General features: G+C 36.2%; 1 protein-coding gene across 3 annotated transcripts; it reads left to right on the forward strand.

Moving 5' to 3' along the window:
* The first annotated feature begins 7,482 nt into the window (after positions 1-7,482).
* On the forward strand, positions 7,483-117,470 carry LOC131032348 (photosynthetic NDH subunit of lumenal location 1, chloroplastic). Of its 3 annotated transcripts, none has more exons than XM_057963292.2 (8): positions 7,492-7,730; positions 7,873-7,975; positions 22,768-22,854; positions 22,972-23,045; positions 23,239-23,361; positions 23,543-23,614; positions 100,724-100,820; positions 117,118-117,470. In XM_057963292.2, exons 1-8 carry the CDS (start codon positions 7,668-7,670, stop codon positions 117,219-117,221), a joined length of 723 nt encoding a protein of 240 aa, XP_057819275.1. In that variant the 5' UTR covers positions 7,492-7,667; the 3' UTR covers positions 117,222-117,470. The 3 variants fall into 3 exon arrangements, with proteins under 3 accessions (XP_057819277.1, XP_057819275.1, XP_057819276.1); XM_057963293.2 differs by having other exon boundaries at positions 7,494-7,730; positions 22,771-22,854; XM_057963294.2 differs by lacking the exon at positions 100,724-100,820 and having other exon boundaries at positions 7,483-7,730.
* Positions 117,471-144,179: the final 26,709 nt, after the last annotated feature.

The following is a 144,179-nucleotide window of genomic DNA, read 5'->3' on the forward strand; positions in this document are numbered from 1 at the left end:
ATAGACCATCTGGCACTCTGTCCTCATCTTGCACTTTCATTAAATACTGTGAAATCAATGATCGCTCTAGCCTCTTGCATAGATAGGTGCATCTTTCTATTAATCAGATCAAGAAAAAAATCCTCACGGTTTCCCTGCAACAAACTCTCTAGACTTATCTGGAACGAAGCCCCAAAATTGGTTTGTAGATAACTATTCTACCATTCACCTCATGAAAAATGCCCTACTTCTGAAAATGAAATGTGTGGAGCTCTCTAGAAACTGCTTTGGATGGACACATGGTGGCAGGATGGGGAGTCTCACCTTTTAGCGAAACTGCAACCCAAAAGGTCTCGTGAGGCTACCAAATGTCTTTCAATATGTGCCCTGCTTAAAAGTGAGTGATTCTTCATGGGAGAAAAGAGACAATTCCACATGACACTTGGGTAGGTATTTGCAGCTAAGAGAAAACAAAAGCATCGAAAAGGTGCGTTGTTGCAACATGTGGCGAGCACATACAAATTGTAGCTCAAAACACCCCGAGCAAGGAGAAAACCATACTTAGACCCAAAAAGAATAAGGGAAACTTTGTGGATACAACATGAATTAAAATCCACAATGTGCACTTGTAATATTCTATAACTAGTTATATTATATTGAGAGTTAACCCTCTCCATGGTTTTTTCATAATGGGTTTCCACACAAAAAAATCCAGTGTTCTCTTGTGTGTGTTGATGTGGATGATATCTCTATTTTTGTTGCTCATCTTTATCTGATTGAAATAAATCTACAAAGTTGTAATAATAAGATTTTTTTAAAGATATTTGAGGAATATTGATTCACCCCCCTCCTCTCAGTATTCCAACTATTCAACAATTGGTATCAAAGCTTTGGTCCCTTGTTTTTAGCCTAACCGCTTGAGGGAGATCTTATTGGTTGAACAAATGGCTCCTGAGTTAAGTGCAAAAGAAATTATTATGGATTCTGTAGAGTTGCAGACTACTCTTGAATATCTTGAGAACATGGAGAGTGAGAACAAAGATTTTAAAGAGAATATCAAGGAAGCAAATGAGTGCATCAGAAAGCTGAGAGAACAAATCAAGAATAGAGAAAGATACAAAGGGGTTAGCAAGGAATTGAAGCAAGAAAATGAAACAATTGCCAATCTTAAGGTACAAGTTGAGGAAAGCAAGAAAATAAAAGAACATTTGAATGACTTAATCAAACATAAGATTGAAGAATGTGCAAGATTGGGACAAGAAGTTGTAACCCTGTGATTTGAAGACAAATTCAAGGAAAGTACTAAGAAACATGATGAAATGATGGCTATGCAGAAATATCTGAAAGATAAAGGTGGATTAGGTTTTGATGTTGGTGAATGGTTAAAATAAAAGAACTAAAGATAAAGGCAAGATGAAGAAAGTTGAATCTAAAGAGTGCACTGAAGAAACAAACAAAGGTACGCAGCCTCAAAAATAAAGAAGTGCCACAAGAAAACCTCTGATCAGAAAACCTAATGCTCAAAGGTACCCCTTGTTTAATGTAAACTAATTCTCCTATAATAAAATTGGACATAAGGCTTTAGAATGTAGAAATAGAGTGAATCAGAATGTTCAATGTTTTACATGTAAGAAATTTGGTCATAAAGCTGGTAATTATTGAAATCAAATTGTGGATGGAAGGAATAGATTCTTCTATGGTTATTTTCAATTATGCAATGGTTCTGGGCATAAGGCTAATTAATGTAGATCTAGAATAACTACAAGGAACCCAGAGCAGAGGAATATCAAATATTACAGTTGCAATAAAGTTGGACAAACTGCTAAAGTATGCAAAAGTAGAAATATGAAGATAGACAATTCAGTGAGGAAGAATGAAGCAGTAAAGAAGATTGATGTAGAAGTAAGGAATGAAATGAAAAATATTTGGAGGAATAAATAAGTAGATTTGATAGAGAATGTTACTGCATCCGACTCTGGTGCAAAAATTCCCTCCAAAAACTAGTTTGGAAGCTTTAGATTAGGGAGCAACTATAATGAGCATCTTTTTCCCTTACCAAAGAGGTTGATGTTGTTGACACAATGAGCCAATATATTAAGTATGATGATGTATTTGAGCTCTTGGTGAAAATTGTGGTAGAAAATGTTGTGTCATAGATTGCAAAGGTTTGAAATGTTACTGTTAATAGGCAGAATGGTTTAGCAGCTTTTTGGGTGACATGACAGTTTTGGTAGTAAAACCCTAGGTTTTTCAACAAAGTAATTAAGATGATTTTTTGATCATTTTTGTTATCAGTGAATTAATAATTGGAGGGATGAAATAAGTGCTCAAGCAAAATTTCTATCAACTTTGCAAAGGTATTTATAATCTTTATCTCATGGATTCCAACAAATTTGTTAGTAATGAAGATGAATCTCGAACCGAGTTTAAGAAATTCATGAAAGAATTGATAAGAGACATTTCAGTTGGTACATTTTTGTCACTATCGTCTAGGGTGGTATGTCTTGAAGATATTTACAAGTTTATTGATGTGCAATGTGAAGAATATGATAATGTGAAAAATCATGAATTTTTAAGACTCTCTTTCTAGGGGAAATTACAGTCAATTGTCGAGTTAGGGCACAAGGGTTTGGATATTTGGAGTGAATTTTTGATGCTAATCTATGAAGAAGTGGTGAAGATTGTACTAATTAGAATTCATGATACTGCATGTTTGGCTAGACAAACCATATCAAATTACTAAGGAATCTTTGAAGGTGATTATCGGTCTTTGTTTGGATGGAACCGTACCTACGAAGAAATTAGTAAGGAAAAAAGAGGTTGAAGCTTTGACAGGTGTAATTGGAGATAAGAGAGATTTATGAATTGACACCATTTTAGACCCTCTCGTAAGATATGTTGCTATGGGCATTACTTATAAGATTTACTTCCAAAACAAAGAAGGTTCTCCTTTGGCTATTGTTGTATATGTTGCTTATCAAATGGCTAAGGTAGGAATAAACTATGATTTGTGTGAGTTATTGAGACAACAAGTGTTGAGAAATATTGAATTAATTGAGAATGATGGATATCCCTGTCTCTTTGGATCATTGATTGTATGCCCAACTTTCTACTTTTTAAATTCATTACCATTGAAGGGGAATGTTTCTTGGGATTGAGCTTACCAGTTGGAAAGCAAATTAAAAGATATTTTGACAACCTAAATGATAGAGACAAGGTATGCAAGGAATACTTTCATGAACTATAGAAGAACTTAATTTTGAGATATAGAATCTCAAAAAGATGTGTTGAGAATTATAGAGATACCATTACTTTCTTGGTAGATACTGATCATTGCTTTATGGAAGCTGTGTTGCCCCAAAAGGTCTGGTTATTTGGATTTGGATATGTAATCAGTGACGAGGAATGTGATATGTACTCAAATGAACTTTTTAGGCTTCAGGTAGATTTAATTGAAGATAAGTTTGTGACTTATAAAGAACTTGTTGGTTTAGATGTTGTTGAACAGGTGGCTTCAGAAGGACCCTATAGCAAGAATAAATGCAAAAAATTAGAAAAGATAAGGCTGATATTATCAACATTGGTGATATTGAGAATGTTGAAGTTGATGTTAGGAAAAAGGAAATGGTTATTGTAGTAGAAAAAGCAGTGTAGATGAAACACTCTGATTCTCTTGATGAAGATCCTTTTGAAGTTGTTAAAGTTTTGAAGGTACTTGAGGAACCTGATGGAATTAAGAAAATTGGAGATGCATGGTTGTCATAACCATCATTTAATTAGGACAGGATTAAAGAATCTTTAACTATCTATTTGTTCCAAAATGATATAGCTTTTGGTTATGTTGAGAATTTTCTCCTAGAAGAACTATTTGAACAAATGAGTGAGCAATTAGCCCTTAAATCCTTTGAAAAAGGAAAACCAAATATTGAAGATGAAGTGCAGAGAGCAATGAGTAGGAAGTGTGTTGCTGCACAAAAGAAGTTGAATGGATGTATTAAGGATATGAGGAAGTGCATGCATGTAATTGCCAATGTCTACAAGTATTGCATTAAGTGGCCTACTGCCACAACAAATCACAGGGAAAATATTGACTCCCTTAAATCTGAAATGAACAACTTAGTCGAGTCCTTCAATATTTTCAAAGACAAGGATGGTGCATTGAGAAAGAAGATTAACTCTGTACAGTTTGAATTATCCTTGATCTAGAGATAGAGAGATGATTTTTGCAGGAAGTTTTGGATTGTTAAGGAGGTTATTGAAACTAGGATGGATAATTATAGTCCTCTACTGGAAGATGCAAAGAAGGTAGAATTGAACCTCTTGGTCCCATATGATTTGATTAGTACCATTAACCTACCCATGCAATTTAATTGTTAGTGCACAAAAATGACATATGGTTTAATTCTTGGAACTCTTTTCTCCTGAAAATCAAAGAAAAATTTAAGGAGATTTTTCTGTAGAGAGGTAACTAAGACTTTCTTTTTTTCTTCTTCTGAAGATGTGTATAAATATCTTTTTGTTATCCATTGTCCTTGATGGAAAACATGGAAAGAATGAAAAATTATAATTGGGAGAGATTGAGAATATGATATATCTGGCAAAGGGGAGATAATAAGAAGATGAGATGTTTGGCACCCCCCCTCTCAGTATTCCAACTGTTCAACAAAGATTTGTAAAAAACATGTTATTTAAGTAATGGAAGCAAACCTTTGATAAAATATCATAGGAAAACATAAAATTATCTGAAGGAGATATATTAAAAAGTAGCCTAATATGAGGATGCCTAAAAAATCTATGATTTTTCCTAAGTAAGGACTAATAGAAAATGAAGAATAAGAACTATAGGGAAAATATGTTCTAGAGCCATAAATAAATTAATCTACGAAAGGAAACAATAAAGTAGATAATGATGTATAATAAGCATCACATTAATCAAACCATCATTTTTCTTAGTCAATCTTGATGTATCACCATATGTGTTCATTAATATATCATCGTATATATGCTCCTAATATGAATATAAAAATGATCTAACGTATAACATTACATCTTCATTTTTACTAAATGACTATATCATCAATGCTCTAAAAGTATACATGCACCATAAACAAATCATCATGAAACATAAATCATCAAACTAATCACAATTAAAGGAGTATCACTAATCTTCTCACAAAATTATATATATCATCAATAAACCATGATCCAATGGATACAGATGGACTATCATTAGCTACTTAAGTGATATTATCACCATTGGGTCAAGCAACATCATGAATAGTTGAACAAGGTAGAGTAAAATCATCATTTCTAGATGTATCAAATGGATATATGGCTAAACTAATATGATATAAGCCACCATTATAGGTCTCATAAGAGGTGTCATCAATATAAATCATAGTGGAGTAGGAAGTAAGATTTATTAGAAAGGGGAAAAAGATATCCAAGATAAAGATCTAACAATGAGAGGTACACAAGGATGGATCCAAATACTAAACAATGTACATAAGATTTGCTCGAGGAATAATGAAAACAATTATAAATATCAAATCTAAAATAGTAACATGGATAAATTTTTGAGGTAAAACTTTAGAGAGTGTTTAAGATCAAACAAGTTCACCAATTTATATAAGAAAATAAAACCACACTATACAAATATCTAGAGTAAAAAAACACAAATAAGTAATAATAAATAAGTTATCCTAGTGAATAGGGCTTTAACTATAACTCCATACTTGATTAACTTTGAAACATGAATAAAAACTAAATTATATTCATACCTTAAAGCTAGAGAGGAAATTGAGAAAACTATAACAAATGATTATTACTCAAAATTTGAAAGTGGTTACAAGATAAACAAACTTAGATGATTGTTTTTATAAAATATGTGACTATATGTGAACTTTGATCAAATCCACACTTGTTCTTGTACCTATAAAGATATAAGCTTCGATGGTGTGAGGAAATTCATTGGAATTATTATGCTAAGAAAGAATGTGACTAGCTTCCTAACTTTTACCTTAGTAAAGCCCCATTAATTAATTCAATGATTTTGCAAAAAGTTTGAACACACACCAAGTAACTATTACAACTAACTATGGTGTAATTCTGATGACACTAAGCATTTGAAACATTAATGTAATGAAGTGTAACATAATGAGTGCTAGGATTTATTGAAAGACCTAAGGTTTTGTTTTGTTGATACAAGGGTTAATGCTAATAATATGTTTGATAATGAGACTAAGTAGTAGTTGTTGATTGGTCTTTCTCTTAATGATGTTTGATGTTTGAAATAACAAGGAATGGTGCCCTTATATACTTATCCTAGGTGTATAATTTAATTTTTTTTATTGCAAGAGTGAGCGAATAATGCCTTGTTATGATTGAGTCATGTCTTGGGTCCATGATAACATTTTGATTTTAAATAATTGATCAAACCACACTTGTAGTCCCAACTTGGGTCTATTGTGTACTTGCTATTTTGAACACAATAGAGAAAGTTGTAATTTGAGATTTGGAAACATTCTTTGCAAAGTTTAGATGTTATTTCTATTTGGGAACATGAATTTAGGGTCAATGGGAGTGTCCAAATAGTCATAACCACATGCTAGAGCAATATACCTAGAACACCCACACAAAATGATGTAAAATGAAAAATAAAAGTACATGAATACATTTTTCACCCTTATAATTAGTTGTATTCTATAATAAAAAGCACAAACTAATTATACAATAATATATGTAATAGATGACAATTAGTTAATACTATTTATCTTATAACATAAATAATAGATGATAATTAATTAACATCATTCAAAGATTCAAAACTCTCAAATGTAATTTAATAAATTAATTCAAAATATAATTTTCTCTAAAATTAAGACTAAATAAAAATAATAATTTAACTATTTTTCATCTTATATTATCAATACAAGGATTTAAATGGGGATGAAATTCTCATTTGTGACCTCACGAGATCATAGAAAACAAACTACAAGAATAATAAAATATAAACAAGTGCCACATAGTTGCGAGTACTTGCCTTTGTTAATTTTTTAATTGAGTGTAATTGAAATCTTAAATAATTTGAGTTGTATATTAGAGGGCTGAAGAGTCGCGAGAAATGAATATTCGCATTGTTAGCAATAATCATTTACAATATAAGTGATTTGATCATAAAATATAAACGAAGTTGAATATGAATGTACACAACTTATTTTAACAACTTAATTTATAGCAATAAATTATGCAAAATATTTTTGTACCTTGTTTGTAATTGGTTCAAATTAAATTTTTTAATAACTAATTAACTGTAAAAAAAAAAAAACTCATTACAATAATATTTGCCTAACGGCAAGTATTAATAACTCATTTTTTATTATTATATATGTATAATGGTTGAAGGAGTTGCATTTGATTTTCTGTCCCTTGTACTCCTAGAAGAGGCGATTTCCCAGCAACGGTAATTTCCATAAAGCTAAACTTTGAATAAATGTTTAAAAAGAAAAAAAAAATTGAATGTAATGGGAGTTGATAGGCAGGCCAGTAAACTTTAGAGGATAAGGTGTTAGCATGCCCACAATTTTCTCTTTTCTTCCTGATGCCAAAGCATTGATGCCAAAGACAATGCTGCTCTACAATTCAATCATAAAACTAATTTTTCGCTTTGCTATAACAAGTATTTAAAAATGGTAACCCTGCAAAACTCACCTGCATTACCCACAAAATGGTCTTCATGCATTCCTTGCCAGGTACTTCTTCAATATCTCTGAATTCCGTAATATCCTTTTGTTTATTCAGCATTAAATTCACAGAATTGATTACATCCATATACTTATTCAACATTAAAATTTAAATGGAGTTATGATTACAAAATTCTTGGTTGTTTGCCAGGGTACTTACCTCAGTAGAAGCTCAGGCATTGCTTACAAAAGATGTATTCCATCCCTTCTTGTTGTTTCTGCACACACAGAGAATGGTTCAATTCTTAAACATGGTAAGTTAGCTGTTTCCTTTTCAATTAATATACTTAGTTTCCCATTCTTACTACCCAATTTGTAAACACTCTCTATGTGTTTACGTTTTTCAGAATGTTCAACCATTCAGCTGCAATTACGTAGCGCTTTATGTTCCATATTTTCTGGTTTAGGACTTCATAAATCATTGCTTTCTAACGAGAGGTGCTATGAGTCTTGACTCTGCTTATGTTTTTGTTTGATAAATTGTTCCCCTTTCATTAAAATATAATAAAAATAAATAAATTGCCTACCCTCATTTTAGATGCTATGACCAAAGGTTACCTATTACTTCAAATTCTTCAAGAGCTTGTATCCGGGTAGGTTGCACCCGTTGGATGCCATAGTTTACTCAAATTTACATTTGACATGTCTTTTGGGGTTTAAATATCTGAATGATCCTGTAGAATGTTTAACTGTATATACACCTCAAGTTTGAGTTTAATTCAAAACCGTTACATCATACTAATTGCAGCCCGAAATCAACGAAATAGCAGCTCTAGGCAGCTACAGATATAAATTGTAAAGCTTCTGGTAACAACTATGTATAGCTTTTTTGCTCTCTTTTTTGCTTTGTCCGTATCTGCTGTCACTATGCTTTCTTTTCTTGAATTTGTTGCCTTTTCCCTTTTTCTTTTTTTCCTTGGGTACTTGTGTTTCATTGACCCTAGGTCCTCCCTTGGATCTCTTGTACTCCATTTCAACCCACTCTTTGTATTTTTAAGGAACTTGTTCTACATTTTACTTCATTTTCATCCTCATCTTGATCATGGATCACAGAGTGTGATTTTGATGCAAAAAGGTTACACTAAAAGGAAGAAAACTGATCCACGGTTAGCCCTGCAAATGATTTTAACAGAACATATAGATGTGCAAGAATAGTAAATATTCATTCATCCACAGATTACACAGTGAAAGAAGTGAGGAGAAGTAGAAAAAGGCGATTTTATTAGTTCAGAGGCATGGAGCCTATTTACAATACTAGAGATGCAAAATTGCATGTCTCTGAAAGAAATAAACCAGATGTGTTTTATGTGTGTGTGTGTGTGTGAGAGAGAGAGAGAGAGAGAGAGAGAGAGAGAGAGAGAGAGAGAGAGGATGTGGCAGGGAGAGAACCCTAGCCACTGCCCTACAAAACCCTGACATGTTTGCATGAAACAATCGGATCTGCAAATGTAGAAAACCTTCCAAATACCTCTACTAGTGCTAGCATTGATGAATTTGAGGACAAAGTGCATAAAATCTCCTGTGAAATCCACTAAAAATGCAGCCAGGCATGGCCGCATGATAGAAAGAAGGTCTGCAGCAATGGATGTAGCATGGGCACTGCTTTCCCTGAAAAAATTGCACCATAAACGCATTAAAATCTGTCATGAAGTCCCCACGGTGTGAGATTTGGGTAGCTACAAGAGTGGTTGTGCATTAATGGCTCTGTAGAGGGAGTTAAGTATAGAAACTTGGAATTATCCTCTTACCCTTTGCAATAGTCAGCCTTGAATTTAGTTCTTCCTGCCTCCACCGCGCCTTAGCTTTTCTCTACCACTTGAGCCCTTTGCTTCTTCTTTGTTGAGGGTTCCATGTGAACCAGGAATCAATGGTTCTTGGTTCCTATGGAATCTCACTTTCCTTGCCCTAGGGACTTAGTCATGGGGAGAATCCTATTGGTGATTCCATAGGAACTAGGAACCAAAGGTGCCTAGTACCTATGAAATCGCTGACAAGTAGTAAAGAAGTTCCCGGTAGGCATGTAACCTCTGATTAAGGGGGTTCTTGATTGATTGAAAAGCCCTGACCACTCAACAAATTAGCCAATCTTGGAATTTTGTTTCTGAGAAGCTGACTGAAGTAAGAAAAGGGGGCAAATAATGTAAAAATCATGCAAGATAACTCATTTAAAATCTCTCAGATTCTGTTATTACGAATGGGCTGTAAAGGGGCATAAAATGCTAACAGGGCTTTTATCGTGGCTTTGTTGGCCCATGATTTTATATCCATTGTATCATAATATTGCTTGGTAGTTTCCTGTATTTTCCTGTATTAACATGCCTATAAATACTTGTATATGGATTAGGATTAAGCACGTAGAAAAATATCTTATTGTATTGTGAACAATTGAGTTAATACAGTTGGTTAGTGCTGTTTTTGCTGTGTTTTTCCTCTGAAGGGAATTCCCAAGTAAAATGCCTTGTTATACTATGAGTGTAACATTATTTCTTTTTGCTACATTTAAGATTCTGTTAGCATTACTTCACTTTGAATAGGTTATTGGTACCATTTCTCTACAAACAGTACTAGCGCGTATCAGTCTCACTACTATTTTCAAACCCCTACTCTACTAACAAGATTGTAGCTATTTAATCATAAAGTCAATCTTTTAAGGACTTAAAGGTCACTAAGAACATCATTGACCGCAAATTTAGTATCTGCATTAATCATTTCTGAATCTGCTAGTGGAACATCAGTTTCAGCTCATTCATCAGGAGTTGGTATCTTGCCTATAGGATCTTCAAATTTCCTGTTTAACTCTGTTTTATGTAACACTTTTCACATCAGACCAACACCAGAAAATTCCTTACGCATGCTGACACCAGCAATAACAGCTTCTCCCATATCATTACTTACTGAAATATGTATTTGTACTGAATCTTTTTTCCTACATAAAGTTGAATTTGAAGGTCTTTGCTGCAAAAACTTGTTGAGTACCATTTTAGAACACCCCAATTGACTGTACATTGCATCTATTTTACAAGAAATGAAGACCTGTTTAAATTAAGAAATGGAGATCCAGATATTTTGGGTATATGGAGGTTTTTGGGTTTTTATATACACATTCAAGAATTATAACTACTATCATTCAAAAATACAAATGATTCAACTTTCAGCTAGCAGATTGAAAATTCATAACAATAATCAATCACTGATATCATTAATCATTTAAGGCATGTTTAGCAAGTGATTGCAATATTTCTAAGGTATCCTTTTTGTATGTAGAACTACCCAGTTGACAACTGATCTGTAATTGGCTTGGATATTGCAATATGCAATTCTTCAATGAAGTTTGGAATTTTCCTATTTGCTGATCCAACAAAAAATGCTATCAACATCAACATGCATAAGACTAAAAATTGATGTGTATTACAGCTATGGATGCCATCTCTATCTTCTATTTTATCTGTGATGCATACATAAATGCATGCCTATGATGCTATAAATCAGATTTCATGCTTTTATATGCTATTACAATGTGTGATTCTTCACACCCACAAGTTCAGTGGTATAACAAAAGAAATATTGTGGTGTTCCCTTTTTAAGATTATGCTGACGTTCTGAATATTTATTATTGTTCTGATAAATCAACATCTGAAACAGTGATTTAAAATTGAAATGAATCACTAGAACATGTTACCGAAATTTTGATTTGCTGAATACTTCAACCTCACCCATAATGGCACCAACCCAAATGAAAAGAGCTGTTTTTAGTCCAATATGAAAGAGAGAGCCAACTTATCACCCTTATCATTTACTCAAATATGCAAAGTTAGTACTCACATTTTCAAGTGTAGATGCATATATGACTGGAAAATAGACGAATTAACTCTCAACTCGACAATATTCAAGAATGGAACTCTAAGGAAGTAAACTTGAATGGAACTCAGTTAAACATCTTCAAAATACAACATAAACCAGATTTGAGCAAGATTGCATTGCTGATAATGACAGTTACAAACCCGTTTGCATGATTAAGATAACTCCAAGGAAGCTGATTCTATTCAGATCTGAATCATAAACAATTAGAGTCCTATAATGCTGATCCCACCAAAACAATAATCACTAGAAATCACTAAAATTGATAACAATTGACAAAAAATCAGAATGCATTAATGATAATGCCCAGATCAGACTAAAATCATCATACAAATCACCAAGTTTGATGCTCCAATGGTACAACTGCCCATGGGGCTTGGAGGAGTGTGGCAGTAGCCAAGGAATGTTCCGCTGCATTATGGAGGGCCATACAGCTATTGTAAGGTTGGCAACAACCACAAATCAGTTTCAAAACCTTGTTTAAATATTCAGATCTACCTCTGAATTGAAATCGCCACCAAAGGATGGTCAAAGATGCTCCTGAAATAGCTGATTTGAAGATAAGTACTGTAGCAGCAACATGGAACTTTGATTTTGGCCAGTTTTCCTTGGCTTCTTGGTTTTGGTGCCCCCTAGCCATCTTGGGCGCTATTTCATGCTTGTGAAGGAATTTTCAATTTGAACATTTTTTCCTTGTCTATCTCCTTTTGGCGCCCTTCACTCTTTCTCAGGCACTATTTTCACATTGTCAGGAATTTCAAAATTTTCAACTTTTCCAAGCCACCCACCTCTTGGTGCCTTAGCACAAACTTGGGCACTAATCCACCTACATGGATGAATTCAAACCTAGCCAAATTTTCCTTGCCCCCTCTTGTTTGGCGCCACAACTTCCCCTTGGGCGCCAAATTGCCATAGTTGAGGAAATTTGAGTTTTTCATCTTTTTTATGCTCACCTCATTTTGGCACCCTATCTAGGACTTGGGCGCTGAATTGCTCTAAGGAAGGAATTTCAACATTTCCAAGTTTTCCATGACTTAGTCATTTTGGCGCTCCTCTTTGCATTTGGGTGCTAAATCACCCTTGTGAAGGAATTCTGCATTTGTGTGATTTTCCATGACATATCCATTTTGGTGCCCATACCCAGACTAGGGCCCTAAAACACCCTAGTGGAGGAATTTTGAAATTTCCACATTTTCCATCACCTCCTCATTCCAGTGCTCCTCTCTGTGCTTGGGCACAAAATCATCATGGGCAAGGAATTCTCATTTCTTGAGCATTTTCCACAACTTCTCCATTTTGGCGCTTTTCACCAGACTAGGGCGCCATTTTGCTCCTGACAAGGAATTTAGCATTTTGTAAGTTTTCCTTGACCACCTTGATTTAGAGCCCTTCCCTATGCATGGGCGCTAAAGCATAATGGAGAAGGGATTTTGAAGTTTCTTAACTTTCCATGGCTTCTCCATTTTGGCGCCATTCTCTACACTTGGGCGCCAAAACACCTATGTCAAGGAATTTTGACCTTTTACTCATTTTTCGTACTTGGGCCAATTTCAAACCTTTCCACAACCAGGATGCCATTTTAGGGAGTTGAAGTGATTTTTGCCCGACATAGAAGATTTTTCCAATGTTTTCCACTTCTGGAATGGATACACTTAGCCATTTTTTTGATCAATAGCTTGCCTTTTCGAATTTTTGGATTTAGAAATGATCAGGAATGTTCAGCCTTCATTGCCTACCTGCGAAGATATTGCCACAAAGAGACTTTCCAAAAATAGAAAATGCTTCAAAATGTTAGAGCCAGGGCAAAATAGGATGTAGGGAGACTTACTAAAATTAGTAAGTTTGATTTTCAGCAAAATTAGACCAATCCGGGAAGTAGTGAAATCCCTAAAAAATAGGAACTTTCTAAAAATAGAAAGTTGCTCAGAATTCGCTCAAATTTCATGTGCAAGTTCCTTAAAGGGTCCCGATTCTAATGCAACACTTAGTTTTTCCAAAACCCTAAAGGAAAGGCCTCAAATTCTAGTTTGAAGGTCAAAACCCTAAAACAGACAAAACAAGTTCCAGACTTAACCAAAATTGCTCAAACGAGCTGCAGATTCAATCAAATTGAGCCCCAAACACTTGCAAACAAAGAGGACTGACAAGACTGCTGCGAAAAGACCCAACAACCAAAACCAAAAGACCGAGAGGACCTAAAAGGTAGGGGGTCCTGTTGGTATGCATTTTATCATTTACCGAATATTAGAATAAAATATCCAAGGATACCCTATCCTCTCTTGAACAAAATCTCTATGTGTGCCAAGATTGTGAGAATGACCACACGGTGACTCCAAGATTTATATGTGTGAATGGGCGACTTTGTGTTGGATAGCTACCTTAGTTATGTATGCTGAAATACAAGGGGGACTTACGCTTGGCTTGTTCAATTCACAATGAAGATCTATCGTTTGGGTTTGGATCATGGACTTAAAGAAAATTGAAAAGGAGATAAGGTTTAGAAATTCTAATCTATTCCTAAGAACTCAAGAGGCGGTATTGACTAGGTGACTTCAATAACAACACTTTGCTTTGCCATGCTTAGGACAACTACACAAAGTGAGTGCAATCTTCAAGGGATGTGTTTATGATTTTCATACTCATGAATAATAACAACAGTTGAACAATATTACTCAAAGTAGAAGTTAAATCCTCCACAAAGTAAGCTTAGACTAACTTTACACAATGAACAAAAATCATCTGTTCATCAAAAGTATGATCTGAAATTCACCATAAATCAATACTTATCAAATCTTGCATTCTTCTAACATACATGAAATAAAATCTAAACTATGATGAGGGATAATAACCATGCCAACTCCAAAATAAGAGAGGTAATCACCATCAAGAACAATGCATTAGTTATTACTTTGACAGTTGTAAGCAACAATTTACTTATCTCAAAATGTTTTGCAACATGCTCCCATGATTTACAAATGAGGGGTGAGCTCAATTTATAGGCTCCCCATTTACAGTTCAATGGCCAGGATTGATTTCAAATCAACGGTCAAGATTACAAAATAAAACCCTAATTAGGGTTTGGCACAACTAACTACCTCTTGACCAATGAGAAAATTACATTTGAGGACACTTGTCCTTCTTGCTAAATATAAACCAATAATAAAATAGAAGGTTGTTACATTGTGAAGTGTGCCTTCTAGAAGTTTCTGGATAAGTCAGGTTCGTTGAACTTGGACATGTTGACTTGGAACAATTTGATTGCTGAACGTCCTTCTTGAATTCTCCAAATTGTGTCGAGAAATTGTCTAAGTATGGAATTTTGTTTGGAATACTCTTCTTGCCACCATCTGATCTTGATTGGGAGCTTGTCTTCAGGAGATGAAATCCTTCAAGAAATTCAGAATTTCTTTTCATATTTTTGCCAAGTCTGTGCCTTGATTTTGGAGAAGAACTTCCCCGTGCCTTTGCCACAATGAAGGAAATCGGAACTTTTCTATGAAGTGTTTCCCATTGTCAAATATTGGCTAGTCAATTTTATGTTGTGATACCTTCATGTAGATCCTTCAACTCCTAGCCAAGGTTTTGGCCATCTCTATGCCTGAATGAAATTTGTTTGTGGTTCTGCCCTCAATTCTGAATTCGGCTTGTGCTAAATAGAACAAACTCCACCTTTGGATAAGAATTTTATTCCTCTCCTTTTTGTTTTCCTCTTTGTTCTTCTTCTTTCTTCCTGTTTCCTCTCCAACACTTAGTCAAAATTTGATTCTTTTGGCTGTGGAAAATTCCACACAACCATTTTTCATGTGTCAAACTTTTATTTTCCAACCCGTTCGTTTGTTTGACCCTTGATTTCATGTGCTACTTTGTCAAATTTGTTTTTCCTTTTAGCCATTTTCTCTCTTCGGCATGGCAAGTTGATTGTCTTCATGTCTTATCCTTGAGCCATAGTCAAATTTTTATGTCTTGCTTAGGCATCTTCACATATTCCATTTATGCCTAGTCAACTTGGAATGTTTATGTTTATCCATCTTGGCAAACTTTGTGCAATTTATCTTGACAAATTTTATTTTCTTCTTGAACGGACGGACCTTGAAGTATGTTTAGGCAAGAGTTTGGACATACTTTTCTTTAGCAACTTCTATCTTGCCACCTTCATCTTCTCCTAGGCGGACTTCATGAGTTCTATGCCATCCTAACTTTATGCCATCCTTGAGCTTTTACCATGTTTTTCTCTTGATTTTCATGCCATGTCTAAGGCAGACTTCGAAGATGTTTGGACATATTCCACTAGTTGCTGGGTGGACTTTACTTCATTCTTGACATATCCTTCTTGCCATGCCCTTCATCTCCTTGGACAAACTTCAATGTCTATTTGCCATCTCTTTCATGTCTTCCAACTTGGGCTGACTTGAAGTATGCTTGGACGTCCAAACCTTGGCTAGGTAGACTTGGAAGGTGTTTGGACATCCTTCTAACATGCTTTTCCATTCTTCTATGCTTTCATCCTTTCCACATGTTTTGGGCTTATGCTTGGCGGACCTTGAGTATTTGATGCCAAGATAGACTTGAGAAAGTCTTAGCCATAATATCCTTGCTAGGGCGGAGTTCAAGGAAGTCTTGACATGTTTTGCTTCCATACTTGGTTGGGTAGAGTTTGAATGTGCTTGGACATTGCTTTGTCCTGTCATGGAAGATTTGAAGTTTATTTTTCCATTTCTCCAAGGTGGGGTTGGCATGCTTTATGCCATGTTTTATATGCTTGGTCGAACCTTGTCTTGTTTATCTACATGGCGGACTTCATACATGTTTATGCCACCTTTGTCTTGGACAATCTTTACCATGCTTTTTACTTGCTTTATTGGCTTTTATCCTTCTCCTTGTTGGCTAACTTTGACTTCAATTTGCCAAGGCGGAGTTGGCATGCTTTATTCCATGTCTTGCTTTCAAATTACTCTTTAGCCTAGGTGGACTTGAAGGATGCTTTGACATTCTTGCTTTGGGCGGAGTCTAGCTTGTGCTTGCCTTGGGTGGAGTTGGAAGCCTTCTTGCCATCTTGTTTGATACTTGGGCGGAGTTTGGAGTGTCTTGGACATGGGCAGAGTTTGAGCATGCTTTGACATTCTTCCAACATGCTGGGTGGATTTTGGGTTTAATGTGCCATTCCACACCTTCAAGCTAGGGCAGACTTTGCCATAAGTCAGCTATCTTTCCTCTTCACTTGGTGGACCTTAGGAAGACTATGTGCCATGTTTGCTTTAGCTTTTCTCCTTAACCAAAGGTAGGAGTTTGATTAACCTCTGCCATGGGTTGCTTAACTGAAGGTAGGAGTTTGCCAATTGTTTGCCAACTTCTCCTTTGCTTGAGCGAACTTGGAAGACTTCATGCCAAAGCAAACTTGGCAGCATGTTGGACATGTTTGCTCTTTGCTTGATTGAACCTCTTACTCCATGTCTTCCAATTTGAGCGAATTTTTCATCTGGATAGCCATGTGCCTACTTCCATTGTCACCTTTATATTTGATCAACCATGTTTATCTGGAACAAAACCCTAATTAGGGTTTTCACCTTGCTTTTTGTACTTGAAGACAATTTTTCAATTCTGAAGACATGGGCAGTGATCAAATGACCTGAGGAATGATCTTCTGGAACAAAACCCTAATTAGGGTTTTTTACACTACTTTTTACATTTAGAGACCTAATGACCTGAGGAACAAAACCCAGGTTCTACTTTCAAAAAAGCAGAAAAAAGAAAAAAGAAAAAAGTGAAAAAAGCAAAAAAAAATCCAAAAAAGCTGCTTCCTTGATTGTGCCCAAAGTGCCAAAAACAAAACTTTCTAAATTTAGAAAAAAGCAAAAAAGCAAAAATTCCTAAAAAATAGAAAGTTGTCAAAAAATGACCCAAAGCAATTGCGATCCTTGTCCTTCAGACCTTCTAAGCACTTTGACAATGTTCAAACACTGATCTGACCATAAATTCTCTATTTGTGTTGGGATGATTTCTCAAAAACTCTAACTCATTGTAAAAAGATTGGTGATTAGCAATTGCGATGCCACAACAAAACCCTAACAAAAAGCAAAAAACAAGGGGGTCCCCATTTGCAATGGGGTGATGTGTGAAAAAGGTCACAACAGTTCCCCATTTGGAATGGAATGATGTGTGATTAGGTCACAACAATTATGCAACAAATTGTATTGGAACATCATTTACTACCTCAATCACATTCACTTCACGAGAACCCATGGCAAAACAATTTTGTCCTTACTAGGAATTGGGAATTGTTGCTCTTGGTTTCAGCAATTTTGTTCATCTACTAGATCTTAGGGGAAATTAGGGCATATGAGAAGCAAGAAATCCTTGTCTTTGGTACAACCAATCACATGAAGACAATTGGGCCTGTCAAATCAGTTTTGGCCGATCAAAAAGGGCATTACTAGATGCCTTTGCAAGTTAATCATGTTTGGCATTGATGGTTTCTTAAGTTGGAATGCACTCAAGGAGGAAATCGCTTGCAAAATCAGCCACTTGGGGAATGAATCTAAAGGAAAGGTGCCATGAGAAGCAAGAAATCCTTGTCTTTGGTGCAACCAATCACATGAAGACAACTAAGCCTATCAATTCAGATTTGGGAAATCAAAAAAGGGCATTACTAGATACCTTTGCAATTTAATCTTTTCTTGCATTGATGGCCTCTTAAGTTGGAATGCACTCAAGGAGCCACAAAATCAGTGACTTGGGGAATGAATCTAAAGGAAAGGTGCCTGCAAATACTAAATGCAATATGGGCATTATTTTCTTCTTTGGGAGTTGTAACAAGGTCATTTAAATCGCTTTTGCAATGCTCAAGAGTTACAATTTGGTTGTTGGATGAGTTGCTTGGCATTAATGGCAATCCTGCATTGGAAACATGCCAAAAATCTGATTTGATTCTAAAATAAAAGCTTATCACTTATGTCATTACCTATTGAATTGGACATGACCGTTTAAGCCATGATGGTTGATTGAAATGCAAAATTTGCATTCATCAAATGTATCTTTTCAAATGGGAATCACGATTAAAGGCCAGATGCACAAACAACATTTTCACAGCTAACAATTCTCTATAATTTTGAATCTGAGCCGTTGCTCATTGCTGGTTAGAACAAATCAATGATTGTTGGTGCTTTGATTATATTTGAATATCAAGAAGGACACACATTATCCTATCGTGCCATCGTGGTTGTAATTGGGTCCATCCTTTTAAAACCCGCGATAAGCCTAGATCGTGCTGTAAATTGCCACGTGGATTGCACTACCTTTTTTGGCAAGTCAACGAATCAAAAATATTGCAAACTTTAAAACTTAAACACTTCCCATATTGGGTTAGTTGGTGGGTTCGCAACCTGTGAACTCGCCAAAATTTCTTTGTTGAAAACCATTGGCGAAAACTATTTTCATCTAAAATTGTTTCAGTAAAAGCACATCTAGCTGAACAATCCATTTGGCAAACTCTCAAATAGACACTGACAAACCTTACTTGCATGTTTTAGCTGTCAGCGAGATGTCTTGTTGGCGAACTTGGTCATCGATGAACCAAAAGGTTTGCAAACTATCAAAATTGCTGAAACATTCTAATAAAACAAAAATGGCAGGGGACATGTCCTCGGGGAGCACTGAGTTAAAAGTGGTCTTAAGTCCACAAAAAAATAGAATACTTTGAAGACTAATGATGAGCCTCCTTAATGATAGTACATAGTGTAAAAATATGGTCAGTAGTCTATAAATTCCCCTTGAAGCCAACCTACCCCTTGTCATACCATCCACCAGCTTGAAAAGAAACTTGTTCCAATATTGTGGCATAGAATTTCACAAAAGTATGCCCAATCATGACTGTCTTTAATTTCTTGGACTAGAGAAGTCCCCAAATTTTGAATGTGGTAGATAATATGTTGGGACCAAACAAAGGGTAAGCTAGAATGGACAATCTCATTGACCAGCAATGAAATGGTGAAAGTAGGTAATCCCACACCATATTTGAGAAATTGATTTGCTTGTTCCTCAAAATCAAACTTTTTTGAAGCAAAGCTTCAAAATAGTTTCTTTGGACATGATCTATAGAAAACAAGTGAAAGGTTGGAGGGGGAGGCAATGGGTAGGGCAGGTGAAGGGACTCTAGCAGTAGGTTGATCAAGGATATCATAAAGAGAATTAGTACAAGAAACCCAAACAAATAGGGTGATTTTAAGAATGGGAGAGTTTCTTGGTAGGATTGTACACTAAGTGATCTTACAATAGTGTTGGAAAGCATAAAGAAGCTTGTTCTATCTTCACCCAAGAAACTTGTATTTCTTATGCCAAAGCAGATGGCAATAGTCTCTAGGGGTGATGAAAATTGAGGGAGCGTCCTGGAAAACTTAGTGTTCATGCGACCCTCACATGTTTGTTTGCGTATATCATTTTGGCTTTATCTTGCCATCTTACCATTGACCATTCAACACCATCTTCTCATCTTCCCATATAATCAAGATAGAATTGAGCCTTAGAAGCATACATATGCATAGATTCTTTCATCACGTATGGCAAGGCTCTTATAAGCATGAACATTTTCTTAGACTCTTTTATCACATATAAAAGGGTTCTAAAGAAGATGACAAGTTAGGTATACAACGAGTGTGCTTTAGGAAGGAACACTTTTTGTTTAAATGAATAGGGAAATTAGGAACAAGTAACTTAGGTATCTTCCTAGTTCATGCATTTATTTCCTATGTATATATATTCACCATCCAGACATGACACAATATGACAAATAACAACCATGTTAAAAAATCAACTAGGATCAGCTTTAATGTACCAGAAAATATCTCTATTTATATACATTTCCCAATGGCATAAGCCTTCAATTTTACTCAAAAAGATATATTATCCTCAAAATTTTGAGAAGTCCTTTGTTTGATTATATCTTTGGTCCCCTCAAATGGTCAAAGACTGAAAATAATATTAGACTTAAAGTGTCTTTTTTAAATTAGAGTTCTCATATTCTTGCACTAAATTACCATTTTTTTACAATATCGAAAATAATTTTTTGTAAGTTTTAGCATTTGAATTTATCTTTTTCAAGAAAACACAAAAAAGAATAGTTTGTGAGCTAAAAACTCTTTTTGAATTATGAGGGGAAGCTCCTTGGAAGCTAAATTAATCCTAGACACTAAGCTATAAACAAAATATACAATAGTTAGCAATATGCACAATATTATTCTTGGTTTTGAAATAGTGAAATATAAAATAAATTCTTGTCCTATCTTACTGATTTGGGTATGAGCACAAGACCTTAAATGGTTCTTGCCCACAAATGATAGTTTATAGAAAATATGACCTAGCTCAAACAATTGAACTTAACAACCACACACCTACTCACCATCTAAATAAAGAAACCAATAAGTAGATGCACACAAGATTTTGAAAGGAATAATATATTTGAAAAGTAACAATAAACAACCCAAGGATAAAACCACAAAGTTACATATAAAATTGCAACTTAGGTAGATGGCATTGATACAAAACTTGATAGCAACTGCCCACTTTCATTCTAAGCCTTGAAACAGAAGATGGATTAAATGCATTAACATGAAAGCATTCACTTGAATAATACACCCAAATCCTAGAATTTAGGATAATAATTAATTTATCCCAAGAATCATTGTCTTTAGAGAAAAACACTTAAAAGCTATTGAAAAGAAAGAAAGATATAACTTTAAAGAAAAATATTATTCTAAACAAAGACTAAATGAAAGCTAATTAAAAGCAAACATATGAATAGGCTTCCATTATACTGTCTAAAAATAGGAAGTATCCCAAAATAGGTAATCTGAAAGCTTTTCCGAGTCTGAAGAATCCAGAGAAGCTAGAGCAGTTGCATTGTCTTTCTTAAGCACCAACCGGACCTTTTCTATGAATGCCCTTGTATTTTCAATTGTTAGCAAAACTTTTTCTTTCTTCAACTAAAACACGGATCGCCGACATTTCAGTCTCTTGCATCATTGATTTTACCACAAGTTCCATCTTTTCTTCCATACTATTTGAACCAAAAGAAGAGTCTTCTGGGGGAAAATTGAACTAGCTGATCTAATTCAGCTCTTATTTTCTCTAGATTATTCTCTGTATCTGTACAAGAAATAGATGAATCAAATATAATGATGCTTTATCCTATGGTTTATAAATTATTACATTTTCCTGGACAATGTTCACTGCAGGCACCCGAATCCCTAAAATCAATTGAAATTCTGCCATCCACTTTGGAAAAAACAACTCCTTGGAATTTGAAATGATTCTCAACTTGATTAACTTATCAACACCCAAAAAGCCAATAGTGTCCAAATGATTAATGATATTTCGAGAAGATGAAATGTCAACAGTCATAGCATTCTCTAACTCCACTACTTGTTGTTGAGCTCCTTTGACCTCTTTTAGAAATTTGAACAACTCATCTATCAATCTCAACCCTCTGTTGTAGAACTAGCCAATCCAATGTGGAGTACCCTGGTTACACAAAACTAGGCCATCTTATTGTTTCCTTGATTTTCTTCCTAAACTCTTTGAGGTGATGTAGAGTTGGATTTGACCTAGGGATTGGCTAAATATGTGATGTAAGCCCTTAGTTCCTTGTTTTAAGCCTTTAGGGCTTCTTTTTTCTTTGTCTTTCATGGCTCTTTCTTTGATATTATCTGTTGCACATTGCAACATATCCATGCCACCTTGTCTATCTGTAGTGTAATCTGAAAATGAGTAGCGTACCCCTCCTGCACAATTTTGTTTGCCGGTGGAATAGTTGTCTAAGCAATAATATTATGTCCATATGTTGCCTCGACAAATAAAATTGTTGCTCTGCAATTATTAGTTGTGTCTAATGCATGTGGTTTTTAGCAATGATGTTTGCATCCATAAATGAGTAAACTCCTTTATGGCTTTGCTAGGAAAAACTTTGTGTCGATGAATTTATTATTGTCATTGCCTATACTTAAGGAATTATTAACATACTAATACAGGCATTTTTTATTGATGTGAGCTGTTCTTGGCCAGATACAAGATCTTTTCCTAATATCACTGTTAGATGTTATATTGCAATTATTTAATCTGCATCTGTCATTGTATATCTAGAAATGGTATATTGTACTCAAAGCTACTAAAATGTGTTAGTTAATATTATTTCACTTAGTAGGCGAAACTGGACGTAGGCAAGTGCTAATAGGGGCAGGGGCATCTGCTACAAGTATTTTCTCCAGAAACATTTCTTTGGCTGTTGGTGAGTACTACACTGCTTTTTCCATGTTGCAGATTGTGTCTCATGTTTTCAGTGTTGGCCCATGAGTAATTTAAGCTATCATATGTAAGCTGACTCCGGATGAATCTACTTCTGCAGAAGTGCCAAGTGGTTATGAGGTTTACTTGGACAGACAAGATGGATATTCTTTTATCTACCCATCGAATTGGAGGGTAAGTGTCATTTTCTCTTATGACAAATGCAACAAATAGAAGTATCCATGTCTTGGATATTATGGAGGTTGTAGACATTCAACTGATGACAAATTCAGCTAGTAACAGGATTTTGAGAAATAAGATAAGTTGAAAATCACTGTACATAATCTTTTATTAATAAGAAAGCTCTGATACATTTTCAGTCCATCAGGATTATGTATTTCGAGGTCAGGATGCAGCCTTTAAAGATGTAAGAAAAGCTATGGAAAATGTAAGGCTTAGTTTTGTACCAACAGATAAAAAGGACATCCACGACCTTGGACCACCAGCTGTGGTATGATCAAGGCTCAATATCTACTTCATTGTTGATTATCATATTTCTTGTAGTTTGCTAAAGATAGAATGGATGTATTTACCAATGTAACATGAGTGCTACATCCTGTGAAAATACATTCCTGCTTAGAAATTTTAAAAGATATTTGCTAACATGAAAGCCCATTTCATTTGATTGGCAGGTTATAAAAAAGTTGATTAAAGATCTTTTGGCTACCCCCGATCAGAGAACACAGATTTTCAACATAAAAGAGGTCATTTCTTGGTTCATACAGAACACTTCTCTTTATCATTTATTATATTTGTATGGTGTGTGGGCAGCAGATCCTGTAGTGAAACAGAAATATTTATTGAATTATTGCTTTTAGCATACAGACGTTATTGCATACTTTATGCAAATGTCATGAAAGGCTGGGGATTACAGTAGCATGTGTTTTTCAAATTCAACCTTTTTTATCAAATAGTTATGATGTCTTTTGATATTATTCCATCAGCTGGTCATAAGATGCTACATAACTTCTCTATCCATGGAAATACTTCACCTAAATGGGTATTGAGTCACAAATATGGGTGGATTTGATTTTTGTTGAAATTCTGTCTCCCTCTAGATGTGGAGGCAGTTACAATTTTAAGTGGATTTGATTATTTATTTTGAAACTCATCTTCCTTTGTCCAGACAGGATTATAAGATTTCAAGGATATGATGTTTTCAATATTTTCAACAAGCAGTGAGAAGATTGTCATAGCGAAGCTAAAAATAAATAAAAAATGGCTAAGTGATATGAGTATTTACCTATTGCGTACCTAATGATAGGATATGCAGAGATACTGTTGAGACTTGTACTCAGCAAAAAACTTGGCAAAAGGATCTTGGCTCAGACTTGGTGCCAAAACTCAGGCCAGACCTGGCATTTATTTTTTAAAATAATTGAAAATAAATAATTTTAAGGAAAAAGCTTCCTATATTGCATCTCATATAAAAAAACTTAAAATACACAGGAAAATGAGTCAGTTATCTATGATACACGTGTAGACAATGAGATGATTGAAAAAAACCACAAACTTTGAACTTGAATGCAGTTAAAAAATAAAAATTGCTTTCTTATGTTAAACTTGTTTTTTGTATACAAACAATGGATTTAAAAATCCTTTTACATGGTATAGCAAAAAAGTACACAGGAAAAATCAAACTGAGGTTAAGAGGAGCTGCTTCTCACAGCATTAGATAGAAGCCATTGGCCCTTGTGCCTGTCTGTGTACATCATGTTGGAGCAGCAGTAAAATCCATAAATGAACTTGCACAGTTGCTATCATAGAAGTGGATAATATAATACAATTAGCTCCTTGTATGTAAGATAAGGAGGAAGAAGAAAGGTAGAAATAGACAATTGATAAACCCTCCAAAAGGTGTGATACATGTAAAAACTTGGGACACGTGTGAGGACGTGTAAAGTCTCTATGAGGTGAGACAAAAATATTTAAAACCTCTAAATGAGCTTAAGTTTAGCGTGAATAGGTCTACTAGGTAAAAGCAAGTTAGATATGTACAACCATAGTTGGCACACTCAAAATCGGCAAAAACTCAGCAAACCTAAAATTTTTGACCTGGCAATTTAAAAAATTGCTTAAATTTCTTTGGGAAGAATTTTTTTGCAAAATTCAATGACAAGATGTATCAAATGAGTCCATAAACGAGTACAAAGTGTTTTATATTAAATTTGATTGATTTGAATGCAGATTGAGCACAAAATTGCATCATCATGCAAAATCTTGATGGCTGATAGCCTGATACAATAGATAATTGACAAAATGAAAATAGTTAATACAACATTTTACATCTTTCTCTTCCCTAATCTAGTCAAAACTTTGGGAGAGGTTGAAGTTCCAATCCTTGAATTTTTTTGTGGCTCCTCGCTTGTCATAGAAGGTTGTGGCTTGACCTCCATCCTAGTAGTAGATGGCAATGACTCCTCAACCTCATCAATATTATCCAATCCTATATCTCCTACTACACCCACATCCTCCAATGCCTACCTCTCAAAATAAAGAATCTCATCTTTCAGAAACAATGGAGGTTACTCATCGTGCCCTATCCAATTGCTATAAGGATCAATCTCATCCAAATGAATAGGATCCTCTCATTTGTCCTCTACCCATTTTGTGTGCAACCAAAGGTTGTATTGCACAAAGGAAAGGTCATTGAGGTGTTTTTGAGCTAATTTGTTCTTCTTTGTGTGGATGCCTCAAACAAACTCCAATTGTGCTCAAAGCTGGATGCACTAAAAGGTTGGCACAAAATGCACAGGGAAAATCTTTGGAGATTTGGGGTATTTCCATACCAATATATTCACCAAGAATCTAAAAAATACAATATAGAAGAGCTAGAAAGCAGAGTAAAAACATAGTTTATCAAATTATCAATAGTTGTAAATAGTAAATTTGTAACTTGTAAGATGCATGTGATATAAAGACTCCAAATTTTATACCTAATGTCTAGGTGGTTCTTCCTTTGGTAGCTAACTCTGAAGAAAAGAGCCCACCACTTCTATTCTTGTAACTATGCAATTCTTTGACAATGAGGTCTCTCACCTCAACCTGGGTTGCCATCCTCTTAATGCATGTCATGATGCCATCCATAGCCTCTCCATTAGGATCTACAAAGCTATCCAAATAGAAAAAATAGGGGTTGAGGAAGTACCTTGCTGCATGGATGGCTTGGTGGAGTTGATTGTTCCACCTCCAATCAATGATCTCCCAAATGGGATCAAATCCGAGGTTGTCCCCCTTGTAATAACTTTGGATGGACACTTTGGCCCTAACCATGGCCTCATAAATATACCCCATTGAGTTTTGATCCCCATCTACCAAACACAAAATTCTAACCAAGGGCTTCAACACCTACAATTTACAAATACAAAAAGATTAAAGTTACAAATTTATATTGAAAGACAAATTAAAAAAATTAAATATTTAATTTGAATTTAAATTCAAAATTTTGATGTTACCTACACAACCTCTGTAGCTTTGTATGCAAAAAAGTTGTCAAAGACTATGCTTGCAACCCTCTCTCCTTCAGGCTTTTTTGAATAAGATGAGTCTAGCCATGCTTGACTCACAAACATTTGTTTCAAAGAAGTCAACAAACCAATAATGCTTTGCAACATTAGGAAAATTGTTGCAAACCTTGCGACACCTGATCTTACCAACTCTTTTCCTTGGGTGTGATCTGTCGTCAAACTAAGAACCCAAGGGTGATTGTAGATAAATTTTGTTATACTCCTTGCATCATCTACAAACAGTCTCACCCAATCAAGTTTTCCTATGTTCTCCAAAAGAAGGTCAAATCAATGTGTTGCGCAAGGTATCCAAAATGTGTCTTATGTTTGTCTTGGAGCAATCTTCTAGCTGCCACATATGTTGTCACATTATTAGTTATGATTTGTACCACATTCTCTATGCCCACTGTAAATGTATTGTAATTTCCAATTTAATGGACAGGTTATATGCAGGATGGTGTATTTGAATTTTATATTATGTCAATGATACTAATATTGTAATCTTTCACTTTTACTGTAGGTAAGGAGAATGAACATTTATCGATTTCAATGACATCTCCTTTGATTAGAATGTTGTATAAGTAGTAGGGTGGCCACGATCAAGTGGCACCTTGATCGGACATTTCTTTTAGACATGTCCGACCAAGATGTCACTTGGTCGTGACCCCTGCTAACCAATTCATAATTAATCGGTGCTTCAGACATACCCGATAATGAATCAGTATCTTAACAGCGTTTACATCATGCCCGCTAATGAATCAGTGTCATTAATGATAACAGCGTTTATACTATGCCCGATAATGAATCAGTGTCATTAATGATAACAGCGTTTATACTATGCCCGATAATGAATCGGTATAATTGCTGATGATAATAGTGCTTAATGACAATAGTGTTTTAATCATATCTGATCAATATCATATGTTAATTGTTACAGATAAAACATACCCGATTATGAATCGGTATCAAAGCATATGGATTAATAACATAAACAATAACAAAAGTTGTTAGTATTGTATGCTATCGGGTTAATACCCCGATAGCATATTAATGCCGATATGAATCGACATTAATATGCTATTGGGTTAATAGCCTGATAGCATTATAGATTGGCGCTTAACATAGTTAAGCAGGTCGTCAATCTAATCCAATATTAATATCATGATTGTGATCAAAACATAAAGCATGAAATGAGTAAACAGAACATACGAGATTACTGAGTTAGAAGGGTCTTATCTTGCAGAGGCTACTAATGCTTTAACACCCACCTCCATGACAACTTTGTCCAACAGTAGACACAATGTCTCAGCATTTTTTACTTTGTTAGAGGCATCAACTAATTTCGAAAAAATGACCTCACCATTTGAAGCTACCAAAAAATTGATAATGGTGTAGTTTTTCCCATTCGTCCACCCATCTAAAAGAATAGTGCAACTATATTTTTTCTTCCACTGTTAACCTTGTCCTTTCAGTTGCATTCATAAGTAACCTACAAGTACAAAGTAAAAGTAAGTTAGGAAGGTACAACTATAGTCGGTAGACTCAGAATCGGCAAAAATTGACAAACCTAAATTTTTTGTGAAACAATTTTTTGCAAAATTTGATGATAAGATGTATCCAATGAGTCCATATATGAGTAAATAAATGTTTTTTATTAAATTTGATTGATTTGAATGCAAATTGAGTACAAAATCACATCATCATGCGAAATCTTGATGTCTGATAGCCTGATACAATAGATAGATGACAAAATGAAAATAGTAACATTTTATATCTGCTTGTTCCCTAATCTAGTCAAAACTTTGGGAGAGGTTGAGGTTCCAATCCTTGGAGTTTGTTGTCTCCTTTTTGGCATAGAAGGCTCTAGCTTGACCTCCATCCTAGTAGTAGATGGAAATGACTTTGCAGCCTCATCAATGTCATCCAATCCTATATCTCCCGCTGCACTCACATCCTCCAATGTCTACCTCTCAAAATAAAAAATCTCATCTTCAATAAACAATGGAGGCTACTCATTGCACCCTATCCAATGGCTATAAGGATCAATCTCATCCAAATGAATGGGATCCTCTCATTTGTCCTCTACCCTTTATGTGTACAATTGAAGGTTGTATTGCACAAAGGAATGGTCATTGAGGCGTTTTTGAGCTAATTTGTTCTTCTTTGTGTGGATGGCCTTAAACAAGCTCCAATTGTGCTCACAAATGGATGCACTACAAGGTAGGCACAAAATGCACAGGGAAAATCTTTGGAGATGTGGGGTGTTTGCATACCAATCTATTCACCAAGAATCTACAAAATAAAATATAGAAGAGTTAGAAAGCAAAGTAAAAACATACTTTATCAAATTATCAATAGTTGTAAATATTAAATCTGTAACTTGTAAGATGCATCTGATATAAAGACTCCAAAGTTTATACCTAGTGTCTAGGTGCTTCTTCCTTGGGTAGCTATCTTTGAAGATAAGATCCTACCCCTTCTAGTCTCGTAACTATGCAATTCTTTGACAATGAGGTCTCTCACCTCAACTTGAGGTGTCATCCGCTTAATGCATGTCATGAGGTCCTCGATAACCTCTCCATTACGATCTAAGAAGCTATCTGAATAGAAAAAACAGGGGTTGAGGAAGTACCTTGCTGAATGGATAGCTTGGTGGAGTTGATTGTTCTACCTCTGATCTTTGATCTCCCAAATGGGATCAAATCTGAGGTTGTCCCTCTTGTAATAACTTTGGATGGATTCTTTGGCCCTATCCATGGCTCATAAATATACCCCATTGAGTTTTGATCCCCATCTACCAAACACTGACTTCTAAATAAGGGCTTCAATACCTACAATTTACAAATATAAAAAGATTAAAGTTACAAATTTATAATGAAAGACTTAAATGAAAAAATTAAAATATTCAATTTAAATTTAAATTCATAATTTTGATGTTACCTCACAACCTCTATAGCTGTGTGTGCAAAAAGGTTGTCGAAGACTATTCTTGCAACCCTCTCTCCGTCAGGCTTTTTTGAATAAGATGAGTCTAGCAATGCTTGACTCACAAACATTTGTTTCAAAGAAGTCAACAAACCAATAATGCTTTGCAACGTTAGGAAAATTGTTGCAAACCTTGTGACACCTAATCTTACCAACTCTTTTCCTTGGGTGTGAACTCTCATCAAACTAAGAACCCAAGGGTGATTGTAGATAAAGTTCGTTATACTCCTTGCATCATCCACAACCAGTCTCACCCAATCAAGTTTTCCTATGTCCTCCAAAAGAAGGTCAAAGCAATGTGTTGCACAAGGTGTCCAAAATGTATCTTATGTTTGTCTTGGAGCAATCTCCCAGCTGCCATGTATGTTGTTGCATTATTAGTTATGATTTGTACCACATTGTCTATGCCCACCTCCATGACAACTTCGTCCAACATTAGACACAATGTTTCTGCATTTTTTACTTTGTTAGAGGCATCAATTGATTTCAAAAAAATCACCTCACCATTTGAAGACCAAAAATTTGATAATGGTGCAGTTTTTCCCATTTGTCCACCCATTTGAAAGAATAGTGCAGCTATATTTTTTCCCTTGATTTCTTTGTTCTTCCACTGTTAGCCTTTCCCTTTCAGTTGCATTCATGAGTAACCTACAAGTATAGAGAAAGTACAAAATCGTAATTTATAAACACAAAAAATAGCCTAAATTCAACATAAATTACTATACATTAATGAACATAAATTTAGCTTAAAATTCAACATAAATTACTATTAAGTATTAATTAGCAGAAATTAACTAACTTCCCACTCAAATATTGTTAGAACATAATGTTATTAGGGATCACATCCTTATAACATTTATATATAATGTTCTAATATAAGGTTATAAAACCTTATATATTATATGCTTTATAAGCATATCCCATTTGAAATAATTATAATCTAATAATTATTAGATTATTAATTATTTATGAGTGGGGGTTATTGAAATGGTGTGACTAGTGAAGCCACCCTTCCTCCTATATTTAAGGAGGTTCTCTCTCATTTGAGAGGTATGTGAACTTGGAGTCTTGTGGTGAGTTACATCACAATGCACAGGAGGTATTATTGGTCATGTGGAAGTATTGGAGGAGTATCCCCAGGTTCATGTCTATTTTATGATAGACTATATTTGTAAGTGTTTAATGAAATGATGCTTTATGGGGTTTTTTACCCGAAAGGATTTTCCCCATGTTTATCTTGTGTAATGTGTACATTTATGCTTGTATGATTCTCATTTTATTTATTTTGTGATCTTGTCTATAATGATTAGTATCCTAAGATCCTAATTTCTAACAAATATATATGTGGAGTTGTCTTATAGCCTTTTTCTGCAATTTTCAATTGAATTACCAAATTCTTCCATTTTGGACTAGTCATCACGTTGAAAGGAATGTTGTTGGAGTACCAAAAATCAGCATGCCATATTTGCATATTTGTGCAACTCCCTATTCCACCTTGTATCTTACAGGAATGGTAGTGCTCTAGATGTGTTTTGGGGCACAAATTATTATGTAGCGTGTGTCTAAGTGTAGGTGTTGGCACTCTACTTGAAGTAGATGATGTGGAGGTCGATTTGCTTCGGATGTGTGGACCATGAGGAGAGCCCACTATGCCTTGACATGTTGTATCTTCATCTGATTTTGGTTACACTTGAGGACCATGACTCTACAAGCTATGAATGCTTGTATGGCTACCTTTGTCTTCTCTTTTTGCATTTTTTTCTCTTTCCCTAATGCAAGGTTGGAATTCATCTCTCTTTTTATCTCTTTAGTAGTGTTCGCTTGGCATATGATGAGTAATGCTTGCAAGATGGTATTTGAGGTGTTTTATGCCTCCATGATATAAGTTTGTGCATCTAATGCAAACAATTATCCTAAGTATCAATCCTTGATAGGCATATTTCCAAGCAGGGTCTCTAGCTCCAGTAGGACGAGTGTCTACAATCAATGGTGGCATCAATGGGGCAGAGCTTGATCCAAAAACTTCTCTACTTGCCATTATATAATGTACTTAACCTACACATACAAGTGAAAGGATGAAATTTTATTTTTTAAATACAACCAAAAAAAACCTAAATGCAATATAAATCACTAAAAACCAGCATAAAATTAATCTAAATCAATGAAATTAGTTTAAATCAATAAAAAGGTAATATATTCTAAAGACTTTAAACATTTTATTCATAGAAATGAGTCTCGGACTCAGCGAGGGTGACTCGAGTTAGGACTCAGTACTCGGGACTCAGCAAAAAACTCGGCGTAAACTCAACAAGTGAAAAACTCAAGAAATTTAGAGATTTTTAAGGATTTAAAATTTGTATCATGCACCCTTTAGTAAATAAACCTTAAAGACACAATAACATCATCAAGTAGAAGCTAATTTGATCACATACACAAGTAAACATTGATCACATAATTATAAATGCAAATTATAGTTGAAGTAAATAGCACATTTAGATATTTAAATATTGTCAAATGTTTACAAAAATCATGGAAATATGAAATCCATGACATCAAATATTTGAAACAAATATCAAAACAATAACTAGAAGTCCATGGCTCAAAGGAGCTTGCATCCATCCTACCTTAGATGCTATTTCATTTTGTGTTGTTTTGAAAAGGACAAATTAAAACACTAACAATATTAAGGATCTTTCCCATACAATTTGAAGAATGGCTCTACCATATGTGATGTTCAGTTTCTATTGTCTCACAAGAGTCAAGTCAAAAAGCTAACAATATGACAATCATAAAAATACACATTCAATTGTTCATCTTCATACATCTAGGATTCTAAAGGCATTGGGCATAATATAACAAATGTTTATTTATATATATTTTGGTTTTTATATTTATTAGTTTATGATATTTACTTCATTAAATCATATTTTAGTCTTTACTTTTATATATATGAACAAATTTCTTTTATTGTTTTATTTCTTTTGCAATTTTGAATATTTTTTAATAGCCCTAAGTTGGGTATGGCACTGGATGGTGTGTGGATATGGTATATGTGTTATATCTAGGAGAATTGTATCCATCTCTTGTATCCCATATGCAAATACATGTACTGGCATTCAATATATGAATGTGTATATGAGAAGGGAAAAGGAAGTATCAAACAACTTTGATGGCCTTGTTGGGTTTGCAAAGGTTTCCAATGACATAATTATTATGGTCTTCATGGATTGTGTAATGTCCTACCCTGTTTGCCACTAATTTTTTGCACTAAATCTTATCTCAGCTATATTGGTATTTTGTCAAACAGTTGTTATGCATTCACTGGTGACATTAAACTTGCTGCTCATAAACATCTCAGTTTGCTGATGGTTTAAATGTTTGTTATCAGTCTTGCAATAGTGTCCAAATTTGCAATATGTTTGGAATATCGTTTTGCTCATAAAATAAATGCATAATAAAAAACAAGCAGCTTTATCAAGAAATATTACCATGAATCATGTCATAGAACAGATTTCAAAATCATTAGACTTCTGACCTTTAATTTGCCAAACCAAGAAACATCACCGTCCTTTACAATTTGAAGATGCAAGCAGCAATTTCATACAGTAAACAGAAAATATCAGCTGCAATGTAATTTATGACCTTATTTTCAATACCATTCTGAAAACGAATGTAATTTGTATCACAGTTTATTGCAGCAGTTTAAATAGCAGCAACCATTAATTGTGGATGCTTTCTGAAGTAGATCTTTATGCAAAGAAGGTGACTACAACAGCTGTAATGATATTAAGGTTCCTCCATGCTAAAGCAACTAGCTATGCCCTTATGGTGACACCAAAAAATTCCAAACACTTTGCTTCCACTCACAACGATAAAGGAAAGACATAATAATATAACAGCAAATTAAGAAGATAATGAATCCATGTCTAAGTTTCATGCCAATACCAAATAAAGCCCTCATGCCATGAGTGACATAAACCAACACCACAAGAGAATTACTAACCCTCAAAATATTCAATGCCAAGAAAGATTGTTTGAAGCCTGCACTTCATTCACCTAAAGAAACAACCAAAATTTCTCAACTACATGCACATGTGAAATAGTTGTATGATATTTCCAACAATCAACTAGAGTAGATCTTCCACTTCCGTAGCCAATCTTCTTTAGGAGGGATTTTGTCCTCTAGAAGGTTGAGTTGAACCAACTCATAAACCACGTAGGGTTTTCTTCTCATCAGAGAAAGTATCAGAAATAATTATCTTCAGCATATTTTCAAATTAGGGCCCCAAACCACTATTTATAACTTTTGAGAGCTATTTTAATAGAAAACATTTTTTTCTTTTTTGGCTACTTTTTTGAAAAAATGTTTTTTGCTTTTTCAAAACACATTTTTTGTTTTTCGCTATTTTGTTTAAAAATAAAACACTTTTTGCTTTTTTGCTATTTTTTAAAAAGCACTTTTTGCTTTTTCACTACTTTTTCGGAAATGTGCTTTTTTTTCCTTTTTTGCTACTTTGTGAGAAATGTGCTTTTTTACTCTTTACAATATCATATAAAGCTTTTAATTTCTTTTTACTTTAGGAGGCCACATAAAATGATATTAAATATTGTTTTTATAGGGAGTTGAACTGGTCGTTTCTCCCAAAAGATGCATCTATTAAGGAAACCACTACCATCCTAGTTAAAGATCTCACAGGAGGCTGTTAAACCATGTCACGAATCCCGAGGGGATATGCTAGACACATACCAACAATCTCCCCCTCAATTTTACCCAAGGGTATTCGAACCTACGACCCCGCTTTGATACCAATTATAGGGAGTTGATTTTGTTGTTTCTCCCAAAAGATGATGCTCTATTAGGAAATTGCTACCATCCCAATTAAGGATCTCACATGAGGTTGTTAAACCATGTCATGAATCCCGAGGGGATATGCTGGACATATACCAACAATTTTGCCTCCTTAACTTTGAAATACACTATATTTCACTTAAGTGAAATAATTGCATAATATTTCCTAGTTTTAGCAAATTTACCAAGTCCCAAAACTGAAGACTCTTCTCTTTGAAGCTGAGGAAAGGCTGAGATTCAGACCAATCACCCAAAATAGCATTTACTATAAATAGTAATATGCTAAAAATAGCCAAAACTATCCAAACTCTAAAACTAAAGATATTGCATGCTGAAGTTGCGAGGAGATTGAAGCTATGACCAACTGCAAAAAATAGTGTTTACTATACATAGTAATTGCTAAAAATAGTAAGTCATCCAAAACTCAATTTGTGTTTGAACTGACGCTTACTAAACATTGTAAGTCCTAGACAAGTCTGAAATCACTCCAGAAAGTGTTGTTTATCTCCATAAATCTAGCTGAACACACTGACAACTATTTATTGCTATATCTAATAAATTGAATATAGGAAGTAACGATAAAGATGACAATCAGGAGTAAAATATATCTTTCTCACATGAAATTATTATAGAGAAGAAGACTAGAGACGATTGGCCAAGGATTATAGTTGATACGACTACAACATACTACCTTCCTTGACGATCCACAATATATTTAAAGGACTCAACGGTTGTGTTATGTTGCAAACATACACCCCTCATTGCAAATGGGGACCCCCACTTTTTTGTTTTCTAGCTTAGTGTTTTTACTTAGCTGCTTAGCTTGGCAACAATTTCGTAATCTTAGCCTTTGTTTGGATTTCGTTTTGTCTTTTCAAGTCAAGGAAAGGTGTGTTGGGTGACCCTTGGAACGTCTTAGGAGTGAATGTCTTGTTCATACAGTGTTCTCAAGTCAGGAATTCAAGGTTCAAGTCCAGAATTCTTGATCGAGCATCACGATTGAGAATTAAGGGGCAAGGTTGTCAATATTGCAAAATGTTGTCATAGTTGTCAAAAGTTCAAAAAATGTTGCAAAAGCTGTCAAGATAAGTTGTCAAGAAGATTGGGATGTCTGTAATGTCCCCTTCTCAGCAGTAATCAACTCAGTTGACCGTTAGCCTATTTTAGAGACCTGTAGGCTAGTCGGAAGCAAAAATTAGGGTTTCCTACCTCTGGGAGGATGTTTTAGCATTTTTACTGACTTGCATGTTGGAGTTTGTCAATCTTGGTTCTAGATTCCTTCTAGGTTTTTAGAATGCTTCGCAATGATGGTACATGCATAGCAAGCAGTGGAGTTTGGCCAACTTACTATTTTTAGTAAGTGGAGGCGAGGGCAGTTTATTTCTCTGCGTTTTCAGAGAGCTTCATGATGGTGTAACATGCAAATGAATTTGAAGACCTTTTCTAGACTTACTATTTTTAGTAAGTACGATAGCTACTCAGATTGGGGTTAAAATCACTTTGTAAAGACTTACTATTTTTAGTAAGTACTATTTTTAGCAGGGGTTCAGCAGGCTAGTTCAAATGGTTTTTTCGGCAGGTCAATTGAGCAGTTTGCCTTCCAACATTTTTGGAGCTAATTTTGGGCGATTTACGCTTAAGGAAAATATTTTACAAGTAAATTATTTATAGGGCATGATGGACGCCCTAGAAAGAAGCATTTAAAATTATATGAAAAATAATTCACTTACTTCCTTGGACGCCATATACCACTTTATGAATATTTTATAAAGTTTATTGCTACCTAGAGTGGGTCAAATTGATGTATTAAGAATTATGTTTTGGGCCTAAGTTAAGTGGTCGACCCCTTTGGTGAAAATACATGTTTTAAAAATTAAAACAAACATTATCCTAGCTTGGGCGTCCAAATTGGATGAAAGTGCATTTCATTTCGTAGCATTTTGGAGGGAGTTGAATTTGAATTTGGAGCTCCAAAAAGTTATAAATAAGAGTGCTTGGGCCTTGTTTTGGGTATCCATGAATATTGCAACGAAGTGCTACCAGAATTTCAATTGAATGCTTCGAGGAATGCTTACCTCCTAGTTGAATACTTAGCTTCTTGCTTGAAAGATAGCGACTAGTTGAGACTATGAGACTATTCTTCACTCAAGAGAATAGATGGAGTTCATTGAGAAATTTATGCTTGATGTTTTCTAATTTTTGGTGTGGAGTGTGAGTTGCAGGTTGTTGGTTTTCAGTGTGGCTGTAGGTGTGTTTTATTCATAAGTCTTTGCATGGATCTCCAATGGTTCTGGGTATTCGCTCAACCTCTCCCTATGCCCTAGGCGATTCTTCATGTCATTTTTAGCGCTTAATTTGGAGTCTTGATTTTTGTATTGCAAATCTAACTATCTGCCCTAGCCTTACCATGCTGGGAGGTGCCTTGGGTTGCATGTCATTGGGTTGCGCAATGTTTGTTGCTATTTCTTTGTTCTAACTCAGTTGCCTCATGTCTAGGGTCCTTTTGAATGTGTTTTGAAGTTGTTTGGTTCGGTTTTGAGTGAGTTAGGAGTGAATTCGTGGGGTTTTGTGTTACTGGTCTGCGTTATCCAGCTTGCTGTTCTTGCATATCAGATTCTGGAATTTGTAGTGTGAAGTGTGTTTTGGGAGTAGCTAGTCTATTGAAGCTTTTGGAGTGCATAACACATCATTTTCAGCGTTGGACAGTGATATCTTAATCTGAAAATTCATGCTATGTAATGTAAAGCTGATTAGTAGTACTAACAGCTATTTTTTTTTGAATTGTATCACAAGACCCACTGAATAAGTGGAAGAGGTTGGCTTTGCCACCTATTTCATCTTATTGTAATACTGTCCTCCTGTTGAATAAGCGGTTGAGTGGATTGTTATTGAGTTTAATTGTTCTCCCATTGCATAAGTGGTTGAGTGATCTATTTCCTTGATGTAATTATCGTCCTCCCGCTGAAAAGTGGTTGAGTGATTCTCTTTTAGTTGTTCTTGCCTGCTGGACAAGTGGAAGGGGTTGGCTTGCCGCCTAGCATTGTAATTTTCAGTTGATTATTGGAGTTAACGATCCCCTATTCACCATATGCTCTCACCTTTCCACATTGGGCTCTTGGTGATCAGAAAGTGGAAGGGTTCTCTTTCAATAGTATTGATTTTATATTTTCTAACCTTAACGAGTGTTTGTGGTGTTTGAGAACTGAAAAAATTTGGAAAAAAAGTAAGGGGATATTTCAATGTTTGAATTCCTAAGTGTTGAGAAATGATGAAATATATTGACAAGGAAAATTCTTTGTTAGGGTCAGATTTTCCGACCTTGACAGGATAGGAAATAAGGAAAATTTTACGAAAATCCTTGTCTAAAATGTGGGAGTTCAAAATTGGAATTTAAAAAAACTAAGATGAAATGTTGAATTCAAAATTAAAGTGATCAATCTCTTGTTCAAATGTGGAATTCTTAAGTTCAAATGTAAGATTCAAATCTCAAGCATGGATTTTCACACTCAAATCGGAATTTTCCTTGGGTATTTTGTGGAATTTCCTTGACACCTCAATAGTGCTCATATTTCATATTTGTCCTATATCGATTAACATAGGCACCTTTTTTTCCCTTGACTACATGGGGTTTGCAGCCTATGCTAGTCCTTTCCCTTGATCAAGGTAAAAGTGCGCCCTTGTAATCCTTGTACAACATGGAAATGCTGTTGAACACAATAATACTGAGAGGGGGGATGAATCAGTATATTTTATTAAATCTCCCTATTCCACTTTTTATCACTCACAAGAAACTAATCATATAATGCAAAAGAATGAGAAGATCAGTAAGACGACACACAACACCAAGATTTACTTGGAAAACCTAAGATGGGAAAAACCACAGTGAGAAAATGCTGCTTGGAGCTATTGTCCAAATCTAGCCTCACAAATGTGTCAACTTATTAAAATTGATTTGAAGGCACCAACCTTTAGGAGACACCAATCTCCCACATTTTATGGACACCAATCCAAAGGAGCACCAACCCCCCTACAATAGCTTACTCGGAATTTGGGACACCAATCCCTTTCCAACATACAAGAAAAATAATTAACATAAACCTCTATAGTTCTACTTTGTCTCTTTAGAAATTTGGTTCACACCCATTCAACTCTGCAATTCTCCCTCAGCTTTGTTCAGATTGATAAAACAATATTTTCTCACACTTTGTTATGCTTCTCTACAACTTATGGATCTTTCTTATCGACACAACATCATCAACATTTGTATCAGTTTACATTCTATTTATATGCTCTGTATTCACCTCCATAAAGTCGACCAAGACCCAATTTCACCATACCTCATCAAAGATCATACAAAAAGTTGTTTGCATCGTAATCATGCAACATGATCTGTACCTCTTTCTATGCTAGCATTAGGATCGTTCATTAAGTCGGTTTGCATTTAGTTCTTATCATCATAGCATAGAGAATCCATCCCATTTTGTAACTCATCACAATCTATCAAATTGCATTCAATAGATATCTATCTAAGTCGACTTGTGCAAGTTCCTAAAATGCTCTGTTATTGCACCAAAACAAGTTCCTTTAGATTTTTAAATCTGGACCATTGATCATCTTGGTTTGACCAAAAAATTTGGTCATTGTTGCCACCATGGCGGTTCTGCGTGCCACATCATCTTATGGCTTGCTCAATCTCCTTTGATCTTCTTTTGTATTTCATATCGGAGAGACTTGGAAAGATCTCTCTTCGACAGATCATGTCTCATTGACGTGCATTCAACCTCAGTCAACACTTTGAATCCATATACTTTTGCAACAGATCAAAGAGACATCACAAGATCGATGTGACTTAAGACAAGCCTCATTGAAGTGGCATTGTTTTATCGATATTAACTTCGTGGGTCCCACACAACTTGTCACTTATCATATCAGTGTGCCAACATCATATCGAAGAGAGGAGTTTATATCTCTTATCGATAATACATCTCCTGTCAATGGCCCTTGTCAAAACCGTGATTGAAAAGACATGAGCATGTCACCTCGATGCCCACTCCACACTCTTGATCAAAACTTCATTTCAAATTCAATTCAATTCATCCACAAAAAATTACAAGCAGATAGAGAAGTGCGAATCAGACCTAAGGGTAGAGAAGAACTAATGTTCAATGCAGGTGTGAATTGTGTTGAGGCTGTAATGTCCCTGTTGTGAGGTATTCACACATCGCTCCATTGCAAATGGGGACCCCCCACTTTTTTTTGCTTTCTTGGTTGTGTTAGAGTCTTTGCTATTAGTCTTTGCATTGAAGGGATATAATTTCTCAAGTATCTAGAGGGTCATCATGTTAGGTTGAAGTCATCAAGCATGTGGCAAGAATGATTTATGGGTGAAAGACTTGAGGATTGAACAAATTGAGCAAAGTTAGGCGAAAGGACTAAGTCAAGAGTCTTTCCTAAGGATGCGTACCTTGCTAAGGACACGAGACCTCGTACCTTGCAAAGGTCCTAGAGTGAGATTTTGATGTCCTGTCCTTGCTGAGGTCCCAGAGTGAGTTTTGTCCAAAATCAAGTCATGTACCTTGCTAAGGACATGACACCCCATACCTTTTTAAGGACATGAGATCCCGTACCTTGCAAAGGTCCTAGAGCAAGATTTTGATGTCTTGTCGTTGCTGAGGTCCCAGAGGGAATTTTGTCCAAAATCAAGTCATGTACCTTGGAGAGGTTCCAAAGTGAATTTTTGCATCTAGCTCCTATACCTTGCCAAGGGTCAAGAGTGAATTTATCCAAGTGAAGATTAAGAACGAATCTGTCCAAGTGAAGATCAAGAGCGAATTTGTCCAAGTAAAGGCCTAGAGTGAATTTTGCTTCAAGTCTTTTCCTTGGAGAGGACATGGAGCAAATTTTCTACCTTGAACTTGTCCTTGGAGAGGATCCAGAGCGAACTTGTTTCTTGTCCTTGCCATGGTCCTTGAGCAAATTTTTGCCGAGTATGTACCTCATAGAGACCTTAGAGCGAATTTGAAGATGTGTACCTTAGAAGGACTTTAGGGCGAATTTTGTCCAATTGGTGTACCTTGGAGAAGTCTTAGAGTGAGTTTTCTCTAGAATCATGTGCGTACCTTCCAAAGGACAGAGAGCGAATTACATTTTGAGTCTTGTCCGTGCCAAGGTCAGAAAGCGAATTCATCTTGTCCTTGCCAAGGTCTTGGAGCGAAAATCCCATTATAGGTCATGTCCTTCTTAAGGACAAAGAGCAAATTTTCATTATAGGTCGTGTCCTTCCTAAGGATGAAGAGCGAATTTTCATTCTAGGTCCTGTCCTTCCTAAGGACGAAGAGCAAATTTTCATTATAGGTCCTGTCCTTCCTAAGGACATAGAGCAAAATTCTCATTTAGACCCTATCCTTGGAAAGGACATGGAGCAAATGTTTTCATGAAGGCATGTCCTTCCTAAGGACATAGAGCGAACCTCAAAGTCATGTCCTTTCAAAAGGCCTAGAGCGAATTTTTTGAAATCATGTATTAAACAAATTCCTCAAATCCAAGAGGTGAAGTCGGCCAGCATGGGAAAGGTAATTTGTATTTTAAAGTGAGTCGGCCTTATACTGAAAAGACATGACCTTTACCCTAAGCGCCTATAAAGGAGAAGTTAGAACATTCATTATAACATTCAACTCAAACATTCTCTTCTCTGCAAATGCAAATATGGGAGCATAATTAGCGAACTTCAGCAGAACATTAGTGAATTCCATCAGCGTAAGGTCGAATTTCATCATTGGAGATGCAGGTCTAATCTTTTGGAGAAGGCGAGATTCATCATTTGAGCACCAAAGAGAAGCGAATTTTCTTAGCCAGCAAGCTTATCAGCCAGCAAATTCACCTTAAGACAACCCAGATTTGCTCTAGGACATTAATTTTTCCTTCCACACAGCGAATTCATTGATTATTGTCATTCCTTTGATTAGATTTAGAAAGAAATCATAAAAAAATCAAAGATTAGATCAAGCTGTATATCATGTGTGTTTGATGTGCAATTGTTCATTTTGCAGGAGGTAAGGAAAGAGATCAAATGGGCCAGGTTGAAGGAGGATCGGAACAAGGATCTCAAAGAGAGAATTTCAGCATCAAGGTCAAGATACAAGGAAGAGGCCTTCAAGAAGTTTCATCAACATCAAGAACACCTCGAATGCATGAAGAAGACTCAAAGTGCTACTAGGTTGAAAAACTTCAAATATTCAGTAGTTGCAAGTAGTAGAGCGGGATATCTTCAAGGTTCTCATTCTATCATATTGACATGGAGAGATCATAAGATGGCAAAGGAGAGATCATACAATCACTCCAAGCCATGCAAGCAAGGATGGAAGAAGGACTTAGCTATATCAATAATTCCCATCACCACTACTTTGAGCAAGCTAGATAATGTTGAGGATCAAGATATATCTCTTGATATCTCTTCATGCTGATGAATCTATCTAGTCTACAAAGGTGCAAGTTAAAGGTGGCATCCTAGTCATCATCCCAATCACCATTCACCAATCAGGGAAGGTCTACCTTAGTAAGTCTTGATTCAATGTACCAGACTCACCCATGGATGCACAAACTCTGATGTACCTACCCTTGATATTTATTGGTCCACATTCACTGAATGTAATTTTATCATTGGCTAAGGAGAGTTTGTTGTAACAAACCCTAATTAGGGTTTCATTGTAAAATCTTGGCCATTGATGGAGAATTAATCCTGGCCATTCATTGTAAATGAGCTCTCTATATAAAGATCAAAATCTTCATTTGTAAAGGTTAATAGCAATAGCAAATAGTTAGCTAATAGTGATTAGAATAGAATAACAATTAGAATAGAAATTAGATTAGGAGAAGGCAAAGATTGTTGCCAAACCTTGTTCTAAAGAACAATTGATTTCATTGAAGTTATGGTGAATTTGATTCGTATTTCAACAACTCACATGGTCTTTGTTTCTCGATTTACTTTCATGTTTATTAGGTTAAGTGGAGGAATATGTTGAATATATTTATGTGGAATTCGCCTAGTCCATACCACTAGCATCTTACTGATTGTAAGTGTGCCTTGTATGGTCAATTGGAATGATATGAGCTTAACTTCGAATCGTTATTCATCCATTGCTTATGCATTAACTTGAATGGTGATCAATGTTTGATGGTATTGATTCGAACATCTTTGAAAAGTCCTTAGAAGATTGCACTGAGCTTGTGTCAAATTGTTCAAATTGATGGTGAGACCTTGCTTGGTAGGGTTCCATATAGTCATTCATCTATGTTCTTACATTCTAGGTCTTAGAATAGACCTTCTCAATCCTTTACCTTTTGCCATTTTTTCAAAATCAAGCTAGTTTAGGACAAAGAGCATCACCATATGGCAACATCAGATGATCGAGTTCCAACGAATCAAGCGTTCAGGCATTCGAATGTAAGTCCCCTTGTGATTCCAGCATAATCACATCAACCAAGAGAGCTTATCCACAAGTAGTGACCCTACATTCATGAACCTTGGAGTCGTCTCGAATGATCCTTAAGCTAATCTTCAGCATCCGTGAGATTTTGTTCAAGAGAGGATAAGATACTTAAGGTATTTTATTGTGTTTGCATGTGCCTAAAAAACACATCAACAGTCCCTTATAAGATTTCCTCTATCTTCACAATCTAATGGGACGACTATACTTAGGATTCTTAGGGTCTTGATTAGAAATGTCTAACGGAATTATCGTTATGTAATATTCAAATCAAGAAGGGCTTAATTTGTGAGATTTATATGAATATGGAATGAAATAATCAAACCTTCTTAACTGATAGAAAATTCAATATGCAATGGATCTGTAAAATGTGCTATGAATATTGGAATTCTGATGGTATTATTGTCTACAAGAATACTGGTTCAGAGCTTTAGTTGGTAAGACCTCTATCCCTGACTTATTTCCTTATGATCATGCGACTTGAACTGGTTATGAATCTAATCGGAATTAGAATTTTTGTTGCTCCTCCTGTTATGGCTTTCTGTTTGTGCAACCTTTGATGCTGTCTCTGCTATGATTCCTCTTTGTGTATGCGTCCTTCACCTTGCAATCAGATGGGTTCTCACCCGCCTCTCACTTGGTTGACTATTGGCTCATGTGAGCACTGCAGTTATGAAGAAATATATATCAAACAATCGATGTTTTGGAAGGAACTTGTGATCATCCTTAAGTCTGCCATGATGAGACATGATGTGAAAAGTTGTGTCTCAACATCCACAACCCTTTGCAACAAGTGCCTAATTTGTGTCTCTTCCTTATTGTTTAATTGTCATTAGCTAACTAACTAATTGCAGATTGTAATAATTAGCGATGATGTATGAGACAAGTAGTTGCCTTTGATTGATCTGTTGTATCTTTTCCCTGAACAGCGATGCATTTACCACTATCTAACATTTGAGTGAACTTACTATATTCTTCTTGGCATCAATAGACTTGTTTCTAACTGATTGTGATGCCTTGAAACTATGATATCTCCCTTGATCGAACTTGAACCTTCTTGGTTGATCTGGATATGCAGCGATACTCAGTTCTGAAGTGATCGGAAACTCCTTCGATATTATGGGATCAATTTGTGGATTAAAGCTATTCGATATGTTTTCTGTTTGTGTCTACATCAATCACGATATCATGTTGTTTGTTTCTTTCAGATTCTGCCAGATTACGTGACTGGTAATAATGCCAACATTTGGTCTTCATTACACTTAATGATCGATATGCAATATTTAATTGTTGCTTCCCATTCTTGCTTTATGAAGACGTCTAATGCCTAAAACATTAGCTCCTACAGAAAATTGTGAGGTCTTATAATAAGACGATTTTTGGAGTGTCGATTCTTCTTTCAAGGCGGGGACATGATAGAGGCTGAGCGTTCTCTCTTACATTTATATGTATTCAAGATTGGTGAAATCAAGATTTGAAGAGGGCTGACCTGCATAAGATTCCCTCAGAAAGGAATTTTATTCAGAAGGTAAACACAGAAGAGAAAGGCACACTTGAAGCTGAAAAGGGATTTGCAAATAAAATGAAATTAAGTAGAGGCCGACCTTGGATCTGAAACGCAAAGTCCTTCCAAATGTGGGAAAACAAATGATGAAAATATAGTATAAAGTAAGAGGCCAACCCGTTGATTTGTTTTTTAGACACTTCAAACAGAGAATAAAATACCAAAAGTATTCTACCCTCTCTTGATCAAAATCTTCTTGGATGCTAATTTGAATGATCAACCAAGATGACTCCAAGGTTTCTTTAGTCAAGTCTTGACATCTAGATAGCTCACTTGGTTGATGTGATTGCTGGTAATCCAAGGGGCCTTACGTGTATGTTTCTTAAGAGATGGATGTCTTGATCTCAAGGAATGCTATTCGAATGATATGCGATGTTGCTCTCCTACTATCACCAATGGGTGATTGATAAAAAAATGCAAAAGTTGAAAGGTTGAGGGATACTAAACTATTTCTAAGAATGCAAGGACGAAGGAAAATTTTGATGAAACTCTACGGTCTTTGATTTGACATACAAGAACAACTCCACAAAGGCTAATGCAATCTTCTAAGGAAATTAGATGATTTTCAAATTACTACCAAACATAGACACCATCATTTGAATGCATATTAATGATTGAATTATAATTGAAGTTAAGCTCATTCAAGAATTCTAATTGACCACACAAGGCAAACTTACAATCCGCAAATTGCTAGTGGTATGGATATATGAGTTTCACCATGAATCATGCACAACGTTCTATTATTCAACTTAGATATTTAAACAAGATTTAAAGCTTGAATTGAGAAGAGGAATAACCATGCAAATGCTTCAAAGATTGAAAGAAACACCACACTTCAATGTCTTTATCAATCCAGAAGGAAAATATTATTGGTTACAAATGAAAAATAGCAGCTTATATAGAGCTCCAAAAGAATGAAGGGCCAAGATTATTCTAAAATCAAAGGCCAAGACTAGACCACTTAAGCTGTAATTAGGATTAGGGTTTCCAACAAAATTTACTAAATATTGAGCAATAAAAGTGGAGCATTATCTCAATCACGAACAACGAAGAGCAAGAACCAATGAGAAATTTAGATGACAACTAATTATCCATCAAATTGTCTTCTAGAACCTTATTTCCCTTATCCCTTTCTTTGATTCCGTATGCAATGAATCTAGTCATGATTAACTCAAGTTCTTTCCTGGCGACACTTGGCAAAACATATAGCTATAGATCTGCCGTATCCAATTGATCAGTACAGACTTCAAGAGTTTTCTCCCACTTTGTTTGTCTTCTTTGGAGATGACTTATGAAGATCATGAATGAAAGAATGCCATTCAATTGGATTTCTTGAACAGATTCCAGCCTTTGTGTAATGTCCCCTTCTCACTGATGACCTTCCAGTGGTCCATTAGCCTATTCCTGAGACCCATAGGCTAGGTGGAATGAAGAATGAGGGTCCAACATTGATGAAACAAGGACTCACTATTTTTAGTAAGTCAGGGAATGACCATTCTGGAGTTACTGTCCTACTGAGCTCTCCATGTTTTGCCTCTGGACGCGATGATCATGCTTTTCTGAGCATTAGTTCTTGACTTACTATTTTTAGTAAGTGGCTGTGTGGCACTATTCTATTTTTGGCAGTAGACAGGGGTTCTGATTCTGCAGCAGTTTTGTGGTCGTCCATTCTCAGTTTCATCATGATTGTGATAATAATCAGTACGGGAGTCATTTGCGACATAATTAAATATTATTTCCTTATCCTAAGGTTAATATTTAATTAATCTGATTATTGGCCACTGGTTTATTAAATTTGGGATTAATGCTTGTTTTATCTTAAGTTCTGGCGAAATTCATGTGAACTATGGGATGTCGAAATATTTTAGAAGGATATTATTTCACATTACATCACCATTATTTGCCAAGTGATTAACGTGGGTCTTCCCCCTTTTTGGCGTGAGTTTTTGACTTAGGAAAAAGTGGCGCTACACTTGGGTCCACATGTAGTGGAATGAAATGCAAATGCAAGGCGTTGAATTTGGAGGAATTGCATTTGGATTTGAGGAGTGAAGTTATAAATATGAGGCTTGGGCTTCCTTTTGGACCATCTTTGAAAATTGCATCGTTATGCTACCGGTTTGGCTATTGAAAATCTGAGCTTCGAAGTTGGCTTCCTAGCTAAGTCTCAGTTTCGTACTTGCAAAATAGTACCTAGCCGTGTCCTTGTATTCTCATTGTTGATTGGCGAATGAGTTGCAGATTATGGAGTGTTCTATGATGGATTTGAGTGTTTCTGGTTGCTGGTCGTGGGACTGCTAAAAGTATATTTTGCTCACATCTCTTAACCAGGCGACTCCATCATTCTGGGTACCGGCTCATCCTTCCTTTCTAGCCATGGTTATACAATGTGTGTGTTTTTAGCAGTTTTAAATGAGCAATGAATTTACTAGATAAAATCGAACCTCCCAGGTATAGCATGGGTTTTTGCACTTGCATTGGGATGCGTGCCAAATGAGTAGTATGTTGTTTGGGTTGTAGTTTGGATTGGATGCTGTTGCTAGTGTTATATTGTGGGATTGGGATTGATTTGAATTGATTCGAGTGAAAAATGAGGGAGTTATGAGCATTTTTGTATTTCCATAGGCCGCTGAATTGTACTTTCAGCCTGCAGATTAGTTGTAACAAAATTTTATATTCCTGCTGTAGAAATCTGCAATTACTCTTCTCATCTCATTTCTATTTTGTAAGGTTGTTTCAGTAGTATTGATCATCCTTCTTGCTGCTCTTAATTGTAAACCCCACTACATAAGTGGAAGAGGCTGGCTTGCCGCCTTCTAAGTTTTGTAATTCAGTTTTTGTACTCAGTCCTCCCACTGAATAAGTGGTCGAGTGATAAGTTTAATTCAATTGTCCTCCTGCTGAAATATGCGGTAGAGTGATAGTTTAATGTAATGTCCTCCCGCTGAAATATGCGGTAGAGTGATTGAATTTCAGTTTCTTATCATTTTTCCTTGGTTGGTTTACCTCCAAGAGTTTGGTTTCTATCCTACTAGATAAGCAGAAGGGGCTGGCTTGCCGCCCAGACATTGTAATTTCAGTTTGATTATTGTTGCTAATGATCCCCGGAACACCGTATGCTCTCACCCTCCCAGATTGGGCTCTCGGTGAACAAAAGGTGGAAGGGTTCCCTTTCAGCAGTTTGGTTTATTTCTCTAACCTTAACGGGTTATGGTGATTGCTTGTATCACTTATTGTTAAAAAATTAAAAGAAAAAATTACTGGGATATTACACTTTGGAAGTCGACACTCCTTACCTTCTTTAACTCTTCAAAATCCAAACCATCTTCTTTGTTCATTTCTTGTCCTAGCAACTCCTCCAATGTTACGATGATCTTTGATTGAATTCCTCTAATTGATTCCTCCATCTTTTCACATTCTCCTTTCACCCTATTAAGTGTTATCTTTATCATCACCAAAGAGCTATACCAACGATGGAAGTCATAAATGTTACCTTCTTCAATTACACCCTCTTGTATCAATACTTGAGCAGGAATATATCGCAGCACTTTAAGACGAGCAATCATTTTATCTTGTGCCATTGGGAAATCTTCCCACTGATTTTCCATGCTTTGAAGTCTTCCTCTAAACAATACCACCTCATTGTATATTCTTACCACCTCTTGTAGAAATCCTTCTGCTTGCTTTGAGATGTTCGCTATCCATTTATTCAATCCTTGGTTTGAGCTTCTCATTGCTTCAAGGCTCTCGAATGACTCTTGGGAGGTGGAACAAATGTTTCATCTTCCTATCTAATTGGCTTCACTAGCCTTTGTAAGTATTCCTTAAGTCTTGCATTTTGTGCTTCCAACTTATCTTTCTTTTCTGTTACTCTACAGAGTCTTTGTCGGATTGATGTGAAAGTATCACCCAATTTTTGAAATTCTTGTTCTTCAGTTGTGTGCTCGACCTTCTTTTGTTCTTTAGCTTGATTGATCCTTGCAAAGAAATCATCTATATCTCCAATAGGTTGAACTTCTACAACTACTTTCTTCTTTATTCTCTCTTTTAGCCAATCGAGAACTGTAGACAACTCCATCCCTTCTTCCAATCTGCTATCTCTATTGATTCCTTTCAAGGCTGAAATGATAACTTCATCTTGTTTTTCACATGTGTTTTGGTTGTGATCTTTTGGATCCTCTATCATGATTATCCTTTCTTCTTCCATACAATTCTGAATTGGTGTTGTCTTGTCTTGAACATAAGTATCTTGCTCTATTCTTTGCTCATTCCCTAAATTGCCCTCTTCAACTGAAGTTCGATTCATTTCTAACTCTCCCACAGAGGAAGTACTTGTGATTGAGGAGGTAGTGTTTGTTCTTGACTTCTTTCGCAGAGATTCAGCATTGGCCACTTCTTTTCTGATACTTGTATTCTTCCTTTTCCTGGAGACTTGAACTTCTCCTTCACTATTTACTTCTTCATTGCTCTTCATTGCTTCATTCTCCTCGAAGGAAGAATCTTCGTCCATCTTGCCATATGTGAGTGATATCCCTTGACTTCTCAAGTTGTTGATTTGTTGACCAACCCACCATCTTAACACATCCTTCATTAACATGTTGATATCAGTGAGCTTAGGCTGCGACCCACTTGGTGTTAAGACAGGTTTATCTTTTTCTTGCTCATATTGTGGTAATACCTGCTCTCCCTCATCTTCGACTTGATCTAGGATTGTTAAGATGTTACACTTTTTGATGAAATCAACTAACATCTTGGACCACATCTTTTTTCTTACCTCTAACTCATCTATAAAGTTTGCCCAATAATATTCCATATCAATTCTATGTTTATACTTTTTCCCGCCAATGGTAGGATGGGCATATCAATTCTATGTTTATACTTTTTCCCGCCAATGGTAGGTATCCTATTGTAAGGATCAAAGTATGATCTTTGTTTGTACACACCAAGTTGATAGAACTCTAACTCTATGTTGTTGTCTCGGCGGCTTGAGCTGAATAACATGTCTTTACCAATTTACCAATTGAGATAGGGTATGAAATTCCTTTACTTTCCTCTTCCTTTTGGATAAAATCAAACCCTGTTAGCTGCCTTACTACTTCAAGTAGTACCATCCTATTAGTGGGATATCGTGGAAGACGATATGGATGATATGAACACCCTTGAATCTTGATGTATGAGAATGTGGGAAATTGGATGAACCACGAACTAAACTTCTCTACCAATTCCATAGCTCCTTTTGATAATCTTGTGTGGAGTCCTCCTTGCAATAATCGAGTAAGACACATTGTGAATACATCATTGACTCTCTTGAAGTGTTGCTTCTCATGTAGCCATAGCTGAGGATAGCAGTCATAAACCTTGAGTTGTCCTTTCTTGATACCTACCTCACCCTTGCATATCAATCCTTTATACCTTATGTGTCTAGCCAATGCATACACCACATAAGAACTCATGTAAAATGTTCTTGTTCTTTCCAATTCTCTCAACTGGATGTCTAAGTTGTCACTAATCAACTTGGCCCAATTTAACATTTTTAAGCCTAGAGAGACCTCTTGCACAAAATGAAACATCCATATTTCAAATACTACTCCTTGTGGATGTCTCATGATCCTATTCAACAAGAACACCATATCACCATATTCTTCTTTAAAGTCAAAGTATACAAATTTCTTTGGTATTTTGGATTGTGGTTTCTTTGGTCCATTTATCTAGTCTGAGGCAATGAGGATCATTGATCTTCCAGGTGCTTTCTCAAAAAAGGCTTCTGATTCTTGTTTAGTCAACTCGACCATCCCATCATAGTGAGGTATACGAAATGTCTCTCTGATTGCTTCTTCTGCAAGGTGTGCTGAGACCATTCCATTGGGTGCCACTATCGTCCTTTCTTTGGGGTTGTAGTGTCTTGTGCAGTCTACCATCAATTCGTTGCACTGGACTATGGATGGGAAGCCAACAGCTTGACAAATTCCATTCTTGATCATGTTAGTTGCTATGGTGGAGGGCATTTGCTCACGTGTACCAAACATTCTCCTCTTGAACTTGGTCAAGTCGAACTGCTCCAAGTTGGTGTCCCCGACTCTCTTCCATCTTGAAGTTATCTGAGATTTTGGATAAAAACCTTTGAGAACTGCCTTCATTTGATCCTTTCTTGATCCTTCTGCCGACATATTCCTGTACGAATCTAGAAGTTAGAAGATTCAAAGTATGTTTCAAAGCCAAATAATAATACAACTAAGTTCTGATTTTATTGATGAATATACATGCTTTCAGATTTGCAGAACCAAAACTTAGAATCACTTATGTTAAGTTCTGAAAAATTAATCATAATAATGCATTCAATCTATATTTCAAAACCTGAATATTGTGACTCTGGAAATGTGATTATTACTCAGAAAATCTGAGATATATCTTTCTTTACTTCTGGAACAATTGATTAAGCTCTGCAATTTAATCTTTGAGTTAATGAATAAAGTTTGATCAGCACTCAGAAATCAGGATTAGAACTATTTGGGATTTGGTCTTTGACCAGCCCTCCTTTTTTTCTCCTTCTTCACGCTTTGATGTTTGAATTCTTCTCTCCAATTATGTTTTCTGAGATTTCCTTCAATGCAGATCCAAAATAAACTCCTTTGATTGAAGTTAGCCAAAGCCTCTTAGATTGAACTTGAAATAATCAGCAACTTGTGGGATTTCGGAGGAGCAGAAGCAATGTGATTTGTATTTATTTTGATTGCTAAGACTTTTCGCTTTCAAGAATTTTCCAAAAAAATAGTTTTTCTTGCTGTGATTTTACTTGAGTCTGAATTCCCTGTTGATGCAAGTTGGATTTTGAATTAAAAATAATGATCTTCGATTATCCTCTTATAGGCTTTCAACTTGAAAGTCACATCCTTTCATCTTACACATAAGCGGCTTTCAACTTGAAAGTCACATCATTTCATCTTACACATAAGCGACTTTGCAAATAGAAAACATTTTATTACTTAATAAATCGCACCCTTTCAACTTCCTAGGAGGGCCGACTTGGCTTAAAAGAAACATTTTATTGCCTTTTGAAAATACGCCCAGGATCATCATGTTCATTTCTTCCAGCTGACTTAGCAAGTTGATAAACCATTTTGTTTTTCCTTGACTTGAATCGCCTCCCTTGTAGCACTCAGTGAACTTATATCTTCCAGCTTTCATCTTTCCAGCTTCTTGCCTTAATGACTTCTATCTCACAGCGAACTTAATGTTGAGAATTCGTGAATTTTATCTCTTTGAAATTTGCCTCTTTATTGCTTATGATACCAAGTTTGATGTATGTATCCTTGCAAATAATTTATGTTTTGAACTTCATCGCTCCCAACATCTAGCTTTCATCTTTCCAGCTTCTTAGTGTTGACCTCTTCAAATTCGCTTTGTCCAACCTACTTCGCTTCATGTTTGATTTCCAATCAGGTTGGTTTCAACTTAGGTTCTTGTGAATTTCATTCCTTTGAACTTTGCCATTTTCATTGCTAATGAAGTTGGGTTTGGTATATGTGTCTCTTCATTGATTTGGAAGAGGGAGGGGTTTAAATTGCAACAGCTACCTTACATCTTTTCGACTAGGGGGTGGAATTTTACCTTCTAAGGTTAGAAGTTAACCTTTACCTCTTTTGTTTTCCCTTCTCACGAACTTAAATTAATTCACACTTCTCATCTTCTTAAGAATATCGGTGTCTTTATCAAATGAGGTTGGTGTGCGCCCTTTTCATCTTCCTTAGGAGGATTGATTTCCCATCGATTTAAGTTGGTGTAAAAATTTCTTCTTATCATTGGGAGTTGAACTCGAATGAGCAAATTTCATTTCCTACCAACCTAAGTAGGTGTGCAGGCGACCTTATAATATATATTTACTCCCTGCCAACCTAAGTCAGTCCGCATGAGGTTTGCTATCAGCTTAAGTCAAAATATTCTTCATTGATCCTTCAAACTTAGTGACTTTGCTTTATAGAGTTGATCAACTTCTTAGTTTGGAAGTACTATTCCCTAATTTGCTAAGAAATGAAACCCCTTTCAAAATTAATTCTTCTTGCCAACCTAGGTTGGTTCGCAATCACTAATCCTTGCATAATGAATGGCAATTTCTTAAAGCAAAATTTACCATTTTCGGAATTCTAGGAGTTTGCATGAACCTTTATACCATGCAAATTCTTTCAATCAAGATTTTCATCGAGGCCTCATTGCTGCTGGATCAAAACCCTAAACAACTAAAGCAACTCCTCTAAGCAAAGCGAAAGGGGGGTCCTGTTGGTGTACGTTTTATCATTCACTTAACACTAGAATAAAATGTCAAGGACAATCTACCCTTTGAATAAAATCACTACGTGTGCCAAGATTGCAAAGAAAGACCACACGGCGACTCCAAGGTTTATATGTGCGAATGGGCGACTTTATGTTGGATAGCTTCCTTGGTTATGTATGTTGAAATACAAGGTGGACTTATGCTTGGCTTGTTCAATTCACAATGAAGCTCTATCGTTTGGGTCTTGGATCATGGACTTAAAGAAAATTGAAAAGGAGATAAGGGTTTAGAAGTTCTAATCTATTTCTCAGAATTCAAGAGATGGTATTTACTAGGTGAAACCAATAACCACGCTTTACTTCGCCATGCTAGGACAACTACGCAAAGTGGGTGCAATCTTCAAGGGATGTGCTTATGATTTTCATGTCATGAATAACTACCATCAAATCGAACAATATTCATCCAGATAGAAGTTAAGCATCCACAAAGTAATCTCAGACTAACTTTACACAATGAACAAAAATCATTTATTCATCAAAAGTATGAGCGGAAGATTCACCATAGATCAATACTTATCAGATATTGCATTCCTCTAACATACATGAAATAAAATCTAAACTATGATGAGGGATAAGAACCATGCAAACTCCAAAATAAGAGAAGTAATCACTATCAATTTGAACAATGCATTACTTAGTACTTTGGTAGTCATAAATAACAATTTACTTATCTTAACATGTTTTGCAACATGCTCCCATGTTTTACAAAATAAGCTCTTCAATTACAATTCAATAGCCAAGATTGATTTCGAATCAATGGCCGAGATTACAAAATAAAACTCTAATTAGAGTTTGTTACAACTAACTACCCCTCGACCAATGAGAAAATTGCATTTGGGAACACTTGTCCTTCTACTAAATATAAACCAAGAATAAAATAGAAAGTCATTGCATTGTGGTGTACGCCTTCTAGAAGCCTTTGTGTATAATTCAGGTTCATCGAACCTGGACGTGTTGACTTGGAACAATTTGATTGATTAGAAGATGATGAGGTGCCACCTTAGCATATTGGATGTCCTACTTGGTCATTTTGTTCTTCTTCCACGTACTTGCCTTAGAATATCTTTCCTTGCTGATGACTTTGTGCTTTGTGCTTGCTTCCTCCTAGCTTTCGAGATTTTGATCTCTTCTTCTTGCCTACATTTGAATCTTTGAGGTCCGAAAATCTCTCCTTGGAGCAAATGTCTGGACTTGAAGTTATTAAAAAATTTCTTTCTTGATTGTTGGATTGATGTTATCCCTTTGGATTCTCTCTCTGAATTCTTCAATTTGTGCCAAGAAATTGTCTAAGTATGGAAATTTGTTTGGAATACTCTTCTTGTCACCGTTTGATTCTGATTGGGAGCTTGTCTTTAATTCTTCAGGAGATGAAATCCTTCGAGAAGTCTCAAATTTTTTCTATATTTTCACTGAGTCTAAGGACTTTTCTTTCTTGATGCTTTGAAATTCTTTCAAGTGCCCTGAATTTGGAGAAGAATTCCCTGTGCTTTTGCCACAATGGAGGAAATTGGAATTTTCTCTGTGAAGTGTTTCCCATACTTAGCCAAATTTGACTACTTAATTTCATTTTGTAACACCTTCATGCGGACCTTTCAACTTTAGCCAAGATTTTGGCCATCTCTATGCTCGGACGAACTTTGCTTGTGGACTTCCCTTCAATTCTAAATTTGGCTTGTGTTAAGTGGGACAAACTCCATGATTGGACAAGGATTTACTTTTCCTCTCTATTCCTCTTCATTCTTTCTGTTTCCTTTCCAACACTTAGTCAAATTTTGACTCTTTTGTTGTGGAAAACTCCACACTTGGCCATTTTTGTTTCCTCTTGGCAAATTCCAACACTTGGGTCGGACTTTGGTAATTCCTTTCCTTCCTTGGGTAGGACTTTAGCTTTGGCCAGACAATTCACACCTTGTCCTCATCTCATCCATGTGTTGGGAAGGAATTTTCTTTTCTTATTCTTCCTGTGTTCAAAACTTTTTTCTCTGTGTTGAATTTTGAAAATTGCTCTAAGTGTTGGATGGATTTTTTCAAGAATATTCTAAGTGTTGAGTGCATTTTCTGACTTTCAAACCTGGTTACCTTCATGCCATTTTCATATTTTCCTTAGGCAGATACACTACCTTGTCCTGGACATTGTCTTCTTGCCAAGGTGGAGTTGATGAGCCATTGGACAATCCATGCTTAGGAGGGCGGACTTGGTGGATTCGATGCCATCCTAGACTTTCCAAGCCTTGGGCAGAGTTTAAGTGTGTTAAGACAATTTGTGCTAGGTCGGACTTCATTGCTGGCTTGCCACTTTCAAGGCAGACTTGGCAGTTGTGTGGACAATATGCATGGCAGACTTCATCTTCCTCAAGCCATTTTTCTTGATCTTTCCATGGCAGACTTGGTAGTTGGTAAGCCAAACTGATTAAGTGTTGGGCGGACTTTATGATACTTAGGCCACTTTTCTTGCTGGTTGGGTGGACTTTACATTCTTCATGTCATGTTTTCTAGGTGCTGGCAGACTTTGCAACTTGTATGCCATTTCCCCTCTTTTCCTTCCTTGGCAGGCTTGGTGTTTGGAGAGCCATTCTCTGCTGGAGTTCATGATTTTTGTGCCATATTTGACCAAGGTGGACTGTGTAGTTGGTAAGCCATTATGCATGGCAGACCTCATGGATGTTGTGTCATTTTTTTTTACCCTTAAGGCGGATTTTAACATTTGCAAGCCAACTTCACCTTCTTCCTAGGGTAGTCTTGGTGAATTCCATGCCATGGCGGACTCTGTCTTTGCCTTGGACATTGTCTTTACTTAGGATGGCGGACTTTATGAGCCTTTGGACATTCCATTCATGCCTAGGTCGGACTTGAAGATAGTTTGGACATCTTCCCCTTGGGTGGGATTTTGCCATCTCTTGGACATATGCATGGCGAAGTTGGCACTAGGCTTGCCATGTCCTCTTGAGCGGACTTCATCCATACTTGTGCCATCTTTGCTTACTACCTTGGGTGGGGTTGGCCTTTGTTTTGCCATTCTCCACTTGGTCATGGTGGACTTTAGGCTTAGCAAGCCATGTGTAAGGCGGACTTGAACTCGTCTATGCCACTCCATGGCAGACTTGGCACCTACCTCGCCATCTCCTTTTGCCTTCTTCCTTGGGGGACTTCACCCTTGGATTGCCATTTTGCTAACTTGGCATGGAAGACTTGGAAGCTTGCATGACATGGTAGTCTTGGAAGCTGTCATGTCATGGTAGTCTTGGAAGCTTGTATGCCATGACACTTTGAATTTCTTCCATTACTATCTCCGTTTGAACTTGTTTTTTGACATAGGCACTTAATATATTTTCTCGCTCAACCATGCACTTTCATCTGGAACATCTGGAACAAAACCTACTTTTTAGACTTGGAGGCACAAATTTTTTGATTCTAAAGAGAGGAATGTTGTTGCCATGACCAGAGGGACGCAATCCTAGGTCTACTTTCAAAAAAAAAAAAAAGCAAGCCAAAAAAGTTGCTTCCCAGATTGGTCCCAAAGTGCCAAAAATAAAAAAAAGCAAAAAAGCATAATTCCTAAAAAATAGGAAGGTGTCAAAATTGACCCAAAGCAATTGTAATCTTCATCCTTCGGGCCTTCTAAGTGCTTTGGTGATGTCCAGACATTGATCGGGGCATGATTTCTCTATTTGGCTCGGATGACCATCTAAAAATTCTAACTCATTGCAAAAATATTGGTGATTAGCAGCTGCGATGCTAAGGCAAAAGCCTAAAAAGAAAAAACAAGGGGTCCTATTGTGACGTATTCACACATCGCCCCATTGCAAATGGGGACCCCTACTTTTTTGCTTTCTGGGGTTTGTTTTTTTTAGGTATTTTAGGGTTTTGTCTGTTAGCCTTTGCGTTTTGAGTGTCGTCAGGGGGATCGGTAAGATAGCAGGCTCTGTTTTAGCTAGGGTGAGTCAGTGGATGCTCAGGGTTAGGGTCATCTTTGAAAGTCTTCTTTAGGCCTAGTTTTGCTCTTGTTGCTTGAGTGGAAAGTCATCTTCAACACTCGACAGAGGTGGTACAGAGAAGGGAGGTGATCCCTGAGTGATCAATTGGACTTGCAAAGAAAGGAAGAGCTTTGCACAACTGGAACCGGTTGAGATTTCAATTTGAATCTGAGATATTCAAGATCTCTCTTATTCCTGAAAATCAAAAAATCAAAAAAGTAAAAAACCAAAATTCCAAAAAAAGTAAAAAAAAACAAAAAATCCAAAAAAGTGAAAAATAGAAAATCCAAAAAAAATAAAAAAGTAAGATTTCTCAATGGAGCGGCAATAGTTTCACGAGGAGCAACAAGTTGATTTTCTTCAACTTTGGTGGAGATTAGATACACGACTTTATCCACGCAGATTGTCCGAATTTGCAAGGCCAGGGCAGTGTCGAATCCACGAGACAGATGAACATGGTGAGATGCATTGCTTGAAATACTTATCAAGGATAGAATCGGCAACACAGGGAAAGATCTTCTTTTGGGATGTCCCCAGACCAGAGGCAGAAGAAAGCAATTTCAGTGTCCCAGAAACCAAAGATCCTCTTCTAAGCTTCTTGTGGATGATCGAGAGTCAGCTTATTTTGAATGGTGAAATGCATTTAGAGAACATATTAATTTCATTGTGGTGTAGGATTCATAATGCACCTCACTTTGAATTTACTTGCTCAGTATGTGAAATGGCCATCAATCAAGTTAGAAATCAGTTTGGAATGCCAACTTTGTTCGAGGAAGAGTGTATTGTGAACAGATCTTGGGGTGCACATCTTGCAGTTGAATTCAGGAGAACCTATGAAAAGGACATTGCTCCAGCATCTGATTGTGAAAAGGACTAGTTGCAGGTTGACGATGCAAATACACCTGATGATCAATGTATGGATAGCTCGCCATGCCTTGCACCTGAAAAGGAATACCATGAAACAAAAGTTGAAGAATCAGTTGAGAATACTCAAACAGTGATAAAGGAAGATCCAGGAGTTGAACAAGCAATTAAAGGAGAAGATGACTCATTCCTTGAAGAATTCTCGTTTATGCTACAAAAGGAGATCCTTGAGATTGAATTGCAGGAGGTTTCAAATAGCATCCTTGAAGAAGACAATCAAGTTGAGATGTTGAACAGAGAAATACAAATCATCATAAGTGAGCCCAGGTATGAAGAACAATTCAAAGGGGCGCTTAAAGATTTCATCACCATCATATTATTTGAGGAAGCACAAGTGGAATCACTGCCAAAATTTTTTCAAGATAAACAAGCTATGGTGAGTGATGCGATCCATCATCAATTGCGACCTCTCGAGACATCGCTCGAGAATGAGACATCACCTGAGATTATCTTTGATCAACTAGAGGAAATGTTTGAGGCTCAATTCATCAGGGAGTGCTTGGTTTTTGATGATATGCTCACAAAATTCCATGAAGATGCTTGGTTTATGCAAGATGCCTCAATGAAAACAAAGAATGTTGAGCTCTTCGAAGGGGCGTTGAGCTTGTTTCAAGAGGAACTTCCTAATCAAGATCAACACACTATGAATGCTCGTGGAATAGTTCATCATCAATGGTGACCTCCTGAAGCAGCTGGTGACCTCGCTTCTGACAATGCAGTGCCATCTGAGCCTGAAATATGCCAGGTTGTCTCTTTCCTTAATCCTAGCCTTGAAAGTTATTATGATTTTGATTATGGAGATTTTGGGAAAACAACTTGCATCTGGATTGATCATGGTCCTAACGAATTACCTCAGTTGATCATTTTAAGTGAAAACTTGCCTGAATATGAGAGATGCATGGTGAGAGCTTGCTTTTCTGTGTTTAAGGATGAATTTGCCCAACTGAGAACCATCATGTTTTCCATGCTCCTATTGCACTACTTGAGAAACCATGTAAAGACATGTACATATTTCGCTTCCTTGAGTCGTGTCGAGTCTAGGAGTCTTGTATATAGGTTTAGATTAGAGGTCTTTTGAGCCTTGTTATTAATTTGTCTTGAGTCGTTTGACTCATGATCTTGAGTGGCACAAGTAGTTCAGTTGTTTGCTTTCTTTAGATAGTTTGCCTTTTGGTGTGCGCTTTAGCTTAGTTTGCTTTGAGTTGGTTGTCGGTCGGTCAGTCTGTTGGTCGTCTGTTTTGTTCAGGTGTCCTGAGTAGGAGCCTCCATTTGTGAGAAAGGTGTCTGTATTGTTTCTCACACACTGACAATATCCTGGATCTTATGTTAGACTCATTTCTTAGATATTTGTTCATAAAGTGCTTTGAGTCCGAGGTTGTTCTTCTTCAGCTTTATCATCTGATCAGGTTTTGTGCTTGACTTGGAAGGGAATCATTTTCTGTATCTTGATGCCGACATTTGTTGATTACTATATCTTTACACATCAATAGACTTCGAGTCATTATGGTGTTCAGGAAAAGCTGTGATTAGTGAAAAATCTAAAATCTGACTTCAACACCACCGCAATCCTCAAACCCTAGTAAGCTTCACTGCTTATGAGCCAAAGGAATTGACGGAATGAAAAAGCAATATCAAAAGGAAAAAATGAGAAAATGAAAGAGAAAAATCAAGAAAAAATGAAATGAAATGAAATATCAAAATTGGCTAAAGGGAATATACGAGTAACTCCATTGAGGCTATGGACGCCCGACTAGCAATGGAGCAATGTTCGTGCGATTTTGGCGATAACCTCTTCGGAACTATAGACGTCTGACTGGTAGCGAGGTTCTCTCCAGGATGCTTATGAAGTTTAGATATACTACGTAGCCAATCACAAGGGAACCTAAAATTCATAGTTGTCTTGTCGAGAGGAATGAATACACTTGCACACACCTGGGTAATCAAAGACTAAGTGTCCGGATCTGGTTAAGGATTTTCCTTCCACTTTGAGTGCATTTTCTAGTCTCTTGATAAGTTGGGTTGAATTTTCCGGAGGTTCGAAGTGTCAATTGAGTCTTTATCTCTGAAATGTTCAGGAACATTTATTCAAGGTGGCGCTAGATGTGACGTATTCACACATTGCCCCATTGCAAATGGGGACCCCTACTTTTTGCTTTCTGCGGTTTGTTTTTTTAGGTTTTTTAGGGTTTTGTCTGTTAGCCTTTGCGTTTTGAGTGTCGTCAGGGGGATCAGTAAGATAGAAGGCTCTGTTTTAGCTAGGGTGAGTCAGTGGATGCTCAGGGTTAGGGTCATCTTTGAAAGTCTTCTTTAGGCCTAGTTTTGCTCTTGTTGCTAATTGTGTCTTGCTTGGTGAGTGAATATCCTCTTTGAAGGTCTGAGTTAGGTCAAGTTGGTGAGTGATGAAGTCTTGAATGTCATCCTGATCTTCAAATGCCCTGAAATTTGGCTAAGTCTGGAATGTCTTCCTAATCCTGAAATTTGACTAAGTCTGGAAAATTGAAGAATCCTCCAAAAACTAGATTTCGCATTATAACTCCTGGAGGTCCGAAACCACTCTCAAACATCCTGACAATATATATGGAATATAACTTAAAGTATTCACTTATACTTAAATGTTATATTCCATATATGAATCCTGACAGAGAGATCAAAATGTCAAATTTCGCTCCTGACCCTCCCAAAGGGTCCAAAGCGAATTTTAATTTCGCTCCTGACCCTTCCAAAGGGTCTAAAGCAAAATTCTCCATAAGACATTCTACTTTGACCCAAACTTAGAACTAACTCATTCCCATGCATTATTGAGGGCAAAACACTTGTTTGGATGAAGAAATGTGAGAAATGAAGTCAAGATTTGAGCCTAAATATGAATTTCGCTCTTGACCCTTCCAAAGGGTCCAAAGCGAAATTCTTGAATGACCTTATTTTCTCACTTAGATCTTGAAATAAATGCCACTTTGAGAGCAATTTTACTTGATGATGGTAAGAGGAGGCTTAAGAAGTCATATTCAAGCCAAGAAAGGGAGGAAAAAGGTGAGAAATGAGCCCAAGTAGGAATTTCGCTCCTGACCCTTCCAAAGGGTCCAGAGCGAAATTCACATAACCTTCATTATCTTCCTTGATATGCCCAATTTTTGGACTTCTAAGGCATGGTTGGAGTGACCTTGAGGTGTTCTAGCATTTGAAAGAAGGTGAATTGAGGCAATGGAGTGTGAAATCAACCTAATTTATGAATTTCGCTCCTGACCCTTCCAAAGGGTCCAGAGCGAAATTCTTAGAAGACACCCTTTCCTTCCTGGATTAGACCAAGGTCTTAGTTTCCAAGGCATGTTGTGAAGTTTTTGATATGTTCTTGCCTAAGGAAGTGATTGGAAGTATTGAAAAGTGAGGGTTTTGTCCACAAATGGAAGTTTCGCTCCTGACCCTTCCAAAGGGTCCAGAGCGAAATTCCCCATAAACCTCATTTTCTTCCTTGTTTAGACCAACATTCTAATTCCTTGGACATATTTGGAAGTGGATTAGCATGTCTTTGCTTTTTGAAGTGGTGGGATGTAAAAATGTGAAAGATTTTGTCCTAAAACTAGAATTTCGCTCCTGACCCTTCCAAAGGGTCCAGAGCGAAATTCTTGGAAACTCACATTTTCTTCTTGGAGATGGTCAAATTCTTGAGTTTTGTGGCATGGTTGTTGGAAAGACTTTGATTTGTTCTTGCCTGGAACAAGAATTTCGCTCCTGATCCTTCCAAAGGGTTCAAGGGTCCAGAGCGAAATTCTTGATAAACCCCGTGTTTCCATGTTTAGGCCCCAAACCTTGTTCCTTGGGCGAAGAGTGGTGTATTTTTACCTTGCAAAGAAGATTGGAGTTGAAAAGATGAAGAGTCAAGCCTAGAGTTGAAATTTCGGCCCTGACCCTTCCAAAGGGTCCAGAGCGAAATTCCCCAAAACCTCCTTTTTTCTCAATTTTGTGCCAAGCCAAGTGTGGGTTAGGGTGAATTAGGATTGGAGATGTCCTTAAGCATGGCTTTGAGTTGCTAGTGATCACCAAATGTGAAGTATTTTGGCCTAGAAGGAAAATTTCGCTCCTGAACCTTCTAAAGTGTCCATAGCGAAATTCTTAAGAGCACTTATTTCCCTTTCAAAACAAGTCAAGTTCTTGATTTTTATGGCCTGGATAGGAATATATTGATATTTCCTTGCCCTTTTGAGGTGAATTGAAGTGGAAAAATGATGAAATAAGCTCAAGAAGGTGAATTTTGCTCCTGACCCTTCCAAAGGGTCCAAAGCGAAATTCCTAAAATCCACCTTTTCCTTTCATTTTTGTGCCAAGCCAGGCCTAGACCAAGGTGAGGGATGCCCTTAGGATTGCCCTTGAATGGATTGTTGCCATCAAAAATGAAGATTCTAAGCTTGGACAAGGATTTCGCTCCTGACCCTTCCAAAGGGTCCAGAGCGAAATCCTAGATAGGTCTTGTCCCTGGCCATAATTTTGAGCGAATTTTCCCTCTTAGCCATTTTTTAGGCAAAGTAAATGTTGTCAAGCAAGTTGAGAGATAGGTCCAGAGGTGAGAGGTAGAGTGAGAGGAATGGAGTTAAGTGAGGGAAAACAAGCAAACATGAATTTCGCTCATGACCCTTCCAAAGGGTCCAGAGCGAAATTCTTCAAACCACCCTTTTCCTCCTTGAGTGAAGCTAAAAATTTGATACCTATGGCATGGTTAAAGGTGAAGTGAAGTATTCTTGCCTTGTAGGGTGAATTGAGGTAAAGGAAGTGTAAGATCAAGCCTAAAACTTGAATTTCACTCCCGACCCTTCCAAGGGTCTAGAGCGAAATTCTCAAAATGTCATTTTTCCTTCAAGTTTGTGCTAGGCAAGGATAGTGATCAAGGTGAATTGGAATTAAAGATGGCCATAGGCATGTGTTTGAATAGGTTATGAGTCCAAGAGGTAATGATTTTGAGCTAAACAATGAATTTCGCTCTTGACCCTTCCAAAGGGTCCAGAGCGAAATTCTCAATTTTACCTAACTTACTCATGATGAGGGTCAAGACATGGATTCCTAGGCTTTGGACAAGAGAAAGATAGCATATGCTTGTCTTGGAGGCATTTTGAACCAATAAAATGATGGAATTTGAGCTTAAACAAGAATTTCGCTCCTGACCCTTCCAAAGGGTCCAGGGCGAAAATCCCAAATAGGTCCTGTCCTTGGCCAGGGTCTAGGGCGAAATTTTATGGGGCCTATCCCTAGGAAGGATTTCAAAAGAACTTCATTTTGATAATTCTTATTGATGATTTAAGGTGGAAAACGCTATGTTAGAATGAATATATTATGTGTCCTTAATCATCTTATGGTTTGTTTTGCAGATGAAAGAAGACCAGGTCGAGACAAGGACAACCTCTTCCAGTCCATCATCATCAAGGATGTTCCACATGCAAAAAGGGAGGATTCAAGGTGCTTTGAAGTGTTGGAAGACCAAGGGTGTTCAAGGAGTTCAAGTTAGCCTCAAGACCTCATTCTACCACAAGATGACAAAGAAAGGCTTCACCAGCACTTCAAGGCAAGCTATCCTACCGGAGAAGGAAGACTTGACGATAAGAAAGCCTCATCAAGCACTTGGGAGTAAAAGAGGTACACCATTCATCAAATTGAGACAAAGAAGAGGATCAACCAAGCCACAAGCATTAGACAAGGTGGCATCCCAGTCATCATTCTTCCAGTCGGATTGGTCCACCTCAGCATGACCAAATTCAATGTACCTAATTTACCAGAGGCGGCACAAACTTCGATGTACCTACCCCTGCTTCTTATTGGTCCTCACTCCTGAAATGTAATTTTCTAATTGGCTAAGGAGTTTGTTGTAACAAACCCTAATTAGGGTTTCTATCTTGCAATCCTAGCCATTGGTTCTAAGTCAATCAGAGCCGTCAATTTGTAAAGGGCTCTCTATATAAAGCCCTGGCTCCTCATTTGTAAAGGTTAATTATCGGTGAATAGTTAGAAATAGTGAATAGTCAGCTGATAGAATAGCAATTAGAGTAGATTAGGAGGACAAGGCAAGAAATTGTTGCCATTGATTGTAAATAAACTCCATTTTCATTGAAGTTATGGTGAAGTGTGTTGTTTCTTTGCAATATGCATGGTCTCTTGTTGAATCTTCATTTTAGATGATAGATAATTAAATTGAATGAAAGAAGTTATTGAATACACTCGCGTGGAATCCACCTAGTCCAAACCACTAGCCTTTTGCTTACTGTAAGTGTGCCTCGCATGGTCAATTGGCATAGAATGAGCTTAATCCCGAGTCATAACACCTCTGTTGTTCATGCATCATCTTGAATGGTGATCAGTATCTGATGGTGTACGATTTGAACATATTTGAAACATCCCTTAGAAGATCGCACTGAGTTGGTGTTGAATTGTTCAACCTGATGGTGAGACCCAGCCCAGTAGGACTCCACCTTGTCATTCATCCATCTTCTCGCATTCTAGGTCTTAGAGTAGACTTCCTGAACCTTGTATCTTTTGCCATTTCTTCATCTTCTAGTTAGTAAATAGGACTTGTGATTCCAGCAAATCAGACGTTCAGGTCATCAAATGTAAGTTCCCTTGTGATTCCAGCAAAATCACATCGTACCACAAAGAGCTTATCCACACGTAGAGAACCTACATATCAAAACCTTGGAGTTACTCTGACTGATCCTTCGGCGAGATCTTCAGTAGTCGGGAAACTTTGTTCAAGAGAGGATAAGGGACCTTTAGGTATTTTATTCTGTGTTCGCATGTGCATGAAAAACACATCAACAAGTCCTCATTTGCAACGGGGTGATGTGTGAAAATGTCACAATAGGTCCCAATTCGCAATGGGGTGATGTGTGAAGAAGTCACAACACAATGCTTCGTTTTGCTAAGTATGGAATATGGAGCACATATAAAAATCATTTGCACACTAATTTCAAACAAGTGCAAGGCAGGGCAAACACAGGCAGATTTAGGTGCAAATTACAAGCAGAGATAGGGTGAATTGGTGTAAAATTCAGACCCTAAGAAAAGTTGGATAGAGAAGCTGACATTGAGGGTTGAAGGAAGTAATTTGTGAAAGGAAAACTACTGATTTACAAGCATACCTGAGTGGATTTCCTCATCAAAATGAGCATTTACAGAATTTCAAAAAAATATTTCCAGATTATTAAAGATGAAATCAGAATTTGTTAGCATTCATTTTTCTGGAAATAAGGGTTTGTTAGCTTTCATTTGTGTTTAGAATAACCTCACAACCATGATCATAGTGTTTTCTTTGTCTTTCAGGTTTGATGCATAGGTGATGTGAGGAATGAATGTGTGGAGTGATGAAGAACAATGTCAAGGAAGGATATTACAACGTGGCGGTGCCCAAGATCAAGGAAATCAAGGATTCTCAACAAAATCAATGTGAGGCATCACAAAGGATCCCAAACATGAAGTGGATACAAAAAAGACAACAATGTAGAGATGGACTACATTCATCCTTCAAGGTGGAATCCAATACAACGAAGAAGAAAGACTAACACCATCAAGACTTACACTTCATCAAGACATTCAAGAGGATCATGGGGAATACTCTACATCGATAGGAACTCAACAAAGCAAGGAAGAGCATTACAACATGAAGGACTCTACAACTACGACAAGGAAAGATAAGTTCAAGACATGAAGAAGACTCCACAATGATGGCAAACAAATGAGGACTTCACAAGGATAGCAATCACAAGGTGAATTCCCAAACATGAGAATGAAATGCAAGAATGATCAAGGAGGAACGATAGTTTTAGAAGAGTTGATCAAAGTTGGAAACTTGATCAAGATGATGCAATTGGGGAATAGACCATTGTAAGATCCCAGTAATTTTTTTTTTTGTTTTTAACAGTAAGAGTTACAAGCAAACACATCAACCCGTTAAGGTTAGAGAAATAATCCAAACTGCTGAAAGGGAACCTTTCCACCTTTTGTTCACCGAGAGCCCAATTTGGAAGGGTGAGAGCATATGGTGTTCTAGGGATCATTAGCAACATAAAAAAAACTGAAAATTACAATGCCTGGGCGACAAGCCAGCCCCTTCTGCTTATCTAGCAGGATAGAAACCAAACTCTTGGTGGTAAACTAGCCAAGGGAAAATAACAAGAAACTGAAACTCAATCACTCTACCGCATATTTCAGCAGGAGGACATTACATTAAGCTATCACTCTACCGCATATTTTAGCGGGAGGACCATTGTATTAAAACTTATCACTCGACCACTTATTCAGTGGGAGGACTGAGTACATAAACTGAATTACAAGCAAGAAGGCAACAAGCCAGCCTCTTCCACTTATGTAGTGGAGATTACAAATAAGAACAGCAAGAATGGATGATCAGTACTATTGAAACAACCTTACAAAATAGAGATAAGATGAGAAAAGTAATGCAAATTTCTACAACAAGAATATAAATTTCTATTACAACCAATCTGCAGGCTAAAAGTACAAATCAGCAGCCTATGGAAACACCAAAATGCTCATAACTCCCTCATTTTTCACCCGAATCAACTCAAATCAGTCCCAAACCCACAATATATCACTCGCAACAACAACCAATCCAAAAAAATGTATCGCCATTGCTGGGAAGGAGGATAGAGCTGATACCCATAACCATCAGTCACTCCAGCAGAGAGGTGTGATTGAAAATGTGCTTCAGCCATAGGCAAAACCAGCAGTCTCCAGAATCACTTGTAATGTCCCCTTCTCACTGATGACCTTCCAGTGGTCCATTAGCCTATTCCTAAGACTCGTAGGCTAGGTGGAATGAAGAATGAGGGTCCAGCATTGATGAAATGAGGACTTACTATTTTTAGTAAGTCAGGGAATGGCCATTCTGGTGTTACTGCCCTACTGAGCTCTCCATGTTTTGCCTCTGGATGCGATGATCATGCTTTTCTGAGCATAAGTTCTTGACTTACTATTTTTAGTAAGTGGCTGTGTGGCACAATTCTATTTTTGGCAGTAGACAGGGTTTTGATTCTGCAGCAGTTCTGTGGTCGTCCGGGCTGAGTTTCATCCTGGTTGTGATAAGAATCAGTATGGGAGTCATTGGCGACATAATTAAATATTATTTTCCTTATCCTAAGGTTTAATATTTAATTAATCTGATTTTGCTACTGATTTATTATATTTGGGATTAATGTCCATATTTTTCCTAAGTATTTGGCGAGCTTCATGTTTATTAAAGAGATGTCGAATTATTTGAAAGAAATATTATTTTGTGACTTCTCTAAATATTGGCCAAAGTATATCGTGGGTCCATGCCTTGGGCGTGGGATTTGACTAATGGGAAATAGTGCCACTTTTGGGGGTCCACATGTAGTGGAATGAAATGCAAATGCAAGGCGTTGAATTTGGAGGAATTGCATTTGGATTTGAGGAGTGAAGTTATAAATATGAGGCTTGGGCTCCCTTTTGGACCATCTTTGAAAATTGCATTGTTATGCTGCCGGTTTGGCTACTGAAAATCTGATCTTCGAAGTTGGCTTCCTAGCTAAGTCTCAGTTTCGTACTTGCAAGATAGTACCTAGCTGTGTCCTTGTATTCCCATTGCTGATTGGCGAATGAGTTGTAGATTATGGAGTGTTCTATGCTGGATTTGAGTGTTTCTGGTTGTTGGTCGCGGGACTGCTGAAAGTATTTTTTGCTCACACCTCTTAACCAGGCAACTCCATCATTCTGAGTATCGGCTCATCCTTCCTTTCTAGCCATGGCGATACAATGTGTGAGTTTTTAGCAGTTTTAAATGAGCAATGAATTTACTAGATAAAATCGAACTTCCTAGGTATAGCGTGGGTTTTTGCACTTGCATTGGGATGTGTGCCAAATGAATAGTGGGTTGTTTGGGTTGTAGTTTGGATTGGATGCTGTTGTTAGTGTTATATTGTGGGATTGGGATTGATTTGAATTGATTCGAGTGAAAAATGAGGGAGTTATGAGCATTTTTGTATTTCCATAGGCTGCTGAATTGTACTTTCAGCTTGCAGATTAGTTGTAACAAAATTTTATATTCCTGCTGTAGAAATCTGCAATTATTCTTCTCATCTCATTTCTATTTTGCAAGGTTGTTTCAGTAGTACTGATCATCCGTTCTTGCTGCTCTTAATTGTAAACCCCACTGCATAAGTGGAAGAGGCTGGCTTGCCGCCTTCTAAGTTTTGTAATTTTCAGTTTGTTTTATGGTGCTAACGATCCTCGGAACACCGTATGCTCTCACCCTCCCAGCTTGGGCTCTCGGTGAACAAAAGGTGGAAGGGTTCCCTTTCAGCAGTTTGGATGATTTCTCTAACCTTAAAGGGTTGTTGTGTTTCCTTGTAACTCTTACTGTTAAAAAACAAAAAAAAAATTACTGGGATATTAGAGTGGTATCAGAGCTGGTTTTCCTGCCAGCCTGTGAGAGTCAGTGGGTTCAGAAGTCTCCATGAGTGATAGAGACATCAAATATTACAACGGAGAGTAGAAGAGACAGCAGTTTCAGATCCCTATAGTGCCCGAAGAGGACATATTTTCAGAAGTACTGAGAAACAGAGGGAAGGATCTAGATACCTCAGATTCAGTGGATTCAATGGCAAATAAGACTACAGAACCAAATGAGGCACCTGACAAGAAGGCAGAGAGACAATTCAATGCCATGATGGACATGATGTCTCTACTGCTGGCCAAGCTCAACCAGAACGTTGTTGGGACCCCTAATCAACCCACCAATGGTCCGGAAGCCAGCACTTCTAATGCTCCTGTAGGCAATGGAAATGGGAGTAGCAACGGGAGTAACAATGGAGGTTCAGCCCCAAGGCCTTTACAACTTGTATTTCTGCCAAGAGAAGTACAAGCTGAAATAGAGATACCCACAGCTGATGAAAAAAGGAACAACTACATGGTGGAGTATGCTTCTCTTCCTGGTGAGATCCGAGATATCCTAACTCTGGATCAGTTTATGAATCAAAAAATGAAGAGAGGAAGGAGGAATGACTATAAGTCTGCTGCCCCAAGAGATTTTCAACAAGTTCTTGGAAGAATGACCTTAGCACACTTTGATGGAAGTGCTAAGGGTACAGCTAGAGGATGGGTACAAAAATTGGACAATTACTTGTCCTTGAGGCCTATTCCGGAGGAGGATGCCATCAAGTTTGCTACCTTGCACTTGGATGGAGTGGCCCACGAATGGTGGTATGATGGGTTGGTCACCCTTGGTCATAACTTAATCACCACCTATGCTGATTTCACCAACAAGTTGATTGAGAGATTCTACACCAGGGATCCAGAGGTGAAGTTTAGAGAACTTGCACAATTCAGGCAGCAAGGTTCATTGGACACTTACGTGACTGAATTCCAAAACCTGTCAGTCATGGTGAGTAGCATCTCAAAGAAGCGGTTGGTTGTCCTTTTCACTGAAGGACTTAAAGAACCTTTGAGAGGATGGGTCAAAGCTTTTGATCCGCCCACCCTGGCAGAAGCTATAAAAAAATCTAGAAGTATGGAGTTGGCTGCCCCAAAGAGTAAAATTCAGTCCAAGCCTTTCCCTTTCAGAAAGGACAAGAAGAAATTCACGAATTAGACCAAGAGGTTCCCTCCGCATATGGATGATGGGCTCCGTCAAGAACTCCAGAGAAAGAATCTTTGTTATTCTTGCAGAGAACCTTGGGTTCCCGAACATAGGTGCTATGGAAAAAGGAATTTGCATCAGATGGAATGCTATTCAGAAGATGGGTCAGATTCTGAAATTTCAGAACAGCAAACAGAAGTTGAGGACAACGAGTATGAAGAGGCTCCTGAAGGGCCTAATTTTGGGTCAGAAGATAGAGGAGTGGTTGCTCAACTCTCGAGCATTCACAAAAATGAGTCTTTCAGAGTTCGGGGTGTGATTGGAGAGCATCGTGTCATAGCGCTCATTGACACAGATGCAACACACAACTTCATTGATGAAAGGATTGTTGCAAAAAAGGGACTAGTGGCAGAGGAAGTTGAGGGCTTCAAAGTCATGGTAGCAGATGGCTCCACTATATCCTGTAACCGAATGATTTCCAACATGTTTTTGAAGTTGGGGAATCATGAAATCAGAGATGATTTCTTTGTGGTGAGCATTGGAGGGACTGATGATGCAGTCCTCGGGATTCAATGGCTGAGATCTCCTGGTGAGATCACACTAAACCTACAAACCATGGAGCTGAAATTCATGTCTGAAGGGAAGAAGGTAGTTTTGAGAGGAATGTCGCATGGGGGACTTAAAGTTGTATCCTTGAAAAGAATGGAAAGGCTGATCCGCCATAATCAGGTGGAGTGGGCAGCGAAGTGTTTGATAATGCCTTCCAATCCATTGGTGGATAAGGGCAACTATTCCTCAGATATTTCGGCAATGGTCAAGGATAGAAGCAAGATCATGGTAATGCCTTCAGAACCACAACAAGAGCACAAAAATTATCCTAAAGACATTCAAGCTTTGATAACTAAGAGAAGCAAGGTGTTCGAAAATCCCCCTCCTGGCAGGCCCCCTGAAAGAGGTGCCAAACACATTATTGAGCTTGAAGAAGGAGTTAAGTCAGTCATGACTACTCCTTACCGATATCCTAAGAAGCAGAAGGGTGAGATTGAGAAAGCAATTCAGGAATTGCTTGACATGGGTTACATACGGCCTAGCAAAAGCCCCTTTGCTTCGGCTGTTGTTTTGGTGAGAAAGAAGGATGGGACCATGCACATGTGTGTGGATTACCGAGCCCTGAATCAAAAAACCATCAAGAATCGGTATCCTATTCCGAGAATTGATGAGCTCATTGATGAGCTACATGGGGCAGTGTTCTTTTCCAAGATTGACCTCAGATCGGGGTACCATCAGATCAGAATGAGAGCTTTAGATGTGGAGAAGACTGCTTTCAGATGCCACTTTGGGCATTTTGAGTTGCTAGTCATGCCTTTTGGTTTGACTAATGCTCCTGCTACATTCCAGTCATGCATGAACAGAATCTTCCAAGAACAGTTAAGGAAGTTTGTTTTGATATTTTTTTATGACATCCTAATATTCAGCAAATCTTGGAAAGAACATTTACAGTAGTTGGATGAAGTGTTGGGCATATTAGAATCTGAGTCCCTGTTTGCCAAGGAGTCCAAATGTGAGTTTGGGATGGAAGAGTTGCTCTACCTCGGTCACATTATTAGTGCGGCTGGTGTGAAGGTGGATCCCGAAAAGATTAGAGCCATCCTTGATTGGCCTACTCCCGAAAACATAACACATTTGAGGGGATTTTTGGGATTGTGTGGATTCTATCGGAGGTTTGTGAAGGGATATTCTCAGTTGGCTGCCCCCCTTACAGATCTCACAAAGAAAGGAGCTTTTGAATGGTCCAAAAAGTCACAGACAACATTTGAGCAGTTTAAAGGGATCATGAGTTCCTGCCCTGTTTTAGCATTGCCTGATTTCCCCAAGCCATTTGAGCTTCAGTATGATGCATCTGGAGAAGGTGTTGGTGTGGTCCTCATGTAGGATAAGCATCCTATAGTCTTTGAGAGCAGAAAGTTGAGAGGTCCTGAGCGACAGTATTCCATTTATGACAAGGAAATGCTTGCCATAATGCTTGCCCTTGCAAAGTTCAAACAGTATTTGGTGGTTGTTAAGACTGATCACAATAGTCTTAAACACTTCATGCATCAGAAGGATCTGAATGAGAGACAGCAAAAATGGGTGAGTAAGCTACAGGCTTACGACTTCGATATTGAGTATATTAAGGGTAAAAACAATGTGGTGGCAGATGCCTTATCCAAGAGACCCCATTTAAGCTCACTTTGCGAGCTTACTGCTGATTGGAGAGAGTTATTGCTCGCTGATTATGCCAAAAATCAGTTTGCAACCAGCCTTATAGAAGGTACTTTTCATGATGAAAGGTACAAATTGGTTGAGGGATTGATACTGTACAAGGGAAGAATCTTCATAGTACTTGAATCTAAGTTAAAAGAGAAGATATTGAAGACTTTCCATGACATCCCCCTTGCTGGTCACCAAGGTTATTTCAAAACATACAGGCAGATCTGGGAGAGATTCTCTTGGAAGGGACTTAAAAGTGATATTTTGAAGTACATTAAAGAGTGTCATACATGTCAGAGGAACAAAGATGAGCACACTCTACCTGTTGGCTTGTTACAACCCTTGCCTATTCCTGGTAAAAAATGAGAGAGTATTTCCATGGATTTCATCACGGGGCTGCCTTGGGCTCAAGGGAAAGATAGTATCTATGTGGTGGTGGATAGACTTACAAAGTTTGCTCATTTTTGCCATCACCAGCTCTTTTACAACAGCACAAGTTGCTGAAGTGTTCTTCCGGGAAGTGTTCAGATTACGTGGGTTACCGAAGAACATTGTGAGTGATAGGGACAGCAAGTTCCTAAGTGCTTTTTGGCAAGAGATTTTCAAATTGTGTGGTATTGTGCTCACTCCAAGCACCAGTTATCACCCTCAAATTGATGGGCAGACCGAGATAGTGAATAAGTGGTTGGAAGGTTACCTTATGTCTCGGAGCAGCAGAATACATGGATAAGATGGCTTCACCTAGGGGAATATTGTTACAATTCCTCCTATCACATGTCCATTCGGATGTCACCATTCATGGCACTATATGGTTATGAAGCTCCTAGCTCCGTAGACTTGGCATTTGGTGATAGCAGAACCCCTCAGGCAAAGGATATGATGCAACAAAGTCAAGATATTTTGAGGATTTTGAGGGACAATCTCCAACATGCACAGAATTAGCAGAAGTTATATGCTGATCAGCAGCGAATTGAGCGCACCTTTGAGGTGGGTGACATGGTTTATTTGAGGCTCCAGCCCTACAGATAGTCTACTTTCAAGAAGAGTGGTGTTGAGAAATTGAAGCCTCGATTCTATGGGCCTTTCAGAGTCAGTAGAAGGGTCCGAGAAGTGGCTTATGAGTTGGAATTACCTGCAAACAATAGGATCCATAATGTATTTCATGTGTCTCGCCTTAAGAAGCCTCTGGGACATAATGTTGTTGCTTCAGTTGAGTTACCTCCGCTTGATGACGAGGGAGAGTTGGTTTTAGTTCCGGAAGCCATCCTTGAATTCAGGGAACGATCTTTGAGGAGAAGAGTGATCAGGGATTACTTGGTCAAATGGAAGAATCTACCAGCAGAGGATGCTACGTGGTAAAATGAGGAGATTTTATTGCATCCAGCCTTACAGTTGCTTGAGGACAAGCAATTTTAGGGAGGGCGGACTGTAATGTCACCTTCTCACTGATGACCTTCCAGTGGTCCATTAGCCTATTCCTGAGACCCGTAGGCTAGGTGGAATGAAGAATGAGGGTCCAACATTGACGAAACGAGGACTTACTATTTTTAGTAAGTTAGGGAATGGCCATTCTGGTGTTACTGCCCTACTGAGCTCTCCATGTTTTGCCTCTGGACGCGATGATCATGCTTTTCTGAGCATTAGTTCTTGACTTACTATTTTTAGTAAGTGGCTATGTGGTACAATTCTATTTTTGGCAGTAGATAGGGTTTTTGATTCTGCAACAGTTATGTGGTCGTCCGGGCTCAGTTTCATCCTGGTTGTGATAATAATCAGTACGGGAGTCATTGGCGACATAATTAAACATTATTTTCCTTATCCTAAGGTTTAATAAATAATTAATCTGATTTTGCTACTGATTTATTATATTTGGGATTAATGTCCATATTTTTCCTAAGTATTTGGTGAGCTTCATGTTTATTAAGGAGATGAATTATTTGAAAGAAATATTATTTTCTGACTTATCTCTAAATATTGGCCAAAGTATATCGTGGGTCCATGCCTTGGGCATGGGATTTGACTAATGGGAAATAGCGCCACTTTTGGGGGGTCCACATGTAGTGGAATGAAATGCAAATGCAAGGCGTTGAATTTGGAGGAATTGCATTTGGATTTGAGGAGTGAAGTTATAAATATGAGACTTGGGCTCCCATTTGCACCATCTTTGAAAATTGCATCGTTATGCTACCGGTTTGGCTACTGAAAATTTGAGCTTCGAAGTTGGCTTCCTAGCTAAGTCTCAGTTTCGTACTTGCAAGATAGTACTTAGTTGTGTCCTTGTATTCCCATTGCTGATTGGCGAATGAGTTGTAGATTATGGAGTGTTCTATGCTGGATTTGAGTGTTTCTGGTTGCTAGTCGCGGGACTGCTGAAAGTATATTTTGCTCACACCTCTTAACCAGGCGACTCCATCATTCTGCGTACCGACTCATCCTTCCTTCCTAGCCATGGCGATACAATGTGTGAGTTTTTAGCAGTTTTAAATGAGCAATGAATTTACTAGATAAAATCGAACTTCCTAGGTATAGCGTGGGTTTTTGCACTTGCATTGGGATGCGTGCCAAATGAATAGTGGGTTGTTTGGGTTTTAGTTTGGATTGGATGCTGTTGTTAGTGTTATATTGTGGGATTGGGATTGATTTGAATTGATTCGAGTGAAAAATGAGGGAGTTATGAGCATTTTGGTGTTTCCATAAGCTGCTGAATTGTACTTTCAGCTTACAAATTAGTTGTAACAGAAAATTATATTCCTATTGTAGAAATCTGCAATTACTCTTCTCATCTCATCTCTATTTTGTATGATTGTTTCAGTAGTATTGATCAACCCTTCTTGCTGCTCTTAATTGTAAACCCCACTGCATAAGTGGAAGAGGCTAGCTTGCCGCCTTCTAAGTTTTGTAATTTTCAGTTTGTTTTATGGTGCTAACGATCCCCGGAACACTGTATGCTCTCACCCTCCCAGCTTGGGCTCTCGGTGAACAAAAGGTGGAAGGGTTGTGTTTACTTGTAACTCTTATTGTTAAAAAACAAAAAAAAATTTACTGGTAAATTACATCACTTCAACATCAAAAATGTCTATGGCCAACTTTGAGAATGTAAGAGAACACAATGTGTAATGCCCCGCCAGAAACCCTAAAAGAAAACAACACAACTAGGCAACTAAAGGGTGAAATAATTTTTTTTTTGGTTAAAGACTAAGTGCATTAACTAAAACCATTGCACGTTTAACAACACAGTGGAAGTCTACCATATGTTTTCCTAAGGGCAACCAATGAAGATTAATTTCGTAGATTATATTAACACCACAATTAATCCATTTAATTAGATAAATTGAAAACTTAAGTTTAAAACTACACATACATCCAAATTTCATAATAAAGAAATAAAATTATTCCTATGTATCTAAGATCAAAACAATAACATTCATTTCACTGACATAATAATATTACAATATCCATAAATACATGGCTTCCAATAATACCACTGGTTACAAGGATACAATATCAAGGTTACATAAAAGTTGATACAATGACCACAAGGTCTCAACTGAACAACGATCTCGAACAAGAGCTGGTACACAAACCACGAACCAAGAAACACCAGCGAAGCCTTTCCTCGCCTGAAGATATAATCCAGATCATTCGATGGGAAGTGGCACTACCACCCAACCATGTGATCCCGAAACGGAACCACCCCACCATGCTAGGAGATAGTAGAAAACCCTCAAGCAAGCAAAGTAAGACAAGTACGAAAGGACTACAAGACTCTTCAAACATCCATGTAACTCAACTCACAAAACACTAGTGACTCTAAGAAGAGAGTGTCATTGCATAGCTTGATGGTTACCATGGTACAGCCTCCGTAGGTCCTGACCCCCATCCTCGGTTTCTCTTGGTAACCTCTCCCGAGCCTCTGGTTCCAACTAAGTCTCATGCGGACCCTACCAATCCTTTCATGAAGACAAGGTGGTAAGTTTGCCATTCCAGGCCTTCTCGTAACATTATGAGCCCTGTACTAGCACTCACCTATGCACGAGGTATATTTATCTTAATTAATATTTAATCTACCCACCCCCTAATCAATTATTAGGTTATCACTTTTTAACTAACTTTCGACGGGTTATCCTATCATCCACTTCGAGCACGGCTCCCGCTCAAAAGCCACTCTCTCTCATAGGACACTAACAGGAAATGTCTCTCTACGAGAACTCTATGGTGAAACAGACAACCATAACCAATCCTGACAAAGCACAGGTGAAGGATATTCAATCACTAACCCAAGATTGACCCTTTGGACAAAACACACAATGGCTCACATCAATAAGGTTATACAACAACCCCTGACCAAGGAGAAATAATAACATAGGACACAATGACAATTCAACCAGAATTGCAACGGAATTAAGCTTGAGTGCAAACACCATTTACACAAGATCCTAATATCGGCAATCTTTTCTTAAAACAGCCAAAAGCATAAATAACTTGCAATTAAAGATTTTCCAGACAATAAGAAAATACAACTATTTTAATACAAAGAAATCAATGTTGTCATTTGTCCAATAAGGCTAAAACAATCACATAAAAATTAACCCCCTAATTATATGTTCATGATTAATTTACAAATAAACCCGATTAGATTTTATAAATAATCTAAATTAAATTCCAAATTAAAAATTATATATAATAATATAATATAATTACATAAATATATATTCTACAAATATAATATTATATAATTTTATCACATTAAAATATATAATAAAAAGAAGATTTAATTTTCAAATATCTTTCATTTCCAAAATAACATAATTAAAACCACAGAAAATACTATATACATATATATATATATATAATATTATTATTATTTTTTTTAAATTAAATTATTATTTTTTTTTAATTAATGTTTTTTTTTTTAATACAATAATCTAAAACAAGTAAATTCTCTTTTCACCCCAAATTTATTTCCAATCAAATTTATTTACAAGGAAATTAATTAATACATAATATCTCCAAAATAATATAATAAAATAATTTCCCTTAAGTTTTAATAATACAATAATTTTAATTAATAATTAAATTTATTTCTATAATAACTAATAATATCACAGAGTTCCATGCACAATAAAAATCTTGGCAAAATTTGTCAAAATAACTTTTCCCAATTTTCTCAAAATTTAATCTACAAACACCCAGTTAATAACTTCTTTCTACAAACTAGAAATTAACTTCAGGAATAGACTTTAGCCAAGAACAAGAAATAATCAGACGAGATTGTAGATTTGACAAACATCTTAACACACACATCATTCAGAAAGAAGAAAGAAATAAAATATTTTCTTAAAACAACAATCAAAAGAAGCCACCCAACTTGGTATAGCTTTCTTGGAAGAAATCTGTAGAAGAGCCCTAATCTTTTCAACAAGCTTCCAATAAATTTCTTCACCTAAATTTCCCGACCTGTTTCCTGTGTATCTAAAATAAAGACCTATTTCCCTATTTAAACTAAAATTCTAGGTTCAATAGCTTTTTCTCAAAAACCTAAAATTAGAATAAAAGTAATTTTATTTTATTTTCTAATTTTATAACAAAAGATAAGCTAACATGCAATAATTAAAAATCATTATTCTTTCTTTTCTTTTCTCATACAAATTAATTAATTTTCTAAATAAAGAATTAAAGCAATACTTTAATTTTAATTAATTCTTTTATTCATTCATTTATTTATTTATTCTTTTATTCTTTTATTTATTTAAAATTCTAGGAAATAATAAATACAATTAATTTAATTTATTATTTCACAAAAAATTAAATAAAAATATATTTCTAATATCATGCAGCTTGCAACTTAATTTAATAATTTCTTTTAATTAACTAAATTTATAATCTCAATACATAAACAATTTAACTATGAGATAATTCCATAAACTTAATTAATTAATTAATTAATTGAATCCACTAAAACACACACAATAGAACAAACCTCAAGCAAATACTCATAAAAAGATCAAACGACAAAATACGAAGGCCGAACTAACTGACTGGATGACCAACTGACGACACTCACACGAGTGTAACTGAGTAAAAATAGGGTCAACTACTATCTCCTCCACTTCCATCCGAAAATATAAGGCACGCTCAGACCTGTGAAGCCAGGTGGAGACGATACCCTGTACCTACTCGATACTTGTACCTGCAATATCCTGCATCACCGAACCACACATGCATATATACAATATAGAAAACACGGCATACACACCGATGAAGAAGAATCGCGACGTTCCCTATCTCACCGAAATGAGTGAAGGAAAATCGTCCCCATGCATCCAATACACTCGCAAACACACAACATAAAATTCCACATTGCATAAATAAAGTAAAATGTCAGTATATAGCAATAATCCATAAAATGCCATAAATCACAAGTACTGAATTACTGCAAAGAAATTATGCATCTCATATCCAGATAAAGCATGAAATAATGCCATATAAATCTGAATAACACATCATGGTAATGTATCCACTGAAAACAAACAATAATAAAATATGAGTCTAATGAGTTCACACGAGGAAGGGTACTACACAATGCATAGCTAGGTACTGTATTTCAAGTACAAAACCGGGTAGCACTAGGGAGACGCACTACGAAGCCTCATGTTCAGTCACCAAACCGGCAGCATAACATTACAATTTTTCAAGGTGATGCAAATGGGAGCCCAAGTCTCATATTTATAACTTCACACACCTCAAACTCAAATGCAAATTCCTTCAATTTCAACGCCTTTCATTTGCATTTCATTCCACTACATGTGGACCCAAGTGTGGCGCCATTTCCCCACAAGTCAAACCTCACACCCAAGGCTTGGACCCACGTTAATTACTTGGCAAATAAGAGAGATGCAATATAAAATAATATCCCTCCAAATAAATTCGACATCCCTTATTACACAAGAATTTCGCCAAATACTTAGGATAAAAAAATAAGCATTAATCCCAAATTCAATAAATCAGTAGCAATTAATCAGATTAATTAAATATTAAACCTTATGATAAGGAAATAATATTTAATTTGTCACACATGACTCCCGTACTGATAACTGTCAAAACCCGAATGAAATTGAGCCAGGAAGACCACTGAATTGCTGCAGAATCAGGACCCTATCCACTGCCAAAAATAGAATTATGCCATACTGCCACTTACTAAAAATAGTAAGTCAAGAACTAATGCTCCGAAAAGCATGATCTTCGCACTCAAAGATAGAGCATGGAGAGCTCAGTAGGATAGTGTCACCAAAATAGCCATCCCTTGACTTACTAAAAATAGTAAGTCTTCGTTCCATCAATGTTGGACCCTTCATTCTTCATTCCACCTTGCCTACGGGTCTCAGGGATAGGCTAATGGACCACTAGAAGGTCATCAATGAGAAGGGGACATTACAACCATCACATCAAACAATTGAATAATGTTGACCATCAAGAGATATCTACGTTGAGGTGGTGCTTGATCGTCATCAACCAATCCGGTGATGCCATGTCAACATGTCCAAGTGTATTGAACTTGACTCATTTTAAGAGGAGCAAGTGACATGTGGAGTCACATTTAAATACAATTTGATATAACTTACCTCATTTCTCATTGGTCCATTGTAAAAAGGGACATACATCCCGTTGATGTGTTTTTCATGCACATGTGAACACAGAATAAAATACCAAAGTATCTTATCCTCTCTTGAACAAAGTTATTCGAACGCTGAAGATTTGCCCAAGGATCAATCGAAATAACTCCAAGGTTCTGGTATGTAGGGTCTGTACGTGTGGATAAGTTCTGTTGGTGTGATGTGATTATGTTGGAATCACAAGGGGACTTACATTCGAATGCTTGAATGTTTGATTTGTTGGAACTTGATCATCTGATATTTCAATTGGGCGATGCTCTTTATCCTAGACTAACTTGAATTGAAAAAATGGCAAAGGACGAAAGGTTGAGAGATTCTATTCTAATCCTAAGAATGTAGGAAGATGAGTGAATGATTAGATGGAATCCTACTGAGCAAGGTCTCACCATCTAAATGAACAATTTGACACAAGCTTAGTGCAATCTTCTAAGCACGTTTCAAAGATGTTCGAACCATTACCGCCAAGCATTGATCACCATTCAAGTTAATGCATAAACAATGAGTGTAGGATGATTCGAGGTTAAGTTCATGTTATTCCAGTTGACCAAACAAGGCACGCTCACAATCAGTAAGAGGCTAGTGGTATGGATTAAACGGATTCCACATGAATACATTCAACAACTTCTTCCATTCAATCTAATTTATTTATCATCTAACTTGAGGATCCAACAATAAACCATGCACATTGTAAAGAAACAACTCACTTCACCATAACTTCAATGAAAATAGAGTTCATTTACAACTTAGGCAACATTTTTTGTCTTCTCCTACTTTACTCTAACTTCTATTCTAATTGCTATTCTATGTTTTCCTAACTATTAGCTATTCTCCAATTATTAACTACCAACCTTTACAAATGAAGAGCTTGAGCATTTTATAGTGCTCTCAATACAAATCAACGGCTCAGATCAATTCGAGATCAATGGCCAAGATTTTACAATAAAAACCTTAATTAGGGTTTGTTACAACAAACTCAATTTGGCCAATTAGATAATTACAACAAATTGGTATGACCAATAGATAGCAAGGGTAGGTGCCTCGGAGTTTGTGCCATTACTAGTGAGTCAGGTACATTGCATCTAGACATGCTGATGCAGACTCATTGATTGGAGGAATGGTGATTGGAACGCCATCTAGGATGCCTCTTCACTCTTGACTTTGTATACTTGAGTTGATTCACCATGAAGGAATATCTCTTGATGCTCAACATTATCTAGCTTCAGCGATGATGACAATGATATTTTAACTTTGATTAACTCTTCTGAAACTATCTACTCTTGAAGTTCTTAGAATGAACTTTTGATGTCATCTTTGCATCTCTCCTTCAAAATTCCTTCTCTTGCAACTTTCTTTCATGTTGTTGATGTTGTAGATCATGTCTTAGCGCAAGTGAATGCTTCTTGTTTATTTCCTTCTTCATTTCTTGCAAAACAAACAAGCAAGTATCAAATACACTTAATATGTAAGCTTAATACGAGCATACAAAGAGAATTCACCCTTAAAGCCCCCTACATGAAGTTCGCTTATCTCAAACATGAAGTTAAAATTCACTCGTGAAGCTTAATTCATGAAGTTGATATTTGCTTATTTGAGCATGAAGATGCAATTCGCTCTCCTTCTTGAACTCATGGTGTTTATTATTTTTGTGTGAAATCCACTCCATTCCCTCTAGAGATGAAGTTCTCTCTTAATCCTTTAAACATGAAGTTGCAAACTTCACTTCAAAGAGGTAATTCATGAGGTTCAAACTTTGCTTCTATCTCTCAATGCATGAAGTATAACTTCGCTCCAAATTGGTGAAACATGAAGTTGATTTGATGATCTTTCTTATTTATATCCAACCTCGTTCACAAATCACTCTACTTAACAAGATCATGAACTTTGCTCCTCTTCCTAAACACATGAAGTAACAATTTTGCTCCAAACTCTCAACTCATGAAGTTACTATGTTGCTCTTAGTTGCTTGAACCCAAAGTTCACTCCTTTCTTCTTGAAGTTGAAGTTGTAAGATCATTCTATTTCGCTCGTCTCAATGGAATCATGAAGTTCGTTTGATATTATATCTTCATTAGGCGATTATCTTTTCTTATTCAACGTTTCTCATGCTTATGGAATCCGCTCTCCTTGGTGAAAACATGAAGTTCGCTCACCTCTTGCTCAACACGAAGTTTGCTCTTAAAGTCTCAAACATGAAGTTCGCTCCTTTCACTCAATGCACAAAGTTGATATATTTCACTCCCAAGATTTCTTCATTTTGCTATGTTATAAACTTTGCTCATCTCCCCTCCAAGGTGAAGTTAAAACTTCGCTCGCTTCCTTCAACTCATGAAGTTTGCACTTCGCTCTTCTTCCGTAATGCACGAAGTTGATATATTTTGTCTTAAGATTGCTTCATTTTGTTAGGTTATGAACTTCGCTCCAAGGTGCCTGAACATGAAGTTGTGATTTCGCTTCAAAATGTAAACTTGTGAAGAAGGCAACTTCGCTCCACATAGGTGAAACATGAAGTTCGCTCCCAAGTCTTTCAACATGAAGTTCGCTCCTAAGTGCTCAAAGGTGAAGTTTGCTCCGAAGTCCTTCAACATGAAGTTCGCTCGAAAGTGCTCAAAGGTGAAGTTTGCTCCTAAGTCTTCCAACATGAAGTTCGCTCCTAAATGCTCAAAGGTGAAGTTTGCTCCAAAGTCTTCCAACATGAAGTTTGCTCCTAAGTGCTCAAAGGTGAAGTTTGCTTCAAAGTCTTCCAACATGAAGTTTGCTCTAAAGTGCTCAAAGGTGAAGTTCGCTCCAAAGTCTTCCAACATGAAGTTCGCTCCAAAGTCCTTCAACTTGAAGTAAAAAACTTCTCTCCACTCACTCAACTCCCGAAGTAAGAACTTCGCTCCTCTTTTGAAACTCTCGAAGTTGAAAATTTTCATTGCAAAACCCGAACTCATGAAGTAAAAAACTTCGCTCCAAAACCTCAACTCATGAAGTTTGCTCTTTTCCTCTTGAAGTCGAAGTTCGCTCCTCTCCTCTCCAACATGAAGTTGTTTGACAAGTTAGTCTCTCCGTCAAGTATAAGTGATCTTATACTTTAAGTTATATTCCATATATATTGTCAGGATGTTTGAGAGTGGTTTTGGACCTCCAGGGGTTATAATGCAAAATCTAGCTTTTGGAGGATTCTTTAATTTTCTAGACAGTCAAATTTTAGGACATTTTAGGATCAGGATGACATTCCAGACAGCCAAATATCAGGACATTTGAGGATTAGGATCAGGATAACATTCGAGACTTCTTAAGGCGATTTTTCTCTGACCTTGATGTAAGGGACGAGACTTAGGAGGACACTATGCATTCAACCAAGGTTTGATTTAGCAACTTGAGGTGTGACCGGATAGTACACAAAAAAACCCTAGGAATGATCTAAATAACCCCTAATCACTCAATTGACCTGACCTCTTGAGGAGATCCACTTAGCTTGATGAGATTTGAGAAACTCAATCCCTTCAATGCAAAGGCTAAGACACAAAAACGACCAACAACAAAACTAAAAGAGCTAACCCTAGAAAGCAAAAAGTGGGGTTCCCCATTTGAAATGGGGCGATCTGTGAATACCTCACAACACATCCAAAATTGTGTAATTAAATCATTGGTCAATATTAAATTTTAGGTGGTGGTAGTTGTAACTACCCACATTAGGGTTTTGTTGTCCAAATTGGCCATTGATTTCGAATAAATCCTACCCCTTCATTTTTAATACAAGCTCTATATAAGTCTTTGCCTTCTCATTTGTAAAGGTTAATAGATTTAGAGTAGAATAGGAGACCAGGAATTGTTGCCAAGGCTATGTTACAATGAACATACGATTTCATTGAAGATATGGTGGATTCTTGTGTGTTGTTTCTACATGCTGCATGGTTTCTACTACTCAAGTTTTAGATTCGTTTACATGAAGTTGATTAGTTAAATGGAAGATCTTATTGTTGATTAATGGTGAAGCCTATATGTTCATACCATTTGGAATTTGTTGATTGCAAATTGCAGTGCATGGTTAGTTTGAACTCAATTGAAAGGTTAACTTCAATTTCTCTATGCTCATTGTTCATGGTGTTGATGTGCATAATTGATATAAAAATAATTTTGTGTACCCTTAGGAGATTGCACCATCTTTGTGTAGTTGTTTCCTCATGGTGAAGCAAAGCTTGGTTAGGTTTCATCAAGTCAGTAATCATTTCTTGGATTATTAGGTTTTAGATTAGACTATCCCTTTTTCCTTTTTGTTTTTGTTTGTTAGAACTTAAGGATTCTAATTCCAGCAAAGCGTAAGTCCCTTTGTGTCAACCAGCAATATCACATCATTTCACTGAGTCTATCCATCATTAAGTCGCATTGTAAACCTTGTGGTTGCCTTATTTGATCATGAAGTTTAGCATATGAGGTTTCCTTGTTCAAGAGAGCATAGAACAAGTATTTTATTTTGTGTTTGAGGTGTCATATAAAACACATCAATAGGTTGTCAAGAGGAACATAACTGTCAACCAACCGATACTTATAACTACTTGAGAGTGACAAAGAACTTAATACAAACAATTAATACATTGTCGGATAACCAATATTATCAAACATAACAATAGACATTGTACGTTGACTACATCGTTCCCCCCAAAAGAAAAAGTCATATTCTAGATTACAATTAAACGTCAAGTAACATTCGAGAAGACTAAGGATAGTATTGCAAACAAATATATGTACATGAACTTGGAAGTGTACCTTGCAAACTTAGATGTGTATTGTACTTGGAAAATCAAATGGGGTTTGGGAGCAACACCCCTTGCGGAGTCCTGGGGCAGCCCAAATTAAGACCTTTAGAACCACATGGAACTCCATGATGCACATGATATCCATGATTTCTTAAGATTCCAAAAACAGTGTTAACGAACTCAAAAACAACAATTTTGGAGTGGTTAACCAATGGATGTTGATCAAGGAAGGAAGTTCGCTGTAGAAACGGGTTGACGCATGCCATGTTATGAACCGAAGTGCTCATCGTACGTGGGAAGGGTGTATTGTGCTCCAAAATGAAATTATAGACTTGCTTATGCCATTGGATGCTGAAATGAAAGGGTGCCAATATTGTACGTTGTGTGAATGAACACTTGCTATGTCGTACATATGGAAGGTACTAATGATGTACACATAGCTCATGCCATATGCTACTAAACAAATAGGGACATCCAATGCTTGGAAAGGATCATACATCACTAGAATGCCATACACGATGACCAAGGGTAGTACGTTGGAAGGAAGATAAGTCCATACGCACAAAACAAAATAAGTCCACACGCTACAAGGAGAATAAATTCATAGGGTGTAGACAAGTGAACACAATATGCTAGATAACTATAATAACCATATGATGTGTATAAAGTATTGTACGTTGACAAGGGTACCGTATGATGTAGCTTTTGCCGTGCAATGCAAATGGAAGGAGATTTAATATGTCGTACACCATGATCAGCCAAAGTCTGTACTCTAAAATACGTGATGTGTCTACAAGGCGTACGATGTCGTTTGTTGTGAAGACAGAGGCTATATGCTATGAACTAAGTAATTTTGTCGAGCTTTGTCATAGTCCTTGAACCGTACGGTCAAGTGGCATAATAGTCGTACACTTGGAAGACATTGAGGAATTTGTACGATGTTGCACAAAGAAAATTGTACAAGTTGTTGTGCTCTCTAAAGTGTGAAGACAATTGAGGACTTCTTTGCATTCTCCCTTTTATACTTCTCCTTGTCCATGTCAACCAAACTTTTCTAATATTCAATTTATTTTTTATTTCAATTCTATAGTATTGTTTTTCTAATATTTTGAATTTGGCTCCTCCAATATTCCCCTTTATAATTTTCTTGGCTATTATTTTTCTTTCCACTGACCTAATAATTTTTCTTTTGGATATTTTAATATTTTCAAACTCTAGCACTTTAGTAAAATTTTGCCTTTTCCTCTACTTTTCCAAAATAAATTCCTTTTAATTTAATTTTTCTTGGCCTTAGTATTTTAATCACTTCATTTTTCAAAGTTTTCTCCCTCGTCAACTCCCCTTCAAATTTTTTAATTTTTTCCATCACAATTGTTTTTTGCTTTTTCTTTCTATTTGACATCCCTCTGAATTCCCTCTTTTTTTTTCCCGTAAACTTTCAATTAAGTTGATTTCCCTTGACAATTATTTTTACTCTTCACATTACATATTTTTCTCTTCATATTGTCAGATGCATCATCCACAATTTTACATGCTTTCATCGATTGCTCTTCACCAAGGAGTGATGGCTTCAATAAAATTATATGTTGATGGAAATACCTCCTAGTCCTCCATTTGCTAGTGTAATAGGCTACGAAGAGAATTTGTTTCATCCTCTGAGCATGAATCTAACTCCAAAATTCCTGTTTGGTTCCATCCAACCTTGACTCTTTGTTTTCTCTAGAATCGGAATTTGATGAATCCGAGGAAGCTGCTTCTTCAGTGACAGTTTGGTTCTTTAAATCTATTACATACATCCTATCCCTTTTCTCAATGGAGATTGTATTCTTTTTCCAAATGTGATCTGCTTTGGCTGCTACCAGCCATCCTCTCCCAATTAATGCATCGTACGCTTTCTTCTATAGTGGAATGACCACAAAATTTAAGAGGAATTGTTGGGTCGCGATCATTACCTTTTGCACCATCAGTATCCCCAATGGCTTGATTCCATGTTGGTTGACACCTACTAGGTGAAATGTTGGTGGCCAAAGGGTTGGTTTCCCGAGACACTTTGAGGTGTGTTTTGGTAGTATGTTTACTCTAATGCCTCCATCGCAATGGTGTTTGTGAGGTTCTCCCCCATGATTTCCATCTGAATGAGAACCAATTGCTTCTCGATGTTCATCATTAGTAGCATTGGATCAATCACTTGCACAACTTTGGGCAACAACTCTACTGTAATGTCTTTGCTTGAACCTTCCTCTCACTTAGTTTGGTTGCCAACAACTCTTCTCCATTTAGGCTTCCATTGTAGATAGGTAAACCTTCTATGTTATCTTTATTGAGTGACTTGAGGGCATCCAAGAAAATCTATTGATCTTTGTCCAACTCCTCCTTTTCTGTTATGACTCCTATCACATCTACATCTTTATCATCAGTGTCATCACCCCATTCAGTTACTTTGCCCTTGCCTTTCTTGGTGTCTTGCTCCCGAGCTTCACTAAGAATGTCTTGGACCAACTTCCTGATGCTGTTGGCTTCTGACTCTACCTCTGGGTCTGACATACACCACTTTGTTCAATCAATTGGCTCTGATACCAATCTGATGTAGAGTGAGTTGACTCTCACCTATCTGTACTTCCTTGTCTAGGTATCTCCTCCAAGCTACACAAGAACCATCCAATGATTCTACACCTCACACCCTCCAAGGGTCTGTAGGATTTACCCTCTCTAACCTTCTGTTGTGACGTATTCACACATTGCCCCATTGCAAATGGGGACCCCTGCTTTTTTGCTTTCTAGGTTAGTTTTCTTTGTGTGGCCTTTTTGGTCTTGGCTATTGATCTTTGCATTGGAGAGTTTCTAGAGAGCTCATTAGGATACAAGGGTCTTCTTGAATTGAAGTGGGTCAGTAGGTGGTCCAGGTCAGGGTCTCTGTTGAAAGCTTCCTCTTGGTTAGGCCTATGGACTTGTTTTGGGGGTGAAGTCTTGATTGATAGTAAGGGAATCTTTGTACCTTGCCACGAGTCTAAGTGAAAATCCAAGGGTGGCCTTGCCTTTAAGACCTATGTCATTTAGTCAAGGAAGTGAATGAAGATATGTGAGTAAGTGTTGTCAAGGATTTTTTCCTTTGAAGGTCTGAGTTGGTCAAGTCAATGGATGATGAAGTTCTTGTACTCTAGGTGTTGATTGGTATGAAATTGACCTATTTATCCTTAGAGAATGCCTAATGATCAAGTCCAAACTCAAAAGTTTGACAAAATTTGAAGAATTTGAGCTATTAAGACAAATTTGCCCCTGACCCTTCCAAAGGTATAGGAGCGAATTTTTCAAATGAGAGAATTCTTCCTTTAAATTCGGATGGATCCTTCCAATTCAAGGCCTTGTTTGATATAAATTCACTTGCCTATCCCTTTGGAGGAGTGTAATTATGAGTTTTAGACTTGGAAACTTGTCAAAGAGTGGAGAATTTGAGTTAGGTTGTCAAATTCGCTCCTGACCCTTCCAAAGGTACAGGAGCGAAATCTTCCAAGACTCCCTTTTGACTCCTATTTTGGACGGAAATTTCACTTTGAGGCTTGGATTAGAGGAAGATCAACTTGAGTTCACCTTTGAAAACGAATTTAATCACACTTGGACTTGAATATTTGACAAGGAAGATGAGAATTTGAGCCCTAAAGCCAAATTCGCTCCTGACCCTTCCAAAGGTACAGGAGCGAATTTTCCGAAGACCTCTATTCTTGCTTCCCATTTGGATCAAACTTGTGTCTCCAGGCTTGGATTGGTAAGAAATCAACTTGAGCTTGCCCTAAGAATGAATTTGAACAAGCTTGGACTTAAAGATTTGTAGGAAAGTTAAGAAAATTGAGCCAATAAGCAAATTTCGCTCCTGACCCTTCCAAAGGGATAGGAGCGAATTTCCTTAGATCTCCCTTCTTGGTCCTAATTTGCATCATAAACCTTGTCCCTATGGCGTGATTGAGAGAGAATTGATGTGTACAACAAAGTGAAATGATGAAAATGTGAGGGATTTGAGCAAAATGCCAAATTTCACTCCTGACCCTTCCAAAGGGTCCAGAGCGAATTTCATCTAAGCTCTTGACCCTTTCAAAGGGTCCAGAGCGAAATCCTCCAAAAAACCTAATTCCTCACTAGAGACAGTGAATGGTGGTCATGCATGGGAAGAAAAGGATTCAAAAGTTCAAGTCTAAGACAAAGTTATGAGAAAAGAAGTGTGAATTGAGCCTAAAGGAGCAAATTCACTCCTGACCCTTCCAAAGGGTCTAGAGCGAATTTCTTCAAGAAACCTTGTACCTTGCTCAAACCTTTGAACCAATCCATTCCTAAGCATTTTTGAAGGCAAATGACTTAATCTTGATAAGGTAAGGGTGAGAGATGAAGTTCTATGAAGGAAGAAGTGAGCGAAATCGCCATTTCGCTCCTGACCCTTCCAAAGGGTCTAGAGCGAATTTCATCTAAGCCCATGACCCTTCCAAAGGGTCTAGAGAGAAATCCTTCAAGGGACCTCCTATCTCACTCAAACAATTGAATGAATCCCATTTCGAGTAGATTTCAGGGCAAATTGACTTGATTGTGATAGATGAAGGGTGGAAAAGACAAGTCCAAGGCAAGTTAAGTATGAATAGAGCTTAAAGGAGCAAATTCGCTCCTGACCCTTCCAAAGGGTCAAGAGCGAATTTTCCTAAGACCCTCCCTTTTGCTTCAAATATTGACTAATTTCATGCCTTGGAACCTCAGCTAGGATGTTATCATGCCTTGGAAACAATTGAAGTAAAGAAAACTGATGAGAAAGTGAAGAATTTGGGCAAAAATGCAAAATTCGCTCCTGACCCTTCTAGAGGGTCCAGAGCGAATTTCACTATAGGTCCTGTCCTTGGAGAGGGTCCAGAGCGAATTTCTCTATAGGTCCTGTCCTTAGAGAGGGTCCAGAGCGAATTTCATTATAGGTCCTGTCCTTGGAGAGAGTCCAAAGAAAATTTCATTATAGATCCTGTCCTTCCAAAGGGTCCAAAGCGAAGTTGATTATAGTGCCTTCTTGTTGATGGTTTGAAGTGAGGAATACTATGTTAGAACGAATATATCATGTGTACTTAACACCATTTTTGTTTGTTTTGCATGTAAAAGATATTCGATTTACATTCAATATGCAAGTTATATTTTTATTATCTGATATGTATTATTATGTTCTTATTGTATATGTCTAACTATCTTCTTGCTTGTGGCAGATGAGAGGAGCATTTAATATTTTCTATATCCTATCTCAAGAATGCCACTTACTATACTTATATGACAAAGGAGGCACGATCAAGCAATGCCTTGATCAGTCATGATCTATCAAGACATTACTTGATCGTACCTTTTTGTTTATACTAACAAAGGCATGTTACGGTAAATACAAATCGGTGATCACAACCGAAGTTTATCGGTGTATTTAACCCAACGCTAATGACCGATAGTATATCGGTGGCTGTCAATGCTAACAGCCGATAGTTATCGGTGTGTTAGCCTTGACAACCGATAACTATTGGTGTAGACTAACACACCGATAACTATCGGTGATTAATTCATTGCCACCCGATATATATTACGGTATACTTTATATGCAACCCGATATAATATAACATGCAACCCAATATAATATATATTCAATTCGGTATATATTAATCGGTGTGATCATTATTTATGTTTAGTTGTTATTCATCTAAATACAGAATTCATTAGATAGATGAATATGTGATTATCCATAGATTGCTCATATGCAAATATAGAATCGCTATCAAGGATGAATTAATTGCTTGATGATTTTATCATAGTTAACGGTATGATAAATGATTGAATGAGAGACTTCATTTATCTCTCATTAAATCATTTATCTTACCGAAGCTATTATGTATTAACACTCCCTCTTAGCTAGGTAAGATGAATGTAGACAATATATTCAAGCATCATAATTTAATTGATAGTAAACATTTTAGTCATTCATGAGAATCATACCATCTAATCATTTGGTATGTAGTATCACCTAAACACGTGATACTGAAGTTCATCACATCAATCTTGTGATTGATAGGATATCACCTAAGCATGTGATATCAGTATTGCCTACACGCAATACTTAAGGATAATCATATGAGAAAGCTTAATTTCTCACCTTATCCTAGTTGTGATAAGTGCACTAACACAATCATGGCACATCCATGACATACCAGAGATCCAACATGATAACTGGTTTGGACATTATAAGATTGTCACCTTATATGTTCCTCATACAAGTGTTCACTATCTTGAGAGATCATCACCTCTTAGATGTGAACCCAGGGGATATAATCCAAAAATTGTCCTAACATGACAAAGAGGTTTACACACTAAACATCTTATAGGTATGCAAATATAGATTAGAAAGCAATTTACCTTTCTATCATACCTAAACCTTTTTTGAAGTGATCAACCTTCACTCTGGAAAGGGGTTTGGTTAGAATGTTTGTAGTTTGATCTCCTATACAAACATATTCTAGTTGGATTGCATTCCTATCTACCATATCTCGCACATAGTGGTAGGGAATCTCAATATGTTTGGATCTGTCATGAAACACTGGGCTTACTGAAAGTTTTATGCAACTCTGATTGTCACAGTGTATAATAGTGGGTTTCATAGGTTCTCCAAACAGTCCTACAAGCAACTTCTTGAGCCATACTGCCTCTTGGGCAGCCATAGAAGCTACAATGTATTCCGCCTCGGTGGAACTTTGAGCTACAGAAGACTGCTTCCTGCTGATCCAAGATATCATAGCTGAACCTAGACTAAAACAACACCCTGAAGTGCTTTTCCTGTCTACTATACTTCCAACCCAATCTGAATCTGTAAATCCATGTAAGTCTATCTCAACCTTCTTGTATTTGAGACCAAGGTTTAGAGTACCTTGTAGGTACCTCATAATGTGCTTCACTGCAACCAGGTGTATCTCCTTTGGTTCACACATAAACTGACTTAGAGCATTGACTGCATAACAGATATCTGGTCTTGTATTTACCAGATACATTAGGGACCCAATCATTTGTCTGTATTGAGTAGGATCAGTGGGTTGTGACTTTGTTGTTGCTTCTTTAAGTTTATGTAAGTTGGTTTCCATAGGAGAGGTCATGGGTCTACAATTTAGCATTCCGAATCTCTTCAAAATGTCCAAAGTGTACTTTCCTTGGTTTAGTATGATGTTGTCAGAATTCTGCCATACTTCTAACCCTAGGAAGTAATGAAAGAATCCTAAGTCCTTCATATCAAATTCTTTAGATAGATCATTTTTTGCAGTGTTTTATAAGTTGATTACTTCCTGTGATTAATAAGTCATCAACATATAAAATCAATATTAGCATATCATCTTTACTTCTTTTGTAGTAGAGATTAGGATCTGCATCATTTTTGGAGAAACTTAGTCCTGAGAGATAGGTGTCTATTCTTTCATACCATGCCCTGGGAGCCTGTTTGAGCCCATAGAGGGCTTTCTTGAGTCTACATACATGAGACTTTGTGTCATGAATTTCAAAGCCTTCAAGTTGCTCTAAGTAGACTTCTTCTGAGATCTTGCCATTTAGGAAAGTTGTCTTAACGTCCATTTGGTGTACCTTCCATCCCTTTGCCGCTGCAATGGCTAATACAGCTCTTACTGAGGTATACCTGGCAACTGGTGCAAAGGTTTCTTCATAATCTATTCCTTCCTTTTGTGAGAAGCCTCTAGCTACAAATCTGGCTTTGTGTTTTTCAATACTGTCGTCTGTAGCATGTTTGATTTTGAACAGCCATTTAGATGAAACCACAGATTTCTTGGTTGGTCTAGGAACAATCTCCCAAACATCGTTCTTCATAATGGATTGACACTCTTCAGACATGGCATCCTTCCATACTTGATGTTGAAGTGCATCTGATACATTGCTTGGTTCAGCTTTAGAGAGGTCATTCATAAGGGCAACATAGCTAGTAAGTTTATTAGGCCTTTTGCTTTCTCTGAAGGTTCCTAAGGGAGCAGCAAACTTCTGAGCTTCTTCTACAATTTTGGTGGCCCATAGTGGTCTTTTCTTGAGGTTTTCTCTAGGTGGACTTTAAGTTTCACTCATAGTTTCCTTAGAATTCTCCCTCTGAAGCTCAGGAGTAGGATCTTGTTCTAAGTCGGGGTTAGGAATATGGATTTCAGGATCTAGAGAGCTTTGGGCTCTTTTGAAGGCTAAGTTTTCCTCAAAGATCACATCCCTACTTAGTTCAATGTTCTTTTGGCCGGGTATATATATTCTGTAGGCTTTGGAGGTTTCATTGTATCCTACAAAGATTCCTCTCTTTCCAGAGGGTTCTAATTTTAATCTTTTCTCCTTAGGTACATGAATACATACTGGACATCCAAAGATCCTAAGGTGGCTTATATCTGGTTTTGATTTTGTAAAGACTTCTTTAGGGGTCTTGTCTTCAAGGTGAGAGTGAGGACATCTGTTTTGAATGTATACTGTAGTGCTGGTTGCTTCTGCCCAAAGATTGATATTTAGATTCTGATCAAGAATCATAGCTTTGGCAGCTTCAACGATTGTCCTATTTTTCCTTTCTGCTATCCCATTTTGTTGGGGGTTGTAAGGTATTGTTAACTCCCTCTTAATCCCTGAATTTTTACAAAACTCATTAAATAATTCTGATGTGTATTCCCCCCCAATATCAGTTCTAAGTGTTTTAATTTTGTTTCCTAAGTAGTTTTCTGTTAATGATTTGAATTCTTTAAACCTATTAAGGATCTCTTATGATCCTTTGCATTTCAGAAAGTAGATCCAGGTTTTCCTAGAGTAGTCATCGACAAATATCACATAATACAAAAATCCCCCCAATGAATTTACAGACATAGGTCCACATACATCAGAATGGATTAACTCTAAGACTTTACTTGTTTTCCTAGTACTATTTTGGAAAGCACCCTTAGTATTTTTGCCTAGGGCACATCCTATGCATGCCCCTGAATGATATTGCTTTAGCTTAGGTAGACCTGTGAAAAGGTCTCCCATTGATGATAAAGCTCGAAAATTTACGTGGCCTAGTCTTCTATGCCAGATTTCATTGGCATATGTAGTTTCATGAATTAGGGCTGAATTGGGTTCTGTACATAGTTCATATAGGTAGCCTTGTCTTTGACCAATTTTACTAGCTTTCTTGATAGATGAGTTCTTTGGCCAAGCCAACACTTTGTTGTCCATGAATGTTACTCTGTATCCATTGTCCTCCAGTGCTGATATTGAGACAAGATTCCTCTTAATGCCTGGAACATATAGCACTCCTTCAAGTTGTAATGATACATCTGACTTCAGCTTGATGGTGTAGTTTCCAACTCCTTTGACAGGGTGTGTGGAGTCATCTCCGATGGTTACCTCTTCATCATTTTCCTCTTTCATAAAGTCTAGTACTTCTCTGAATCCTGTGATGTGTCTGGATGAGCCACTGTCGATTACCCAGGGATTCACTTTCTTTGATGTTTGATGTGTGAGTGCTGAATAGAGAACATACTTCTCGAAGTCCTCTTCCCTTTTCGATTTTCTTGATTTGGCAAATGTGGCTTGTTTAGCTCTTTCTGGACATTTGGCAACATAGTGCCCAAATTTGTCACATCTATAACACTGAATTCGAGAGAGATCCTTTTTGAAAGAGTTCTTGCCATTTCTATCTAAGTTCGTAGTTAGAACTTGAAGATCTTCATCTATATTCTTTTGTTTGATTCCTTTCTTATTTTTCCTTGATTCCTCTTGGAGACAGTCATCCTTTAGTCTATCGAATTTTGGAAAGTTGTCCCTTGCACTGATGCCTTGGACGAACATTTCGCAGATACTAGGCAACCCATCTAAAGCAATGAGGGTTAATTCTTTGCTTTGGATCTCATATCCAAGGGTTGCTAGTTCATCCTTTAAGTTCGATATCCACATGAAGTAGGCGTTGACTGATTCTCCTTTCGTCATGGTTATATGATTTATCTCTCTTTTTACAGCCAAGGTTCTACTGGCATTGGATATCTCAAAAGCGTCTTCAAGTGCTTTGAACATGTTGAAAGTTGATTCCTGTTTCTTTATAATGCGCATAATATTGTTCCTTACCCCATCGACTATTATTTTGATAGCCTTATCATTTCCTTCTCTCCAAATTGCTTGATTAGGTTCAGTCTCAGGTTCTTTGGATTCAATCTTTACGAATGATTCAACTTTGTTATCTTTTAGTATCATTTCAATTCTAAATTTCCATGCGGAGAAATCGTCACCTCCTGCAAGTCTGTCTTCAAATCTGATAGTGTTGGCCATTGATAGAATTGTGATGTTGAATATATACTTGATTTGAATTTTACGTAAAATTGAACAGCCTCAGGTTCGATTTAACTATAGCTCTGATACCATGTAAAAGATATTCAATTTACATTCAATATGCAAGTTATATTTCTATTCTTTGATATGTATTATTACGTTCTTATTGTATATGTCTAACTATCTTCTTGCTTGTGGCAGATGAGAGGAGCATTTAATATTTTCTATATCCTATCTCAAGAATGCCACTTACTATAAGTATATGACAAAGGAGGCACGATCAAGCAATGCCACGGTACCTTTTTGTTTATACTAACAAAGGCATGTTACGGTAAATACGAATCGGTGATCACAACCGAAGTTTATCGGTGTATTTAATCCAACGCTAATGACCGATAGTATATCGGTGGCTGTCAATGCTAACAGCCGATAGTTATCTGTGTGTTAGCCTTGACAACCGATAACTATCGGTGTAGACTAACACACCGATAACTATGGGTGATTAATTCATTGCCACCCGATATATATTACGGTATACTTTATATGCAACCCGATATAATATAACATGCAACCCGATATAATATATATTCAATTCAGTATATATTAATCGGTGTGATCATTATTTATGTTTAGTTGTTATTCATCTAAATACAGAATTCATTAGATAGATGAATATGTGATTATCCATAGATTGCTCATATGCAAATATAGAATCGCTATCAAGGATGAATTAATTGCTTGATGATTTTATCATAGTTAACGATATGATAAATGATTAAATGAGAGACTTCATTTATCTCTCATTCAATCATTTATCTTACCGAAGCTATTATGTATTAACATTGCAGATTAACAAAATCAAGTTGGATGAAGATTAGGCCAGGACAAGGATGACTTCTTCAAACCTCATCATCATCAAGGACACCTTAAGTGCGGAGAAGACTAAAGTGTTAAAGACTTAAAGTGTTCAAGCAATAGAGCAAGATATTCTCAAGGACCTCATTCTATCACATAGAGAAATCACAAAATGTTAGAGGAAGGATCTTACAAACATTTCAAGGCAATATGAGCTACCAGAGGAGGAGTGACTTGACCATGAAGAGGCCTCATCAAACACAAGAGAGCCAAGGAAAGGTACATCGTTCCTCAAGTATATCAAGGACGAAGGAGGATCAACCAAGGTCAGTGCAAGGGTATGTTGAAGAAGCAGATAGTTTCAGAAGAGTTAATCAAAGTTAGCTTCTCATAATCATCACATTGAATATCAAGAAATACAAAGTTCCTTGACCAGGCACAAATGCAAGACAAGGTGGCATCCTGGTCACTATTCCTCCAATTAGAAGGCTCCACCTCAGCATGTCTAGATTCAGTGAACCGCGCTTGCACTTGAAGGCACAAATTTCGATGTACCTACCCCAGTTTCCTATTGTTTCACAAGCATTGAATGTAATTTTCTCATTGGCTAAGGGAAGTTTGTTGTAACAAACCCTAATTAAGGTTTCATCTTGTAATCCTAGCCATTGATTGTAAATCAATTAGAGCCATTGAAATGTAAAGAGCTCTCTATATAAAGCTTTGGCTCTTCATTTGCAAAGGTTAATAGTTGGTTAATAGTCAATAGTTAATAGTTAGTAGAATAGTCAATAGCAGAAGAATAGTGAATAAAGTAGCAATTAGAGTAGAGTAGGAAGAGAAGGCAAGACATTGTTGCCTTAATTGTAAAAGACTCCATTTTCATTGAAGATATGGTGAAATATGTTGTTTCTTTGCAATGTGCATGGTTTCTTGTTGGATCTTCAAGTTTGATGGTAGATAATTAGATTGAATGGAGAAAATTGTTGAATGCACTCGTGTGGAATCCGCCTAGTCCATACCACTAGCCTCTTACTGATTGTAAGTGCGCCCTGTGTGGTCAACTGGCATTGAATGAGCTTAACTTCAAATTGTTATGTGTTTATTGTTCATGCATTAACTTGAATGGTGATCAATGTCTGATGGTAATGATTTGAACATATTCGAAGCGTCCCTTAGAAGATTGCACTGAGCTGGTGTCAGATTGTTCTAGTTGATGGTGAGACCTAGCCCAGTAAGAATCCACCTAGTCGTTCATCCATCTTCTTACATTCTAAGTCCTAGAGTAGATTCCCTAAACCCTCAATCTTTTGCTTTTCTTTATTCTCCCTAGTGAGTAGATAGGACTTGAGTTCCAGCTAATTAAGCGTTCAGGCATTCAAATGTAAGTCCCCTTGTGATTCCAGCATAATCACATCAGACCAACTGTGCTTATCCACACGTAGAGACCCTACATATAAGAACCTTGGAGTTATTTCAGTTGATCCTTAGGCAAATCTTCAGCATATGCATAACTTTGTTCAAGAGAGGATAAGATACTTAAGGTATTTTATCTGTGTTCGCATGTGCATGAAAAACACATCAACACCTTCCTAATGTCCTTAGGCTAGGATAAGCTTTTGTTGTTTTGTGAGTTCCATTCTCTTGCTTAGGAGACCTTGTTTTCCCACTCCCTTTCACACTCAACCTGAGAGTTCAACCCCTCTACTATAGGATCTTCATTCCCCACACTACACACATAAGGGTGGATGATTTTGGAAGGATTCCCAACCCTAATCCTTTCTCAAAATCTTTGACATTTACCGATTCCAAGTTTTACAAACAAACTGCACTTTTAGGCCTAATAGGAGACCTAATTCTAGTAGCCCTGACAACGGGGTATTCTACATTTATCTGCTAAACTTCATTAACAACCCTATGAACTCTTTTACATTCCAGACACTCTTTTGGGGTTTACATACAATATTGCAAAACTGGAGGTGGGTTTTGTCTTTAACATATCTAACCCTTATAGGGCTAATTAGGCCTAATTGCCCCTTCCTAGGCCTAAAAAGTAGGGATTGGTTAAAACTCCTTCACTAGTCTGAATGCCTTTCTGAACAGATGTAGGTTTTAGGTCTGTACTTCCATATGGAATTCCATTCCAATCATACTTCACCTCCATCCACCGGATTCACCCAATTAGGGCCTGTTATCCATGTTTCCTAATGCTTGCCAACTCAACGTGCCAAGCCTAGGGTATGGTGGCAAATCTTTGACTTAGCTTCCCCTGATTCAAAACCAGAAAGAAAACGTAGTATACATAACAACCTAACATTCCACAAGGTTTCAGAGAGGTTATCTACCATGGAACGTTAGGTTGGAGCCATTTTGCTCTCAAAAACCCTAGTTTTTTAGGGCCTTTGAACCCGCCTGCAACAAAATGAAGATTATTCACAAACTACAACACTTCAAGACTCCTAATCAAAAAAAAAATGAAGGTAAGACACCAGCCTAACAATCCATGACCTTGTTTTGGAAGTTTCAATTCGTACAAGCCGTACAAACTTGCAAAGAACAACAAAAACTCAGAAGAACACACCAAATGGGAAACCAAAACTTGTCTATTTGCTTCAGATCTTAAACAACTGATTATCATCGATCTTTCCAAGCCTTATACTAGCCTTGGAGTAGGTTACATATGCTCACAACCGATTGTGTCAACCAACTAGCCATTGGTGTATGAAAACGAGCAACTTTTGCAATTTGTTGCATAGGTGAGCAAATTTGCTCAAACCCAAACTTGGTCACCTCCAAGTGACTCATATGATCTCAACAACCTCAAAACAACATCAACCAACCTACATTAACCCAAAAACAACTTATCCTATTAAGTGCTCTACTTGACACCCTTAAGAGCTCACATGCCAACATTGGCCAAACAAAGACACTTAGGGCCCTTACAATCATTTGAGCACACACTCAATGGCCTCTTGGCCTTATGGCAAAACAAAAAAAATGATTCCGACATCCTAGAAACAAACTCAACAAAAATTGCCAAGTGCCCTTGCACCAGTTCTCCATCTTACTCAGCAACTCCTTGAACCTATGATTGTAAGCCCGTACATTCTCATGCTTCCCCCGTTTGGTATTATAGATTTTAGCAACAATTTCATTATCATCTTGTAGGAGTTTAAACTTTTCCTAGAATACCTTATTCAACTTTTCCCAAGATTTTGTGTGTTCATCTTCTAGTTCTGAAAAGCAATTGATGGCTATTCCTCGTAATGTTGCGGGAAACACTCTTAACTAGTAGTCTTTATCTAACCAACCGCTTGCCAACCAAATGGTTTCGCACATCTTGCAATGCCTCGGAGGATCCTCTAATCCATTCCTTGTGAACTTTGATTGTTTTTGCCGATCCGCATTCGAACTTGTTAGAGGAGTCACCATGTTTCTTGCCTGCTTACTCCCTTGTGTGCTGAATTTGAGTGGACTGTTTTGATCTCTACATTCCGATGCTTTCCCTACACTCTCGACCACATGCACGTCCTCTACACACCACTTCGAGTACTTTTAGGCTCTGACTCGTTGCTATGCTCCCTCCATCTAGGGGTTTGTAGTTTAGATCCTCCAATTCTCAGTTCCCCTGAGATGGATGGATTCTCGATGTGGTAGAATATGTCTGTGAGTTTAGAATTTCCCTCTTTGTACTCATTCAACGTTGATTGTACAAACGGGTTGATTGCCTGGTTAGCATGGTCAGGATTTGTTCGTCCAGAAGTGGTAAGTGTCTGGTCATCTCCTCCCACCTATTCCCTGTACAATGTGTGCCTTCCTCGCTGGATGGTTTCCTTTCCTCTCGACTATGAATCCTACTAACACTTCGGCTTTTACTTTGTTCTCGAGAAGGGCTCTGACTTGGGAATCGTCTGATTGGATTTTCCTTGAATGTCTCTTATAATCTTTTTCTTCGTTCTCTTTGTTTTGCAATCCATAATGATCTTCTGATTGCTTGGTCTTGACCACCTTGTGGCCTCTTCCCAACTTTATTGGGATCTAAGGGCATGAACTACTCAAATTTGACCTGATTTCTTTTAAGGCAACATTGCCAAATGTTTATAGCTATATCTAAGAAATTAAATATAGGAAGCAACAATAAAGATGACAATCAAGAGTATTTATATCTTATTCGCACATGAAATTATTACAGAGAAGACCGGAGACAGTCGACCAAGGATTATTGTTGATCCAACTATATCGTACTACCTTCCTTGATGATACACAATATATTTAAAGAACCCAAGGGTTGTCAAGAACACAACCGTCAACCAACTGACGTTTATAACTACCCGAGAGTGACAAACAACTTAATACAAACAATTAATACATTGTCAAATAATCAATATTATCAAACATAACAACAAGCATTGTACGCTGACTACAGCAACATCAAAATACTCATCTTATCTTGGTGACACCAACCCAAAAAGCCAACACCCGCTGCACTACAAGAGAACCAACTATCATTTGAGAATTCCTAAGTAATACACAATCATATGACAATGACAAGCATTGACAAGTTTTACCCAAGCATTCATCTATTACAAACACCCATGAACTTTACATAGTATTATTCCTTTTTGAGAAATGTGTATTTAATAATTTTTGTGAAGTCAATTTAACAAGTATAAGATTCCAGCTTTTTGGCATTAAGTTTAAATATCTAGTTAAAGCAAGTGCATGGGTTTTGTCATACCTTCCAAGATCATCTGCTGTACAGTCAATTATCAAGTCAAACATGAAAATCAGATGTGACTTCAACACCTGGAAAAGTCACTCCTGTTCAAAGATTCAAATTCAGACAAAGATCTTCTTTAAAATGATACAATTGAGAGATGAGAGTTCTCTAAAATTCAAATGCCACTAAAAAGTAAAGTTAGGGTCAGGTCTGAATAATGGAACAGTGTCAATCCATTCGATTGCCAACTAGTACTTCTGTTCTTCTCTTTGTTTTTTAAGTTTGGGAGTTAGAGTTTCAGCAAATTGTTGAAACAAAGTCATCAATTGAGCTATAAATATTATCTTTTGCAAGTCAAACAAGGGTGATACCATGCTGGTTGGCCTAGTCAAGTATGGTTAAATAAAAAAATGGAAAATTCCTTTTGGTTTAACCCTGATTGACTTGACACTTATCTGATAATGTCACCATAATAAATGTGGTTAGAATAGTACATTAAGTGATGATAAAAATGACCAGAAAATGATTGTATTCAACATGATTCCATTTTCTTTTTGTGTTTGTGATATTATGCTAGTCTTGTACGTGGAGTTATACAGGTTTTAGGAAGCAATAAGTTATCTTTTTTCCAGATGATCTTTTTTGCTGAATTCAGTGCTTCCATTTTAATTATATTTTATACCCTTCTATCTTGTTAAAGTTGTTGTATGTTGTAATAACTATGGTATATCTCAATCTTTAAGTTATCTCTTTCTTTTTCAAGTAGATTTCCTACTTTGGTTTAGTATTGTTTTACTCTTTTTTCATATTTTATATGCATAATTTTGCTATGCCATGGGTAGTATTGCTGGCTCCCCTCCTTGCAAATTAATAAATCACTCTTTCTACAGTTTAACAGACTGCTATGAACCAAAACATTTCTTCGCATGGTTTTCAGTAAGAGAAGGATTTGATATGATTTCACATGATTATGATTCAATAAAATCTTGCCTCTTAACTGCTAGGGAAGGTGTATTTGGTATTACAAGTAGTGTTTGACATCAATCTTATGGCCTGCAGTATGCAATTGATGGGAAGAACTATTACAATTTTGACTATACGGTTTCATCTAGAGTATATGCTCGCCGTGCTCTCGTGACCCTTGTTATTGGAAATGGTATGTTAAAACATTCTTTAATATAACTCTGGTGTGAAATAATGTATACATATCCAGTTTCACTTTAAATTGGATGGATTTTATGTTCTTGTAAGTTGTCTTCTCTAAAAGTTGTTACATAATTTTGCTCTACAACGAATAACTGATCTTTAAACTGAAATTTGGATTTCACTTTCTTATTCACATGTTTTTCGAATTGTAATGAATTGCATACACATAAACAGGTTTGTTATATGATAAAGGGCTTTTCTATAAGTATGTTGCTATGAATTCTGTGCCCAATGTATGAATATAACCAAAACAAAGCCACACCAGAAATGCTATTGTCAACAGTTTCAACAAAAATGTCTTATAAGCTTGCAGTTATAAACTAAGAGACATGACCCGTAGTTGAGAATTGTGCCGTAGCATCATAAATTCATAATACGACTCTGAGGTTTTTTCATACCATCTGTCTCATCTTGCCTAAAATTATGGTGTGCCACAGAAATGCAACTCAGATTTATTCCACATAGTTGAGTATTAATAATGCTTGTCATTTGATTGGGTCATATGGATAGTTAGCAATTCATGATTAGGTTATATTTGATATTCAATAGGTTATAAGATTCTTAATCAGGAAATTGAATAAATAAATGGTCCTAATCAGGCTATATGTAAAAATTAAGTATTTGTGATCAACATAAAGAAATATTCACAAACTTTCAAGAGATCATATGTGAAACTCAAAGATATTGGGGTGGAATCCCCCAAAGAATCCCAGATAACACTAGATTAATAACAAAAATAGTCAATTTTACATTGTGCTATATTGCAAGTGGGAACATGCCACTTATTTATAGACCTACTAGCAATGATCTGTAGGATGGCTTGATCACTCAAGCACTTACATTGTTGACATACATGCCAATGTATTCCATACATTAAATATGAAAGGCCCAATAAGAGAGATTTCCATCTACTCTTAAAATACCCCTAAATTGCCTTATCCTCTAATGACAGCTTCAAAAGACAAAGGAGTTCTTGCAACTTGAAGCCAATGAGTGGCTTTGTGAAGATGCTTGGAATCTGGTCATTTTTATTGAATGAAGTGCATTTTGACTTGAATTATGCCCACGTCCATTGTGTCTTGATTGAATTGTGAGGAACTTCCATAGCACACTGATTGTCATTGTACAAAATGACTGGCTAATCCTAGTAGACCCAACACCATCAAAAAGTCCCTTAAGCATGTGATCTCCTATACCACATTAACTGTACCTCTATACTTTGCCTCAATGGTGGATATAGCAATAGTTTTCTGTTCTTTTCATGCCCAGCTAACATAACCAAAATCCACATTGAAGACATCCCCGAGTTGACTGCCCCATATTGACTTCTTCAGCCCAACTCAAGCCAAGTCATTTAACCAGGCCCGTCACCTCCACAGAAGTACATAAAGCCCAAGTGGATAGTATCCTTTCAGTTGCTTCTCAATAGCTCCTCTTAGGCTTTGGCATGAACCTTCAAACCATGTCAACTGCAAAGGAAAGGTTTAGCTTAATACGAGTTCAAGTACAAAAAATTCCCAAAAAGCTGCTTGTACAAAGTAGCATCAAGTGCTAAAGTGGTACACTTTGCTGTCAACTCAATTCCCGACTCAAGAGTTAGAACAAAGTTTGCATCTAGAAATTCTCTCCTCCACTTGTGAATACTGAATACCCGGAAAGTAACACACCAAGCCCAAATACACCATCATCTGAAATTTCTTCTTCAATTGATCGTTAATATCATGCATCAAATAAGTGCTATCCTCATAATATCATATATCTGCTGCATCCAGGGTAGCCTCGAAGTTCTTTGATGTATAATTTATTGACACCCTTGGATGCATTATTCTACTGATTGTTGTTATATTGTAGGAGCTTCTCATCTTGTGTCATGTTATTCTAATGATGGACTGCTTTAACCTTTTTTTTGGATGACCTTGGGTTGAGCATGTGCAAGTCATCCCCTTTGTGCTTCAACAACGTTTAAAATTATACATGATAATGAGGTGATCATGGTGTGGCATCATGAGTATCAACCACTTTTTAAGTTGGTAAACTATTGTAACCCACCCTACTTTTAATTTTCATTTTTTTTTTTGCAATATAAAGATGAATGCAATGTCTTCAACACTTTTTAAATGGATGTAAGTACAAACGATATGGTGGCAAGTTAACTAAAATATGTAGGTGATAGAGTCAATCGAATCAACACCTCTTCTACAGACTACCTAAAATGACATGCAGGCAGCAAAGCCAGCTTGTAATAACCAACCTAGATTTTCTATTGAAATTTTTTCAATATTAAACTTCAACGTTAACAAGCTAATAAATGATGAATGGTTTCCATAAAGTGCTGAAATATTAATTAAACAATGATGAGGCATTTTCCATTCTACTATGGCCTTGATCTTGTGAGGGTCCACCTTGATGCCATAGTGTGAAACAAAATGACCTAGGTACCCACCTCTCTAAATCAAAAAATACACTTGGATGGCTTATCATAATATTGACGATGTTTAATAACGTCCAAGACTTGATTCACATGCTACAAGTTTTCATCCCAAATTTTGATATATATTAAGATCTCATAGAAAGAATACTAAAACAAACTTTCACAAAAATGGCTTAAAGATAGGAATCATCAAAATTTGAAATAGATGGTGCATTTGTGAGGCCAAAATGCATCACTAAAAAATCACAGTAGTCCTCACAATTTTGAAAGCTATCTTATGTATATTACTATATCCTCATCTCTAATTTTGCTTTGATGATAACCATAGTAGAGATCAAGTTTGGTAAAATAAATGACACCATTTAGCTCATCTAAGAAATCATAAATTATTGGGATTGAAAACTTACATTTTACAGTGTACTTGTTGAGCCCTCTATAATTTGAAAGTATTCGCCAAGCATCATCATCTTCTTATGCACCAACAAAACTAGAGAGGAATGAGCACTATAACTATGTTTGATAATACCTACCTCAAGAAAATCTTGTACCATCTTCTCAACCTCACTTTTCTATACATATGGGTACTTGTAGAGTTTGATGTTGGTTGGATCCTTGGTATTAGTTGAATAGCATGATTATGATTTCTTTTGGGAGGCAATCCTTTTAGCATATACCTAAAAGCTACTAAGTGGCGATCTATAATTGCTTATAGATCTGGTGATGTGTGAACCTTTGATAATTGTGCTTCTAATGAAAAAATTATGCCACAAACCCATCCACCCCTTAATAATCTTTTGCTTTTGGCGAGAGCTTATCATGTATGGAGACTTTGTATGCAACCTTCTCAGCTAAAATTTACTACCCTTTGAGTGAAAACACATGAACAACCATTGGCAGTTCTACATCAATTGTTCCTAATGTAGTAAGTCATTGGATTCTCAAACAAAGTTTGATGCACCCATTGGGATATCAAACTTAAGGAAATTGATGTAGGGAGACTCTCCCTCTCAAACACCCACATTCAAACTAGAAATTATCATGAATAAAAATGCTGCAAATCAGCAAACAACTTGAAATAATAAGTTTCAAATAAGAACCTGCTTCTATTCAAATTGAAGGAAATAGCCTCAAATCAACCTTACATCAAAATGGGTTTCCAAGAATCACAATCTATAACAACGTGGACTGCATATATCAATTATTTCTACACTTTTGGAGATGGAAAAGATGAAGTTTAATGGAAGCTTCACCAGCAAACAAACTTGAGGTCTTCCCCTACCCTGCAGCTGCAACTTCAGCACTTTTTTTCCCAATCCTCCAACTAGCTCCCTTTTTCTCAATCTTTGCTCACACCCTCCAAAACTCCAAACTTGAAAAATTCTAAGTATGGGATTGCTTTGTTGATAGGTTTAGTTGCTAATAACTACACTAGTTAGCATTACCTTCGATTTGGTAACCTTCCCAAATGCTACGCCAAAACAAGAGAAGGCTGCTCACAGACTGAGAAACTTGCCTTAATTTCTCAATGATGCCTTGTCATCTCCACCCACTAATCTGCTAACAATAGGAGTCAACTATGACACCCACTTAACTCACCAGGATCCCAAAATAGAAAAAGAAACCCACTCATTCTTAGGTGCCCATTTTGAATGTCTATTATTAAAGGAAAGAATATGCGAGTTATGGCAAGTTGTAACTCCTAGAATCCACGCCAAGAAAGGCATATTTGAATGTTTGCCATAAAATTGCCTCCAAAATGAATTCAAATTACAATACGGCTGCAACTTTAGAAAGTGACCAAAATGTTTATTAAAATATTTGGCCTTATTGCTTCAAATTATTCATTGGCAACATCATAGTTCCCAGACTCGGACTCGGCTCGGACTCGGCAAGGCCGACTCGACTCGTGACTCGGCTATGACTCGGCAAATAAAAAAACCCTTGAAATTAAGAGATTTTTAATGATTTAAAACTTGTTTCATGCACCCATTATTGAATAAAGCCCAATTATAATGTGTGCTAGCTTGTTATAACATGAAAGGCATGCGGGTAGAGTATCTACTTGTTTGGGGCTTCTGTTTAGTATTTTCTTTGGCCAAATTGAAATTCTGGGAGCACCAACATGAGATGTCATGAACATCTTCACTTGGAAACTGTAAGGAGTGCTTGTGTATGGTAGCATTAAATAGTGTGCTTGTTGAACTTAGGTTTTACCTTGGGACTATAGTTGACCTTCGTCTTTCTTGGACCTCTTAGTTTTTAGGCTATATATATGTTGGATGGAAGGGGGAATTGTGAGGCCAGAAGGGTTTGAAAATATGCTCCCCAGAGACATGTCCCTTGCCAAAAATAACCTTGTGCCCCATGGGGGGATTTTTTGGGATGTGGGGACAAGTAGGAAATGTCCCAAACTCACCCCCTTTTTTCAAAATTTTAAGAAACATCCCTATTGTGAGGTACTCACACATCGCCCCATTGCAAATGAAGATCCCCACTTTTTGCTTTCTAGGGTTAGCTCTTTTAGTTTTGTTGTTGGTTGTTTTAGTGTCTTAGCCTTTGCATTGAAGGGATTGAGTTTCTCAAAGGTCATCAAGTCAGGTCGATCTCCTCAAGGTGGAGTGAAGGAGGTTAGGTCAGTTGAGTGATTAGGGGTTATTCAGATCATTCCTAGGGTTTTTGTGTACTATCCAGTCATGCTTCAAGTTGCTAAATCAAACCTTGGTTGAATGCATAGTGTCCTCCTAGGTCCCGTCCCTTACATCAAGGTTAGAGTGAACTCACCTTAAAAATCTGGAATGTCATCCTGATCCTGAAATGGCCTGAAATTTGATTGTCTAGAAATTTGAAGGATCCTCCAAAAACTAGATTTTGCATTATAACTCTTGGAGGTCCGAAACTACTCTCAAACATCTTGACAATATATATGGAATATAACTTTAAGTATAAGAAAGAGAAAAGACATAAGGAAATGTCACTTATACTTAAATGTTATATTCCATATATGAATCCTGACGTAGAGACTAACTTGTCAAACAACTTCATGTTTTTTTTGGGTTTTGCAAGTCAAAACATTGACCTGTCATGGCCGAGTCTTGGAGCTCGGACTCGGCGAGTTTTGCTATAACTCGCTTGACTCGCGAGTCAGGCGAGTTATGGTCAAAACTCGCCGAGTCCGAGTCCTGAGTAAGCAAAACTTGTCGAGCTTGGCTCAACTCGCCAACTCGGCGAACTCGCCTGACTCGTGGTGAGTCTGCGGTGAGTCTAGGAACTCTGGTCAACATTTATTCGACTAAACTATAGGATAGACCCTATGCCATGAATGCTCCTGCATCAGACAACCCAAAGTAAGAAAAATTTTGTCTTCAAAAAATGGAGTTGAGTGATAAAGCCACCCTTTCAGATTGCAAGCAATCTTCAGCAATCTCCATCACTAAAATTGGTACCTCTAATTGGTTCTTTCTCCTCTTCCAACACCCTGCCAAAACAAGCATCCTCCTCCTCCTCTTACAACTCTTCTCTACACTCATATTCCTCAACATGGAATTAGCTCTACCATAAACCGACCACCTCCTCCAAATGCAACCATCACTCTCTTTTAATCTTGTGAGATCTAACCCACCACAATCCAGCCACCTCCTTCAAAATGCTTTTGCACTATGCTCTACAACATAAATTTATTTCTCTACATGAACCATCTCTTCTGCATTCACTAACTCATTCATCACATCATGCAAATTATCATTGTTAAATTCAGTGAAATAAGAATTTACCTTTCCATCATCTATATTCTCTTCTTTCATGCCTTCAACCAAACATGTAACTGTATCGTCTATTTTACTTGCAATCAATGCATTTCGCTCTGCCTCTACTACTGCAATCCTCATTAGTAAATCATCTTCACTTTCTTCTACAACCTTCTCCTTTGTTGTAATATCACTCTCTATTGCGACCTCTTCATCTTCCTTTGCACACATAGGTTCATCAACAACCAAGCCCTTGTCCTATTCTTTAATCTTCTCCATTGTTGCAATTCCCTCTTTCTTATCCCCAACCTCTACAACTTCACTTCTTCTCTATTATTGCGTGCCATCATTAAGGCACATTATTGTGATATTTCCTCTTTCTTCTTCACCTAAATACATAACTTCACTTGCAAATAAATTATCATCAGAAGAATAATGAGACTCAAACTTACCTATTTTCTTTTCCTCCCATATAGTTTCCATCTTTTTTTCATCTCCCTCGTGCACTTTTCCTTGTATTTCCTAATAACTTGCTTCATCCTCCACATCATATTAATCTCAACTATAGATCTTTTCCTTCTCTTCTCAAGCATAGAAATTCCTAAAACCCATCCTATGACAAACTTCATACTTTTCCTCTTCGACATTTCTTTAAACACTTTGTTCCTCTCAGCGCTCAATTGCTTAGGACTCCTCACACACTTGCAACAATTCTGTTGAGCCTCTGTAATGTCCCCACTTTGAAATAGAATTTAATAATAAAAAATAATAAAATATAAATATTAAAAATTGAAATGAATATTAATCTTGATTATATTTAATGATTAAAATTAATCTACACTAGTTGATTATATTATACACCAATTTAAATAAATATGAAAGTATTTGTACTAACCAACAAAAGTGAATATTAACAAAATTGAACATTAACAAAAGTAAATCAAGTGCTAATTAAACAAAGCATGTAACCGATCCACCAAGGGTCACGACTTTGTGGACGCAAGCATAGTTTGGAGGAGGACATGACCCTCATTTAAGCCACGTCTCTTCCCAAGGATCAGGGCTGCTGGAGGATTAAAAAAGAGAGACAACGATACTTCTCACAAGGGAGATAGAAGGAAGGAATGGTCAAGTCTGCCAGCAAGGAAAAAAGACGGGAATCTATATTATCTGGCAGCCAGTGATCTGATCAGATCAGAATTGTTATTAAGTTACAGGCAGTAACATCCTTGCTTGGGTGGTATGCATGGGGATGTTCTTATTACGTATGCATAATATATGAACCCTGACAATGTTTTTATGCAGAATTTAGTAGTAATATTAATATAAAATAGTAATATAAAATATTAATACGTATGACAGTCATATTTAATATCATATATAGCGGCATGTCAGATCTGTCCGACTTTACTACCATTAGATAGACTAATAATTAGTGTTTAGGCAATGGTAGTGTTAATAATTTATAAAATAGGTAAAATTATTTGATTCATTTATTTATGTATATATGTAGATATAATGTTTGATCAGATAAAATGTTTGATCTAGACAAAAAACAATATTAGATTTTAAAATCACTATAATAATGGAATTACTTAAAAATATTTCTGCCATTACTACGAGTAACTAAGGAGATGTGATGGACTTGTTTTGAAGAGGGGCAGTCTAAATCCAGTCAATAGGTTGTTTCCCAAGAGACGGTGGGGATCAACGACCCGAGAACCTTGAGGACAAGGTCCAAAATGGGATAAGGGCTTGGATCTGCAAATTTTGAGAGAAGCCTATTGAAATTGGTATCAAAGCACTTGGCAACATAGTCATTCTCTTCCTCTTAGACTAGAGTAATGCAAGGGTTAAAGGTCATAATTGTTTAAGTTAATCAACTTAAATTAATTAATGAACAATTTACTTATCAACCAATCAAATCAATAGAATATGGAATGACACACATTTGATTATTTTTGTTGAGCCAGTTTCTTATTTTAACTAATCTAAGTCATATTGAAATAAGATTAATTATGATTAAACAGGGGACATTATAGCCTCTCAAACAACTCTATCGCTTCAAACTCCACCCTCAGATCTTAGTGTCAGACTACCTCACATTTTGTGCTTTTTCTGCACACTTAGGAACACTGGCTTTGTAGGGAGACTTTTGTTGAATATTTTGTCATTGATGTCAAAACTAGTCAACGATTTTCTTAATTAGTGGCAATCATATTTTATCTATGCTATTGTTTGGTGAAATAAATATCATCTACTAGATGTGGTAATTTAGTGAGGCGATATGGTATTATTCTTAGTGTATGACAGTTGCAGGTTTCTGTATACTCTGACAGTTTCAGACTTTGATTCTTGGCGGCACATTAATTTATTTATCATTCTTGAGCGACAATAGATTCTTCGTTTGACTATGAGTTGGGTGGCTTATCCCCGACAACGGTCGTGTAAAGTCAGCATTAAAAAGGGAATCATTTTGAATTCTAAAGTAATTGATAAATACCTCAAACGTTCCTTCCTTGTTTAGAGTTTATAGAGATAAGCATGTATGTTGCATGTTAAACTTTTCAAGATTATTTTTCTGCTATTAATCACTGCCTTCATTTTTTTATGTGGGATATATTTTGGTTGTCTTTTCAACTTGCTGTAGATAAGAAGTCAAGAACTATTTCAGCGAGATGTGTGTAATTTTTGTATGGTGATTGAAGTACTCAGTGTATTATGAAAAGTGTTAATAAGTTTCAGTGCATTTGAGTTTGTGTGAAAACTGAAGTTGGTGCTTCGAGGAGAGTTGGTGCTCACTTATGTAATCTAGGTTGGTGCCTATTTCGTGAATGAAAGCTATTGATCTAGCTGTGATTTTTTACCCAAAAAGGTTTTCCATGTGAAATTTGGTGTTCTCCTTGTTGATGTTTGTTCTCTCTATTCTATCTCTTTGTTTATGTGGTTTCATGTGTTTAAAAGTCCAAAATATTAATTCAAACCCCCCTCTCAATATTTTCTGAGTGTTTTTCGATTGGTATCAGAGCAGAGTTCCTTCGAAAAAGAGCTTTCAAATGCTTGGAGGTTGATTCTGATTGCACACATGGGTTCTCATGAAGAGCATATTGATGACGAAGAAGAAGTGGATTTTGAAGAAGAGCTAGTAAGTGCTCGAAGTGAAATCAAGAGACTTAGAAAGACAAATCAGAACTTGAAGTTGTTACTACAAGAAGAGAATGAGAGGAAAACCAAGACATCTCATGCTCTTGCTGAAGCAAAAAAATTGATAGTTGATTTGAAGGTTCGGGTTGAAGAAGCAAAAAAAAGAGAAGAAGAAATTACAAATCAGCTTAAGCTCAAGGAAGAAAACTGTGAGAGACTTGAAGCTGAAATTGTTTCACTTAGAAAGATAAATATTTGACACAATTGAATCATGAGAAGATAACTCAGGAAATTTTTATGTCCTTGGATAATGCCACTATCTCACAAAAATCATCTACTGATAAAGGTGGAGCTGGTCTTGAAGAAGGTTAAAGTTCTAAGTCTACAAAAGAAGAACAATAGAAGACCGATGTGGACAACACAAATGATTCACCATAAAAAATCAGCAATAATGCTTTCAAAAGGCCTCCTATCTCAAGGCAGACACTTATGGACAGGTTTAATAAGTCTTTCATTTATGGTTATTATTTCTCTTGAAATTGTTTAGGACACAAGGCAATCAATTGTAGAGTGTTTGCAAGAAATGATTTCAGGCTTACGAGTAGGAACTCTTTTGCTTCTTTGAGGAACTACAATGTTATATGTTATAAATGTAATAACTTTGGTCACACTACAAAATCTTGTAGAAGTGGTATGGCGGATTTCTCTAAGTAGAACGATGGTGTAGGAGCACCCTAGGTTTAGTAGGTTCAAAATTGGCATTTTGGTTTTGTTTGAGTTCTTAGTATGTAATAAGGTCTAAGAAGACCATTTTAAATGTGTCGGTGTCTAAGTTAGGTCATTAGGTGAGTGGAAGTGTCTAGTTATTAAAAATGTCAATGTTGCAAATGTTGTCAAACTACACAATGTGGAATATGAAGGGGCACTATTGCACGAAGTGGGAAATTGAACAGTTGTAATTTGAAAGGTAGTTAGTTGTTGAGGATTTGTTGAAAAAGGTTTAAAAAAGGCCTTGTATGGTCAAGATCAAAGGGGGGGTTTGATGTTTTGTAAAGATTGGAAGCAATAAAATTCTATTTTCCTGCATTTTTTGAATGTTTCTTTGTTGTTTTCTTGATGGGTACGGATATGTACGACATTTGTACAACCTGAACATGGTATGGTTGGAAAGATAAATGAGTTACCTTTCAATTGGTTTTGGTTTGGTTGAATTTCATTAAGTTTGGAGAAAGTTATGACAATTTTAGTGCAGGCTGCCTGGAACTCTACCTAGGGTTACCGATTTTGGGAAAAACGACATAACTCACTTGTCCACCATTGGATCTTGATGCAAATTGGTGGAAATGTCTATCTTAGGATTATATACAATCTTACTGAAGCGATTTCCTTAATTGTTTGTTTTGCAAAAGTTATGAATGACTATTTGACTGATATCTTCATGTACTAGGCCAAGAAACCATGAAAGGAGTGGCAAATTGTACAAAGGAAGTTTGGAAATGCATTGTTGGCAAGTGAAACATGGCATTGGATGTGTAAAGACCCTGTAAGGACTAGGAGGTGGTTGGAAGATCTCTGGAGACCTATTTGTGGTGATGCCCTAGAGCACTAGGTACCAATTTAGCCCTTTTAGGCCTAATTGGTAGAAGGATAGTCAATTTTTTAAGCATTTTGTACAAAGTAACCTACCTTGATTTTGAGATGTTGATTAAAGCCCAAAAGGGTATTTGAAACAAGTTTCCTTTCCTATAGATCATGTCTTCTCCACAAGTTACGTCCAAAAAGTCATGTTTGAAAGGCTACTAGCAAGAATGAGGGTTTGTGAAGGAAAACCCACCATTGGTTGTTTGTGGGATTGAAGTATTTGATTATTTGTGAATGTTCTGAAGTTGTCTACCCCCTTCTCTGCATCAAACAAGAAGGTTGAAAATGTTGAGACATGGACCAGCTAGGACTCGAACCTAGGACCTTCCATACGCTGTTGGAGTGCTCTACCACTAAGCTACTAGCCCCTCTTGGACAAGTCCATCGTTAGTCCGGGTGTGGCTTATTTCCAACACCAACACCCCCCTTAAACCACACCTCTCATGTGCTTGGGTCTCCTAACCTGGACCTGGCTATGATACCATGTTGAGACATGGACCAGCTAGAACTTGAACCTAGGACCTTCCATACTCTGCTGGAGTGCTCTACCACTAAGCTACTGGCCCCTCTTGGACCAGTCCATCGTCAGTCTGAGCGTGGCTTATTTCCAACACCAACAAAAAAAAGAGGACAAAGAAAAGGAGGTTACTAAGGTTTGAAGGAAGAAGGAGAAATAATTTATAGTTGAATCCTTGATTGTGCAAATAGACTTTCATGCACAAATTGAAAAAGACATATGGTATATAGATAGTGATTGTTCTAGTCATATGATTGGAGACAAGAAAAAAAAATTCACTCTCAAAAGGACTAATGGAGGTAAGGTAAGATTTGGTGGCGATACATCTACAAAAATCAAAGGTAAAGGTACACTTGTTTTGGATGATGGTGAGACCAAAGTTGAGAATGTTTTAGTTTGAAACACAATCTATTAAGTGTGAGTCTATTGTGTGATCAAGGACACACTTTACTTTTCAATTCAAATTGTTGTGAAATCTATAAATATGATAAACATATTGTTGATGCAAGCAGGGCTGCTAATAATCTATACATTCTTGATGATATTAGAAGTGAGAAGTTGGGATTGATATCACTCCATCTTTGAATTATTTTTTTGACTCAAGGGGAGTTTTCATTGTCATATTCTTTTAGCCCCATGTCAGTTATGTAGGTTGGTTTCAGTCATTGATTTCAAAAGGGAAGTAGTGAGTTAGGGGGAGCAACAATTTTTTTTAAGAGCAATTTTGGTTTCAGATGGAGTTGCCATCAATGACAAAGGGGGAGATTGTTCAAGAAGTTGGGAGTGATATCACTCCATCTTTGAATTGTTGATTTGACTCGAGGGGAGTTTTCATTGTCATATTCTTTTAGCCCCATGTCAGTTATGTAGGTTGGATTCAATCATTGATGTCAAAAGGGGAGTAGTGAGTTAGGGGGAGCAACATTATTTTTTAAGAGCAATTTTGGTTTCAGATGGAGTTGCCATCAATGACAAAGGGGGAGATTGTTGAATATTTTGTCATTGATGTCAAAACTAGTTAACAATTTTCTTAATTAGTGGGAATTATATTTTATTCGTGCTATTGTTTGATGAAATAAATATTATTTGTTGGATGTGGTAATTTAGTGAGCTGATATGATATTATTCTTAATGTATGATGGTTGTAGGTGTTTGTATACTCTAACAATTTTAGACTTTGATTCTTGGTGACACGTTAATTTATTTATCCTTCTTGAGCAACTGCAGATTCTCCCTTTGACAGTGAGTGGAGCAGCTTATTCATGACGACAGTTGTGTAATGTCAACATTAAAAGGGAATCGTTTTGAGTTCTAAAGTAATTGATAAATACCTTGGTCCTTCCTTCCTTGTTTAGAGTTTATGGAGACAAGCATGTATGCAGTATGTTAAGCTTTTCAAGATTATTTTTCTGTTGTTAATCGTTGTCTTCAGTTTTGGTGTGGGATATATTTTGGTTGTCTTTTCAACTTGTTGCTGATAATAAGTCAAGAACTATTTTAGTGGGAGGTGTGTAATTTTTGTATGGTTATTGAAGTGCTTAGTGTATTATGAAAAGTGTTAATGAATTTTAGTGCATTCAAGTTTGTGTCAAAACTGAAGTTGGTGTGTCAATTGAACGAAGTTGGTTCTTTGAGGAGAGTTGGTGCTCTCTATGAGTTGAGCTCACTAATGTAATCTGGGTTGGTGCCCATTTCGTGAATGAAAGCTATTGATCTATCATGGTTTCTTACTTGAAAGGGTTTTCCACGTGAAATTTGGTGTTCTCCTTGTTGGTGTTCTATCTCTTTGTTTATGTGGTTTCATGTGCTTAAAAGTTCAAAATACTAATTCACCCCTCCCCCCACCTCCCTCCTTCTCAGTATTTTCTGTGTGCTTTTCAACCTTCCCTATCAAGCTCCCACATTTAAACTAGATTTTTTCTTGAATAAAAATGCTGCAAATCAGCAAACAACTTGAAATAATAAGTTCCAAACAAGAATCTTCTTCTATTCCAATTTAAGGAATTGGCTTCAATTCAACCTTGAAACAAAAATTGATTTCAAGAACTAGAATATACAATAACATGGGCTGCATTACGTCAAATATTTCTACACTTTTGGAGATGGCAAAAATTAAGTTTAATGGCAGCTTCACTTGCAAACAAACTTGAGGTCTTCCCCTACCACCCAACTACAACTTTAACACTTTTTTTTCCCAATCCTCCAACTAGCTCTCCCTTTCTCAATCTCTCCCACTCCTTGCAAACTCCAAACTTGAAAAATTCTAAGTATGGGGTTGTTTTGTTGAAAGGTGTAGTTGCCAATAACTAGACTAGTTACCATAAACTTAGATTTTGTAACCTTTCCAAATGCTACACCAAAAAAAGAGAAGACTACTCACAAACTTAGAAACTTGCCTAAATTGCTCAATAGTGCCTTGTCATCTCCGCCCACCAACCTCATGCTAACAATAGGAGTCAACTAGGACACCAACTTAACTTATCAGGACCCGAAAATAGAAAAAGCAGATCCACTCATTCTTGGGTGCTCACATTGAATGTCTATCATTAAAGGAAAGAATGTGTGAGTTATGGCAAGTTGTAACTCCCAAAATCCATGCCAAGAAAGGCATATTTTAATATTTGCCTAAAAATTACCTCCAAAATGAATTCAAATTACAATAAAGTTGCAACATTGACCAAAATGTTTATTAAAATATTTGGCCTTATTGCTTCAAATTATTCACCTGCAACATTTATTCAATTAACTATAAGAAATTAAAAATAAAACATATTTTTGGTTGATGAGGATAGCCTCTACACCATGGATGCTCCTACATCAGAAATCTAGCCAAATTCTCCCATGGAAAGTTCATCGTTATGGTAAAACAATTCAAACAACCAACCAATTTATTGTTGATGAAGTTATGAGTGCTTCCTTAGTCTTTCAACATTTTCTCCTTCTCTTTTAAAGAAAATCATTGTCTCAAGGGTTTGGGTGGTGTTATCAAATATAAGATTTTCCTTTGTTTCTAAATTTCTTCAAGATTTAATGAATTGTGTTCTTTAAGATGGTTTTTTCGAAACCCTAGTCCTTTCTAGCCTTTATGTGCAACAAAGATTTAACTAGTTTTGACTGTTCCATTCATTCAAGGTTCATAACGCAAACTCAAATTGCAAACAATAAATTTTCATTTGGGAAATCACAAATTAGTAGCAAATATTCGAATATCAACAGTTTATGATTATTACTAGACTATGTATGATCAATTTTTGAATGTTGATTTTCATACTAGAAAAACAATGGTTAGCATATTCCTCGTGAAATTAGAATGGGCATTGGGTTCATAAAGTTTTGGCCTTATGTAACACTAAACCATTTTCTTTGTGGCCATTAATGCATGTTATTTGCAAAAGTAGATGGGAACTGTTGACATCACTTGAGGCTCATCTCCCATTAGCGGGAAAAAAAAAATCAACCCAATTATTTTTTAAAATAATGAGAGGTTCATGTAGTTTGCAATCCATATACTTTAGTGATTGACAATCTTGTTTGAGTGGAAATGACAACTTCTTCATTATCAATATCCAACATAGTCTTTCTTAACAAAGGGGAGATTCCAACGAATTTCGGAGCTTACACTATGCCATAGGAGGTTTGCCAACTTTTGAAACATTGGAAGGAAGAAGATAAAGGTTTGGGGTCTATCACTTGATCTTGGATAGATCTTAGCATGAATTCAATTGCCAACTAATCCAATTTACATTATTGATTAGGTTGTGATGATCATCAAGATGTCGAAGCCATAAACAATCCTCAGAGGGTTGATATGTAAATTGACTAAATTATTTGAAAAAGCGTTTGTGTACAAGCAATAAGTGACTCCATAAACAAATCACATCATGAATGCTATTTGCTCAAATTTGTCTAGAGATGTCCACGAAATGCTTTCAGGCATTCAAACTACTTCTCATTGTAGATTGAATACTACATAGGCAAATGTATATGTTAGTTCATGAGAGTCACTTTGATTGAAGTCAGTAGTAATCATTTTAGTATGTCAGCACTGATGGTTGATTTAGATCCTCTCCACCAACTTAAGTAAATTGTTGAAATTCTTTCTATTTTTCTTGAAGATTTTGATAGTATTAAGACAACAAATATAGCATATTGACCCTTAGGCTCATAGGCTCAAGATTCCTGACATTTGGGTCCTATCAAATTACATAGGTGCTACCCATAGAATGTCATCATTGCCATGTGAGTGCATAAATTGGTAAGTTCTTTATTCATTTTTTGGCATATAGTGGGAGTAGTAATGGAAAAAAGGTTAAAAAATAAGAGGTAATGATATATATAAAAAATAAGGGGTAAAAAAATTTGAATTTCCATAAATTTACATGTCCTTAACATGTTTGTTGCCCAAATCCTTCAATCTTGCATTCTTACCAACCCATGTCAAATAAGAAGTACAACCAATGGTCTAGTATGAAATATTGACAAATATTTCCTACTTTGTTATTTTTTGGGTTATGTGCTTTTCATACCATCCATATAAATTCTCTTTGGAGTATTGGAAATTGTCTATGCTAGAATTTGTATGTCAAAACAAGGGTAGTTTCAAGCTAGTTGAAGCATTATGTAATATTTACTTATAGCATAATATTAACTTTAATGCTCAATATAAAAAAGACTCTCTTTTATGTTGCAAATAATGAAATGCTGAAATTCTTAGAGAAGTATATCAATGTTTGATTCATTCCCTCAATTATGTTTGTGTTAATTGTGACAGGAAAAAGCTACATGCTCGAAGTAGGTACATTGGAACGTCGTTGGAAGAATATGGAAGACACAATGCAAACTATATCAAATTCCTTTACATTATTTGATGTCTAATATTACATTTAATATCCACCTTTAGCCAAAACATTGTTTAATAACATACTCATGAATTGTTTTTGACATAATGGAATAAAACTATTTTTAAGATGCTTCTTAGGGTGAAGAAAATAAAATTCCCCACAAAATTTGTCAAGCATTACATAGGTATTATTTGAACCCATTAAAAAAAAATAGTTATCTTATAACAATGGTTTGACCATAAGCTCAAAGAACTTGTTTTATATATTAACTTTTTGTATTCAATATTACAATGTTTTTTTTTTTTTGGCAAAATACTGTGAGGACACAAATTATGTGTAAGCAAACATACCTATTGAAACAAGTCAAGAACATGAATTTACATGATTAAGGGTTATAATCTAAGCTTTCTACTATTGTTCTTGTTCGTATTAATCTCTTAGTATTGTGCACTAGGGCATATAACATGTTCTCACCAGTTATGTTGGAGCACCAGAGCAAGGTCAACAATATTCTCTCCCAATACTATAACAAAAAGTGATTTCAATTTTATATTTAAAAATAAGTGGCAATTTCTTGGATTAGCTTGTATGCTATGGAATGTCTTTCATCCAAATGTGATGAGCATCACAAGGTTGTTAATAGATGGCTAACCAACATAATCAAAGTTGATTTCACATATATCAAGTGCACTTCACTTTTCTTTTATTGCTTTACATTGGCAATTAAAAAAAGGGTGTGTAGTGGCTAGTCTCATTTTAATATGTTAATAAACTAGCTGATTTCATTAAGTTTGATGTCAATAGTTGTTATGATAAATTTAAAAATTAGTTCAGTTAGTTAATTGATGTGTTAGCAGAAAGGTTGTTATATGTATATATACTAGAAACTATTGACGATTTCAATTAGTTTAGTTATAATAATATACACAACAATTCAATAGAAGCAAATGAAACAAAGATTGTCATAAATGTTATTAATAAGATCATTTGCAATGACTTACCTATATGACTTTGAGAATAAAGTATCCTCAACACAATCTTGGTACATTGCTTCAGGTTAGAAATATCACTCAAAAAATGATTAGTAAAGATAACAAATATATCTTATTGGTCTTTCACCCTTAAGATCAATATCATATAAAAACTCCTAGATTCTTAAACATAAAAAGAAAAAATTAAAGTTAGCATGTAATTGTAACAAGTTATTTGATCTCAAAAACTTTTTCATCTCTCGAAAACTATGTGTCTCAAATAATTGCATGAGTTAACCTTTGCCAAATTTAACTTGTTCATATGGCATTGTGTGGAGAAAACATGGTGTCTTTCAACTCAACATGAAAAAGAGAGATTTCATGGTTTGTGTTGTTGGCACCTTGCACATTTGAAAACTAGGCCAACTCTAGTAAATGTCACTATATCAAATTGGCAATTTTATTAATTATCAAAATTAGACTCTCATAATTATGGTATTCTTAGATTGTAACATTTGTTAGCATGAATATTACTTTCAAGTTTAACATTGCAAATCATTTATGATTATAAAAGATTGCATATTGAAAACATCATGTGTGAATTGTTGGGATATAAATGAACTTGAATTTATTGTGATTGGGAAAAATAATGTCGAGCTTGGTCCCTAATGTATTAACAATGAATTTCTGTATACATAATTGTTTGGGTCGAAAAATCAAATTTGTTCTCCAATATATTCTTAATTGACTAAATAGTGAAATAAAAACACACTCTCATATTTTGTTTCAATTATGACCAAGGAATGCATCCTTTTATTCAATCATATGTATGTGTTGACAAATGGACAACAAAGTTGCCCATCTAAATAGTTTTGTAAATTAAAAATTTATGTGTCTTGGAATCTTCATCAAATTTTACTTGTATGTTTAAGGTATATTTTAGAACATTACACAAGAAAATTCTAAAGAAGTGTTGTTGAAAAAGTAGTTAAAATAAAGTTGGCATTTATAATTATGCTAATTTCAAGGTTTACATTGTTGCATTTCCCTATTCTTTTGTCATTTTGCCAAACAATTGTCTATTGCTCTATACTCTTAAAACAATTGTGATATTTTAAAACAATTGTGATATTTTGTATGTATAACTAAATTGAGGATAACACTTACAAGGGATTAAAAAAAATCCATATCCTTTTAACAAATGAGAGAAAGCTATCATAGATTTTATGTTCCAACTGTTTCATGAAGCTCATTAGAAAGGATTCAATTATGCCAAAAGAGGAGCATCCTATCTTATGTGTTGCACTAGCTTGCTTTCTAAAACTAACAATGGATAGTTTGCAAGAACATTTAAATAAAAGGGAATGTGTAATGGAGTTAATATTGATAATGTTATTGTAAGTGAAACTACATGAGGATTTTTCATGACTCTTTTCCTAAGCTATTTAGTAATTATATAGGCAATTTCTCTTATGGTGCAACTAGACATGCTTACTTTTCTTGTTTTGATAAGTGGAGGTTGCCTTACAATGCTTAATTCTTGGTGTAATCTAGTTTTCTCATTTGCAATGAAACATCATGTTTTAACTTTTTCAATAACCAAGGAAAGAGGGAAAAATTACCCCGTGATAGATGATTTCATTCATTGATTATGCTTTAATTCAACTACATAAAATTCTAACGTTTTTCTATTTACTTATTGAGAATTGCAAAAAGGGATAGAAATAAACAATATTATTGATTCATAGTTGAGAGCTTTTGCATCAATATTTCAATCAACACTTTGTGGCCTATCATTAAGATGAAGAGAAATGTTGATTGTAAAAGTACTCACACAATTAACATTCGAAAGCATTCTAGTTTACTATTAAGTGCTATGGAAATATTATGTCTCTATTAGTATTGTTGTCAATCAGTCTTGGTTGTGCATAGATAGGTTATTAAAACTAGGTAATTCATATTGAGAAATATATTTTTTAATAGGTTATTAAATAAGGTTGTGAGTCACTTTACAAACCTACATTTCTTTCTCAAAAGAAATTGCTACTAGAAACCTGAAGAATGTTGTGTAATGCCAACTTTGAGCACTTTACCTTTCACCAATATGGCAATGCAAAGTTTCCCTTCATTGGTTGAGTTTAACTGTTTTGACATAGTTTGATCGCTTGGAATTATCTTGCTAAGAAAATGTGATATTGATATTCATTTCTAGGCCTAGGTATTTTAAGAATGTCACAAGAATTTAGCTTTTAGGATTCCATTATAGCACTTGCAATTATATCCTTGAAAACACTTGTGATCAAAGGTAAGTTTTTGCATTGCAAGCAGTATCACCAAAAATCTATGATGTTGCATTCATTACATGAAGAACTTCTATTAGGTTGGACAAATTTGAATAAAATGTGTTTGATGTTTCAAATGGGTTTGAAATTTAACCTTCTAGACATTCCTACCTAAGGTCTTCATTATAAAGCATCAACCAAGATTCTCTATTTGAAAATGTAGTATCCATATAAATAAGTACTATGCCATATTGTTGTGATTGTACTACAAATTTAAAAGTTTCAATAAGAACGACTCAAGTTATTGATAATTCACTGCATCTCATTTCAATGTAGTTATCTACTTATTATTGGCCTAGGAACATTATGACTTGTTAATCTTTATTTTGGTTGTCTTAGTTACATTAAATGCTAGTATGATCCTATTTGATTGGGTGATGTACATTCTTTCCTATTTTTGAGATTCTTGAAATCCGAATTCCTTTCAAGCTACATTGACTCGAAAGTCTAAATTATCTAAGAGATTTCATATCCGAATAATAAGACATTTGAGTTAAAATGAAAGAAGGTAGGTCTTGTGTATCATTCTTTAACCCTTCACCCTTGATCTTTGAAGGAAAAAATATAGACATATGTGGTGTGTGTGAAGTGTAGTATAAGTCAAATGAAACATACAAACATTCATGTAATCAAAGATGTTGACTTAGGATGCATATTATCACATAGGTGGCTTAGGCAAAATGGAAGAATATGAATTGCACAATTTGGTGTTCAAGCATTTTAAGCCCAACCCTTGATCTTAAAAACAAAAAAAAATAGTATCCTTATTCAAACTAAAATTTAAGATTCAATTTACAATGTAGAGAAAACATAAACATCTTAGTCACATGTCACCATATGATTAAATAGGGAGAAAAGTCCTACAAATTATATTTTGTGTTTTAACCTTGGCCATTGATCTTAAAAGTATCAACCTAGACCTTCATATTTTTGTATAACTTGTTTGTTGGAGTAATTAGGACACTTTATCTAATTATTTATTAATTAATTGGGTCCTTCAATTACTTTTTCACTTAAGCTAAACTTAGTTGCTTTTTGTTATCTAGAGTTTGCTTTTCTAGCTATAGTTGAGCTTAATTTATCTCTTACTTTGTACCGTTTTAGATCTCCTAATTTTAGCATTAGGGTTTTGCACCTAGGTTTTCATTCATCCTTTTACAATGAATCATTCATTCATTGTAATTATATCTCCAATCATTCTTGTGTGCAATAATATAGAATTATCTTACTCTTATAGAGCATATTATCTTTGGTTGATCTCTTTTTGTGTGATAGGTGTTTTTTTGTAGATGAACCTAGGCTCTTGTGGTTGTATCATCAACTTCTACATGGTATCAGGGAAAATATGTCAAGTTTCCATCCACATGCTTGCGGGGTCCAACCTTGGCTGACTCTTTTATGCACATTGGGTTCAAATTGAGGTTGCCATCACATCCAAAAACCCTAAGATCAACTATAATTTCATCAAAATCTGAGCAATTGAAGTTTTGGGTCAATTTGGATAAGGGCACAAAATTTGGGGGTAGCTAAAAAAACTAGACACTTTGGAGCAAAATGGAAGTCTCCATCGCACTCAAAAGGCCCAAAAACCCTGAGATTGCCTGTCAAAACACCAAAATCAAAGTAGTTAAAAAAATTGAATTTTTTTAAGGGCACAATTTTTTGTACCATGTAACTCTACAATCCATACCTTGTATACCCGACCACCATTAATTCATTGCAAGTTTGCAATTTTTTTTAGCACTAAGATTTTTTGTGTAAAATTTTTTTCATTAAAATTTATAAAAGGTGTGTTTTTTCAAAGGGGGTTTAAATTTTTTATTTAAAAATCAAAGAAGGGGGAGTACTTACTTTTTTCTACAAAAAAGTACGTTTTAGGAAATGTGTTGATGTCATCAATCCAGCCTCCTTTAAAAAAAGCACCTAGCTAAAAATAGTAAGCACCTCTAAATTTAGTGAATTTGTCCTAAATACCTAGTGTTGGTTTTTTGTGCATAACTTTATTATACGGAGTCAAAATCGAGTAAACCAAATATTCTTAAAAAGATGGTTTTAGTGCCAATATGAATCTATGGGTCTTTTTGTGAAATCCTATACCAATTTTCTATACGAGGCCTCTAAAGTCAGCCTTCAAGTTTGCATTTTTAGGGCCATATCTTGTACATCTAGACTCAATTTTATAAAAACCACATATCATCATAAAGCTCTCAGATTTCTCTATCTAAATCTTAGGTCCTTTTTGTAGAATATTCATTAGGTACTCAAAGATCTCAATCTTGTCTGTTTTCATTTGTTTTTTGGAAAATGTGCAATCAATTGTTTTTTCAATGATTTAAGTAATTTTTTTTGGAATTGACGGGATATATATTATTGTATTAGTTTATTTTTATACCTTTTTTTATAATTTATCATGGATCCAAATCATATTTCTCCCCTTACTCCATTTAGCTACTATGGTTGAAAAAAAATGGAGATTCACCTGAAGCACCAAGGGTTATACAAAGTGACGATGGGTACAAAGATTGACCCTATAGGTGTTGCTTAGAAGAGAAAATGGTTCAATATGTGTGATGAGGCTTTAGGAACATTATGCATGTCTATGTCTCTAGATCTTCTCTTTCATATTGATTCTTCCATCACATCCAATCAAATTTGGACTACATTGGAGTTCCTGTTTGGGAAGCAAGATGTATTGAGGGGATTTCAGTTAGAGAATGAGCATATTGGCTTGAATACTAATGATTTTGACAACATCCAGGACCTCTTCACCAAAATCAAGTCTCTCAGATTATAGTTGAAGCAATAAAAAAATGAGAAGGACTCTTAGTTGATTCTCTTTATCATTGCCAAGATTGATCCTAACTATTCAATTTTTGTTTCTACATTTATGACATCAGAAATGGTCTTGGTAATCATTACTCCATGCATTCACTTGATGAGTTTTTTTTCTCAACTCACTTGAGAGAAAACCAAGTTGGTTTAGATGGGTGAATTGAAGTATTCTAAATCAAAATCTCTTGTTGCATCCCATGAAGCACCATAGAGTCGAAGAATTCATAAATCAAAGGAAAGAAATTGTTGGTGTAAATAATTATTCATCTTGGATATTATTACACTTACTTAAGCTTACTTAGGAAATGCATTTCATAGTAGTTTGGGTATGAGACACTTGGGTGTTTGTGCCACATTGGGATAGTGTGTGTAGGATAAATTCCACCTTTTATGGTGTTGATCTTGTTACTACTTTATCATATCCACTTATTGTGGAGTGATAATTCCACCTTCGGTGGGTGACCCACCTCACGTGGAATATTATATTGTTTCTCCTACCTACCCACACCTATTTCCTACCTACCCTTGTTTCTTATTGAGACACATGTCATGTTTGTGTACTCACATATCCCTAGCCTTGCCTATATAAGCAGACTCATCTACATTGTTTGTATGAGCAATCAATCTATATCTTGTAATGATCCAGTTGATCATATTTTGCATCTTGATAGAATACAGTTTTTTCCCATCATCTACTTTGTCTCTCTTACTTGTGCTTTCCATTGCCTCTAGATCTTGGCAAAATGTCACATGGTATCAGAGCCATTAGAGTGTCATTGGTTTGCCAATTGAGAGAAATTTGATGCTATTTGGGGTTTGCATTTTGGAGCTTTCTATTGCAGAATATTATTGAAGCTTGATGGGTCAAATCTGAGGTCACCATAGGATTGAGGAGGTCCAAGAAAGTTGGTTTTGCCTTTTGTTTCATCCAAATCGGACTTCGGAGGCCAAATCTAGATGCATTTGAAGTTTGAAGTCGCGACGGAAATTTTCCAAAAATTATAATTTTGCAGGCAATTTTCAAATAGCGATATCTCACTCATCTAGACTCCTTTTTTCGAGCAATTTTTTTTGTTTTGGGGTAGAATTTTGTGATCTGTATAATGGTGCAGGATTTTTTAGATTTTCGGATATAGGTCTTTTGGAAATCATGAAAACCTGATTTTTAAAATTTGGAGGCTTCATTTGGGCTCATATGGACTCCTTTTCAGGTGTTGTTTTTTTTAAAGTGCATGATTTTTCATCTACTTTCATAATCTGCTATCAGTTTTCAGCAATTTTGGGTAGAAATTGTACTTTCATCATATGGTCTTATTTGGCCAATTTGGCATTTGTATTGCATAGATCTATCTTTTTGATCTTTTGCTTTTTAGTTCTCAGCCTATTGGGGCAGTTGTAAAACAAAATCAGAAGTCCACCTTGCCATTTTTTGCAAGTGGCCTATTGTACACGCACTACATATAAAGTGCCAAAATCATAATTTTTGGAGGGGTACTTTGATTGTGTGAATTTGGGGGGTGTCTCTTGTGCTTTTGTGCTCTTGTGTTCCTTCCTTTTTGTTTCTATGGGTTCTTCTAAATTTCCTCTATTAACTCCTCATAATTATGCTACTTGGAAAATTGATGCATGGAGCAAACTTATGGAAAAAGGACTAACTCATTATATTGATGGAACTATTGTTGCTCCCGCTGATCCTAAGGTTGATCCAGTTGGTCACTTGGATTGGCTCACTAAAAATATCATGGCAATTGGTACCTTAAGAAAGTATGTATCAAAGGATCTCATTTTTCATATTGAGAAGTGTACTCTAATCAAGGATGCTTGGCAAAAGTTTCAAGACTTGTATGGTCAAGTTGATGAGATTAGGAGATATCAAATTGATAGTGATATCACCATGTTAGATCCCAAGAACTTTGATACTATACAAGATTATGTCACTAAGGTGAATGAGTTGAGGGCACAACTCAAGGATTGTGACATTGATAAGAAGGATACTCAATTGATCTTCAACTTGATGGGCAAGCTTCCACAAGAATATGCAGCATTTGTTTCTAGTTTCCAAACCCATAGGATGACAATGGCTTCAAGCTACACAATGCCTACATTTGATGCTTTCACTAAAATGTTGATGATGAAACAAACTAAGTTGATAAGCATGGGCATTATTAAGGCTTCTAAGTCTCAAGCATTAGTAACAAATCAAGGGAACAAAGGAAATCAAGGAAAGGACAACTCAAACAAGAAGAAATGACAATCAAAGCCTAAGGACAAAGCATCATCCTCTCCACAACAAGGAGACTCATCCTCTTCCAAGAGGGATAACTCGCCAAAGAGGGATAGACCTACTTGTGCCTATTGTAAAAAGTTTGGTCATGAGGAGCGTTGTTGTCATTCTAAGAAGATTGATGAGCTCACACATATCCTCAAAAAGCATAACATTGATTTGCCTAATGTCTGCAATAAGGATGATTCATCAACTTCCACTTCCTCACATTCAAAAGGAAAAGGGCAAGCATTCATGGCTTCTACAAGTGGGAAGACTCACTCTTTTGGGACAAGAAAAGGAAAAGCTCTTTGTGCTACAACAAGTCATGATTCAAAGAGATGGCTTCTAGATTCAGGGGCTTCTCATCATATGGAATCTTCGTAGTCTATGTTCTCTACATTTGAGCCTTGCACCATGCCACAAATTTTGATGGGAAATCATACATACATGGATGTGATTGGGAAAGGATCTATTGATATTGGGGATAACTCCTTCAATGATGTGTTGTGTGTACCCCACTTGACAAACAATCTCCTTTCCATCTATCAAATCACACATGGTGCAACTAAGAGAGTTGTGGAGTTCACACCTGAGTCAGTTTTCATTAGAGACTTGGAGACTAGAGCTATCATTGTGACTAGGGTGGTTGATCATGCATCTCGATTATACTCCTTTTCAGATTTTGTTGATGATGATGATTTCACATTTGATGATCACACTTCTTGTGATGGTCTAGATTTTGAGGAGAACTTTGGGCACTTGAACATGGGGATTCTCACATGTGACCCCGTTCTTGAGCATTCTATTTCATCTCCTCATATTGATATCACATCACCTATTGCACCTAATGATGTGGATAGTGCGACAATTTTGCCTTCATGTGATTCAGTGCACTAGGATATTCATTGTCTTCCAGCTTTGAATTCATGGGATGATTACTTGACAGACATTGTAGGTTTGTTTGTGGAGTCCTACATTGCAGATTTGGGAGACATCATTGATGACATTCATCTTCTCTTTGATGAAGATTATCCTTCTTCAATTGTTGCGAGGACACACTCTAACCCTCTTGTTCATTCTCTACATGATCATTCTTTTGAGGTTGACATGATTGTGGATACTTATGTACAACAATTGGAGGAGGTCTCTTTATCTTTTGAGGAGACATGTGAGTCTTTGGGACATGTTCTACATCCATCTCCACTATATCTTGGAGTGCCTTTTTCAGCAATGTGGCATAGTTTACCACCTTTGGAGGGGGTATCTTTCAGAATCAACATGGGGACACTTGAGTAGTTTTCAGAGATTCCATTCATCATGAGTTTTTTTTCATACATCTTCCCTTCATGATCTTCTATCATTGGTACAGATTCCACATTGAGGGGGGGGCTTCCTAGTCTCTCTTATTCTTCTTCTTCTTCTCTCATATGGGGGGGACTTTTTCCTCACATGGGGTTTTGTCCTTCACATACTTCTATGAGAGTTCTTTGTATCTAGTTTTCATCTCTCTTTTGGGGGAGGGTTTTTTCCCATTGGGTTTTTCTCTCTTTCCCTACTTTGTGAGAGATTTCATTGCATTGGTTTGCATGCATTTGCATTTGTACATGGGTACCTAACATGGCCTAGTAGTCAAGACCCATCTTGCATTTCTTAGTTGCATTGTAGACTTTAGTGCATTCCCCTAAGTTGCACTTAAGGGGGGGTGTTGGTGTAAATAATTATTCATCTTGGATATTATTACACTTACTTAAGTTTACTTAGGAAATGCATTTCATAGTAGTTTGGGTATGAGACACTTGGGTGTTTGTGCCACACTGGGATAGTGTGTGTAGGATAAATTCCACCTTTTATGGTGTTGATCTTGTTACTAGTTTATCATATCCACTTATTGTGGAGTGATAATTCCACCTTCGATGGGTGATCCGCCTCATGTGGAATATTATATTGTTTCTCCTACCTACCCACACCTATTTCCTACCTACCCTTGTTTCTTATTGAGACACATGTCATGTTTGTGTGCTCACATATCCCTAGTCTTGCCTATATAAGCAGGCTCATCTACATTGTTTGTACAGGCAATCAATCTATATCTTGTAATGATCCAGTTGATCATATTTTGCATCTTGATAGAATACAATTTATTCCTATCATCTATTTTGTCTCTCTTATTTGTGCTTTTTGTTGCCTCTAGATCTTGGCAAAATCTCACAGAAACAAAAAAAAAAATGATCCCAAGTCACATGAGAAACCCAAGGACATGCAATCATACGATTCTTCGGATTCTTCTTCCTCTTCCATGAGGTCATCATCGAAGAAGGATAAGTCGAAGTGTGCATATTGCACTAAGTCGGGACATGATGAGCATCAGTGTTATGCAAAAACAATTGATGAGTTAACGCATCTTCTACAAAAGCACAATATTCAACCACCTTCATCTAGTACATCTTCTACCACTTCAAGGTCTATACATTGTGGGTCTTCTTCTATTGCACATGGTGAGGAAAATATGAATGACCATGCTCTATTTGCATTAACACATTCGCAATCCTCTAGGTGGCTTCTTGATTTAGGAGCCTCATAACATATCTGACATCTTCAAAGGGTATGTTCTCTTCTTTCAAGCATCATTCTTTCCCATATATATTGATGGGCAATAAAACTTACATGAGTGTTAATTGGAGTAGTTCTATTGAGGTTGATGGTGACACATTCAATAATGTTCTTTGTGTCCCCACGTTATCGTCCAATCTCCTTTCCATTTACTAGAATACTCACAGTGGGATAGGCAAGATAGTTGAGTTCAATGCTTATTAAAAATATTCATAGTAGAGAGCTTGTTGTAGTTGGTAGTGTTAATCATGCATCATGATTTTATGAGTTCTCACATTTTTCTCCCATTAAGCATTCAATTTTATTGGTTGGTCCTATATCTCATGCATCAAGAGTGGATCAGAAATACGAGGAGAGGTTTGGTCACTTGAAACTATGTGATCTTCAGTATTCCATAGAGGTTCTTGACCCTTGTTTTGATCCTCCTCCACCTCCTTCTTCTTTAGAGATTAGTTTAGTTCAGTAGGTTTATTGTTTTCTTTTAGTTTCAGCATGTGATGAGTACTTGCCAGATATTGTAGAGTTGTTTGATAAATCACATACTCTAAATATTGGGGACATGATTGAGGATATTTCATGCCTCCCTGATAGCAGTTTGAGGATTCTTGTCATCCCATATTTAGTGCCTTCAAAGGTTGTTCATTATATATCTTCACAATTTTTTAGATTTTATTTACTTGATATGGCATACCATGATTTAGACAGTTGGAAAGTTGATTAGTCTTCCATGGCACACATCATGAAACTATTCCTTCCATCTCCTTTCATGCAGTTGCTTCTACCTGGGCCATTTTATTCATTTCTTCCCAAGGGGAGGAACCTGGTTTTCTACTCTTAGATCTTTATCAGTTTTCATACTCAAACCTTCATCTTTGACATTGGAGCTTTTCCCCTTAAGGGGGATACATTGTCTCTTATTTTCTCTCTTATGGGTGGAATATTCAATATACTTATGTGACCGATTCAATTTTTGGGGGGACATCTTGATTCCTTCATGCTTGTCACATGTATTTTCATTTTCATTTTTCTCTCTTTTGGAGAAGAGTTTTGTCCCACTGGGCTTTCTCATTTTCTCTGTTTGTGAGAGTTGTATTTCTTTTCATTGGTTAGTCCATGAAAACTTGGTCAAGCCTCGTTGTTGGTACTCATTCATCATTAGCTCTTTAGCCTATCCCTAAGTTAATCTTAAGGGTGGTGTTGGAGTAATCATGACACTTTGTCTAATTATTTATTAATTAATTAAGTCCTTTAATTGCTTTTTCAATTAATCTAAACTTAGGTGTTTTTTGTCATCTAGAATTTGTGTTTCTACTTGTAGTTGAGCTTATTTTAGCTCCTGCTTTGCATTGCTTTAGTTCTCCTAATTTGAGCATTAGGGTTTTGTATAGGAGGTTTTCATTCATCCTTTATAAGGATTCATTCATTCATTGTAATTGTATCTCCAATATTATATCTCCAATCATTCTTGTGTGCAATAATACATAATCGTTGGTTGTTATAGAGTATTATCTTTTCTTGTTCTCTTTTGTGTGATAGGTGTTTTTCTTGCAGATGAAACTTGGCTCTTATGGTTGTATCATCAAATTCTACATTGTTGATCTTTAACTAATGCAATTAGATAGTGTCCTCCCTAAAATGTTTAGGTACATTGTACTCATTACTGTAGCATCCTAAATTGTACCCCCTTACAATTTAGACCACATTTGGGGCCCTCACCTTAGTGTTTGCATCCCTATGCTTGACTAAGACCCATTTATGCTTGCATCATGCAAATATGGCATTAATGTTACATTTTACCTTGCATTGTCCCTTTATCCTAGCACCATATTAGGGTAGGAAGAAGACATGGTGCCTTGGTGCTCATTAGGACCATGGTGCCACACTATGGTCCTCCATAATTGGGCCCTATTTTAAACCCTTTGTCCTATCTCAAATTTGAGCGAGAAACCTTTCTCCATGTTGGCCTACATCAAAAAATTAACATGATTTCCCGACAAGCAAATTTATAAGGAAGCTTTCCCCTCTCATTTTCATATACATTCAGAAGATGGTGAAAATGGGAGCACAAACAATCAAGCAATCAAGTATTGAAGCATTCATCGTCAAGCATTTATAGAGGTCTTCAAGGCTGCATTTTCTTCATCTATTTATTGTGGAGAAACTTTACATCATTCTTATGCAAGCATTTGTGTATAATTAGGGTTTTCTCACGTTCATGCCATTTCATACAACATATGTGATTACATTCAAGAAGCAAAGTATCATCATCAGTCATTGCAGATCTAAGGTATATCTTTCTATTATTTATTTTAGTATTTGCAACATTTCATTCAAGGTTGATTCTTCAACTGGGATTTGACTTACGCAAACCCCTATTCCCATCCTATTTTCCCTTTTTTCTATGTGTAGGAAATAGGTACGAAGTTGCGATCTTCAGGATAAGCTTTATTTATAGTGACGAATCAAACCCACTTCGGTGTGCAAAAAGTTCGGAGGACCATGGCAACTACCACCATAGTACCAATATTTTAAGCACTCTATAAGGGATCAAATCCTAATCTACGTACATTTCTTAGATCCATATGCATAGCTTAATCCCGCATCTATAGCTCATTGTTTTCATGTGTTTACCTTCATTTCTAGCACTTTATCTAAATTCAACAATTCAACTTACAAAAGAGGAACCCCAAATTAACCAATCCAACCAGTATTTAGTCTTAATCTTTGTTGATTTGTGATTGAATCTATTTAACTTCCCCTCTTTTGAATGCAATGGTCATCCCAAGAAAAAAATTAGTGGTTTTCTCCCTCCAATGGTGGAAACCCTAATTTTTCACCACCACATTTTTGGTGAACTTGACGTCTTACACCTTTACTTCTGATTTATGTTCTCAGATTTGAGTGTTTATGCAATTTAAAATTGAAATTTTCATTTACAATTTTGAGTTCCTTGCAAATTTTAAAAATTTAGAGGATAATTTCACTAAAACCCTAATTTTAAAATTCAAAATTAAGCATGTCAATTGTTTAGTTTGGATTAATTATTTTAGATCTGCATGTTTTTCATATTTCACAATTCAAAATTTCACTTACAAATTTAATTTCAAATTTAAATTTTAAAATTAAGTGGTTAATTTCAAGAACCCTAATTTTTAAATTTAAAATTGACCTTGTGGATTGTCTACTTTGGATTTTTAGATTTAAAGTATTTTCAAATTTCAAATTCTCATCTTTAAACTTCATTTCCCATTTTTCAAAATTTAAATCTTAATTTCAAAATACAAAAAAAATTATATATATAATATTTAATTAAAAAAATCAAATTTGTGGGTTGTCTTATTTTACTATAAATATCAATTTTTTCATTCATAGACCTTATCAATTTACTTAAATTAAGTAGTTTTATGTACAAACCCTAATATATTTAAATTAATTTTCTTGGATCTAAATGTAAATATTCATCATGCCAATTAATGGATTTGATTTATTTGCTATTTCACATATGGTTACATAGCTTTTTACCTTCATTTATTATAATCATGTGTCGGATTTAATGGCTTCTTTCACTTCATGTTACTTCTTTTCATTCATAGAACTTGGACATATTGCATTTTTAGGGTTTCCAAGTTGCTTCCTTTTCATCAATTAGATCTCAAAGCTTTCATCTATCATGTACGTTGTGTTATGGTGATGTTTTTGGGAAAATGCATTTCATACATAGATCACCTTAAAGATTTTGTAGATCCCAATCCTAGAAATGTTAATGGAAAACTTAAAACTTGTACCTCTCCTAGAGTATATAATGAGAATGAAGAACAAGCCAATACTCCTATCAATGACCTCTCTAATGGAGAGAAAACATTGAAGAGCTACATGGCCCCTTCTTCTTCTCATACACATACTCTAGCGCAAGGGAGGCAAAAACAAGGTATTGGAGTTTCCATCTCCCTAGATCCTCCTTATTCTCCTAGAGCCTATCTTAGTCATCAAAACATTTGTAGAGAAGATGATGTTATGCATTTTATTCATGACCCATCTCCCCACATAATATTAAGTAAAGACGAGGTCTTAGATAATAAGGATCTTTTCTCTCAATCAACCAAAGAGGATATGAATGATGAAATAAAGGAAAATCCTCCTCCACAAGATATTTCTTCTTCATCTACTAATCCCTCATTCCTTCTAAACATCCTTACACTAAAAAATTCAAAGAAATTCATTATAATGTTCCCCCACCTTATCAATTAAAGGGTTCCTATAGGAGTGGCTTTAACATAATATGAAAAAAAGGTTTTAGAGGACGAGGACTTGGAAAATTTGAATAAGGAATTAGAGTCCCTACAAACCCTCCTACATAAATTAGTACAGAAGGAATATGACATGATCATAAATCTCCTATGGATGACCTCCTTAGGATTCAAAACTTCAAAGATCATCTTGCAAGACAACAATCCATTCATGCAACTAAAAGGGCTTCTTCTTCAAAACCTCATTTTTGTTCATATCACCAAACTTGTGATCATGCAACCAATGATTGTCCTGATTTTCAAAATACAAAAAAAGAACTTATTGATAGTGGTAACATTAAAATTATGGATGAAAAATCTTCTTCTAACAATCCTAATCCTACATCACAAAATAATAAGCCTACACCTATTGATGATCAAGAAAAATTAGCAAATAGAATCTTTTGGAAATTGAAGTGTGACAAGAATGTTGTTTTTCCCTTTGTGAAGTTTAGAAATAAGAATAAAGAAGGAAGTGGATATTGTCTTTTTTCGTCAGGGTGGTTCTCATTCTCTTGGAAAATGTAAAACATTTAAGGAATTTGTTCAAGAAAAAATACGATTGTGCTTGTATATGTCTTTCAACAGATCTTGCTCTCTTTATTGGTGAAAAGGTAGTGCCTTAGTACTCCTCTCACCCTCATGTTGCTCCTCACCCCATGACACGAGTAGTTAACTTAATTGGGAGCTCTTTGCCATTAAAGGTGATTCATTTTCAATTTCAAACATCTTGGAGTAGCTACATGATTCTCTTTTATCTCTATCCTATCTATTATCTTTAAAGTTTCACCATTTCCTTTTGGGATTGCATTCTTCATCACTTGATGTCCTTTCTTGCATAGAGTTATCCTTCATGTGGGTGCATGTGTGTCCCTTGTTAGGACCTATTCTTTGAAATGGTATGTCTTGTATGAATAATCTCTCGTAAGTAAATGCATTATTATTCCCCCTAATCTATCCTTGTCCTCTTGCTTGAGGGGAAAATATGGCATTTTCCCTTTCTCTTTCTATATAAAGTATCACTATTCCCTTTAGGGGTTGCATTTTTCATATGTTGATATCCTTTCTTGCATGAAATGGCACATGTCTTTTATGACTAATCTCTCCTTAGGGAAATTTGTGATCTTTCTTTCTTTCTCTCTCTTTCTTTAGAATTGCACTTTACATATCTTAATGCCTTTTCTTGCATTGAATATTTATTCATGTGGCTACATTGAGTATTTGCTTATATTCAATCTATCTTTGGAAGTTGTGTAATTCTTCTCATTGTCCTTACACTTGAGGGGAAATTATCTCTCCCTCTCTCTTATTCTTTATAAGGATTCACTTTTCCTTTGTTGAGTGGTGTATGCTTATGATTTGATGTCATTCCTTGTGTGAAGTTGTCATTTGCTCAAGGATTCTCTCTTATGCAAGAGGCGTAAGTCCTTGGCTACAACCTCTTCTTCACTTGGCAATGTATATCTATTATAAACTTATCCCTCACATTGGGCAAAAGTGTGTCATCCTTCATCGAGAATCCCTTTCACCTAGCAATAGGAGATGTTGGAATTTGCATGAAGATTGCATTAATGATATGTTATGTTGTCATTGATGTCAATTAATTAGTAATGATATTATTAGCATTATTGTAATATTGTTTTGTAACCGATAGGAAGAATTTGTGGAGTGAACAGGTATTTGTATATATTAGAGAGTTGAACTGGTAATCGGTAAACCCTACCTATTGTTTTTGATAAACCCTAACTGATTAAGTTTGGTGAATTGGTTATATTGGTTTATGATCTGATGATGAGCGGAAATGATTATGACACGTATGATTATTTTATGAAGGCAATTTCAAGTGATGTTGGCGAATTGTTGTAACGGTTTTTGTCTAGGGAATGAGAAAATGTATTGCATATAATGCAAAGCGCATGATGAGTTACTAAGTTCGATGAAGCGGTGATTAAGGAGCAATCAAGGTTTTCTTGATTGATCTACAGAGATTGCTATGTAATCTAACGATCATACTTGAACCGACTTGTTTGTAATCTCTATGATAATTAGGTTTTTGTTGTGTTACCGACCTAATTGATTTGTTTATAAGGTCGATGAAGTTGTTTAGTTTAATGAGTTGGAAAAGATTTGGAAAAGATTAGTTGAGTATGTAGTTGCCGAACCAGATGATGTATGTGCAGTTTGAGTAAAGGCAATTAGGAGAATGAAATGGATCTGATCAAGCAAGTGTAGTGTTATTTAGACAAATCAAAAAACTCCTGTTGTTTTCTAACAATTACAACAAAATTGAAATCCCCTAACCGGGTAAGCTCTTACAAGCTTTGTACTATTCAAATCCTCTAACAAGGTGATCCATTAGCTTGGATTTTCAAATCCTCTACTGAGGTTAATCCTTGCAAGGTATTGCTTCTAACAAGGTATTATATTCAATCCCTTAACCAGGTGGTTCCTAATAGGACCAGTTCTTAACAGGACTTTTGTAAAGCTTTAACAAGCTAGGCTCCTAACAGGGTGAACTTCATATAGTTATCTTGTGAGTCTCATCTCACCGTGGTTTTTCCCATTTATGTTTCCACGTCAAAAATATTTGTGTCAAGTGGTGAATTTTTTTGTGGTTATGTTCTAATGGTTGATTTACTTAACTACTTTGATAAGTTATGATAACTAGAAGCATTGTGAAATGAAGTCTGTTGACATATGAAAAAGCAATTGGATGTTTATGAGTTTGAAGTTGTTTACTGTTACTTTATTGTAACATTCAACCAATTTATCTTATGAGTTTTTATCTTGATAGTGGTATTACATTGATAGTTCTAAGTTTACTTTGAGAGATTGATTTTTGAGATTGGTGAAGTTTTTATTAGTTTTTCTATCTACTGATTCACCCCCCCTCTCAGTAGTTGACCAGATACTTATTCTTTCATAATACCATCAATTGGTATCAGAGTTAATCAGGTCCTCTAAGGTCTAAGCCTAACAGCTTGAGGTAAAGATTTTGCAGATCATGATGAAGAAGGAAGGTCTGAAGTTTAATAGAGAGGACTATAGGATATGGAGTGACAAAATGATAATTTATATCAAGGGTCTGGGAAGCCAGTATTGGGAACATGTCGATACTAAATATGTTGCACCTATTGGGATGTTGACCAATGATAAGAAGAAAGAGCAACAAGAAAATCATCAAGCATTAGAGGCCATTATCAATTCTTTATATAATGCAGAGTATGTAGATGTTCATGGTCTAGAGACTGCATATGAGGTTTGGAAAAAACTTGAAGAGATTTATAGTGGTGATGAACATGTTAGGATTTCTAAAGAAGAGAGTCTAAGAGTAAAGTTTGATGACATGCGATGGCTGAAGGTGAGAATATCCACCAGTATGGTCAACGGATAAAGGAGATAGTCAGTGAAATTAAGAGTGCAAGAGGTAAAGTGGAAGATTCCATAGTGATCAGTAAGGTACAGAGAATCGTGCTACCAGTCTATGCTATCTGAGTTACAACTATTCAAGAGTTAAAGTCCATTGACAAAACTAAGGTAACTCTTTACTCCATCATTGTTAAGCTTACTGCTTTTGAATTAAATGGCTATGATAGTAGTGTACAAAAATATGAATCTGCATTTAGAGCTTCTATTTCTAACCCGTTTGTGAGGAAAAGTAGAGATGCCAGACACAGTTATGAATCCAGATCCAGCAGAGAAGCTGATGATGAAGACAATTTAGTTGAGCTTGAAGCATTGTTGGCCAAGTGGTTGCCTACAGGTATAGGTAAATATAGAGGTAAATTACCTTTGAAATGTTTTGCATGCACCAAGATTGGACACCTAGCTGCTAACTTTCCTAATGGTAATAATGAGCACAAATGAGAGAAATTCAAGAAGTATAAGGGTAAAGGAAAAAGAGATTGTCTTATTATTGTTGATGGTGGTATCAGTGATGAAGAATTTGATGGTGATGCTAATTAAGACATTGTGTTTGTAGCCATTAAAGAAGAGATATTAGACTAGAAGGCATTAGTATACAAGATGGATAACTCTCATGATTGGATCATTGATAGTGGTTGTTCACATCACATGACCGATGATCGGAGAAAATTTATTTCTTTGAAGGAATTTGATGTTGGAGTTGTAAGATTTGGTAATGACTCACCCTGCATGGTTAAAGGTAAGGGAACTATTTCTCTTAATGGAAAGAGAAGTGCAGATGGTCTCTACTGGGTTGAAGGTTTAAAGCACAATATTTTGAGTGTGGCACAACTTAATGACAGATGATACCCATTGGAGTTTAAGAATGGTATGTGCAAAATCTATATCAGCAAAGGTGAACTAATTGCAACCGGAAATCAAACTAAAGGTAACTTGTTCCACCTTAATCCTAAAGTCAACAACTATTTAATTGCAAAGATAGATGATAGTTGGCTTTGGCATAGGAGATTTTGTCATATAAACTTTGATAGCATTGTTAAAATAAGTCCAAGACAGTGAGAGGTTTGCCTCAGTTGGACAAACCGATTAATGCTCTATGTAAAGAATGTCAGCTGGGAAAGATGACATCCTCAACTTTCAAGAGAAAATATTTTTCAGCGGAACATTTGTTAGATTTAGTTCATACAGATCTTTGTGGACCAATAAGGACAAAAAGTATTCAAGGTGACATATATTTTATGATCTTCACTGATGACTGCTCAAGGATAATGTGGATCACATTCTCGAAGGATAAGACTGAAGCTTTTGGAAAGTTCAAGGCATTAAGGACCTTAGCTGAGAAGGATAGCGGTAAGAAGATAAAATGTCTGAGGACAAATCAAGGCGGTGAATTTACTTTTGAGGAATTCACTAGATATTGTGAAAAAAATGGTATCAAATGACAAATTTTTGCATCGAGGACACCACAGCAGAATGGTATCATAGAGAGAAACAACTAGTCAGTTGTTGAAGCTGCTAGGATGATGTTGATACAAGGAGGTGTAGTGAAAACTTTCTGGAGAGAAGCTATCAGCACAACTGTCTACACTATAAACTAGATTTTGGTAAAAAGAGGTAAGGACAAGACTCCTTATGAATATTGGTATGGAAGATCACCTAATGTTAGTTATTTCAAGATATTTGGAAGCAAATTTTTTATTAAGAGAGGTGATTATATTAGCAAATTTGAAGTTAAAAGTTATGAAGGTATATTTCTTAGCTATTCCACCGAGAGTAAGGCCTACAAGTGTTTTAAGAACCAGATACAGAGAATTATTGAGAGTGTTGATGTTCGAGTGGATGAATATCCTGAAGTCTCAAAGGAAACCAATTTGGAGAAAAAGGATGAAGATCCTTGTATTTTGTTTTTGGAACCAAAAATTATGAAATCTGAAACCGGCAAAGCAAATATTGATGTACCAGTTCAACCGGAATGGATAAATTCAGAAGAAGATGACGATAATGAAGAAGTTGAACCTGAAGATAATGATCATGTTATTCCAAGATATGTGAGACTGAATCACAATCCTGAACAGATTATTGGGGATAAGGATGCTGGAGTACTAACCAAAAGAAAAATCAGAGAGAATTCTTGCATGATCTCCACTATTCAACCAAGAACTGCTAAGGAAGCATTTGGTAATGATCATTGGGATAAAGCTATGGAGGAGGAATTAGATCAAATTGAGAAGAACAACACATGGACCCCAGTACCTCGACCAGTAAATAAAAATGTGATAGGTACTAACTAGGTATTCAGGAACAAGTTGAATGAAGATGGTGTTGTAGTTCGCAACAAAGATAGGTTGGTTTGCAAAGGTTATGCACAAGAGGAAGGAGAAGATTATGGTGAGAATTTTGCACTAGTGGCAAGACTGGAAGGTGTTAGTACTTTACTTTCATTTGTAGCACACAAGAAATTCAAGGTATACCAGATGGATGTTAAGTCGGCATTTTTGAATGGGATACTGGAAGAAAAGGTATACATTGAGTAGCCAGATGGTTATGCTTTGTCTGATGAGAAAGACATGGTATGTAGATTGCATAAGGCTTTATATGGATTAAAGCAGGCACCGAGAGCATGGAATGAAAGGATTCTTACACATCTGATGAAGATAGGCTTTCTAAGAACTAGTGATGATAGTAACATATATCTCAAATCTGAAGGAGATAAAATACTAGTCAGCGAAGTATTTGCAGATGATATCATATTTGGAGGTAATGATGACATGAGAAATAGTTTTGCAGATGAAATGAAAAATGAGTTTGAAATGTCTTTAGTGGGAGAAATAAAAAATTTCATAGGCTTGCAAATACAACAAATGAAGAATGGTATTTTCATCACAAAGTCTAAGTATGTGAAAGAGGTCTTGAAGACATTTGGCATGAGTGTCTGTAAACCAGTTGGGACACCAATGGTTACAGGTTGCAAGTTGTCTAAGGAAGATGAATCCACATTTGTTGATGAGAAGGAATATAGGTCAATGATTGGAAAATTACACTATGTTGTTCACAACAGACCGGACATAGCTCATGCAGTTGGCATAGTTGCTAGATTCCAGAAGAATCCTAAGGAAACACATCTAATAGTAACCAAGAAAGGTATTGTTGACTATGGATTATGGTATCTATATGGAGGAAATTTTGACTTGAAGGTGTACACAGATGCAAATTGGGCAGGAAATGTTGATGACCGGAAAAGCACAATCGGTGAAGCATTTTTTCTTGGAGGAAGACTTGTTTCATGGGTAGTAAGAAGCAGAGTTGTACTTCACAATCTACTGTTGAAGCTGAGTATGTTGTAGCTTACATGAATTGTACTCAGGCTATCTAGATGAGGCACATTTTGGAAGGTTTTAAGATGAAGATTACATAACCTATAAATATTTTATGTGATAATACAAGTGCCATAAATATTTCCAAGAACCTTGTTTTTCATGCACGAACCAAGCATATTGAATTGAAGTATCATTTCTTAAGGGAAAAAATACAGAGTAAAGATGTTACCTTGGAGCATGTTTCTACCAATGAACAACTTGCAGATATTTTTACTAAACCTCTGCCTAAGACTACTTTTGAGTATCTTAGAAGTCAGCGTGGGGTTGTACCCCTTCATGAGGTCAGTTAAGCATGATGTAGATTACATCAGTCCCAGAGCTACTTGCAAAATTTTACAGAAGGATTGGTGTAGAAGTGGAGTTATTCCATAGGGGGAGCATCAAGTTGCAGATTGTTGACGTTGCACAGTGAAATTTGGAATTACATATTTTACTTTCAATTTGGCATTGATGTCAAAGGTGGAGAAGAATTATGTGATTATGGGAAGAAGAACCAGCGACAAGTTGAAAACATGGAGACATGGAGACCATGTGTGAATACTTGGTAATGTAAACCAAGATTCTTATTCACAATCACAACAATCAATTAATGGTATTGATATTTGTATTGCCATCAATGCCAAAGGGGGAGATTGTTGGCATTTGCATGAAGATTGCATTAATGATATGTTATGTTGTCATTGATGTCAATTCACCGATAATGATATTGTTGTAATATTGTTTTGTAACCGGTAGGAAGAATTTTTGGAGTGAACCGGTATTGCTATATATTGGAGTTGAACCGGTAACCAGTAAACCCTACCTATTTTTTTTGATAAACCCTAACCAATTAAGTTTGGTGAATTGGTTATATTGGTTTATGATTTGATGATGAGCAAAAATGATTATGACATGTATGATTATTGTATGAAGACAATTTTAAGTGATTTTGGCGAGTTGTTGTAACGGTTTTTGTCTAGGGAATGAGAAAATGTATTGCATATAATGCAAAGTGCGTGATGAGTTGCTAAGTTTGATGAAGCGGCCATCAAGGAGTAGTCAAGGTTTTCTTGATTGATGTGCAAAGATTGCTATGTAATCTAACAGTCATACTTGAACTGACTTGTTTGTAATCTCTATGAGAATTAGGTTTTTGTTGTGTTACCAACCTAATTGATTTTCTTATCAGGTCAATGAAGTTGTTTAGTTTAATGAGCTAGCAAATATTTGGAAAAGATCAGTTGATTGTGTAGTTGTTGAACTAGATTATGTATTTGCAATTTGAGTAAAGGCATATAGGAGCATGAAATGGATCTGATCAAGCAAGTGTAGTGCTATTTAGACATATCAACAAACTCCTGTTGTTTTCTAACAATTATAGGAGAATTGAAATCCCCTAACTAGGTAAGATCTAACAAGCTTTGTACTATTCAAATCATCTAACAAGGTGATCCATTAGCTTGGATTTTCAAATCCTCTTCTGAGGTTACTCCTTACAGGGTATTGCTTCTAACAAGGCATTGTAGTTAATCCCTTAACCGGGTGGTTCCTAATAGGATCAGTTCTTACTAGGACTTTTGAAAAGCTTTAACAATTTAGGCTCCTAATAGGGTGAACTTCAACAGAGTTCAGATAGTTATCTTGTGAATCTCATCTCACTGTGGTTTTTCCCATTTGGGTTTCCACATCAAAAATATTTGTGTCAAGTGGTGAATGTTTTTTTGGTTATGTTCTTATGGTTGATTTACTTAACTACTTAATCACTTTGATAAGTTGTGATAACCGAAAGCATTGAGAAATGAAGTTTGTTGACATATGAAAAAGCATTTGGATGTTTATGAGTTGGAAGTTGTTTACTATTAATTTGTTGTAACAGTCAACCAGTTTATCTTATGAGTTTTTATATTGACAGTGGTATTACATTGATACTTCTAAGTCTACTTTGAGAGATTGATTTTTGAGATTGGTGAATTTTGTATCAATTTTTCTATCTACTTATTCCCGCCCCCCCCCCCCCGCTCTTAGTAGTTGACCGGATACTTATTCTTTCATCATACCATCTGGAGAAAGATTTGCATTTTTGTTCTCTTTCCCCTATTTTCGTAGAATATGTTATATTTGTTCAAAAAACTCCTCTTGGAGGTAGACATCTTTTGAGAAAAGATCACTTCTCCTCCAAGGATCCTCTTCATACTTGTTGAAAGATATCTCCTTTTCCAACTATTTTATCATGGCTTGAAGAGTACTTACTCTTTTAGGTTGGATTTATGAACATTATTGCTTCAAGAATATCTCCTTTGTATTGAAGGTTAGGTATCATTGTCTCTAAGCTTCCTTAAGACATCAACATAGACCTATGCTGACATCTTAAGGGGGGGCACCCATATCTCTCCCTTTGTACCATATTATACCATACCCTTGTGTGCCTTAAATGGGGTGTTCATTCTCGAAACTAGAGAAAACAAACTCTTACACGAGATGCTTCATGCCCGAAACTAGATGTAACATTTATATATGTCTTAGATAGGGGTATACATTTATAAAATGAGAGAAAAAAAACTATTACACAAGATGTCCTCAAAACCAGGCATGCATCTATTATTTGCCCATTGGCATTTGTATTATATGTCTTAAATAGGTTGATGCACACTAGAAAATGGAGGAAACAAATTCTTATATGGGGTGCTATAAACTTGAAACCACATGAGGATGAGTGGAACTAGTGGAACATGGCTAGACTATTATTAGTCTCCTCTCCAACATGGATCACCTAGAAAACACATGTAGGGTGTATTCACACACTCTCTCTCTTTCCTTCTTCTCATGAGCTCATAGCTTAGCTATTTATAGTTCATGGGTGATGCATGCTTTTCTCTTTTATGTGATCATCCCTATTCTTAAGATGCCATTTTTCAAGAATGATATTAGTGGTTGAGACATTTTGATATCAAGGTCTCTTCAACTAGTTGACTTGAGGTGTTGTTTTTGGTCTTTAGTGTTTGTTCTGTGTCTTTTTGCCTTTGTCTGTCTTTTTTGTCTTTGTTTGTCTTTTTTGTTTTTGTCTTGATTTTATGTGTGCCCTTGCAAATGTTTGAGTGAGTTAAGATCCTAAGATTATGAACTTGGTTCCTCAAAATTAGTGATTTCTTATACTCAGGTTGCGATCTTGCTTTGCATTCTTCCTCTTCTTTATTTCTCTTTCTTCTACTTTACCATGATTATTTGCGTAAGTTTATACACCCGTTAAAGTGGGGGCTAAATGTAGCATCCTAAATTATGCCCCCTTACAATTTAGACCATATTTGGGACCCTCACCTTAGTGTGCACATCCCTATGCTTGACTAAGACCCATTTATTATTGCATCATGCAAATATGGCATTAATATCACATTTTACCTTGCATTTCCCCTTTATCCTAGCTCCATATTAGGGTGGTGTCTTGGTCCTCATTGGGACCATGGCGCCATGCCATGGTCCTCCCTAATTCGGCTCTATTTTAAACCCTTTTCCCTATCTCAAATTTGAATGGGAAAACTTTCTCAATTTTAGCCTATGTCAAAAAATTAACATGATTTCCCGATGGACAAGTATATAAGGAGGCTTTCCCCTCTCATTTTGATATACATTTAGAAGATGGTGAAATTGTGAGCACAATCAATCAAGTAGTCAAGAAATCAAGTATTCAAGTATTGAAGCATTCATCATCAGTATTTCTAGAGGTCTTCAAGGCTGCATATTCTTCATCTATCTATTGTGGAGCAGCTTTACATTATTCCTATGCAAACATGTGTGTGATTAGGGTTTTGTCATGTTCATGCCATTTTATACAACATATGTGATTACATTCAGGAAGTGAAGCATCATTATCAATCATTGCAGGTCTTAGGTATTTCTTTCTATTATTTATTTCAATATTTGCAACATTTCGCTCAAGGTTGATTCCTCAATCGGGGTTTGACTTAGGCAAAACCCTATTTCCAACGTATTTCCCCTTTTTTCTTTATGTAGGAAATAGGTACAAAGCTGTGATATTCATGATAAGATTTATTTATAGTGACAAATCAATCCCCCTTTGGCGTGCAAAAAATTTTGAAGGACCATGGCGACCACCACCACGGTCCTAACATTTTAGGCACTCTTTTGGGGATCAAATCCAAATATGCATACATTTCTTAGATCCAGGTGCATAGCTAAATCCAGCATTTGTAGCTCATTGTTTTCATGTTTTTACCTTCATTTCCAACACTTCATCTAAATTTAACAATTAAAGTTACAAAAGAGGAACCCCAAATTAATCAATCCAATCAATTTTCAGTCTTAATATTTGTTGATTTGTGATTGAATCTATTGGATTCCCCCTCTTTTGAATGTAATGGTCATCCCAAGAAAAAATTAGTGGTTTTATTCCTCTAATGGTGGATACCCTAATTTATCACCATTACAATTATAACAAATATTTTCCATGTGTTAGTATTTAGGTGGAATGGTATAACAAAATCAAATATTAAAATTGCTTTCCCATTTTGTTGACAACATAGATGGTCGAAATAGATGATTTGTTATATTGATAAAAACAAATAGCTAGAGAATCCATCTACACAAATAGAAAATATAATAAACATCTAGCTATAAAATATAGTGAGTACAACTCAAATAATAAATAATTGGTCACAATAAATGCATGTCATTAATGATGATGATTAATGCAATACATCTTAGTAAATGGGTTGAAGAGAGAAAAATGCACAAAGATGAAGCCTCAAATTTAAAAAATGAATTGACTACTTTAGAGAAATATAAAGTGTTTGAATACTTTTATTGAAACATAAAAAAAAATTGATTATCGATCAAAATAGATCCCTATAGTAGTTGAGACTAATAAGTGAAATATTGAGCTATTAGT

The sequence above is a fragment of the Cryptomeria japonica genome, chromosome 1 (assembly GCF_030272615.1).
Source record: "Cryptomeria japonica chromosome 1, Sugi_1.0, whole genome shotgun sequence".
Lineage (NCBI taxonomy): Eukaryota > Viridiplantae > Streptophyta > Pinopsida > Cupressales > Cupressaceae > Cryptomeria > Cryptomeria japonica.

Bases quoted from the DNA above. Each gene is read 5' to 3' on its own strand.
- LOC131032348 (XM_057963292.2), top strand. From the start codon at position 7,668: ATGGTAACCCTGCAAAACTCACCTGCATTACCCACAAAATGGTCTTCA. The intron at 7,731-7,872 runs GTACTTCTTCAA...GTTGTTTGCCAG, and splicing joins CTTCATGCATTCCTTGCCAG to GGTACTTACCTCAGTAGAAG. The intron at 23,046-23,238 runs GTAAGTGTCATT...TCAGTCCATCAG, and splicing joins TCTACCCATCGAATTGGAGG to GATTATGTATTTCGAGGTCA.